This window comes from Xyrauchen texanus, chromosome 35 (genome assembly GCF_025860055.1).
Source record: "Xyrauchen texanus isolate HMW12.3.18 chromosome 35, RBS_HiC_50CHRs, whole genome shotgun sequence".
Classification (NCBI taxonomy): Eukaryota; Metazoa; Chordata; class Actinopteri; order Cypriniformes; family Catostomidae; genus Xyrauchen; species Xyrauchen texanus.
This window is the reverse complement of record NC_068310.1, coordinates 4,430,549-4,565,032: the sequence shown is the minus strand read 5'-3', so window position 1 is coordinate 4,565,032 and position 134,484 is coordinate 4,430,549. Positions and strand designations below refer to the sequence as shown.

Genomic DNA, 134,484 nt, shown 5'->3' with positions numbered 1-134,484 from the left:
CTTCGGGCTGCGGCACCCACATTCTCAATAAAGAGCGATTTCCTCACTCCCTGGGTCATCCAGGCGGTGTGCGCCGACTGGTGATCTAACGACACCCCAGCCCCAAAACTCTACGGTCCTGGCTCCCCGGACGCAGTTCCCTTGCCTCCGGCCCCAAGACTGCTCAGCCCCGGCAGGCCAGCGCTGACGAATTCTGAAGTCGCCTCCTTAGGACCTCTTCCTCAGTCTCTAACTCGCCCCCTGCTGGGTGCGCGGAGCAAGGTAAGTGCTTTGAGTCTTTTCTCAGCACCCAAGCCTCGGAACGCCCTTCTGCCTCCCGAGGCATTATTACCTGCTCCCCCCACCACGAAGCCCTGCCCGGTATGTCAAAAGCAATCGTCCCATTAGTGCCCCTTGCGCGGACTTTAGATGCGTGGCTTTCACTTCCCAATCCGTCACGCTGGCGGGCCAGAACCATCCGTCTCGGCTACGCGATTCAGTTCGCCCGGCTCCTGCCTCGTTTCAGTGGTGTTCGCTCCACTTCTGTGCGTGGCGAGAAAGCCAGCGCCTTACGAGCAGAGATCATTTCCCTGCTCCTCAAGGATGCGATAGAGCCCGTCCCTCCAGCCGAGATGGAGAAGGGTTTCTACAGCCCTTACTTCATCGTACCCCCAAAAAAACGGCAGGTTGCGACCAATCTTGGACCGGACCTCAACCGGACTCCCATTCAAAATGCTCACACAGAAACAGATTCTTACGACAGATTGGTTTGCGATTGTAGACCTGTAGGTCGCATACTTCCATGTCTCCATTCTGCCTCGACACCGATCCTTCTTACGGTTCACGTTCGATGGCCAGGCGTATCAGTACAAGGTTCTCCCCTTTGGCCTGTCCCTGTCCCCTCGCGTCTTTACGAAGATCGCAGAGGCAGATCTTGGCCCGCTAAGGGAAGTGTGCATTCGCATACTCAACTACCTCGACGATTGGCTCATCCTGGCTCACTCACGAGAGTTACTGTGCACTCCCAGGGACCAGGTGCGCACCTCAGCCGTCTAGGGCTTCAGATCAACTGGGAAAAGAGCAAGCTCGTTCCCGATTCAGAGCATCTCTTTTCTCGGCATGGAGTTAGACTCAGTCTCAATGACAGCACGTCTCACCAACGATCGCGCTCAGTCAGTGCTCAGGTGCCTCGCTCTCTTCGAGCCCAGCACAGTGGTTCCTCTAAAACAATTCCAGAGGCTCCTGGGGCATATGGCATTCTCAGCCGCGGCCGTGCCACTCGGGTTGATGCATATGAGGCACATACCGTGTGACAATCACCCCTTCTTGCCATCAGACTTTCAACCCTTGGACAGACCTCTGCTTTCTGTGAACCGGAAACCCCTTGCAGCAGGTTCCCAGACGTGTTGTGTTGACCACAGGCACCCCTTGACAGGGTTGAGGCACCTCTGGACAGGACCCCGGCAGCGTTGGCACATCACCTGCCTAGAGTGGTTGACTGTATCTCTTGCCCTATAGAGGTTTCTCCCACTAATCAGGAGCAAACACGTCTTGATCTGTTCAGACAGCACCGCGATGGTAGCGTACATAAATCACCAAGGCGGCGTGCGCTCTTGTCATATGTCACAACTCACCCGCCATCTCCTCCTTTGGAGTCAGCCGCGACTCAGGTCGCTACGTGCCACTCACATCCCTGGCAACCGCAACACGACGGCGGACGCGCTGTCGCGGCAGGTTTCGCCCAGCGGAAAGTGGAGGCTCCACCCCCAGAAGGTCCAGCTGATATGGGACCAATTCGGCAAGGCACAGATAGATTTCTTTGCCTCCCAAGACAACTCCCACTGCCCCCTCTGGTACTCCCTGACAGGAGCTCCTCTCGGGACAGACGCGCTGGCACACAGCTGGCCCCGGGGGCTGCGCAAGTACGCATTTCCCCCAGTGAGCCTTCTTGCACCGGTGCTGTGCAAGATCAGGGAGGACGAGGAACAGGTCATCTCAGATCTTACAATCCTCACGACAGCACCTCCCTGGAAAAGGAAGGACCTTCTTTCTCAGGGACGGGGTACCAGAGCTCCCTCCACCAGGCAAATTTACTCCTTAAAGTGGCGCTTGTTCACAAATTGGAGTTCTTCTCAAGCCGAAGACCTGCAAAGGTGAGCAGTTCGGTCAGTGCGTTCATTTCCTGCAGGAGAGGAATGAAAGCACCAGGTCGTGAGCCTGCAAGCAAGCTGTCCCAGGAGGAGGCAGACCCAGCTGTCCCCCTCCACCTTGAAGGTGTATGTAGCTGCTATCGCAGCCCACCACAACGCAGTAGATGGCAAGTCCCTTGGTAAGCACGACTTGATTATCAGGTTCCTGAAAGGTGCTCGGAGACTGAACCCTCCCCATCCTAGCCTGTTCCCCTCCTGGGATCTCTCTGTGGTCTTCTCGGGCCTTCAGAGACACCCCTTAGAGCCGCTTGATTCAATTGAGCTCAAGGCCCTCTCCCTGAAGACGGCCCGCCTAATCGCGTTAGCCTCCATCAAGATGGTTGGGGACCTGCATGCCTTCTCTGTCAGTGACACCTGCCTGGAGTTCGGTCCGGCACATACTCACGTTATCCTGAGGCCTCAACCGGGCTACGTGCCCAAGGTTCCTACGACCCCCTTCAGGGACCAGGTCGTGAGCCTGCAAGCAAGCTGCCCCAGGAGGAGGCAGACCCAGCCTTCTCATTGCTGTGTCCGGTACCTGCTTTGCGTATCTATTTGGACCGTATGCAGAGCTCTAGATGTTCTGAGCAGCTCTTTGTCTGCTTCAGCGGACGGCGGAAAGGGAACGCCGTCTCCAAACAGAGGTTAGCTCACTGGGTCATTGATGCTATTTCCTTTGCTTATCACACCCAGGCCGTGCCCGCCTCCTTGCAGGTTCGAGCACACTCTACGAGAAGTGTGGCATCCTCTTGGGCACTGGCCCATGGCACCTCCTTAGCAGACATCTGCAGAGCAGCGGGCTGGGCAACACCCAATACCTTTGCCAGATTTGACAATCTCGGGGTTGAGTCGGTCTCGTCCCGTGTTTTGTCAGGTCCGAGCCGGTAGAACTCGGTAACACGGCACAACCGACTGGGTGTTCCGCTTGCACACAGCGCCCTTCACCAAGTTGATCCAGTAAGCCTTCTATCCCAGGTTAGCCACAAAGCGTTGCTCCCTAGATGTTCTCCTCCCTAACCTTCTGGCCGGCGAATTCAGTGGAGCAATTCGCGGCCAGACCCACTAGCTCCCTCGCATAGTTCCCTTTTCAGACAAACTCCCCGTGATGTATTTCCCACGGTACGGCCCCCCTATCGGCGGGCCCGCATTTCCCTTGGGCAGCCCTGCTGCCCCGGTCGCCATGCTTGTAGTATCCCCCCTCATTAGGCTGGACATACCACTGCGCCATTTCCCATGTACGGCTTCACAACCCTCGTGGTGTATTTGCCACATGTTACCTCCCCCTAGAAAGATGCGGCTGTCAGGCTTGCTCCCATGCTAATCATGTAGCGCCTGTTCCCCCCTTAAGGGGTGCAGGGAACCTAAGGTCTGTATGTGACACCTGTTTGGGGGCGTTGGGGAGGGCTACGTGCAGCCAACACAGTTGCCTCTAGCACGCAGTAGCCTGCTTGCACCTGTCTCAGCAGTTCACGTAACACGGTCATTGCGTGGCGTTTTTATATGGGACCCCTTGTGTCACTTCATTCGACACAACGTCGAGTGAGTGACAGAAGGGGAACGTCATGGTTATTGGTGTAACCTCCGTTCCCCGAGGGAAGGAACAAGATGTTGTCTCCCTCCTGCCACTGCACTAGATCTACCACTGTAAATGGCTGTACCTTATTTTCAGCTCCTCAGTGCAAAATCCTGACTGGCACTCACTGCCCCTCTTCCCTTTATACCTGAATGTTTGGGGCAGGGCATGCAGATTCTGTCTGCCAACTTGACATTGGCCATTTCTCAGGTTCAGAGGTACGGTACCCCTTGTGTCACTTCATTCGACACAACGTCTCGTTCCTTCCCTCGGGGAACGGAGGTTACAACATTAACCATGACGTTTCTCGTACATTGGTCCTGAATAGGGAAAAAATTATTTCTTGAACATTCAGCAGTAACCTTTTCAAAAGAATGATTAAAGATACAAATATCTTCCTGTAATTTAATTAATTAATGATCAATTGCACCATTTCCTGAGAATGACCCTTGAACACCACCCTTATGTTTTGATGTTTCCAATGCCAAATCCAATATATAAGTCTACACAGTGAAATTCTCAGTATGAAATGCAGACTTCTCCATGAACATATTGTCCCCAACTACAGGAGCATAAAATTAACACTGAAGTAGTGTTGTAAATACTCTGTAGTGTTTAATGTTGAGTTGCCCATGCAGTCAATTAAATTAAGTAGGAACACACTCTATGTGATGATTGGCTACTAGTGATGATGATACCTGCATGGCAGATCTAGAAAAGTATTAATAGGGTGGCATGAGGACTATGAAGGGTGGCAATACCAAAGCAAGCACACATGCTGTCACACCCTCTTAAGTCTCCTCCAATCCCATCCTTCCTCGATCTAATTCCCCCGAACTTCTGATTAGTATTCTCACCTGTTCATCGTTTCCCTATCAGCTATTCATCTGTGTATATCTCACCTGTTCATCAAGTTTCTTCCTAGTTCAGTCATTCTTTGTCTAGTCTCCCATTATATTCACTGTGTTTGTATATATATATATATATATATATATATATATATATATATATATATATATTCTTCCTTCCTTCCTTCCTTCTTTGTGGTGTCTAGATACCCTCATTGTGGATTACTTGGTTTGTTTTCCTATCTTTATTTTCCTGTTATCGTTTGTTCTGTTATTGCTTCTCCAGTTGAGTCAATAAAGTCCCACGATTGGATGCTACCTTCGCTTGGTTCAGTTCCTCTGTGACACATGCATAGTTCTTCTGGATTAAGATACCAAGTGTCATTGCATCAAGTACAACTGTAGTTCTTTAATTGAAGTCACTGTCAAATATGCCCTTGAATTTGCAATACAGTTGCATTTCCACAGAGAGATCACATAGTAATAATGAATTTTATTTTTTACATAACAATATTATTATTGTAGCAGGTGGGTTGAAAATAATCACCACAGGATACAAAATTATCTTTTGGGGGAACAAATAAATAAAAAATAAATAATAAAACAGTGGTTGATAAGGGCCGCATTGTATAAAAAGACCCCAACAAATTTTTTTTATATGGAAATTAAATAAGGTACAAGGAAATATTGTAGAGGCCAGTCCTCACGCGTGTAAAATGTGGTCGAACTTCACACATGCAATCCATATCAATTTCAAACAATTATCAACCGATGAACAAAACCAGGAGCTCTATTGCACAATGTATGTTCTCACATTTCTAAAACGAGAGAGTCCTGGAAAACAGGTGTCACAAAACTGTGTTGTCGCAAAACTCCGGTTTTTAAAGGGGCCACGTCCAATTTATGATTAGCGTTAACTTACATAAAATTTCTACACTTGGCTACATTATTATTATTATTATTATTATTACTAATAATATATCTCTCAGAGGGCCACTGAGAGATCCCAGGAGGGGAACAGGTTTGCCTCTAAGGAACCTGATAATCAAGTCGTGCTTACCCAAAGACTTGCCTTCTACTGCGTCGTGGTGGGCTGCAATAGCGGCAACATACACTTTCAAGGTGGAGGGGGACAGCCTCCCCTCCAACCTCTCCTGCAGAAATGATAGCACTGACCCGACTATGCACCTCTGTGGGTCTTCAGACCGGGAAGACCACCAATTCACGAACAGGCGTAAAGTTGCCTGGTAGAGGGAGCTCTGGCCTGGTTGATCATGCCTACGACTTGTTGTTTGTACAAATGTATATACAAACGTTCTTATTCAAATAAACATATACAATAATACACACATACATGTAATAGTGCAGACATGCACACAAACATAAAAAGTTGTCTTGAACTGACGAGACAGGTGCAAGCAGGCTGCTGCGTGCTAGAGGCAACTGTGTCGGCTGCACGTAGCCCTCCCCAATGCCCCCAAAAGAGATGTCATATTCAGACCTTAGGTTCCCAGCACCCCTGAGGGGGGAACAGGTGCTGCTACATGGCTAGCATGGGATGAAGCCCGGCAGCCGCAGCCTTTTCTCTCTATGTCTCTCGCATAGGATGTGAAGCGGCTGGAGCTATCTTAGCGCTATGTATGCGCCGGGGAAGGTGGTTTTTCCCGGTCCTATTCTTTCAGGGGGAAAAGACCCTGTGAAGGCCACATCCTAGAGGAGGTAACTTGTGGCAAATACGCCATGAGGGTTGTGAAGCCGGACATTCGATACATCACAGGGAGTTGCCTGAAGAGGGAACTAAGCCTGTGGAGCCCTACCCCAGTACAGAGCACCTGTGGCTCGTAGTGGATCTGGACGCAAATTGCTACACTGAATTTGTAGGCCAGAAGGCTAGAGAGGAGAACATCCAGGAAGTGACGCTTAGTGGCTAACCTGGGAGAGAAGGCGCACTGGATCAACTTTTCCAGCTGTTCCGTATTACCGAGTTCTACCGGCTCGGACCTGACAAAACACGAAAAACGAGACCGACTCAACCCTGGGATTGTAAAATCTCGTAAATGTATTGGGTGTTGCCCAGCCCGCTGCTCTGCCAATGTCTGCTAGGAGGTGCCATTGGCCAGTGCCCATGAGGATGCCACACTTCTTGTTGAGTGTTGATCGAACCCGCAAGGGGGCTGAGTCTGGAAGGCCAAGGAAATGCCGTCGACGACCCAGCGGGCACCTCAGTTTGGAGACGGCATTCCCTTTCCGCCATCCACCGAGCAGACAAAGAGATGCTCAGAACATCTAGAGCTCTGCATGCGGTCCAAATAGATACATAAAGCATGTACCGGACACAGCAAAAAGAAGGCTGGGTCTGCCTCCTCCCGGGGCAGCTTGCTTGCAGGTTCATGACCTGATGCCTGAAGGGGGTAGTAGAAAACTTGGACACGTAGCCTGGTCGCTGCCTCAGGATAACGTATGTGCATACCATACTCCAGGCAGGTGTCACTGACAGAGAACGCTTGCAGGTCCCCAACCCTCTTGATGACTAACGCGATCAGACTAACGCGATCAGGAGGGCCATCTTCAGGGAGCTCAACTGAATCAAGCATCTCGAAGGGGGTTCTCTGAAGGCCCATGAGGACCACTGAGAGATCCCAAGAGGGGAACAGGCTTTGCCGGGGAGGGTTCAGTCTCCGGGCGTCTAGGGAACCTGATAATCAAGTCATGCTTACCCAAGGAATTGCCATCTACTGTGTCATGGTGGGCTGCGATAGCGGCAACATACACCTTCAAGGTGGAGGGGGACAGCCTCCCCCCCAGCTTCTCCTGCAGGAATGAATGCATTGACAGAACTGCGCATCTCTGCGGGTCTTCGGCAGCGTCCCCGTTGCAAACGGCACCCCAACCCTGTTTAGAGGCATCTGTGATAACCACGACCCATCTGGACACCTGCTGCAAGAGGACTCTGGTCCGCAGGAAGCAGAGGTCTGTCCAAGTGTTGAAAGACTGATGGCAGGAGGTGGTGATTGTCACACGGTATGTGCCGTGGCACCATGCCCATCTCGGGACTCGAGTCTGTAGCCAGTGCTGAAGCGGTCTCATATGCATCAACCCGAGCGGCTGTGGATGCCATATGTCCCAGGAGCCTCTGGAATTGTTTTAGCGGTACCATCGTGCCGGGCTCGAAGGGAGTGAGGCATCTGAGCACTCACTGGGTGCGCTGGTTGGTGAGGCACGCCATCATTGAGACTGAGTCTAACTCCTTGCTGAGAAAAAGATGCTTTGGGGTGAGCTTACTCTTTTCCCAGTTGACCTGAAGCCCTTGACGGCTGAGGTGCCTGAGCACCTGATACCTGTGAGCGCATAGTAATTCTCGAGAGTGAGCCAGGATAAGCCAGTCGCCGAGGTAGTTGAGTATGCGGATGCCCACTTCCCTTAGCGCGTCAAGAGCTGCCAATGTGACCTTCGTGAAGATGCGAGGTGTAGGGTAATTACATATAGAATTTAAAATGTGTATTTTGCACGCATTTTACCATCATAATATGTAGGGTAATTTGCACGCATGATAAATTTAGGAGGGGATTTAGGGTCTCGAAATATGTGAGCTATGAGCTAAATTAAACTGCCCTTATTAGGTAAGGAAATGTATAACAGAATTAGTTGCGTTCGACAACCTTTATAAATTAGAGAAATGACAAATAACTCAGAAGATTATCACCTGCTCCTGGAGAGCTACCTTCCTGCAGAGTTTAGATTCAACCCTAATCAAACACACCTGAACCAGCTTATCAAGGTTTTAGGATTACTTGAAAATGACAGGCAGGTGTGTTGGAGCTAAACTCTGCAGGAAGGTTGCTCTCCAGGAGCAGGGTTGGTCACCCCTGATCTAGATCAATCAACCAGTGGTGCTTTTGCTGTCGCCATTACTGCATACTCCTGTTCTAGATCATAGGCTAAATATAGAAAACTTCTGAAAAGTTTGATCGAGGACATCTCTCTTTTTTCTGATAAACATCTAGATAATTTTATTGCCCAGCCCTATTGATAACATTGCATTAATCACTCACAGCAGCCCAATAATCTCAGTGATAGATAGTTAAATTACAGGCTATGTTATAGACACACAGAATCAAGTAAGCAGGAATATGAAATTTAATTTGCTATGTTTCTTCAAATTAGAGGCTGTATTAATGCTGACTTGTATTAATTTATCTGGCTTGAGCAAGATAAACTCACTTAACACAATCAAGTTGTTGGCCTTTTTCACTGTGGAAATCCCTTTCCTAAACTGTGTTTTAGGAATACTCCACAAAGTTGGTGCTGATATACAGCTGCCATTCAAGTTTTTTTACGTGTGATTTGATTTGAAGGGAGTCACTCTCCCTAGACAATCATGTTGATAGATAAAAATAAAATCAGGACAGGGAAGTAGCAAACACATACGGTGAGAAAATAGCACAGTAAAAGTACAGTTACAGCACTTAAAATGAACTCAAGTAAAAGTATACCATTTTTAAATGTTATACTTAAAAAAAGTAAAATTCTGGGGGAAAAGTAGTTAATTACAGTAACATGTGTATTTGTAATTCATTACTTTACACCCCTGGTGCAGAACCACAGAGCATGGGCCATGTCTCCATCCTACAACTGACATCACCAGCAGGTAGGTGTGTCTTTTAAACCAAGCATAAACAATCTAGAGGTAGTCTACTAGAAACTATGCAAAATCTTAAACTGAATAAGGCATACCCTTGCATCCCTAGACATTTTTTTCTATTCTTTCCCACTCCCCATCCTCCAATACCAAGTTTATCAATTTCCCATAACCTCTGGAAACCCTAAAGAGCTGTTAAGGCCCCATCACCAAGACTCTGAATCAATAAGCAATATATTGATGCTTTATGCCCCTTTCCAAAGGCTGTGAGCACCATACAGAGGGTGTTTGTAAGGTGGGCTTTAAGGTCAAATAAGCTTTATTGTACTGCCACCAAAAATAGTAAAATTAAATGGCACAACTGTAAATACCTGAAAAATTTCGACCTAGAAATCCCAAATTGCTGTGTTATATTTTCAAATGATCTCAAAGCTCAATTTTCATAAAGATCTCCAAGTATAACAACACCCTTCTCCAACCATTCTTTCCATCAAAAGGGTGACTTGTTAATACACAATTTGAGGTTCAGCCATATGCTTGAGGAAACATTTAGGTAAATATCAAAATTTAATTTATGGGAAATCTTTGTCCGTACTGAATGTAAATGTGTAATAATGAGATGCATTTTTTACTTCTCCAGGCAGTTTTATGGAAAGACATTGTAATGGTGAGATTGGGGCAAGGACCGCTTGTTCAATGTAGTACCAGGGAAGGGCTCTCTCAGGTGGAAGAGACCAATTGGCCAAGTGTCTAAGATTAAAAGCATAGTACTAAAGCAAAATATGGGGCAGCCTAAACCTTGTTTGTCAATTGGTCAATGTGATTTACTGAAATGCAACCAAGGTCATTTACCATTCCAAATAAAGGACTTAGATCTTCTTTCGATTTGTTTAAAATAAGAAATAGGAAATTCTAAGTGGAGTCATTAAACTGACTCTGAGACTGAATCTAAATTACACGCTTTAGAAATTTGGTCAAGATGAAGGCGACCCTCAAGGCTGCTTTTGACAAAATTGATGAATTGGAAAATAGAAGTAGGAGGTGCAACATCAGAATAATCGGCCTGTCCTAGGGCGAGGAAGGTAATTACCCTGTTCTGTTTTTCAAATCCTGGCTGCCTGGCCTGCTGAATATTGACTTTAAGCATATAGAATCTGCTCAATCCATCTTAAAGCACCAACCTGCCCCAGGTGAGAGAGCCCGCGCTGTGATCCTGAAACTTAATAACTTTCAGGATAAAGTCCACATCTTACAAGATGCTTGAGCTGCCGGAGAGCTACTCAACTAGCAACATACCATCTCCATCTACAAGGACTTCTCGGCTGTGATCAGATCATTAGGAAAAGGCAGGCATTCGGGGCAGTTAAAAAAATGCCTCCGCGAGAAGGGAGTGGGCCTTGCCATGATCTATCTTCCGGTCCTCAAAGTGCAGTATGAAGGTGCCAAGTTCTTCAAACAGCCGAGCGATGTGGAAAATGTTCTGTCTAACCTGCCTGTCTCAACTCCCATTCACCAGACTGATACATCCCATCTCGAAGTGGCTGAATGACACTTAAAACAAACTCTGCTAATATTTTTCTAAGGGACCCGAATGATATGCATGTAAGGAAGTTTGATTATTCAGAGGAAGTAAGGTATGAACATTTCCCGATTTCACGTTAATGATGGCCACTTCTGTGATAAATAATGAGACAGGACTGGCTAATATACAGGTGAAACTCGAAAAATTAGAATATCGTGCAAAAGTTCATTAATTTCAGTAATTCAACTTAAAAGGTGAAACTAATATATTATATAGACTCATTACAAGCAAAGTAAGATATTTCAAGCCTTTATTTGATATAATTTTGATGATTATGGCTTACAGCTTATGAAAACCCCAAATTCAGAATCTCAGAAAATTTGAATATTGTGAAAAGGTTCAGTATTGTAGGCTCAAAGTGTCACACTCTAATCAGCTAAACACCTGCAAAGGGTTCCTGAGCCTTTAAATGGTCTCTCAGTCTGGTTCAGTTGAATTCACAATCATGGGGAAGACTGCTGACCTGACAGTTGTGCAGAAAACCATCATTGACACCCTCCACAAGGAGGGAAAGCCTCAAAAGGTAATTGCAAAAGAAGTTGGATGTTCTCAAAGTGCTGTATCAAAGCACATTAATAGAAAGTTAAGTGGAAGGGAAAAGTGTGGAAGAAAAAGGTGCACAAGCAGCAGGGATGACCGTAGCTTGGAGAAGATTGTCAGGAAAAGGCCATTCAAATGTGTGGGGGAGCTTCACAAGGAGTGGACTGAGGCTGGAGTTACTGCATCAAGAGCCACCACACACAGACGGGTCCTGGACATGGGCTTCAAATGTCAAACGTCTTACCTGGGCTAAAGAAAAAAGAACTGGTCTGTTGCTCAGTGGTCCAAAGTCCTCTTTTCTGATGAGAGCAAATTTTGCATCTCATTTGGAAACCAAGGTCCCAGAGTCTGGAGGAAGAATGGAGAGGCACACAATCCAAGATGCTTGAAGTCCAGTGTGAAGTTTCCACAGTCTGTGTTGGTTTGGGGAGCCATGTCATCGGCTGGTGTTGGTCCACTGTGCTTTATTAAGTCCAGAGTCAACGCAGCCGTCTACCGGGACATTTTAGAGCACTTCATGCTTCCTTCAGCAGACAAGCTTTATGGAGATGCTGACTTCATTTTCCAGCAGGACTTGGCACCTGCCCACACTGCCAAAAGTACCAAAACCTGGTTCAATGACCATGGTATTACTGTGCTTGATTGGCCAGCAAACTCGCCTGACCTGAACCCCATAGAGAATCTATGGGGCATTGCCAAGAGAAAGATGAGAGACATGAGACCAAACAATGCAGAAGAGCTGAAGGCCGCTATTGAAGCATCTTGGTCTTCCATAACACCTCAGCAGTGCCACAGGCTGATAGCATCCATGCCACGCCGCATTGAGGCAGTAATTAATGCAAAAGGGGCCCAAACCAAGTACTGAGTACATATGCATGATTATACTTTTCAGAGGGCCGACATTTCTGTATTTAAAATCCTTTTTTTTATTGATTTCATGTAATATTCTAATTTTCTGAGATTCTGAATTTGGGGTTTTCATAAGCTGTAAGCCATAATCATCAAAATTATATCAAATAAAGGCTTGAAATATCTTACTTTGCTTGTAATGAGTCTATATAATATATTAGTTTCACCTTTTAAGTTGAATTACTGAAATTAATGAACTTTTGCACGATATTCTAATTTTTCGAGTTTCACCTGTATATTACCTGTGCAAACAGCCAGGAACAGTATTATCTTTTGTATTTTCTGTTCTGTATGAGTTACATACTGGCAACAGGGGGCATTAAGAGATGATAGGAAGAAGGCAGACTATCTTGAGTATTTTACCTTAAGTCTGATTAAGTATTATTTGAAACTGTTATGGCGGGGCCTACTGCTGTTTCCGGCATTTTTAACATCCATGACTGCATGACTTGTATTTGTGTTACTTGTATGTCTTCTAATTTTTGATTTCACCTTTCTAATGAAATATAGTTGCAATTAAATAAGACTTGTATGTAGAATAAGGTGAAGGGGCTCCTCTTTCTTTTCCTCTTCTGACATACAGATTGGTACATCAGATGTCCTCTTCATGATTCCTGCATCCCGCTCTTACTTGAATAAGTAACTAAAGGGATGAGGGCCCCTCTAGGGGGGTATCACAGACTTTTGAATATTAGAAATTTGCATGATCTCATAAAAATGTTGTGACTGTCACTTAGTAGCTGTGGATGGAGGCCCCTCTAGGGGGTTTTCAAAAATGTAATTTTAGTCTGCTAAGCATTGCCAATCATTGGTTTCATATGTCGTTGCAGTGAACAACTATTATTGCGGCCCATGCGGGCCCCAGGCAATTGCCTGACTTGCCTGTCCCTTATGTCCGCCTTTGACTGTCACTTCTGGGGCTTAATCATGCCTCCTCTGAGCTTATTCAGGGCCAATGACGATTACACTAGGGCCAAAAAAGGCCAAATGGGAATTAAGGCATGGTCAAGTCAAAGACAAAGTTTAGCAAGACACTCTGGCATCATTTTATTATTCAAGACAGATGTGGGGTATTCCTACTTGAATTCCCCTCACTCAGACTATTGTAACTTCTATTGCCAGATGCTTGGAAAATGACATTTAAACAACCAAAACTACAACACTCCCGTTAGCATAACAGTGGTTTGACTGTTTCCTAGCAACTCAACTGATAAACATAAAATAAACAAAGCGGTGCCCAAAGGATAAACTTTCCATGGTTCGAGATCATGAACAGTGTGCTGGGACATCATCCTGCTGTTAGTGGAGAGACCACTCAGGACACCATGGCAGCTCAAATCTGTGAGTTTTCAATGTTAGATTATCTTGCTAGCTAACTAATATTTCCATCCAACACAAGCTTGATACATTAACATTGTTGTTTGTTTTGGTTAGTGAATTCGCACCAGGGTGACATATTAAAGGTTTTAGGACAACACTGTGGGGGTTTTGGCCCGATGGTGGGAATGCAGAGTGATTTTGATCTCACGGCTAGTGGTCCAAGGCTATTGACCCCAGCTGACCAGTTTATGGCCCTGGCTCTCACTTGTCTGATACTGTAAAAGCGGCAACTGTATATGATGCAGACATAGTATTTCACAGCTATACGTCAGTAGTGTTTATAGTTACTTGCATTATCATTCATGATTTGCAATCCACGCTTTTGAATTTGTGCAAAAATCACCAATCAAACAATCAGAACATGCCTTTGGTCTGATCGTTTGAGTGGTGATTTTTGCCCAAATTCAAAAGCGTAGATTACAAATGTATTTTACATGGTGTCAAAAGAATAATTTTATACCATGATACTGATAGGGTTGGACACTACGTTGGTTAGATATTCAATGTTAAGTTCAGAAAACATGCAAGCACCTGTCATGTTCACTGTTGTCTTTTGTTTTTGTGCTTTTATGTTGAAGTTTAGTTCCTGTTCCTGTTTGGTTTTTGTAGTCCTTTTGTAGTTTCATTTTATGAATGGTTTTCCCCTGATTAGTTCTCATTCCCTGATTGTTTCCCCAGGTGTTCCTCATTCCCTTGTTTGTTCCTTTATGTATTTAAGTCCTTGGTTTCCCTGTTTCCAATGTTAGTTCTTGCATGTGTTATGCTCTGTGCTAGGTTTCCTTTGTTTTTCTTTGTCCTGAGTTTTCCTGGTTTTATTAATAAAAGCTGCACTTAGATCCGCATTCTCTGCCTGCCTTTGTCACAGAAGAACTAACAGATGGCTCTAGCAGCAATCTTCCTCCAGTTGAGCCGAGCGAACCTCCCTTTAATTGAATACTCATGAATGTTTTGCACCATTTCCAGATGCACTGGATATGTGGACCGACACCTAAAGTTCATCTACCAGATTGACCCCCTTGCCCATGGATGGGAGGAGTTCCCGGAGACTGGTGAATACACTTGGATGGAGTACGTGGCTATGATTCCTGAGGGTACTCTCAACGGCCAACGCCCACGCCTGCCACGGCCAACGAGCTGGAAGTCTCGTCTGTCCCAGAGCCAGCGTTGCCAGCTTCGTCCGCCCGGAGGAGGAGGAGGAGGAGGAGGAGGAGGAGGAGGAGGAGGAGGAGGAGGAGGAAGAGGAAGAAGAAGAAAGGTTTCTGCTCCCCAGTCTCCGCCTGCCACGGTCAGCGAGCCAGCGCCTGTAGCCTCGACAGTCCCAGAGCCAGCGCCTGTAGCCCCGACCCCGCCTCCCAGGGCTCCGCCTTCCATGGCTCCACCCCCTGAGCCTTCCACAGCTCCGCCTTCCATGGCTCCGTCTCCAGGGCCTTCCACCTGTCCTGTGGCCGCCCCCCAGGCCCCCTGACCCAGTCCCCATCCGTTGGACTGCGTGTCTGCCCCTTGTGCCCCCCCTTGGACTGCCTGTCTGCCCCTTGTGCCCCCCCTTGGACTGCCTGTCTGCCCCTTGTGCCCCCCCTTGGACTGCCTGTCTGCCCCTTGTGCCCCCCCTTGGACTGCCTTTTTGCCCCTTGTGCCCCCTTGGATAATTAGATTTTTAATTATAATTATCCATATTTAAGTCCTTGGTTTTCCTGTTTCCAATGTTAGTTATTGCATGTGTTATGCTCTGTGCTAGGTTTCCTTTATTTTTCTTTGTCCTGAGTTTTATTAATAAAAGCTGCACTTAGATCTGCATTCTCTGCCTGCCTTCGTCACACCTCCAAATGCTAATTTTAGATTTGATGTTGGATTGTTTGATGTGGACAGAATATAATGTTATGGAAGGGTGAGTTAACATAGAACACTAATGTTTTGCCTAGTGTGTCCTTAAAAAGTGAAATTATTTTTTTGAAAATATAGCAGTCAAATGCTGAGTGAGATCTCTTCATGTTTAATTATAAGCCAGTGGCTAGTATTGTAACGAAGGACTCAATATACGACAAGACAATAAACTAGTGATGTGACTTTTAACACGGAAGCTACGATGCTTGTGTCGAAAAAACTGCACATTTCATATTGAAGCACTGTAGCAGAGCTTTGTTAGTTTTGGGAAAACCCACATGATCTGTGATGTCCGAAGCTTCCACATGACTGCTTTGGGATCTGGTTTAAAAAAAGAGCAAATCCCTGTACAAGTTTGAATCCAATACAGTCACGTAAGCCGATTTCACTCCCCTGTGAATAAAATATTACTGCCCAGCCCACATTAATATTTTTTTTCTAGTCTACACATTAATAATCAGTTTACAACTTACTCTCATACATTGTTATTATTTTTAACATAACTTATTAGTAATTTCTTATCTCTTATATGAAGCCTTGGAGGGAGATGGTGAAATCCAACCAAAAGACTTTTAATTCAACAAAACACAACATAAAAGTGCTTTTTAGCATAACCAAAACATAAACGTAAACGCACAAACACTGCTGCATGCCTCTCTCTCTCTTCACTTGGTTATTACTGATTTATTTAATTATAAACACTTTTGTGAACAAAACACAAAAACAACATAATAGCATTGATTATGAATTTTATTGCTTCAAAACTTGTGCTTCTCAATCGTAAGGCTGTATCCTATTTAGGCTGGATATATGGGCTGTAACGTCTTCAAGCACCGTTGAAGACCACCTCAATTGTGAGGAACCTTGGAAGGCAGCCTCGTTTTAGTTCGGCATATTTTGGAGGATGCATCAAGTACATCATCTATGGCAATCAATCACCCACAATAATCCCTTGCACACGTACACATTTTTTTTTTTTAAATTGCAGAAAACGAGCTGTACTGCTTTCTTCCACCATTTCTACAAAAACTTGTAGAGGATCAGCATAATTTCCACATCTGTCATCTTCGATGTCACTTATTTTCTCTTCAAAGCTTTTACGCCATGACCGCGGAGTTGGAAATCTTTATGACGTATGTGCACTTGCTAGATCGTCTCATAGCCCTGAATGTTGAGGAGGAGCCTGGTCTACAGCCTCAGAAGGACTAGTCTAGGAAGGACACAGCCTAATCAGGCTGCAAAGTTCCAACTGAGAAGCACCCTTTGACAGCCATGGTGGCTTACTAAGTGTGCTTCATTTTTTTGACCACCAGATGGCAGTAATTTGAACCACATACAGAAGCTTTGAGGAATGAACCAGCTGAACAATCAACATTAAACTTTAATAACAAACTGAACTCAAACATAACATAAAATGCAAATCAAACAAAGATGTGCACACACACACAACATTTGTAGGCCTGATGTACTTAGTGTGGAGGGACCACAATTTTCAGCCAATGTCTGCAAAGTGGCACAAGTAGGCAATGAGTAAGAGCACATTACACTGCTGTTGTCATGGCTCTGGTGAGTTTGTCGGTTTATTCTGTGTGTTTTGTTATTTTCTCTCATTGATTGTTCCCATTGATTGTTCCCAGGGGAACGCTGATCATGCCACTAATTAGAGTGCTTTTAACACCTGGTTCTCCTCTAATTCTCTTCCACTTAAACCCTTCGCGTTCTCAGTATCCTTGCTAGATTGTTGTTTGATACCTCACTCTCGCTGTCTAGTTGATCCTGTCTTGTGGATCTGTTTGGTTGCCCATCTCTGCCCACGTGTCGGGAGGGTGGTTACCTTCCAGCTTGTTGTATGCTTGTTCTCTGTGCTCCTGAATCTTCAACAAAGGACTCCTTGTCTCTGCCCAAGTGTCTGGAAAGTGATTGCCTTCCAATCTGCTGGCCGTTTTTCTCTGCTCCTCGCTAAGCTTCTCTGGAGGATTCCTTCGAATCTGCTCCTGACTTCCACAATGCACACACTCGTCTACGAACACATTCTTCACGGCTCTGCCCATTGTGTGGTTACGGCACGAACTCATTCCCAAAACTCCTTCCCTCGAATTACAGCCGGTGCTGGGATCTCATCTTCACTAGCACAGTTGAAGTTATAATTTATTGTTAATAAATCCTATGAACCGTTCCTCTGGGGTCTCTTTGTCTCGCTCTCTGATGGCTGTGTTTCAGTTATTGCTTGAATCAGAGATTGCAAGTCAAGGGAGACAGGAAGAATTGCTTTCTGAGATGAGAGCAACTATACTCTCATAATGTGAGAATATGAGGAAAAACTTAAATAAGATGAATTGAGATTATATGACTTGTGGGGTCAGTCCATTTGTAAATCTTTAATTTGATGATGCTATGTCTCTCAGCCTTTTGTTTATGGCATTTAATTAAGTCATCCAATCAGGACAGTTAGTACTTTCACACAAGCTTTGAGAATAAAAGTGCCCTTTTGGTTAAGTACATTTCATGAGTTCACTGGTTCAGATAGACCTGGAGATCTGAGGGATAGACATGCAGTATATTCAATTGGCTCTACTGTGATTTAAAGTGTTTTTGGATTGTTCAGCGGGCAAAACATTGAAAAAACATAATTCCAAGAACATTTAGTAGACAAAAAAACTCCAGACAACATGGGTTGTGGAAAATCAGATGTGATCTAGGAGCTTTAAACAGCTTTAATCCGTTCATGCCATTGAAGAGACTTTATGTCTATCCCTCACAGCCTCATTTTCAAAGATGCCATTAGCGTGAATAAGGTCTATATGTTCACGTTCTTCTTTAGTCCACTAGATGTCGCTCAGTCTTAACAAGCGCTTCGGGAAAAAAAACATCGAATAAATGACCGGATACAAACTGGGAATTGTAGTTTTTCTAGTTTAATTCGTATCTACGCATCTCTTTAAGAGATTTTTATAGGTCTCTTTAAAGAGTTGTTGAAATGTTTTATGCCACATACCGTGTGTGAAGTGAAGCATTATCAGGATCCATCTGGAACTTTCTACCCGCGGCCCCGCCCACTCCCATAACCCACCGCGTGCTAGCTCATTCTTCAGTCCTGTTCAACATGTCTATGACAGAGGGTCCGTTAACCGTGTTCGGCCAGAGATCGACCGGCGAGTCCGTCCGGGCTCAAAATGGTGAGTCCGAATAAGTCTGTATTTAAAGAGAATGCCAGTGGAGCCAGAAACGGCATTAGATCATGCGTCTGGCGACTCGCGCAGCTAAACGCAATCAGATAAATAGTGTGACGCACATAATGTTTTCTAAATCCCCAATTAAGTTATGCTCCGTTGCTTTCAAGCTGTTGGGACAGGTTCGGTTTAAAGCAAAATTGAGCCGGTTGGCTATCCATCAATGATTGCGTATATTGCAGATGAGTATGTTGTAATGTATGTAGTTCTGCTTGTTGTCCAATCTTGGGACACAATGCAGTGATGTTGTTCAAAAATTGCACAAGTTCAATTAAGAATTCAGAAAGTACATTTTTAACAGTGTCCGAATACATTTAATAGTGAACCATAGGCACGATGTACAATAATGTTTACTCATGCAATCAATCATATGTGGGGTTGAAACTTACAGCTACTCAGAACTACTTTTTTAGTTCGATTATAAAAATAAAAAAACGCCTCATTTCCTGTATTTTATTGAAGGCACGTGTTATTCCCCTTCAAACAATGTGTAAAATTAAGTGCTTGCTTTTTACATTTTAATTGCAGATAGCTTTTCACATCAATCAAAACTGTTTGCCAACGTTTTAAAAAAGAAATAAATCTTCAAACCGCACATATGACTCCTTGACCATCATTTGTAGTTGCGTCCCTATTCATACGCTGATATGGTTAATCTGTTCATACGCAGTCATGGCCGCTGCATCCATTGCTAACATCGTGAAGAGCTCTCTCGGGCCGGTCGGACTCGACAAGATGTTGGTGGATGACATCGGAGTAAGTGCAGACCTTTTATTCCTGTCAAAGTAACCCTTGATATTCGCCTTGCATACATTTGATCTGTCTGATAGGAGCAATTTATAACGTTTCTGTGTTTTATATATGACTAGGTTGTCTATTCTGTTGCTGTATTCTAATGCTTAAATGGCTTTCAGGACGTGACCATCACCAATGATGGTGCCACCATACTGAAGTTGCTGGAGGTGGAGCATCCGGCTGCTAAAGTCCTCTGTGAACTGGCAGAGCTGCAGGACAAGGAGGTTGGAGATGGCACAACATCAGTGGTGAGACATTTACTTTGTTGCGGCATCATTTGATGTTCTTCACACATTTGATGTTCTTCACACATTTGATGTTCTTCACATCAAATGTCATGGTTTTATGCTTTAAATTTATTTATTTTATTTTTTTTTACCTGCTAAAGTAGTGCATAAGTAATCTTTAAGTTCCTTGGAGTACCATAAAAATCTTAATTTGTCTCATTACACCCTGGAAATTTAAATGCATTCAGTCTGAACTTTTTCCAGCTGTTTTTACATATTTACCTTCAACATTAAAGTGAAAAAAAATTGAATTCTTAACCATTTTTAGAAATTAATTAGTAAAATACCTGGTTTAGATAAGTGATCATACCCCTAAGAGAAAGCATTGCAAACTTGCTCGGGAGCAACCAATCACCTTTCGGATCACATACCTGGCTAATTGGACCCCACTTGAATTGTTGTGGTTTCGATTACTTCAGAATAAAACCAGCTGTTCTAAGAGGATTGCATTAGTAGTTGTGGATGATAATGAATTCAAGAATTCACCATGGTTTGAAAGGCGCTTTCAAAAGGGCTCTGGGAAATAATTGTGGATGGGCACAGGTTAGGAGAAGGGTACAAAAAGGCTTTAACTATCCCTCTGAGCACAGTTAGGAGCATTATTAAGGGTGCATGGCACCACCAAAACCTTGCCTAGATCTGGCTGTCCCTCAACTAGACGACCGTGCCAGGAGGATATTGATCAGGGAAGCTAAAGGCAACTTTTAAGGATTTACAAGCCCTTATGGTTGAGATTGGTTGGTCCATACATGCAACTACAATCTCCCAAGCTTTATATAAAGCTGGCCTGTATGGCAGGATGGCAAGAAAGAAGCCAAATTCAAAAAGAATTGCTCAGAATTGAAGGGAAAATGGATACTGCCATGTAAACCCAAATTCTTGAGTACAATCTGTGACCCTCTGCTTGACAACTGAAGATGGACAGGTGGTTCACCTTTCATCATGACAATGACCCTAAACGCACTGCCAAAAAACAATGAAGCGTCTTAATTCTTGTGTGTCAATAAAGTTATTCAGAGGTCCTTAAAGTACAAAAATGTCCATTTCAATAAACTAATTTCTCAATACACTCATAAAAACACACTTTAACATCCATAGCAACACTCCCACACAGTTTTAGCTGCATCATTTATTCATTTGGCCTGCAGGACTCTATAACACAGCAAACATGGATTTGCTCCATAGGCTAAACATGTGAAAAATCGTGTCATCTGGTGGGAGAAAAAATAAATACAATTTTGAAGCCAGGGCTATTGAAAGTATAATATAATAGAATTTGTGATTTTATGCTTTAATGGCACTGGGATAAAATTTTGCAGTTTTAAAGGTCCTGCGTGGAACTATTTTGTGTACATGGTGCATTATAGGAACTGAGGTTGAAATAATCAAAATTCCCCCAGAAATACACTCCTTTGACTATTTATGCCGTTGGCATTAACATAGCACCTTTAACCTTCGGGACATTGTTGTCTATGTAAGATTGACAACAATTGTTTGAAATTGGCACTGCCCCACCCCAGACTATTTGTCCTTGTTTTACTACGCCTCTTGTCATGGTGGATTTTAGACGTATGGTGAGGCTTTATAGGTCAGGTGGAATCTGTTATCTCTGATCCAGTTGGTTTGCTGGCTTCCATGGCTGCAGCATGCATGTGGCGTTTGCCAGCAAACTTGGCATGTTTCTTCATTCTCTAATGACAGTTTATGGTCATTTTATGATTTAATACAGTGCAAATATTACATGTAGCACCTTTTAAGGATATGAAGATTAAAGTCACTGAGTGGCAAAGTCAGAGCGCTGATCTAAATCCAATAGAAAACCTGTGGATGGACTTGAAGAGAGCAGTCCATCGCCACTCACCTCGCAATTTGACTGAAGTCGAACAATTCTGAAAAAAATCAGGTATGATGATTTTTCTCTAGGCGCTGTAAATCACATGATTATGTTGCAGCCTTTTGCTAAAATGATTTAAATTATGTATTTTTTTTTTCACATCAATCTTTCTCCATAACCCATTATGACAGCAAAAACTAGATTTTTGATAACTTTGCAAATTAAAAACAAACACAACTGATATCACATTGACATAAGTATTCAGACCCTTTACTATGACACTTAAAATTTAGCTCCGTTGCATCCCATAGTAGTGCTGCATGATTAATCGTATCGCAATCGCGATGTCAGCCTGTGCGATTATATGACGACAAATGCTGCGATTTTTATTAAATAAGTGCATGTGTGGACGTTACAGCCCATTCTCTCTGAGAGCTGTTTGCCCTTTTTTTTTTTTTTTTACACCGCTAATAAAAAGATAACCAGTCAGTCTCAGTTTAGGGAGTGGCACGTGTGGTCATGTCATGCGAGTTTCCGGTGTTCAGCGGGGAAATCAGGTGAAGATGGATGCCGAGCAGACTGACACTGAACTGGTGGCCAGGAAAAATAACACGGAAACACAGATCACCGCTTGGCGATGTATCTTTATTTCATCAATAATTAAAGTTAATATAATACGGGAGCATGACATGTAAATAAGCACAACTCCAAAACTGTCATTCTCTGTGCGGTCAGAGCTGCTTCAACCAGTCGCGGAAGAGACACAATCTGAGCGGGAGTCGAGACCTGGAGAGATTTAAAGTTCCGCCGGCTGATTCGCACTCTAACACGGAGACGCTCGTCTCTCACCCCCGCTGTCTGCAGCTTGCAACGTGTTGCATCATTGATGAGATCATCATAAGATCAATCTTAAGTGAAAAATAACATTTATAGTGTGTGTGTGTGTGTGTAGACACAACAACAAAAGTTTGAGTGAACCACACTTTTATATCCAGTTTCCTTTTCAAAAGAGTTTATAGAAAGTACATGTTACATCCTGCTTAAATGTCTTTTTTTATGTTTTTATTTTATTTAGGTGTAATATTGAGAAAAACACAAGTTTGCAGTAATGCAAAGATATTTAGTTTTGTAAAAATATTTTAATTTGAAAACTGCATTTGTAGTTGTTGTTGTTGCTGTTTGTATGTTTTAGTTGAAAAATACACATTTCCGCATTCAGTAATCCATTTGTGCATTTTCCTTGATAACCAAGCAAGATGATGACTCCTACCATTTGTTTATTATATCGCAATATTTTTCCCAAATCGTGCAACCCTTCTGGAAAGGTAATTGAAGGTAATAGTCATGGACATTTTTATAGTGAATCTACTATAGATTCTCACAAAAAATTTTTTTTTTTTTTTTTTTTTTTTTTTTTTTTTCATCAGCAAAGTGTTTTAAGAGATGGGTTACCCAAAAATGAAAATTTGATAATTTAATCCCAGATGTGTATGACTTCTGCAGAACAGAAATTATGATTTTTAGAAGAAAATCTCAGCCCTGTAGGTCCTCACAATGCAAGTGAATGGGTGCCAGAATTGTAAAGCTCAAAAAAAGCACACAAAGTGAGCATAAAATAAATCCATATGTCTCCAGTGGTTAAATTTAATGTGTTCAGACACAATAAGGTGGGTGTGAAACAAATGAATATTTTAAGTCATTATTTTTTTTTATTATCACATCAGTAGGAGCAAAATGCATGAAGAAGGTGAATTACCAAAAACAAGAAGGATGTGAAAGTGGAGATTAACTGAGCAGGAAAATTTAAGAGTAAAAAAAATAAAATAAAAGACTTTAATATTGATCTGTTTCTCACCCATGCCTATAATGCTTCGAAATATTATGGACTTAACCACCCGAGTCATCTGAAGTACTATTATTTTGCCCTTATGTGGATTTTGGAGCTTAAAAATGTTGGCACCCATTGACTTGCATTGTATGGACCTACTGAGTTGAAATATTTTTCTAAAAATCTTCATTTGTGGTCTGCAGAAGAAAGTCAAACACATCTGGCATGGTATGATGGTGAGTAAATGATGAGAACTGAAAACGTGTGGCCTGTTTATAACAAAAAAAAATTTTTTTTATTTGCACTAATTAGTGTCCACAAGGTGGTGACACTCTCTATTGAACCATTGCTTTCACGAAGAAGTGGTAGATGTAATTGCTGCTAAAGTTCAAAATGTGGTGTAAACCAGTGGTTCTTAACCTGTTTGATATCAAGACAATATTTGAAGGCCCCCTTGCCCGAGAACTAGACGTATCTGATTTTAAATAATTAAGTGTGGATAATTTGGTTCTAGAAGTTTCAGAAAGAGTCTGTTTATAATTTGTGGGCATCCATCATTATTTTAATATCATAAATTAATGAAGTCATCTTGAGACCCCCTTGGAAATGTGCTGAGGCCCGTAGTGGGTCCCAGCCCCCTAGTTGAGAACCACTGCTGTAAACAACAACAGTATATGTGCATGTCAAGCGCACGTGTGTGTGTGTGTGTGTGTGTGTGTGTGTGTGTGTGTGTGTGTGTGTGTGTGTGTGTGTGTGTGTGTGTGTGTGTGTGTGTGTGTGTGTGTGTGTGTGTGTGTGTGTGTGTGTGTGAGTGAGTGAGGAGGTCAGGAGATACATTTTAATTTGTTTAACTTGAGTCTGAAGGAATGTAAAGACATCTTTATGGGTCTAAACTCCTGAAGAGAAACAGTCCAGTATCTCATAGCAGTAGTGGTGTGCATTAAAAGTAAACATGCTTGGTACAATGCAGATTGGTTTGCTCTAGCACAGTAGATTCAGTGGCAACAGTGCAAGAAACACTGCAATGTATTGGAAGTTGCTTTGGATAAAACTATCTGCCAAATGATTCCATTTAAATCACCTTAATGTCCTGTTTTTGTGCCCTTCATCTGTCCTCTATCAGTATGTGTGGCTATGCTAACAGGATAGAGAAAATGGCTGTCATAAATTACGGGAATTGCAGGTCTTCCCCTGCAGCCTCCACATGTCTGACAGTACACTAGAAAATGCATATAAATAACTTTTAAAAAAATAATATTGTGTTGTAAACCGTGTGTGTAGGTAATCATTGCGGCTGAACTTTTGAAGAGCGCCGATGAGCTGGTCCATCAGAAGATCCACCCCACCTGCATCATCAGCGGATACAGATTGGCCTGCAAGTAAGAGACACTTTCTGTGGACAACAAAAATCCCTTGGATTCATCTAGACATAAAAAAAAAATAAAAATAAACTAACTGACTGTTTCACAGGGAGGCTGTGAGGTACATCAATGAGAATCTGACCATTGCCACAGATGACCTGGGGAGAGAGTGTCTCATCAATGCAGCCAAGACCTCCATGTCCTCAAAGATCATTGGATGGTATCCTCTGTTATTGGCTGTTTATCACAGTTGTGTGTTCATGGAATCAAACTCGCTGGATGGGTGTCTTAAGGCTGGGATCATTTTAAGACATTTTTATTAGGGAATAAAAGTTTTTTTTTTTTTTTTTTTTCTTCTCTGTGTTATAGTTTTTCTTTTGACTGGAAATTACTTTGAACTATCATTTAAATATCAGTATACAGACACTCAAAAATGAAAATACTGCATTTAATCACCTTCTCTGTTCCAAACCCAGATCACTTTCTTTCTTCGGTGAAACACAATGATGTTTCAGTCCACATTTACTTCATTGGGTGCATTGTCATTTACAATTGTATTTACTGGGTACTCCACTGTGCTTCAGCAAATACCATGATACTAGCTCAGTGCTAGTGTTTAAAAACCACAATATTACCATAACTACGTTTCCATCCAAGGATTTTTTGAAATGTCGCCATAATATTTTTCTGTTTAACTCCAGGATATGTCGCGAAAAATTGGCATTTTTGTGTAGAGTCATGTGACCCTACAAAAATGTAGGGTCACATGACAGTTTGCCCCAATCGTTAGCCTGTGTTAATCATAACCGTATTGAAAGCCAATTTATTGTACATGATTATGGATTGATCTTTACAGCATATAGAGCCAATCTGCAAACTGGACACTTCCAGGACGCCAATTTCTTGTGCACGTTGAACAAATGAATGGCCACTGTTTGCGACTGTTCGCAGTATCAATAAAAAAAAAAAGTTTTTGTAACACTTGCAACCCAATTCTATTACATTTAGTTTTACTTTTGAAAAAATGCTGGCAAAATCCCCTGTATTAAATAAATGTACCAAAAAAAAAAAAAAGCATTAAATGAAAAAAAAATTATTGCCAAACAAAAAGCATTAATAAAATTAATTGCCAAATGAGAAATATTTTTAGACACATATATGTATATGTGTGCCTTTTTCTTTTCTCAAACTTAAATTAGCTTTACCCTGCTCTGTAGAGCAAAACAGTCGGCTGAATCACGTTCTCAGAATGTTCTGCACTTTTTCAAGACTAAACTGGACAAATTGTTCTGATTTAGTTCTGAACAGAGTTCACTTTCGGAAAGCGTTTTAAACTTTAAAATGTTTAAATACTTTAACCTCCTTTTACCTCTGATCGCATTTACTGCTGCTTGAGCTTCATAATGCAAATGTATATATTCTAAAATAAATGTTAAAGTTCATGTGGTCGTTAAAAGTATAGCCTGCACAATTATTTCAGTGTTTGAAATTGCATAAGTTTAATCATTTTGAAAAAAGGATGTTGGTCCTTGACCTTTTTTTGTCAGTGATGCAGACTTCTTTGCTAACATTGTGGTGGATGCTGCCCTGGCTGTGAAGTTTGTTGATGGGAAAGGTGTGGCTCGCTATCCTATCAACTCTGTGAATGTACTGAAGGCTCATGGACGCAGCCAAAAAGAGAGTTTCCTCGTCAATGGATATGCACTCAACTGCACTGTCGGATCGCAAGGTTTGTCCATTTGGGAAGTATATTTGAGGGCTGGCCAATATAGCAATTTTAGTGTGAGCATTTTGGCAATATTGAAACCTCAGCATTTATAATTTGTTCTTTAAGAAATGTTCAGGGTCAAAACGGGTTGGGCTCCATTGACCGCATTTGTAGCATAATGTTGTTTACCACAGAAAATATTTTTGACTCTAAATTTGGGTTACAGTGAAGCACTTACAACGGAACTGAATGGGGCCAATACATAAACGTTAAAGTTCAATGGCAAAAAAAAAGTATGTGAACCCTTTGGAATTACCTGCATTTATGGATAAGTTTGTCTTCATCAAAGTTACTATAATGAACAAACACAGTCTGTTTTGATTAATAACGTGCAAATTATTTTATTGCACATATGAATGTTTGAATAATGTATTCAATAGTGTAGGTTTGAAAAAATGTGAACCCCTCGGCTAATGATGTCAATAAAAGCCAATTAGAGTCCAGAGTTTGCAAACCTGGTATCCAATTAAAGGATAGTTCACCAAAAATGAAAGTTTTCTGATTTACTCACCCTCTTGATATCCCAGGTGTGTATGACTGACTTTCTTGACTAGAACACATTTGAAGGAAAATGGAAAATATATATTGACTGAGTTGATCCCTTAAATGCAAGTGTGATTTTTTTTTTTTTTTTTTGGAGCTACAAAAAGTGAAATCAATTCAGAGTTAGAATAAATGTAATTGATACAACTCCAGCCGTTAAATAATGTCTTCAAAAGTGTCACAATGGCTTTTGGTGCGAAAAGATAAATATTTATTTACTTAACTGTAATCACCGCTTCACAGGAGGTTGGACACAAAGCTGTCTCCCGTGTGATGAATTCGCATTGCCATGATACAGATGTTATCGCACTCTCTCCCCTCGGTTGACCCATCCAGGATGAGCACACAAATGCATCATTGTGAGGTAAAGAAGCAAATCAATACATATCTAAAGCTACTGTACAGCATTCCTCACTTGTAAACAGTGCTGCTCTTCCAGCTGTGACACATGTGCATCAGTTCTCGTGTGTTTCTAATGCTGATGTGACTACATCACATGCATACCGCTGCTCACTGGAAGCATGGTTTATAGTTTTTAAAAAAAGTACTTTAAAATCTTCATTCACTTGCATTTTAAGAACCTACTGAGCAAAGATATTTTTCTTCAAATGTGTTCTGTGGAAGAAAGTAATGAGCGAATAATTCTTGGGTGAATTATCCCTTTAATGAAACCAGATTGGAGGTGTGTGTTAGAGCTACTTTAAATTCTAAAAAGCACTCAAACATTAAGTTTGCTATTCGCAAGAAGCATCTGCTTACATGGACGATGCCTCGAAAAAAGAGATCTCAGAAAACCTACGATCAAGAATTGTTGCTTTGCGTAAAGCCGGAAGGGATTACAAAGTTACTTAAGAGCTTCGATATTAATCAGTCCACAGAAAAAAAATTGTCTATAAATGGAGACTATTTAGTACTCTGGCTACTTTCCCTAGAAGTGGACATCCAGCCAAGTTGACTCAAAGGCACACCGCAGAATGCTCATTGAGGTAAAAAAAAAGTACCCTAGAGTGACCGCTAAATACTTGAAGGAATCATTGGATCTCTTCATGAGTCTACTTGATACGGAAAACATTAAAGTTATGGTGTCCATGGCAGGACACAACGAAGGAAGCCACTGCCTCTAACCGAAATCGTTTCTGTGTGCCTGAAGTTTGCTAAAGACCATCTTGACGCTGCTCTACGGTTGATTGGGAAAAACACAGCACTATGTACAGGTGCATCTGAAAAAATTTAATATCGTGGATACATTTTTATTTTCTGTAATTAATTACATTCATATATTCTATATTCATTACACAAAGTGAAATATTTCAAGCCTTTTTTTTTCTTTTTTCTTTTTTTTTTGTGTGTACTCTTGATGATTATGGCTTACAGCTCATGGAAATCAAAAAATCCACTCAAAATATTAGAATAAAGAATTTTATAATACAGAAATGTTGGGGCTCTTTTACTGCATCAATGTGGCGTGGCACGGAAGCAATCAGCCTGTGGCAATGTTGAGGTGGTATGGAAGCCCAGGTTGCTTTGATATTGATCTTGTCTCACTTTCCTCTTGACAATACCCCATAGATTCTATATGGGGGTCAGGTGAGTTGGCTGGCCAATCATTCACAGTAATACCATGTTCCGCAAACCAGTTACTAGAAGTTTTGGCACTGTGGGCAGGTGCCAAGTCCTGCTGGAAATGTAAATTATATCCATAAAGCTTGTCAGCAAATGGAAGCATGAAGTGCTCTAAAATCTCCTTTTAGTTGGCTGCATTTGACTCTCGACTTGAGAAAACAGTGAACCAACACCAGCAGATAACATGGCACCCCAAATCATCACTGACTGTGGATACTTCACACTGGACTTCAAGGAACTTGGATTCTGTGCCTCTCCTGTTCCTCCAGACTCTGGGACCTTGATTTCCAAATAAAATGCTAAATTTACAATAATAATAAAAAATGCAATTTGCAATAATTTCATTAATTTGTGCAAAAGAAGCCCTGACCAAGTATTGAGTGCATAAATTAACATACTTTTCAGAAGATCAACATTTCGGTTTTAATGCTAATATTTTGAGATACTGGATTTGATTTCCATGATATGAAAGTAGGGCTGCATATCAAGTTCGATACATTTTAGGCACCGACCGAATTGCCTCTAAACAATGGAGTATCAAAAAACGTCTTGTCGTTCGGTACCAAATTTCGATACCTAAGGGGTTCATCTCGTCAATGTCAGTAAGCGTGTAGCATGCTAGATGTGCCCAAATCTAAAAGTGCTGGTGATTGGCTGTGTTTAGGCATCAAGGAAAAACACTAGTTTATGGCGTTACGCCCAGAGACAGAGACCACACGCGAGGCTGTAGTGTGTATGCGACCCAACACCCATAGATGTTAAAGATGCGGAAAAGATCAAAAGTGTGGCTACATTTCACTAGGCTCAATGCCAACAGCGCGCAATGCAATATTTGCCACGGGATAATTGCTGCCGACAACGGAAACACAACTAATCTGATGAAGCACATTACATGGAATAAGCATTTTAGAATAAAGTTTTTTTTTTTTTTTTTTTTTTTCTTTCTGCTCTTAAGTTTAAGGTTGACCGTAACTGATCAAGTTTAACATTAAACTAGTTATCTTGTTAAACCGTACTTATGATTAATCATGCATGCAGCACTACTAAGGATATCGCAATCGCGATGTCAGCCTGTGCGATTTATATGATGGCAAAATGCTTTTATTAAATAATGTGTGGACGTGACAGCCCGTTCTCTCTGAGCTGTTTGCTCATTTTCTACACCCTAAACTGAGACTGACTGGTCTCTCTTTATTAGAGGAGTGGCACGTGTGGTCATGTGAGTTTCCGGTGTTCAGTGTGGAAATCAGGTGAAGATGGAGGCTGAGCAGACTGACACTGAACTGGTGGCCAGGAAAAAAAATAACACTGATCACAGCTTAGCGATGTATCTTTATTTCATCCTTAATCTTCATATAATATGGGAGCGTGACATGTAAATAAACACAAACTCCCAAACTGTCATTTTCTGTGCGGTCGGAGCCGCTTCAACCAGTCGCGGAAGAGACACAATCTGAGCGGGAGTCGAGACCGGGAGAGAGATAAAGTTCTGCCGGGTGATGCGCACTCTTAACATGGAGACGCTCGTCTCTCAACCCCGCTGTCTGCAGCTTGCAACATGTAGCATCATTGATGAGACCATCAGTATTACAATAGTGTGTGTTGGATAGACAAGATTGACAAATCTAAAGTGTTTACAGTGTTCAGTGGCTAAAATATCAATATGACAATGTAACTTAAATATGACTAATGTCAACAGTTTTCATTGACTAAAACTACATTAAAAAGCCCAGTAAGCCAAACAAAGCACAATTACAGATGTGTTTGCGAGTGTCACGCCATATGACAAGTCTTCACAGAGATATAAAGAGACATGATGCACCGTTAGCAAAGTGGGACTTCAGAAATCCACACTGGACGAGAGGTACCAGCGATAAGTAGAACTTTTTAGAAAGAGGATTTGGAAATAGCAGTTGGTCATTTAAAAAAATTAAAAAAAACACATCCAGTTTCCTTTTCAAAAGAGTTTATAGAAAGCACATGTTACCTGATTTTAGTGTGGTAACCCTTACAGGGTTTATACAGCGTTACCCCCTCGTGCCAACAAAACGGCACCAACCCGCATCTCAGAAAAGCATTCTGAGCTATTATCTGAATTACCGTAGACGTTGTCAGTTCGAACCGGTCTGGCCATTCTTTGACACCTCTGCATTTCCATCCACAGAACTGCTGCTTGCTGGATGTTTTGTTTTTTTTTGTTTTTTTGGTTTGTTTGTTTTTGGCACCAAGAGGAGTAAATTCTAGAGACTGTTGCTTGTGAAAATCCCAGTAGATCAGCAGTTACAGAAATGCTCAAACCAGCCTATCTGGCACAAAAAAATCATGCCACGGAATTTTTTTTTCCCCCATTCTGATGGTTGATGGTGAATATTAATGAAAGCTCCTGACCCATATCTGCATGCTCCTATGCACTGCACTGCTGCCACACGATTGGCTGATTAGATAACCGTTTGGATGATTGTTGGTGCCAGATGGGCTGGTTTGAGTATTTCTGTAACTGCTGTGTGTGAAAATCCCAGAAGATCAGCAGTCTTTAGAATTTACTCCATTTTGACCAAACAGCTGTTATAAACGAAAGTGGACTTCAATGTGCGTACATGTGTATGAAATGTACAAAAATATTCATGTTTTTACAGTTTGTAAAACAGACTCTTGACTCATGGAAATGAATACAATTTGTCAGCGGTGACACCGTTTGTGTCTGCTCTCATTCTCGCTAAACATGGATCGTAACTTTGCCATTAAAAATCATGGCAGTGTTGTTTTATTGCCAGCTAAAGGTGTGTGTGTGTTTGTGTGTGGTATATCTTGTTATATTTGATATGTTGCCAGTATTTGCCTTTGTGTTAAAGTGTGGTAAGATGTTTTCTTGTATGTTCAGGAATGGTGAAGCGCGTGTCCAATGCCAAGATTGCATGTCTGGACTTCAGTCTGCAGAAAACCAAGATGAAGCTGGGCGTCCAGGTTGTCATCAGTGATCCAGAGAAACTTGACCAGATCAGACAGAGGTGAGCTCTCATTCGTACACCCAAAAGACATTCAGATGAAGTAAACATTCCCATTTAAATTGCTGCCACACTATCAGTGGTGTGTGCAGTTATACGCGTGGGATAAAGAACTCCTCTGCCCATAGCAACGTATACCCACACTCTTACTCATGTGTCTGTTTTAACTTTGGGCTGTACATCTGTCTGGATTAACAGTCAAGATTATGATCATTCAGCTTGGTGTGAGTTTATCACCGCAGTGCCCAAAATTTTAAAAGCGGCTCTTTCCTTTGATTCCTCAGAGAATCAGACATCACTAAGGAGCGCATTCAGAAAATTCTGGCATCTGGGGCAAATGTGATCCTAACCACAGGAGGCATTGATGACATGTGTCTGAAGTACTTTGTAGATGTAGGAGCCATGGCTGTGAGGAGAGTGCTGAAGAGGGACCTCAAACGGATTGCCAAAACAACTGGAGGTCAGTTTTGTTCAAAGGGTTAGCCTTTTATACCTGAAAGTGCAGTGCATTTTCTGATTTGTCGCCTTGTGCTAAAGATGTCCTAGTCAAATTGGGGCTTGTGAAATTTTAATATAGTTTTGGTGTGTTGATTTTGAAATATGATGTTCCATTTGTCCCCCTACAGCCACGGTTTGCTCATCTCTGTCTAATCTGGAGGGAGAGGAGACATTTGAGGCAGCTATGCTGGGACAGGCAGAGGAGGTGGTGCAGGAGAGAGTGTGTGATGATGAGCTCATCCTCATCAAGAAGTAAGATCATGACTCACAAATGTTAATAAAAATCGTTTTAAGATGGTCAGTCAAATGCATTTGTCCCCTTTACACTGGGGATTTACATATGTCTTGAGTCATCAGATTTCAAGTGATCGGCACTAAATGCAGGTGTAAAAAGGGTCCAAAAATGTGGTTGGTCATCGGATCACTCGAACTAGATTTGGAGATGGTCGAAAAGCAATTAACCACATTGCATCTGTAAACGCTTATGCATCCCAGACCAAAACAAAGGACCATCTGTCTATTTCTCAGGTTAACCAGACATCAACAATGTGGGGACACCGATCATGTAAAGCATGCACATCCGAAACGCAGTAAATATATGGTGTAAAATATCATGAGTTTCCATTTAAAATGTCATCTCGACAGTGAAATTTAAAATTGTAGAAGTACACTTCATTAGGAACACCTGTACACCTAATTCATGTAATTATTTAATCAGCCAATCATGTGGCAACAGTGCAATGCATAAAATCATGCAGATACAGGTCAGGATCTTCAGTTAGGAATCAACCATCAGGAAATATTTTATTTCAACCATTTGGTGCCAGAAGGGCTGGTTTGAGTATTTCTGTAACTGTTGATCTCCTGGGATTTTCACACACAACAGTCTCTAGAATTTACATCCAGTGAGCTGCAGTTGTGACATAAGTGTGTGTGCGCGAGTAAAGGTACAGACAGCAGTCTGGCACCTACAGTACATGTTAATTGTTAATCATAGGACTATTTTATTTGATCTCCATTTATGTTCCCTTTAAGGGTCATTGTAAATTTAAAATACTAATTATGTAATACATATAATGTGATACAATATTTTCTGAGATGGTTATCGTACCGTGAATCTCATCATTGCAACCCTTGTCGTAAGCTTGAGGTGGCACTTTTTAATTTTTTTATTTATCTGAAATCAATGCGGGATGACAGCGGTTACAGGCACTATGGCTGATGAAGACTGAGATCGTTGAATAAAAAGCTTGAATTTGGGTCTACTCAAAGTGCTACCTGAAGATTATAACGTGCAACTAAAATGGATTACTTTTAGTGGTGCTTTTGTGATTTATTTATTGTATATTCTGAAAACCAAATTAAATGCTTGAATTAGATATTTTAACAAGTTTATTGTTGGTTGAAGTGATATAATCCTTTAAAAGTGTCAGTCCTTGAGTAAATGTTTGACTTTAGAACTGGAAGCCACATTGTTTTCATTTTAATAAGTTTTTGCAATTCATCATAACGGTGTAAAATACAGTGCATTCGGAAAGTATTCACAGCGCTTCATTTATTTCCACATCTTATGTTACAGCCTTATTCCAAAATTGATTAAATTCCTTATTTTCCTCAATTCGACAAACAATACCCCATAATGACAATGTGAAAAGTTTGTTTGAAATCTTTGCCAATGTATTAAAAATAAATGAAAACAAATCACATGTACATAAGTATTCACAGCCTTTTCTCAATACTTTGTTGAAGCACCTTTGGCACCAATTACAGCCTCAAGTCTTTTTGTGTATGATGCTACAAACTTGGCACATCTATTTTTGGGCAGCCTCTACCATTCTTTGAAGGACCTCTCAAGCTCCATCAGGTTGGATGGGGATCAATCGGTTCAAGTCTGGGCTCTGGCTGGGCCACTCAAGGACATTCACAGAGTTGTCCCGTAGCCACTCCTTTGTTATCTTGGCTGTGTGCTTGGGGTCGTTGTCCTGTTGGAAGATGAACCTTCACCCCAGTCTGAGGTCCTGAGTGCTTTGGAGCAGGTTTTTATCAAGGATGTCTCTGTACATTACTGCACTCATCTTTCCCTCGATCCTGACTAGTCTCCCAGTTCCTGCCGCTGAGAAACATCCCCACAGCATGATGCTGCTACCACCATGCTTCACTGTAGGGATGGTATTTGCCAGGTGATGAGCAGTGCCTGGTTTCCTTCAGACATAACGCTTGCCATTCAGGCCAAAGAGCTCAATCTTTGTTTCATCAGACCAGAGAATTTTTTTTTTCTCATGGTCTGAGAATCCTTTAGGTGCCTTTTGGCAAACTCTAGGCAGGCTGTCATGTGCCTTTTACTGAGTGGCTTCCGTCTGGCCATTCTACCATACAGGCCTGATTGGTGGAGTGCTGCAGAGATGGTTGTTCTTCTGGAAGGTTCTCCTCTCTCCACAGAGAAACGCTGGAGCTCTGTTAGTGACCATTGGGTTCTTGGTCACCTCCCTGACTAAGGCCCTTCTCCCCCAATCACTCAGTTTGGCCGGGCGGCCAGCTCTAGGAAAAGTCCTGGTGGTTCCAAACTTCCATTTACAGATGATGGGGGCCACTGTGCTCATTGGGACCTTAAATGCTTCAGAAATTTCTGTACCCTTCCCCAGATCTGTGCCTTGATACAATCCTGTCTCAGAGGTCTACAGATAATTCCTTGGACTTCATGGCTTGGTTTGTGCTCTGACATGCACTGTTAGCTGTGGGACCTTATATAGACAGGTGTGTGTCTTTCCAAATCATGTCCAATCAACTGAATTTACCACAGGTGGACTCCAATCAAGTTGTAGAAACATCTCTGATTTCTGTAGGCAGTGGTGGCTCAGTGGTTGAGGCTGAGGGTTACTGACCAGAAGGTTGGGGGTTCAAGCCCCAGCACCACCAAGACGCCACTGTTGGGCCCATGAGCAAGGCCCTTAACTCCAGGTTGCTCCGGGGGGATTGTCCCTGTAATAAGTTTATTCCAATTTAACGAAATGTAATATATTATTGATTGAATAAAATAAAAAAAAAAGTCAATGTGACTGATAAATTAATGCAATATAATTATTAAAATGAATATCTTCCTAATGTACATTATAACTGAAATATACCCATAAGAATCTATTGAATCGACTCAATCCAAAACGATCTTGTGAAACGGAATCTAATTGAATTGGGAAATCTGTATCCATAACCAGCCCTAATTTATATGGATCTCCTTGCATCCAATGAAACCCTGCCTGTCTGGGTTATTTTTGTGTCATGCATAGAGTATGTTTATATGCACAGCAATGCGCTGATAACAACCAAAAATCAGCAAGAAACGTCTGACGACACAAACCATGTTTACATTTTGAAATAATCAGATTATTCTCTGCTTTTCACTTTAAACCATGAAGTAAGTGTGTGTGTGTGTGTGTGTGTGTGTGTGTTTAAGCCAGTATAAATACTGGTTTAGGGGTTTTAACGCACCGCAAATTTTGGGTAATGGGCAAAAACCTACCTGTGTAGGTCGAACCATTTGTAAACTTACGATGATAAAAATAAATCAAGTTTAAGGTGTGTACATCGCTTACCCCAATTATGCTCCATTATCAGAAAACGTGTAAAATCGGACGTGTAAACATGCTTATTCACTGAGGCGAGTACAAGCATTTTGGGAAATTCCTGCATTTATTTTACCCTTTAATTTTGAGATTCACTTCTGTTGAAGCATACTAATTAACAAACATGGACCCCTGTTTTAAACGTCTTGTCCGTGTGCATTTATACTACATTGGATGTTTTTGATTTTTCTAAATGTATGGAAAAAAAATTTCAAATCTCTTTGTCTTTTAGCACAAAAGTGCGTACATCTGCCTCTATCATCTTGCGTGGTGCGAATGATTTCATGTGCGACGAGATGGAGCGCTCTCTGCATGATGCTCTGTGTGTGGTGAAGAGGGTGCTGGAGTCCAAATCAGTTGTACCAGGAGGTGGAGCTGTAGAGGCCGCACTGTCCATTTATCTGGAGAACTATGCAACCAGCATGGTGAGGACTTTTGGGGATTTTGATCGTTATTGGTTTCTAAGATTTGTTTGTTTAAAAAATTTTTACTTTCATAGTTTGCATGTGTCTGATTTTATCTAGACTTTGCAATGTGATCTGAAAACACTCCCATTTTGTGTGTGTGGGTGGTTATACGCGTGGGAGATGGTGAGCGTTCGGAGAGGTGTAATGGGGCTGATAAATGGCTCTGCTGACAGCTGCATCCATACTGCTCAGAACATACATTCCTGATTTATCTTTAAGATTCAAGTAGGTCTCTTGTTAACTCTCACTAGACTTTCAGTGTGATCTTTTATAGACCATCCAGAATGGGCTGCAACAATTTGTTTCAGAACTAAAAATCCCATTGATTTTCTCCATAGAGGAATTTTTTTTTAACAATAGCATAAAAGCCTTTCAAGACAGACCTACCATGAACTTCAAGCATTGGTATATGCTTCTGTACAAGCCATTAGTCAGTGATTTCAACCAAAAGAGAAAAAAAAAAAATCATATTCCCCTGAAGAGACAACCAATCAGAGAAGTTACCATGAATGGGGAAATTGTGCCAAAAAAGCAACGTGTGTGTGTGTGTGTGTGTTATTTTCAGCCAAATTACAAATTTAATGTATTCTCAAATCTGAATGTTGCAAATATGCAGTATTTTCCTGTGAGAACAAAATTGTCACTTCTTGGGAAAATGGCACAAATTGTAAATGAAAGTTGAAGCCACTGTAGCTCTTTTGTGAAGTGTATGTAGCTTAAGTTTCAGAGCGCACGGTCAAAACACTCTGACGAACCTCATGTTTGCTTATGTCTGCCACTGACAGGTGCCTTATTTCTGGGAGTGAAAGCATGTTACACATTTCAGATTCAGAATTACCACAGCAACATTTCAAATGCTATATTCTCTGAGTGACTGTTCACATGGCTTGTTGAGGCAGTCACATGACTTTGATGCTCTTCTATATACCTTTTTATAAATTCGATACAACAATATTTGGTAAATTAAGTTCTCTTACGAGAGGTTCTCTCGTATTGCGTAAGCTAGCTTACGCTACGGGAAAGATTCATCTTTTCTGAGATATTGAAGCCAAAAAATTATCCATAATTTTTGTATCCATTGTCAACGCAGTGCGGCAGCTGCAGACCTTGAGCGGGCTAGCTAGCGAGCTCATAGGTTGCTCTGTGGCAACTGCTGCAGCCTATAGACGAGCTTGGGCGAACTCTCATCCAATGAGAGGCGTCCGCGCGCTCACTGCATCAAAGCCCGCCAAAATGGGCGTGACTAGAGTGCATATAAGCGTAGTTCGTAGGCTGGAACCCTGATTTTCATCTCTTCAGCGAAGCGCTCCGCATCGCTGACCTGGAAGCCGCGTCGCCGTTCGAGGGGCATCTAGCAAGCGTGGACAGCGCTAGAAGAAGCCGGCCGTCTCAGCCACCTTCAGCCATCCTGCGAGCTACGCCATCCGACGACGTATCCTTTTATTCAGCAAGCTAGTTCTCACGAACTATTCACAAGAGTACGAGCATCTTTTTCAAGATGCCTCGCTCCACTTGCGCCTCATGTCGCGCCCTTCTCAGCACAGGAGACCGCCACATCATCTGCGCTCTCTGCCTGGGACTGGGGCACGCAGAGCTCGCCCTCACTGAGGGCGGATGCGATTTCTGCGAGGAGCTACGGATGTCGACCCTGCGGGCTCGACTCGAAGCGGTCAAAGCAGAAACCGCCGCGCCGCCTACCCTCAGCCGCGCAGGAAGAAGCGCCGCTCACAAAGGCTGCCGGAAACTGTGGTTGAAGCGACTGCCTCGCCGAGCCTCTCCCTCGAGCATCGCTTTCACCCTCCCCGCCCCGGGACGCGCAGTTGCCGCCGGCGGCCGCACTGCTGCCATCTCGGATGACGGCGGAGGATAAGGGCCGCTGTTCCATCATGGCTTCGGACAGCGAGGAGTGGACAGGCTCCCAAGCCGCCTCCTCGGCCCAGGAATCCAGCAGGACCGCGCCGGAGTTGAAGGGGAGTTAACACGCCTCCTCACACAGGCCGTCGACCGCCTCGGGCTCAGTGGTCACCGCCCCTGAGCAGGCACCCAACAGACTCGACGGCTGCTTTCTTCAAAGCCATCGGCGCTCTACACCCGCGGCCCGGGCCGCTCCCTTCCTGCCGGAATTACATACGGAGCTTGCAAAGACGTGGAACGATCCTTTTTCAGCCAGGACCCGTTCACACGTCTCCACCTCTCTCGCGTAGGTGGACGGTGCCACTGAGAGAGGCTACTCCTCCATCCCCCTGGTCGAGGACTCGGTAGCAGCACACCTTTGTCCGCCCTCCGCGAGATGGCGTTCCAAGCCTGTGCTCCCGTCTAAGGCCTGCAGAGCGACTTCTGCCTATATTGGCCGCGCCTATTCCGCCGCCGGCCAAGCCGCATCTGCTCTGCACTCAATGGCCGCTTTACAGATCCTACAAGCAGACCTTCTTCGGAGTGGGATGAGAAAGGCAGGCACCCAGAGGCTGTTACTGATCTACGGCGCGACAGACCTCGCCCTTCAGCTACCAAAGCTGCAGGCCAAGCTCTAGGGAAGTGCATGGCCTCGCTGACTGTGACCGAGAGACACTTATGGCTAACACTAGCCGACATGGGAGAAGCAGAGCGCTCCACGTTCCTCAACGCACCGCTCTCTCCGACTGGTCTCTTCGGCTCCGCGGTGAGTGGCATTGTTGACCACTTCTCAGAAGTCCAGAAAGCCACCCAAGCCATTAACCTCTTCCTGCCGCGTCGCGCTAGCTCCTCTGCAGGCCGCTCACGTGATCAGCCTCCTGCACGAGCCTCTTCACAGCGCCCAGTTCAACAATCTCAGACTTCTCAGCGTCGACAGGGCGGCCGCCCTCGATCGCGCTCAGACAGCCGCCGCAGACCGCCGCCCCCCCGCGGGCCTCGATCTAAGGTAACGCTGAAACCCGAGCAGCCGAAGTCTTCCTAACTGTTTTGAACAAACGACTGCTCAGTCCCGCCGCGGCCGGACCACCGTCAAAGCTTTGCCCCCTGTCAGTCCCCTTCTCTCAGGCTACTACAGTGGTGAATTTAGCAGCCAACAAGCCGGTGACACTGCCCGCTTGCCTGCACTCAAACGCCGTTTTCACGGCGACCCAAATAAATCTTGTAAAGAGCAAACATGTCTTATGTGTAGAAAAAGTGCCCACAACCCAGTGTTCGCCCTACACACAAGCATAACACATCCCGTGCCCCTATCAGAGCACGCTCTCATAAAGCGGTTACTGAACCGCTCGAAGCGTCAGAGTCAATGAAGGCGCCCACAAATGCATGCGCGCGCCCATTCTCTGCCCGCTCTGTCACACGACCAGCCCTATGTGTAGAAAATGTGCCCACAATCCAGTGTTCACTTCTGCACACAAGCACTGCATGTCTCGTGTCCCCACCAGAGCACACTCACATAAAGCGGTTACGAACCGCTCGAGCGTCAGAGTCAATAAATGCACCCACAAATGCGTGTGCGCGCCCATTCTCTGCCCGCTCTGTTACACGGCCAGAAACCATTCCTCTGTGTGTAAGTCCCGTGCTTGCGCATCACGTAACAGATGTGACTCTTTCCCCATTCATTCCAATCGGGAAGTCACTCACAAAACAGCCTGTTCATGCTGTCTGCGAGCAATCATGCATGAACACACTAAACGCGCTCACACATTTTGTTCAGCGCTCTGTGTGCGGCAATCAGAGCGAATTGGCCATTCACCCTCTAGCGTTACGCTTCAAAGCGTGGGAAGCTATTCCAGGGATATCCAAGTGGGTGTTAAGCACAATACAACAGGGCTATTTGCTACAGTTCGATCGCCGCCCTCGCTTCAGAGCGCGGCTCGAAACCACTGTGAACACGGAAGCAGCGTGCATGCTTCGTTCAGAAATATCAAGCCTTCTGTGCAAAAGGGCCATAGAAAAAGTGCCACCCTCTCTGAGCGAAGTCGGGCTTTACAGCCGTTATTTTCTTGTTCCCAAGAAAGACGGCGGCCTCAGACCCATATTAGATCTCAGGGTTTTGAACAAGGTGCTTGCAAAAGACCGTTCAAAATGCTTACAATCAGGAAACTCCTCGCGCATGTGCGCCAGGGGACTGGTTTATTTCTCTCGATCTGAAAGATGCATACTTTCAGATTCAGATAAATCCCGTCACAGGCCATTCTTGAGATTCGCCTCGACGGCCAGGTTTATCAATACACCGTCCTTCCGTTCGGCCTGTCCTTAGCACCCCGTACTTTCACGAAGTGCATGGATGCGGCGCCGCACCCCTGCGGAGTCAGGGTTTGCGAATTCTGAACTATTTGGACGACTGGCTGATTATGGCTCAGTCACATATGGAGCTTCTGTCTCACAGAGCAGTTCTCCTCAGCCATCTGAACAGTTTGGGTCTTGCAGTCAATTGGACCAAGAGCTCACTACAGCCCAGGCAGACCATTTCCTTCCTGGGAATAGAACTAGACTCCGTGGCAATGACGGCTCGCTTATCTACACAGCCGCGACGCCGTGTTCAGCGACTAGCCGCATCTTTTCAGATGAACAGCCTCACGCCTCTGAAGAAATTCCAGAGAGTGCTAGGTTACATGGCCTCAGCCGCAGCAGTACTTCAGCTGGGTTTACTGCACATGCGCCCGCTTCAGCATTGGCTAAACACCCGCGTCTCGCCGGGCTTGGGCCACAGGCCGCCAGCCCATCAAGTTGACTCAGACCTGCATATCAGCTCTGCAGCCCTGGACAGTGGCCGAATGGTATCAGCGGGAGTGACAATGGGAGCTGTATCTCGCCGAAAAGTCATCTCGACAGACGCGTCCAACACGGGTTGGGGCGCGGTCTGCGAGGGCTCTCCGGTTTTCGGCCTATGGTCAGTTCAGGAAAAGCTCCTTCACATAAATTGTCTGGAAATGATAGCGGTCGAGTACGCGCTCGTGCGCTTTCTCCCGGTCATTCAGGGTCACCACGTCCTGGTCCGTTCGGACAACAGATCTGTGGTATCCTACCTAAACCGTCAGGGCGGTGTCAGATCCAGGAACCTCTTCCATCTGACCGAAACGCATACTGAGTTGGTCCCAGTGCCACCTGCGCTCGCTGAGGGCGACGCGCGTGCCAGGCCACCTGAACGACGGCCCGGACAGACTGTCCAGAGACAATATTCCCCAGGGGAATGGTCCCTGCACGCTCAAACAGTCCAGACGTTATGGCACCTATTCGGCAGAGCAGAGATAGACCTCTTTAGCGTCCAAAGAGAACTCTCACTGCCCAATATTTTTCTCAAAGCGAGGACGCGCTGGCCCAGGACTGGCCCAGATGCCTGCTTTACGCCTTCCCTCCCGTCTCGCTATTGCCACAGGTAATGCAGAGGATCAGGAAACGCGTCACTCGGTGCTCCTCATAGCCCCGCGTTGGGAGAATCAGATATGGTTCCCGGAGCTTACGCAGCTGTCACTGACAGCGCCGTGGCCCATCCCAGTGAGAGCAGATCTCCTCTCTCAAGCTCGCGGCACAATCTGGCATCCCCACCCAGAGCTGGGCGCTGCATGCGTGGGTGATCAACGACTACCCGTCGCTCTGCCAGAAGGAGTAATAAACACCATCATACACGCTAGAGCCCTTTCCACGAGAAGACTCTATGCGTCAAAATGGTCTGTGTTCTCAAAATGGTGCACCGACAGAGACCTGGACCCGCGGACATGTGGGGTGTCGTCGCTGCTCGTATTTTTACAAGAGCTGCTGGATAAGGGCAGATCCCCATCCACGCTCAAAGTGTATGTGGCGGCCGTTGCGGCGTTCGCTGAACCCCTGCACGGCCAGTCATGGGGTAAAAACGAGCTGGTCATCCGCTTCCTCAGGGGAGCTAGAAGGATGAACCCCCGCGCCCCCATCGGTTCCTATCTGGGATCTTTCTATAGTTCTCGAAACTATGAAAGCCCCCCCTTTCGAACCACTTCAATCGGTGGATTTGAAATACCTTTCACTCAAAACCGTTTTTCTGACTGCCCTGTCATCAGTCAAACGGGTGGGAGACCTTCACGCGCTGTCTGTTAGCGCTGCGTGTCTTGAGTTTGGACCAAGTGACTCCAAGGTCATTTTAAAGCCTAGACACGGCTATGTTCCCAAGGTGATCGGTACTCCTTTCAGAGCACAGGTCATTTCCCTATCGGCGCTGCCAGCACCGGATAGCGAACGCGACGCCAATCTCCTTTGCCCGGTCAGAGCACTGAGATTGTATACTGCGCGCTCCGCTGCTTTCAGACGCTCGAGCAGCTTTTCGTTTCGTTCGAGGGCGCACCAAAGGTCTCGCCGCCTCGAAACAGACACTATCTAGATGGATAGTGGACGCTATTGCTGCTGCATACGCGTCAAAAGACCTGCCATGCCCGTTGGGCATTAGGGCTCACTCCACTAGAGGCATGACATCCTCGTGGACATGGTCCAGCGGAATTTCCATTCACGACATATGTGTGGCAGCGGGATGGACTTCCCCCTCCACCTTTGTCAGATTTTACAATATGGAAGTGCCCGCTCTGCAGGCAAAACTACTAGCGGTTTAATACGCTACAGCTCCCCTGGTGAGCTGCACTGATGGGACACATTCCACACAGACCGGCACCGCCGCTCTGTCGTTCCCGTCCTACTATGTGCTTATGTATTACACAATCAATGACCCGCATTCTTGCCGGCCAAATATTATTTCCCCACTCATAAGGGCTCCCCGGGTCCCCCTTAATTCCCTGGGGCTCATACAGTGGATGCTTGGCGCGCACGGCGTTGACAATGGGTTCCCGTAGCGTAAGCTAGCTTACGCAATACGAGAGAACCTCTCGTAAGAGAACGTATCGGTTACCTAACGTAACCTCGGTTCTCTCTAGATGAGGGAACGAGTATTGCGTAGCCGGCCGTGCTCGCGCCACGGCGACTTTTCGCTTCAGTCAATGAAAACCAGGGTTCCAGCCTACGAACTACGCTTATATGCACTCTAGTCACGCCCATTTTGGCGGCCTTTGATGCAGTGAGCGCGGGCGCCTCTCATTGGATGCGAGTTCGCCCAAGCTCGTCTATAGGCTGCAGCAGTTGCCGCAGAGCAACCTATGAGCTCGCTAGCTAGCCCGCTCAAGGTCTGCAGCTGCCGCACTGCGTTGACAATGGATACAAAAATTAAGGATAATTTTTTGGCTTCAATATCTCAAAAGATGAATCTTTCCCGTAGCGTAAGCTAGCTTACGCAATACTCGTTCCCTCATCTAGAGAGAACCGAGGTTACGTTAGGTAACCGATACGTTTCCATTTGTAGTTTATGCACATGTTGAATATAAAATGTGGATGAAAAACCAGCTAATGTGTAATGAATTGCTTCATTTAACACCTTTATAATGTTCAAATCTTTCTGCAGAATACCAAATTTCCCTGCAAGAACTTTGCAGGTTCAATCTGGGCTTGCTTATGTGACTGATAGTCGATACTTTTTATATTGTACTATTTTCTGATTCGATTACACCATGCACAATGCTTCATGGTAGAGCTGGGTGATATGGATCAAAAATCATATCTCTGTATCTTTAGGCTGAATGGCGATACACAACTGTCTTAAATATTTTAAGTTGTTAAAAGGGTTAAAATGCTCTCCTTTATACACCTGTTATAACATATCTTTTTCACAGACTGTTTTTTTGCCTTTAGTTATCAGAATAAATCTTGCAATTTAGTTTTATAATTTATTTTTAAATATTGCGTGTAAATTTATATTACACTGGAATTAGTTTTAAACCAAAGCATAAATGTTAGAAGTTACCACGGCTGCAAGGAGGTTTCTATTACAGCTGCTGATAGTGACAGTAAATTTGTCATCTCCCATCTGACTCTTAATCCACCACGCGCTTTTTTTTTTTTTTTTTTTTTCCTCTTCTGGAGAGTCATTTAAATGTAATAGTGAATTTCTTTCTTTTGGCCTTTTGAGCAAATGGGAAATGAGAATATATTTCCTGTTATCTCCCAATTAGTCCCATTCACAGCTGTCAAAGTTTATATAATAAATTACATATGTGTGATTTTTTTTTTTTTTTTTTTTTTTGCTTTTAATCAAATGGTTTTTATTTGTTGTTTTTAACTCGCCATGTAAATTAAATTTTTTTTTTAAATTAATGGAAAAATGATTCTGAACCAAGATTGCTGGAGAAGTGGGCAGTCATTGTTGCTCTGTGTTAAGACAAATTGAATTTGTAATTTCCATCAATTACTAGTCTTTGAAGTACAGCTAGAGGTTCTTATGAAATATAATTGACATTGGTTTGTTTGTGAACTTGTGCACACATAAATAAATATTGCTTGTGTATATGTTGAAGGGCTCTCGTGAGCAGCTGGCTATTGCTGAATTCGCTCGCTCTCTGCTCATCATTCCTAAAACTCTGGCAGTCAACGCTGCACAAGACTCGACTGACCTGGTGGCAAAACTCAGAGCCTTTCACAATGAGGCTCAAGTCAACCCCGAACGCAAGAACCTCAAATGGTGAGTCTCATCATACAGGGACACCTTGTAACTCAAGTCTTAGATATAGGAATGTAGACTGTCTGACTAGTGTACAATCAAATATAGATTGTGGTGTTTAAATGCAAAATAAATGTTGTTGGTTCACTTGAATTTCCTAAAAGTGTACTTTGAACAACACTCATTCTACTATAAAACTGTTTCAGACAATGATCTGGAACCAATGTGGCCCATTGTGGATTAGGTTGAAAACCATTGCAAAATCAGACCGACAGCTCAATTTAAAAAAAATATATATATTTTTTTTTTTTGTGTCTGTTCTAAGGATCGGGTTGGACCTGGTAAATGGAAAGCCAAGAGACAACAAGCAAGCGGGTGTGTATGAGCCCACAATGGTTAAAACAAAGAGTCTGAAGTTTGCCACAGAGGCAGCCATCACCATCCTTCGTATTGATGACCTTATCAAGCTCTTCCCTGACCAGAAAGAGGGCGGACCGTCCTATCAGGATGCTGTCCAATCAGGCTCTCTGGAGGACTAAAGTCCAACTGCATAGAGTCTTTAATTGGCTGGTTCTGCTGTCACTCTGCTTTTGTATTTATTTCAATCCAATAGATGAGCTGTTAGTGTAGACCATGCACTTTGTTGATGTTACTTATTTTTTGCTAATATGGTGACATGGTTTTTGTCATGTGTAATGAAACAAATGTTCCTTTTTCCTCCATTTAAAAAAATAAAAAAATCTGAATGGTGTGTAACCATTGATTTGTGTACTTTATTTCTTCTTAAAATACTATATTCTAAGATAGAAATATTCTTTTCCACCTAATATTAGGCTGCGTTTTAGGCAATCTGATAAAAAGTGGACAAGCAAGACACATCATATACACCTGGTCCTAATGAGTCTTGACCAATTGTGTTTGGATTTTGAGGCGAGGCTCTCTGATTTCATGACATGCATCAATCACCACGTCAGAGCAGAGAAGGGCCACTTCTATTAAAATGAATGTGAAAATGTGGAACTCCCAACCAAAAAGCTCTAGCGCCTAATGGTCAAAGGTTGTCCCTTACAGGTAAAGGAGCCAATCACCTTTTAGAAAGACATCACCTGTCAATCAACTTGCTACAAAATGGGAAAATTGCATGTTTTAGCATATGTTGATAATACATCTCATAAATTGTGATTCTTTACAATCAAAGAACATATTTCAAATCAGCAATAAAACTTGTAATCTTGACCAACCGGACTTGCTAGAAATACTTTGATATCACTGCATGAAAGTGCAAAAAGTAGATTAGGGTGCTAAAAACTGGTGCATTTGATGTTTGGAGCAGAATTTGTTTTTTACTGAAGTACTTTTATTAACTGAGATTCAGGTGTGTGTGTGTGTGTGTGTGTGCTTGCGTTTTGCTGCATGTTGATATCAGGCATACTGAAAAGTGTTGCGCCTGAACATTTATTCATTTTCCAATTGGATGGTTATTTCCTTTTAAAGTCACACATAACCGGCAACATTTTAAACCCTTTGTTCATCTGTTGAATGACTGGAGTAGGTGGCACTTCATGGCTATTTGAACGCATTAATTAATGATCGTTTTCACTACGAGGCTAATGTGGTTTTCAACCACTTTCTATAACCTGCATATATGGTGGAATTGGACATCTAAAAACATTTTGGATCTCATTTACACCTGTCTTGAACGATGTCCCATTTCAAACATCGTCCAACAAGCATGTTAAAACCAGGTGTAAATGGGGCATAAGTGTGTTTTGTAGCAGTTTTGCATAAAAAAAAAAAATGCTAAATGTAACTTATACATTTACAATTATTTTGGTATCTGCTGGAGAACCCATTGAAGACCTAAATTTACTGAATAGAAATGTACAATGTAAACCCCCTTAACATCTGTACAGTAAATTAAGAACTTTGCACAAGTCATGCAGAATATGTCAAGCTGTTTTGCTTCATTTCAGTATTTAACTGAATTACTTTGGCCTCCGCTGGTGATTTGCTTTGGAACATAAACATGGCCTGAACATGACATTTACAAAGCCAACAACCTCAGCCTCAAGAAATGAATATTACAGCATCCAACATCACACACAACTGAATGTCATTTTTTGGAAAGACGGAGTGTCAAAACCAGTGGCATGCATGAACTTTTGTCGTCAAACATGCCTAGTGTTCACTCGTGCTTCTATCCAAAGACCATACCAGCAGTCTTAAGGACCAGATAACATCAAGTTAGGCATGATATATGTGGTTGCGTTCACCAGAGAATGTGTCTTAAGTGACTTCTTAGGCCAGTATACACTGGCTGGCATTAACATGGATCCAGAGGCATATCTGGGCATACTTTGCTGGTGTTATTCTGACTGCCACATTATAGTCTTCCTGTTTTCCTTCAACATCCACCCACTGGTGTCCAGAGAACACACCGATTCTCTTCCTTTTCCACTTCCCTTTCACTGCCATATTCCTGTCCGGCTCTCTTAGCCTTACATACACACCAGCTCCACTGGACCCCTTTTGCGCATCACAGTACTGGTACATTAGGTCATTAGATTCTTCTAAAAGTGGATTCTCCCTGCAGGGATGTCCTTGACTACAGGAACCACTCCTAATTCCATGTACTTCATCTTATAGGGCCGTTTGAGCTCTAGTAGGGTGTAATCAAAGCCAACCGAGACCTCCTTGCCAACTCTCCTTATCCAGCCATTCGGCACATGTATTAGTTTGACACGTGCCCTCCGGAACGTTTGCTGTCTGGACTGTACCTGTTAATCTGGACTGATAGGAATCGGAACCACACCTGAAACGTTTCTTCCTTTTCCTCGTGTTCCCTTTCTCTTTGAACTAGTTCTTCTTCATTGGCTGTATCTTCATTTCCCACTTCACTTTCTTTTCTCTTTCCTCCTGCCTCCTCGTTGGCGCCCTACCCTATGCCTGGTGCGGAGTTTCAGGATACCCACTCTGAGCTTCCTGGTTCCTTTCAGGTAGCTTCGCCCATTATGGTCTGTGTGCAGCAGTCAGTACGTGTCTTGGAGAAAGCAGGATCCCTGAGCATCCGGTGGAGAGCTTCACTGAGGCCGAAAACGGGTAATTGGTAGTGAAGTGTTTATCTGTGATCACAAAGTGCCCGTCCATGCCATAGACCTGACGTTTTCTGTGTCTGAGGTGGCCTAGATTGGAGAAAACAGAAGATATGTTCCTCAATTCAGTAACCCCTTCCAGTTTGATTTAGGTGAAGGTATGGGTTCCGTTCTCGTAGGTTGTTTCATAAGACCGTAGTTGATCCAGCTCAGCAGGCCTCAGTTCTGGCAGGGTTTTTTTTGGCACTCGATCCCACACATTACTCTTGGCTCATCAACATCAGCAATTAATTCTGGACTTTGAAGCCTCACAGTGCTTTGGTCCAGACTCATTGGGAACACCATCTGCGACAAGTAGCAGTCTTCATTCTTTGTGCTAGAAGCACTACTGTAGACCAGCGATGAAAGCACAGCCAATGTCAGACCAAACAGGAGAGACCAAGGACTTGTCAATTTGCTTCTCGTCCTGGGGTGAAAGAAAAAGTTTAGGAGTTAAGAGGCTTATATCAAAGACCCTGGAATATATTTTAGCCAGGGTGTGCCATAATTTGTTGTGAATGAAAACAAGGCTGTAAGGGATAGATGTGTACAGTCCATTACATTTATTGTATAATGTCTTATGTCTGAGGTCATGAGGTTTGTTGACCCCAGGACATTTTTTTGGGAAGACTAATTTTCATTGTGTTTACATGCACAATCTGTTTAAGCAGAGCAGATCATACACATCAAGCTCATTTACATGGGAACCAGAAAGCAGTTTATTGCATGAAAGCTGCTTAAAGTTTAAAAGCATTGTTTCTGTTTACATGCACTGTGTTTGCAGATTTCTCTTTACTCCCGTATAGGAGCGGATTGGTCAGGAAGCAACTTAAAGCTGTTTGATATGAGCTCTGGGTACATGATGAAATTACACTAGTGCAATAAATGTAAATAATTTAAAATGTGACACTTTACATTACACATTACTGTCAATCTAGTCTTTTTTTTTTGTTAACAAGCCTAGTCAAATTGTATTGGAGACTGAAGTCCAAAAACTATAAAGTCTGAAAATTGGCCTGAATGTTGAAAATAATGTTAAAAAAAGAGAACGGCTTGTGTTATTGCCATTAAGAAGTGACTGATAAATACACTGAAAAGGCGAGACAACCATGCCGTGAGTAAATAATACTGTGACAGATTTAGTCGTTAATGCATATAGGAATAGTGAGTGAATAGGGCTACCGTAAAAAAAAGACTTGTGTTATTGCTATATTTAATATACTGCAGTGAGTAGCCTAACAATGTGAAGAGTTAAGAAACGATGTGTGAGTGTGAATATATGTGTGTGTGAATACACATACAGATGTATGTATATTAGTAATTTAGTCAGTAAATAATACGCTTAATTTAAGAGGTTAGAATGAGAATTTCTCCTCTACCTATAGAATATATAATTAATGCAGTGTGTAAATACTGTACAAAACTCCTCCGCTCACAGTCCAGCTTCTTTAGTGAACAGTCTAGTTCTAGACTCCTTTTGTAAAGGGCCATGATGGAGTCGGTTTCCACCTGAAACAATTCCACCACAAACAATCATTACAAGTTTTCTGGAGGTTAATCAAATCACAAAACGTGGCATGACTTTTTGCAAACATATGACTGACTGTATTTTATGTCAAGGGTTTAAAGTTTTACCTTGTTCACATTCCTTCTGTAGCCCATTGAGGTAGAGGCTTCAGTTTCTGGGTCAGGTTGTGAAAAACCCTACAATAAAAGAGATGTGTAAGGGCCAGTCACTTATGACAATCAAATGTGTGCCATAATAAAAAGCCCAATGAAACACAGGAAAAATGTGGGTTCTGGTCCCATGGAAACCAAAAGGTAATCATGATCACATAACCAATTTGCACACAAAATTGATAAACACTTTCTTAATTTAATAACCACTAATCTGATTAACTGGTATGATGGAACTATCCCCTAAATAGCACATAATAACAAAACCGAATGTGATTGATCACATTACATGTCAGTCAAATGGCTCTTCCTGTCTAAGTGTGCAGTTCTTGGCCATTTGAATCTGAAATGCGAACCAGACCTTTAAAGTCCAGGTCTGGCAACATGAGATTACTCCCATATTTATATTATCACTCCCATAAACTTTATAATGTGTACGTGGCCTTAGAATCCAATCCAAGAACAGACAGATTAACACAGACTCAGCCAGATGTGCAATTTGTATCTCTCTCATGCTTTAGTTCTCTCTTTATTTATGACAGCATTATCAACACAAAAGAGCAGACATGTGCACTTAATCACAACTTTTATTACTGTCAATGATTAAGAGAGGAAGATGAATTTAAAGGATGCCGTTCTTTGTGATTCACACTAATGGCTGACCTCAAGTGCCGCATCATTACACACAAAAAAAAAATTGCACATGATCACATTCTCAAGTGTGAATAAGGTTTATCTGCTTTATTTTACTGTGACTCATATTAAGTGGCCTCGATAGAAATGAAACTTTAGCAACCATATAGCAGTCCTGTAGCGGACATCCACTACTTCCGGACATAATGGCGGTGAGTTAAGCAAAGGTATATCACTCTCATTTTTCACAGAAAATGTACAATGTTTATTTTTGATTATATTGCCTATATAATTTCAACTTGAAAACTACGAGTGCACTTTTCACATTACCACACACACACGCGCATGCACACAAACATACACATGCGCGCGTGCGCGCACACACACACACACACACACACACACACACACCAAAATGAGAGCTTATTTTAGCCACACTATCATTTTACATAATCACAGTTTCTTAATTTATCTCTCACCTCAAATGAGGATTTATGGGCATCTTTGCAAACACTCACAACACTGCTGTGAAATAAGTAGGCCAGAAATAAGTAGTTTTCAACTGGCTTTACTTCAGGTGAACAAAAAGTAAACAAAAGCTAAATGAATGTATTACCATGAACTGCATTGACCCAACAACATTAATCATAAAATGAATATTACGTTGTTTGAATAGAAAAATGTAAAAATTTGTACATTTTGTAGAAAACAACAGCAGAAGCTAACACCACAGCCTGTGGAAATCCATGGGACATTTGTGAATGGGGCTTCATTTTGGGTCTTATTGTTGTACTTTTTATTTTCCATTTGATTTGTATTTAGTTATAGCACTATTGATTTAACATGTTCATTTAATGTGATCAAAATACTGTGTTTTCTTATAAATTAACGCAAGTAATCATGGCACCTAGCCGTCCATAAATTCCATAATAAATAATGTATTTTCCTAACTTTCTTTACTCTTGTGCCAAAATTATGCAATATATCTTTCAAATATATATGAATTATATTTATTATATATATATATATATATATATATATATATATATATATATATATATATGATAATAATCTTAATTATTAAGTAGGTCTTAAATGTATTTAATTTTCTTAATTACTTTTTTAGTATATATTGATATATAAGATTAATTTGATTAATTATCATGTAATTAATAAAAATAAATTGTAATCAATTGAAAGTAGAACACAAATGAAGATTTTTAGAAGAATATTTCAGCTCTGTAGGTCCTCACAATACACGTGAATTGTAACCAGAAGTTTGATTCTCCAAAATTCACATAAAGGCAGCATAAAAGTAATCTGTATAACTCCAGTGGTTAAATCAATCTTCTGAACCAATATGAAAGGTGTGGGTGTGAAACAGTATATATATATATATATAAATCTCCACCTTTGACCAGCCCCAACCAGTAGGTGGCGATATGCACAAAGAATGCAATCACCAAAAAACAAAAGAAGAATGTGTAAGGGAAAGTGAAAGACAAGATTTATAGTAAAAAGGGACTTAAATATTGATCTGTTTCTCACCCACACCTATCATTTCTCTTCAGGAGATATGGATTTAACCACTGGAGTAATCTGGATTACTTTTATACTGCCTTCATGTGCTTTTTGGAGCTTCAAAGTTCTGGCCTCCATTTACTTGCATTGTGAGGACCTACAGAGCTGAAATATTTCTGTTACTTGAATAACTTGAGTGGTCCAGTGCACTTGATCAAACCTACAGGGTCTGACTGATGTTTGTATTTGAGTTTTTTAAGTGTTTACATGTGTATCTCTTTATGTGAATGAATTAATTTTGATGTGTCTGACTTTTTATACAGTATGCCCTTTCTAATTGTTTATCATGAGTGTGGGAAAGTGCAACCCAGAAATTCAAGACCAATTAACTGCATTCTCAGTAAAAAAATCCTATAATTTAAATGTACAGAATATGTCATGTTGTTCCAAATGCTTATGATTTACATAGTCATCTAATATGTCATCAAATTTAGTACTCTGAAATCAGAATTATATATATTTTTTTTCCCTTAACTTTCTTTGTACAATCATTCCAGACCACCCTGTTTGGACACATTCCTCTTTAATCAAACATCAAGTTGGTAAAGTATTTCCTGTTTGTTTAAAGGATAAGTTCACCCCAAAATGAAAATTCTGTCATTTACTCACCCTCATGTTGTTCCTAATCCACATGATGTTCTTTCTACCATCAAACACAAAAGAAGACATTTTAAAGAAACTTCATGCAGCTCTTTTCCATTCAATGACAGTTCATAGTGACCACCAATGTCAAGCTCCAAAATGGCACAGTTAGAGCCTCATAATGACAGTCCATATGACTTGTGTGCCATATTCTGAGTGTCCTGAAGCCATAGAATAGCTTTGTTTGAGAAATAAACTGACATTTAAATTGTTATTCACTCAAAATTTTCCCCTCTACTGCAGTTCACAAATGCACCACTTTTGAATCTGAATGTGAAAGCATTTCAGAGAAGATTCTCATTGAAAAACAAAATGGTACCTTTGTGTGTGTTATTTGACGTACGATTAGTTTTTCTTTACAGCTATTGTATAGAGGACACGCCATATCCTCTGATACCTTTTTTGATCTAAAAAGGTCACTATGAACTGCCACTATATGGCAAAGAGCTGTGTGAAAACTCCTCAAAACTTCTAATTTTTGTGTTTTACAGAAGAAAGAAACTCATAAGGGTTCGAACAACATGAGGTTGAGTTAATGATGACAGAATTTTATTTTTTTGGTTGACGAATTTCTTTAAACAAACATGAAATAATTTATTAGCCTGATGTTCATCGCAGATGAACATGTCCGAATATTTAGAAGCAAAACATAAATAATAATAATCTGAAATAATTGCTCAATGATGTACTGAGTTAGAAAAAATAATACACATTTGGATTTCAAGTTTATACAGTATTTAGATCATTGGCTGAAATGGTGTTTTGAAAACATGCCATTAGTACACTGAAGTGTTTGTTTCCTCAAAAGTACTGCATATTATTCTCAAATATTTCATCCAGATATCAGGGGTGTCGCTAGACTTCAGTGACATCTGGGGCTTAGCCCACAGGCTATATTATAATATAAAATAAGAAGAATCCTTGCATCCATGACTTCAAAAATGACCACTACCTGTCAAATAATAATTATATTAAGCGCAACACTGAATTTCAGTTCAGAATTTTATATGAGCAAATGTCAGATGCACAATAATCAAATGAAACACATTTTAATTGACATTGCGGAGAGTTACAACTTGTTGGGTCATTGCTCATAGTGCAGAAACTAAGACTAACAATAAAATCAAAGTCATTTAACAACTTAAATTTGCAATTGTCATTTATCATAATATCTTGAGAATAATTAAAAATTACAAGAAGTTGAAGCATTATGAGATTAAAGTTGTAATATTTCGCGCATAAGGATTTCTTTATTGCTAAATCCTATCATGTATAGTATGATTTAACTACATGCTCCACAGCCATTCTCTTGCATTAATGAAGCTGCTGGTTCTGCATATGTTCTATCGTTGTGATGATGCTGTTTAGCCTAAAATTTAGATTTTTTTTCTTCAAAATATGTCTACTTCATTCTCAAAGTGCTACGACTTTATTCTAATAATTTTTACTTTATTTACAAAATATTATGAGTTTATTCTCAAAATAAACTGGTAACCACACCACCACGAGGACCTACTAAGTAGTGGAAATTGGGCATTCCATATTGGGAGAAAAGGGGTATAAAATTAAATAAAAAAATAAAAAAGTCCATCTGAGTGGAACTTTAAAAATCTGTAAAAAATGTATTAGAGAAGATTAGAAATGAGGCTTGTGAATTATATATTTAGAAATAAGGCTTGCATTATAAAACCTCTGTGCCTCTGATGCAGAACAGCTGCACCCCTGTGAGAGAAAATAGAAAGTGTTCGTAACGTGTCTGATGAACTTGAGCACGAACAGCAGGTAAAAGTCAAAGTGATAACTGTCAATTAATTTACAGTTGAAGCCAGAATTGCAGTCTGCCTTTTTGCTTTTGTACCCTGATGTAATTAACATTAAGCCTTACTACTTTTTTTATCATCACAAAAAAACCTTCGGGCTATTAACAAAAGATCCGGGGCTTCAGTCCTATCTGCCAGGGTCTAACTACGCCGCAAATTTCTACCACCAACATGTGTCGGAAATGTAACACCCCTTTCTATAACTGAGTTTCAGCTCAGGCGGACGTTATGCAAATGTGTTACATATTGACATAGCTAAGTCACAGAAGTAAAGGCTGGACTGCAAACCAGGCGTTTCAGGAGCAGTGTTTTCTGTGGGAGCGAGTAACTCCCTTTGGCATGGACTTTGTGCTTTGTGACTTTGTAGACCTTTTGCATGCACAAACAGCTATATTACACACTAAAGGAAAGGTAAAATCCCCAAAAAACATAATAGGGCCTCTTTAAATATGATTGTAAATTGTGTATAAAAATAAATACTTAAATAATAATTGTATTTAGAACATCTGTGTGCAAGCTGAAAGTGACTGTGACAAGGAACACAAAACTCCATAAGATGTTGGTTAATGGGAGAAAAATAACCTTGGGAGAAACCAGACTCACTGTGGGGGCTGTTCACCTCTGGCTAAAAAGCATGAATATAATGCCAATATTAGTTATTTATGTGCCGTGCAAGTCATTGTTTAAAATGAGTAAACTAAGTAAGTGTTTACGGTCAGTGTTTAAACAAAGATTTTGTATGAACTGTAAAATGAATGACTAATGTGTATGAAGTTCAACATCAATATACAACAATAGAGAAGTCAACTTAAGCAGCGTTGCTAGTTTATATATATATATATATATATATATATATATATATATATATATATATATATATATATAAAGGAAATGAGTTTTCTAATATTAAGGATGATGTTGATGACACACGTTGCATGTTGGTAATTTGCTAGAGTTTCCCAGTCATGGTCGGAATGTTGCTCCAACCGAGATTCACATTTGAAATTGATGAAGCATTGATAAATACATGCAACACCAACCAACAAGCAAGTAACAAAACACACACACACACACCTTGTTTTTATATAATTTTGGGGACTCTCCATAGACTTCCATGCATTTATGGATTTTATACAGATCTAACCATAATTGCTATCCCCTAACCATACCCCAACCCCTAAACCTCACAGAAACCTTTTCGCATTTTTACATAAACATATTGTTTAGTATGTTTAATAACCATTTCCCATGTGGGGACCGCTGGCTTGTAGGTTTTCTCGGGTTTTACTATCCTTGAGGGGACATTTGGTCTCCACAATGTAGAATAAACATGTACACACACACACACACACACACACACAGGACTAGGCACATGTCAGCATCCATTGATGCATGCATGTCTAGGTAGACACGCTTTTAAGCATAAATAAATGTTAACACACATGTATTAGTAGTGTGTCTGAGGACCACATGGGCAGTAAATAATTGCTCAGACGATGGCTTTGCTGGTGATCTGTCACCTCCTGAAACTAGTTTTCCCTTCTGTCTGCACTCCACAGTTGAGTGTAGTGTGTGTGTGTGTGTGACCGTTTCTTATCAGGTTTGGTCTGACGATGTCTTTAATAATTTGAAAGAGGTTTGGTAAAGAAATAATGCATGGGTAAAACATTAAAGGCACTGTTTTAACATTGTACTTTATGCCAAGCAAATGAGTTCCACACTAGGGTGGGCAACACCGTGGCTACTTCAGACAGCAGTGGCCAATCACACTCCAGGATCAGAAAGGCGCCAGGTTTCACTCTCCTCATCAGAAAGTGATAAATATGTCCTCGGGTAGACACACCATTGTCCTGCATTTCCAACTCGATGGGGAAGGAGACATTAGCAGACACACCACATCCTGAGTTTCTGACCTGATGAGGAAAGAGGCTACAAGATAACGGAGATTCGGCTTTTGCGAGCAAAACCTTTTATATTGCTTTATTGCTGCACTTCAGCTGAAAAATGGCCCCAGCATTGAGAGACCTTATCTGACCATTATGGGCACTCCAGCAGCGCAGCCCAGTCCACAAAGGACCTCTGCATCAGCAGACATTGCCTGTCCCACGCTGCTCCTCAGTGACGCAGCCAGCAAAGGACCCTGTGAAGATTCAACTGACCCAGCTGATCAGTCCACTCTTTATGGACCCTCTTGGCACAACCGAAGTTCAGCATTCTCCAGCCCAGTGTGAAAACGACTACTGGATCGAAACTCTGCGGCCTGCCCACTGCACACTACCTGCATCGCCAGTGGAACACGTCTCTTCTGCCGAACTGATCACCCCGACTGTGTGGAATGTAAATATAAACTTACCAAACCTCTTGCTAGAGACCATGGCATTAGTTTTTACCAGCAGCATATTCTTTTAAAATTTTGCCAGAGCCATTAGGTGGTTTCCCATAAGCAGCAGTCTCATACAACTCTCTCCCATTGCTACATTCAGTTCAACAGCATTGCATTTATCTATTCAGTGTTCAAATAATTTGTTTTATGGTTTCATTCAGTACATCCTTTTGTGGTTATTAGTTTATTATTATTATTTAGCAGTGCATATTCAATATTAGCATTATTATTTGTTGTGTTATTTACTCAAATACCTTTATTGTGTTGATGATCAAAGACTTTACTAGTTGTCCTTCAGATAAATCAGCTGACCAACTTCCTCTAGTTTACATTAATTCTAAATTATTGAACCGCCCTTTTGGGAGTGTTCTTAAATTAAGAGCTTTTCTTAACTAGTGCCTCGTATTGCAAAGGGAGAGGTCATCTGATACACTCCACACCTGAAGTGACATTTGATCAAAGTCACTACGTCATCAGTGAACGGAGTAGAAATCACTACAGTTTTTATTTATTTTGGATTTTGTTTAGTCACAACATAATCCCCATAGTTCAATTTATGTTATTCCATAGTTTTGATGACATTACTATTATTCTAAAATGTGAAGAAACAAATAATAAAGAATAAGTGTTTCAAAACTTTTGACCAGTAGTGTATGTTGTGGGTGGTTTGAGAGATGAAAAGACAGTTCTATCGCTCCTAATAAAACAGCACATACTGCATGAAGAACTTACATATGCCCACCTGATTGATGCTAGTAAATGTCAGAATATATATATATATATATATAAAAAACAGAGTCAAGGCCTTTCATATCATTAAATGTTAGGTTATATAATTATAATTATTTTTAAATCGCTATTTGAAAGCTTTTTCATGACTGAAATGTTGTCAGAAATAACCTATTTTATGAGACACAAAGCTGTCTTTACACAAGGGGGCGCTACACGGCTCACAAAACTGAATCCTCCATTGATCTGCACTCAAATCTCAGAACGTTTAACATCTCATTTTTTCCTCGTCTTGTTTTTCTGAAATTAAATTCATTTCATTTAGTGACTTGAATCTTTGAGTCTCGTTCAGAAAAATTAACGAATCTTTATTCAAGTAACTTAGTTCAATTAAGCAGAATTAAATTAAAATTTTACATTTTCAAAAGCCAATTCCCCAACATACTTATGCAAACTTTGATTATAGTCCCAATAAGGAAAAATTGATGCAGCCAAGGACAAATTATGAAAAACAGAAATTATTAGTTTACCTATGGAATCTTCTTGTCCGAGTCATTCATTCGTTTGTCACGCGACAGAAGTACATAATCCCGGTCACATGACAAAAGAACGAATTTCTCGGACCAGAAGTCTTTTGTTCTTAATTTGTTTATTATCTTAGGGAAATATCACATTCATAAATGTCGTTGGTCAAAATTACACCAAGTTTTGAACAATTTAAGTTTGAGCTTTGTCAGTCTCTTAAAGCATTGGAGGGTGTAAGGAACACTAAAGCAAAAAAAGACTATAGATTGTTGTAAAGCCTTGAAATATTATCCTTTAAGGATTTTTGTATTTATTTTGTAATTAGATATATGTTTTTGATTTTAATACCCCTATGTATATAGTTCTTAATTCTGTTATTTTGTTGTTAATTTATTTTATTTACTTGTAATATTTTGTATTAATATTTTTTTTGTACTGTTTTTGTTGCAATTATTGTTAATAATAAATACAGTTATTGTCATTCTGTATTTGATTATTGTGTAATTTTGATACCAAAAAAATAAAATAAAAATAAGACTGGAGAGGTGAACTAATCATTTCAGTTTCCTGTACAGCACCTATGCGGTTTTCACGTAACAAACGAACTGAGGTTGCGCAATGCACATGCGCGGACAACACAAATAGATCCAATCACTCACTGAGACTACTCTCTTCTGAGTCACATAAAAGATTAGTTTAAAATGAATAAAGTTTAAAATAAAATCGCTCATGAACAACATCACTAATTTCATTTATTAAACGATTTAAGAAACGTACTTTATGACTACAATTCAACTCTTGGTAAAAAGAGCCATTTTCAAGGCTTTTTCAGGACTTAAATTTGAAAAAGCCAAATTCAAATACTTTTAAATTTAAAGTGCAATTTGCAGTGTATACTACAGCCTGCACAATGTTCTCTATATATTCTACATAGTCAAGTTCAGGGTCAATATCAGATGCAGACACTAAAACACAGGACAGCATAATGACTTATTAGCCTTAAGAATATTTAATGAAAAGCTTAATTTAAAATACTTCAACCTACAGACAGAACGTTTACTATACAAACAAAATATTAAGCTACATATTATTTTAAAAGCATGCATTAAAAGAAGACTTTGGACTGTCTTCAGTTACTCAAAATAAGTCCTGGTCTTGAGTGAAAGTGCTTTGCGGGTGTTCAGAATGTAAAAAAGAAATATACATGTACTTGCATGTATATGTATTTGATGCAATGCCTCATTTTAAAATGCTCTTCTCACAGATCCATTTGTAAACATCAAAACATGGATAATCATGCCACCTTGATGATTCAGTTAGAGCACAGTTCTCTTGTCTTTGGCCATCGGGCTGTCCAGACTTCCAGAACCTGAAACAGCAGATCAGCATTGGATTTTCAGTGCTGCTTTCTGTGTGATAATGGCTGTGAGAAAATTGTATTCGATTCTGTAACGTCTCACCCAGAGGTCAGTGCACTTCCATTGACCCATTTCCATGTGACCTCTTTCTCTGTGTCAGTTAAACCGATCCAGAATTTGTCCTCACCAGAAAATTTCTTTAAAAAGTCCTGAGAAGATGAAACACATTTTCATCATAAACCGATAACAAATTCCAACTGACCTCCTCTCACATTGCATCAAAACAAGACAGGAGTTGTCATGCCCAATACAGGGGCACATGCCTGCTGATAAACCTGAATGGATTATTTATACTTCCAAAAAGGTATTTGCATTATGATCAGTTTTGGGTGAGAAGTACACCAAAATTTAACTTTCTCAAACGTCAAGTGCAAGGATGGGGAAGAAGCTTCAAACAATGATCACATCAAAGAGGCTGCAGATGTTAAGATTTACAGTGAAAACAAATGACATTTTGGCCAATTTCTCACCCAAAACCCAAACATATCACATAACACATGGATTAAACCTCTCAAATCGTATGTTGATTGCCTACATACCGCTTTAATGTCCTTTTTGAAATAAATAAAAGGATGTGGTAAACATGAAAGGATGTGGTAAAGCGAAGGTCCCCTATAAATGTTCAGTGGGAGGTGGCAGAAATTGGAATCTCACACTCACTTGTTCATTTTTGTGGTTTATGATCAGCAGATCTGCTCCTTTCTGTATACAGTATCTTCTGCTTTCACTCCAGCTCTTCTTCTCAGAAGATATGTAGTAAAAATTGGACTGATACCAAATCCAACCATCTGTTAACGCGACCAGTTCTGATATTAGCTCCCATTCACACTGAATATTACAACTTATTCATTACCGGTTTTATTCGCAAAGATTACATTGCTACTCTGTTATAATTTTCTAACTTTGTGTAGTTTTAGTGTTTTTAATGATTACCCAGATTACCCATTTCATGAAGACTCTTCAGCAGTTCATTTTTCTCCCGATTCAGCTTCCTTATTGCATCTCCTGATTCACCTCGTTGTATTTGGTGGGGATTCTCTTTTGTTATTCCATCCCTCTCTTTCATCAAGTTTATGTTCTTGTTCAGTAAATGCTGTCTCTCTTCAGTGAGTTTGATATTCGTTTTTTGTAACCGGTCTCTCTCTTCGGTCAAGATGTTGCTCTTGATGTGAAACTGTTTCTTGTTTGTAATGAGTTGGACACACAGCACTATGACTGCAGCCAGCAGAAGAACACACAGCAGCCCCAAACACACTGAAGCTGCTCTGTTGCTTGTCTTCCTCTCAGACCTCTTTCCTGAAGACAACAGATATATCATTAAATTGTCCTTAACTTCTACTCACACCAATGAAAGTGAGTAGGTATACATGTTATTATACTCAAATGAGTCTCTTTACCTGTGTATTGAGGTGTTTGTTGGTCTTCTATCTCCATCCTGACATCATGACTGTCAGCATCAATGCTCATATTGCCATTCTGAGACATCTCTTTTGTATGTAACTTGAGCAGTTTGTTTTGTGAGATTTCAAGTAGTTGGTATATGTTGTGGCAGGTTTGATGGTTGTCTGCCACTCAGTGTCATTTCCAGAGACGTTTTTATTTCGCCATATAAAACAGTATATACATATATGAAACTTTTCTGTAAAGAAATGGATGTTGTCTAACAATGGACCCAAGGAAATGGAGGGCTATTTATACTAACAATACCAAGACACATGATAAACAATTAAGACAGGAAACAAGAAACCAAATCAAGAGACTAGACATTTCATAATAAGAGTCTCCTATGTGGGTTTAACCAGAGACGCTTTGAGGTTATTTAGCCCTGCTTTCATCTTCTAACATGCAACACTGAATGGAAATCAATGACTTTCAAGTATTTTTTCCAGCACCAATTTTTAATTTTCAATGATTTCACAGAAGTGAGAGAACTAGGAGCTTTCATAAAATTCCCAATTTGTATTACGAGAGTTGTGAACAATAGTTACAAGTCAGAAAGTTGTCAATGTCAAACTTGTAATTACAGCAGTTCCGACATGGTATGAATGGACCATTAACAAATGTATAAGAGGTAACAGACCAAGAATAAGTAACTATATTCATGGGTTGTTGACATGACATGGCATTTTCGCTGTCACAAAAGATACAAATGTATAAATAGTATCGTCATCATTTAAAAATGCATTAAATGATTAAACATGTATTTGCTTTAAATCAACCTGTTATTATACAAACTGCATTGTCATTAGATTTTTTTATATTTTGAGCCAAATTTCAAAATTGTCCTATGGTGTGACTGTCTCAAGCAAGGCTCTATAAATTCTAACTTTAATAAATTAAAAAGAAAAGCATACACGTTTTGATAAATACCACTGGCTTAAAGTGTCTATTTTAGTAAATGGAAATTAGTTTTTTTTATCCATATATTTCTAAAAGCGTAGGAAGTTGATACATTTTGTCAATGAACATCACGTCCTCTGGTGTGACACCATATCCTCATTTTAAATCGGGCAATTCCACGGACGACTTTATTTCGTTTCTATAACCCCATTCAAGGTCATGTGTCTGAAGACCCCTGTGATGGCCAGGACATGTGCACATGGTACGTTTGTGTCTCTAAATTGTTCAAATATTTAATTTGTTTCAAAGCTCTAAAAGTGTTTACGTTTTATTGTCCTTTGAATGTGACACTGCTGCATTTTATTTTATTTACTAAAAACTATTTTAAATGGCATAATAATGGAAAATTATGAAATGTCCTCTGATGTGACCGCTGTACTATCACACCAGAGGACAAACCTGTCACACCAGAGCACAAGGTCTATTAAAGAAGCATTTTAAATAATTGCAATAATTAAACTACTTTCTGCTGTTTTCGCAGAACATTTGTACTGTTATAGTGATGTTATGATGTATGATGTATGATGATACTGCTATTCAGTGTCATGAAATACATTTCTATAAAAGTTAATTATTAGAGGTTTGGGAGGAGCATGCCAATTTTAATCTGACAAATCACAGTCTGCGAGCAGAAGTATATAAGCTGCTGCATCTGCTTCCAGGGACAGATTTTCTTGGCATTCTGCCTCCTCCCCATCTCCACCTATTTTCAGATATTCACTATTCATCTAAGTATGTAAAGTCGGGGGGGATTGGTGTAATTAGGACTCAAGTCGAGTCTCGAGCTCTGAGCCCCTCAATATCGGACAGCAGGCAATGATTTACTCTATTGAAGATTACATTTACATGCAAACTACTGAAGTATAAAATGCGGCCTTTCATTCTTTGGATTCTTTCATTTTGAGAGAGAGAGAGAGAGAGAGAGAGAGAGAGAGAGAGAGTGAGAGTTAACAGGGATCCACACAGAAGGGAGGAGATCCTAAGAGAACGACAAAAAAGTAAATAGTTTGAATAGAAACAATTCTTGGAATTGTGTTATTAAATTAAATACATACATGAATTAAACGAAGACATTTTGGTGTATACGTCTTAAAAATATTTTTGCTGTAATGGTGTCAAATTCATTTTATTAATTAAAAAATATTGTTTTGTTATTAAAAACATGGTTCATATTGTTTATACCAAATACTATATCTTCTTTCAAGCAGATATATTTGCTCCGTCAAGGAGTAATAGTTCATTTTGTTGACGAAAATTATTGTAAAACAACTGTTTGATATTGTTTGTATGAAATTAAACTTTCTTCTTTGACATAAATTCAGTTAAATAAAAATGCTTGAATGTAATACCTCTTTCTCTTTAATCCAACATATACCATTTCTGTCCTTAGTGTGACACACATAAAAGAACCAAAAATGTATTTGTAATCTCAAAATATGTTTAAAAAAACTTTTGAATATTGCATTAGGGTAGATATAATCATCACTCATCTTAAACGGTGTAATTTTCAAAATTTTTGAAAGGTTGACAGCAAAGTTTGACTTGTATTTAATGAAAAAGTCCAAGAAGTGGTGGTGGTGTAGCGGTCTAAACCACATAACTGGTAAACTGATAATCAGAAGGTCGCTGGTTCGATCCCCACAGCCACCACCATTGTGTCCTTGAGCAAGGCACTTAACTCCAGGTTGCTCCGGGGGGATTGTCTCTGTAAGTCGCTTTGGATAAAAGCGTCTGCCAAATGCATAAATGTAAATGTAAAATTAGTTTCTAACAATGTAAATAAATCTATCTCATGCTCTTTGTATATTACTTAACTTTTTTTTTTCTTCATTTTTGTTATGTCACACCATAGGACACATTTACAGTGCAGTTCAGTGAAAATGTTCAAAAAACAAAGTTAGTGACCCCTTATATATTCTTAAATATCAGACTTTACACTACATAAATAGATGTATTTTATTTTTAAAAAATTGTATGAAAAACGTGTGTGTGTGTGTGTGTGTTTAGTTCTAGAATTGGGGGTATATTTGCATTTCCCAGATAAACCTTTTGTGTTATTTAAAAAAAATGTTTTATCGAATCAGTTTTGAATAATAACACTAATTATATTAAACGTTCACTAATAATAATGCTTGATGTATATTTTAGGGTAAATTTATACAGAAAATATAAACTTAATGACTCCCACACACTATTGACTGTCTTCGGCTCCTGGTTCATACATTCAACTTCAATTAGCATGAAATAATTAAGTCTAAAGTTTATTTTTTTTGTGCTTGCTCAATTAAAAGTTGTAAAATCAATTAACATAAAATATCTATTTTCTGTATTATATATAATTTCAGTAATAAAAAAAAAAAAAATTTTTATCTGTCCCTATGTTCTGGTTACCTCCGTTATAAAACACATACAATTCTCCAAAGCGTTCATATAAAAATCATGTGACCTGCACCCAGTGATGTCACAACCTGTTGGCGGGAAACTCTGGAAGGCAGTGAGGTATGTCATGCTTCTTCTCATTAATTTGTACAAAATGTTGAGGATACACCAACAGTTGATTAATTATGTTTCAAATCTGTTAGTGTGATATTGCAGTGAATCTCTCATTCAATTTAATAAAAATGATACTATGATGAAAACTAAAAAAATTAGGTTTTTAGACATGCCATGTGGTATCTGGTTTGAGGTTAGCACATAGAGTTAAGGCACAAAATGGTGGACAATGTCAACTTTGTTTATGGCTTAAACAGTTTATCGATAGCAGAGTTGATGATGAGTAACAGATTCATTTAGCATTATTTTACATTTATTATGGAATCTGGGTCATTTTACTGTAAATGGTAAATTTGTTTTATACCATTCCAGGTTAAAAATTGAAAAAAGACAAATAGATGGCACAAAAGGAGAAATGCAGGGCAGACAAGCAGACTGCAGCGGAGTGCAGAGCAAGAAGGCAGAGACCGGTAGAGATGACAACACCACAAAGTCCTGAACCAGACCAGAAATATATATATATATATATATATATACAGGTGAAACTCGAAAAATTAGAATATCGTGCAAAAGTTCATTAATTTCAGTAATTCAACTTAAAAGGTGAAACTAATATATTACATAGACTCATTACAAGCAAAGTAAGATATTTCAAGCCTTTATTTGATATAATTTTGATGATTATGGCTTACAGCTTATGAAAACCCCAAATTCAGAATCTCAGAAAATTAGAATATTGTGAAAAGGTTCAGTATTGTAGGCTCAAAGTGTCACACTCTAATCAGCTAAACACCTGCAAAGGGTTCCTGAGCCTTTAAATGGTCTCTCAGTCTGGTTCAGTTGAATTCACAATCATGGGGAAGACTGCTGACCTGAAAGTTGTGCAGAAAACCATCATTGACACCCTCCACAAGGAGGGACAGCCTCAAAAGGTAATTGCAAAAGAAGTTGGATGTTCTCAAAGTGCTGTATCAAAGCACATTAATAGAAAGTTAAGTGGAAGGGAAAAGTGTGGAAGAAAAAGGTGCACAAGCAGCAGGGATGACCGTAGCCTGGAGAGGATTGTCAGGAAAAGGCCATTCAAATGTGTGGGGAGCTTCACAAGGAGTGGACTGAGGCTGGAGTTACTGCATCAAGAGCCACCACACACAGACGGGTCCTGGACATGGGCTTCAAATGTCAAACGCCTTACCTGGGCTAAAGAAAAAAGAACTGGTCTGTTGCTCAGTGGTCCAAAGTCCTCTATTCTGATGAGAGCAAATTTTGCATCTCATTTGGAAACCAAGGTCCCAGAGTCTGGAGGAAGAATGGAGAGGCAACACAATCCAAGATGCTTGAAGTCCAGTGTGAAGTTTCCACAGTCTGTGTTGGTTTGGGGAGCCATGTCATCGGCTGGTGTTGGTCCACTGTGCTTTATTAAGTCCAGAGTCAACGCAGCCATCTACCGGGACATTTTAGAGCACTTCATGCTTCCTTCAGCAGACAAGCTTTATGGAGATGCTGACTTCATTTTCCAGCAGGACTTGGCACCTGCCCACACTGCCAAAAGTACCAAAACCTGGTTCAATGACCATGGTATTACTGTGCTTGATTGGCCAGCAAACTCGCCTGACCTGAACCCCATAGAGAATCTATGGGGCATTGCTAAGAGAAAGATGAGAGACATGAGACCAAACAATGCAGAAGAGCTGAAGGCCGCTATTGAAGCATCTTGGTCTTCCATAACACCTCAGCAGTGCCACAGGCTGATAGCATCCATGCCACGCCGCATTGAGGCAGTAATTAATGCAAAAGGGGCCCAAACCAAGTACTGAGTACATATGCATGATTATACTTTTCAGAGGGCCGACATTTCTGTATTTAAAATCCTTTTTTTTATTGATTTCATGTAATATTCTAATTTTCTGAGATTCTGAATTTGGGGTTTTCATAAGCTGTAAGCCATAATCATCAAAATTATATCAAATAAAGTCTTGAAATATCTTACTTTGCTTGTAATGAGTCTATATAATATATTAGTTTCACCTTTTAAGTTGAATTACTGAAATTAATGAACTTTTGCACGATATTCTAATTTTTCGAGTTTCACCTGTATTTACACTGCTGTAACCACCTTTCCATTTACTGTCAGGCAAGTGTTCGTCTAAATGTGCAGGCGGAAAATGTCTTACGCGTATGAAGACATAAAAAAAACTGAAATATAAATCATGGTTCGAGGTGAACGTGTTTTTGTATTATTTTATACATTTTGTATTATTTTATATAGTTTGTATTATTTTACAGGCTGCAGAGTTGTGTTCACAGTAAACTGCTCTGTGGAAATAAAGTGAACTGAACTTAAAGCACCTCCTGAACTGAGATGTCTGACGTCATTTGCAGCACTCATAAAAAATAATCGGAAGGCAGAAACAAAGCATGAGATCCTTACATGCGTGTGTTCCAAGAGACTGCATGCAGTCATATATTCCCATATACGGCTTTTCTGTCATCTGTACTTGATAATATAATAAAGTGTGTTTCTTCAAACGCGTATCTTTGTGTCTACGGGCAAACTATTTGTAATATTAATTTGATAATAATAGTCTAATAATAATAATTTAATTGATTATTAGGAAAACGAGCCAAATATCATCACAACATGGTCAAAGGCAACAGCTATTTGTGATCACTCTGACCATCATTGATCCCGAGATCATCATCTGTCTGCACAACCCTAATGTACATCTCTCTCTATAAATTAACAAAATGTTCAGACAGTCTCTTGCTGATTTTTCCAACACATTCAGGATCATTATCGCTTTTCCCAGTGTCGCTGCAGCTCGCTTCATGAAATCTTAAAATGTATTATTTTAAAGGATCGTTTTTATGGTTTAGTATTTCTCTGTAATGTAGAACAGTGTTAGCAATGTTACTTATAACATTCTTTCTCAGCCCTGGAACTCAAAACCATTTTCTGATACTAGTGTTTTTCGTTGATGCCTAAACAGCCAATCACCAGCACTTTTAGATTTGGGCACATCGAGCATGCTAAACACTTATCACTGACGTTGACAAGATTAACACCTTAGGTATCGAAATTTAGTACTGAACAACAAGACGTTTTTCGATACTCGATTGGCAATTTGGTCGGTGCCTAAAATGGGTCTAACTCGATACCCAGCCCTAAACTGAACTGTTTCTTCTAAGGTGTTGTGTCTTAAAGGTACATAATTTATGCATGGTTTGTTTACAAATTTTAATTAAAGGTGCACCTTTATGTACCTTTTTTTTAGTTTCTTTAGAACTGCAGGACTTCTAGATGGGCATTGTGCTCTTTTTGTTCGCACCCCACCATAGCTCAAAATACAAGCCGGTTTTACTCGGTTTACAAATAATATTTTAAACATGGCTTTAAAATACATATAAAATTAATGTTAGCTCTTGCAAACTGCTATTCCTTGTAACAAGAGCTCTGTTTTTGTATTGGCCCATAAAAAAGTTGCAACGTGCACCTTTAAATAATAAATGCCCATTTGTTTTTTAAATACAGTCAGGACCATAAATATTGGGACATCGACACAATTCTAATCTTTTTGGCTCTATACACCACCACAATGGATTTGAAATGAAACGAACAAGATGTGCTTTAACTGCAGACTATCAGCTTTAATTTGAGGGTATTTACATCCAAATCAGGTGAACAATGGAGGAATTACAACAGTTTGTATATGTGCCTCCCACTTTTTAAGGGACCAAAAGTAATTGGACAGATTAACAATCATAAATCAAACTTTCACTTTTTAATACTTGGTTGCAAATCCTTTGCAGTCAATCACAGCCTGAAGTCTGGAACACACAGACATCACCAGACGCTGGGTTTCATCCCTGGTGATGCTCTGCCAGGCATCTACTGCAACTGTCTTCAATTCCTGCTTGTTCTTGGGGCATTTTCCCTTCAGTTTTGTCTTCAGCAAGTGAAATGCATGCTCAATCGGATTCAGGTCATTCCACTTCTTTCCCTTAAAAAACTCTTTGGTTGCTTTCACAGTATGCTTCGGGTCATTGTCCATCTGTACTGTGAAGCGCCGTCCAATGAGTTCTGAAGCATTTGGCTGAATATGAGCAGATAATATTGCCCGAAACACTTCAGAATTCATCCTGCTGCTTTTGTCAGCAGTCACATCATCAATAAATACAGGAGAACCAGTTCCATTGGCAGCCATACATGCCCACGCCATGACACTACCACCACCATGCATGATGAGGTGGTATGCTTTGGATCATGAGCAGTTCCTTTCCTTCTCCTTACTCTTCTCTTCAAATCACTCTGGTACAAGTTGATCTTTGTCTCATCTGTCCATAGGATGTTCCAGAACTGTGAAGGCTTTTTAGATGTTGTTTGTCAAACTCTAATCTGGCCTTCCTGTTTTTGAGGCTCACCAATGGTTTACATCTTGTGGTGAACCCTCTGTATTCACTCTGGTGAAGTCTTCTCTTGATTGTTGACTTTGACACACATACACCTACCTCCTGGAGAGTGTTCTTGATCTGGCCAACTGTTGTGAAGGGTGATTTCTTCACCAGGGAAAGAATTCTTCAGTCATTCACCACAGTTGTTTTCCGTGGTCTTCCGGGTCTTTTGGTGTTGCTGAGCTCACCGGTGCGTTCTTTCTTTTTAAGAATGTTCCCAAACAGTTGATTTGGCCACACCTAATGTTTTTGCTATCTCTCTGATGGGTTTGTTTTGATTTTTCAGCCTAATGATGGCTTGCTTCACTGATAGTGACAGCTCTTTGGATCTCATTTTGAGAGTTGACAGCAACAGATTCCTAATGCAAATAGCACACTTGAAATGAACTCTGGACCTTTTATCTGCTCCTTGTAAATGGGATAATGAGGGAATAACACACACCTGGCCATGGAACAGCTGAGCAGCCAATTGTCCCATTACTTTTGGTCCCTTAAAAAGTGGGAGGCACATATACAAACTGTTGTAATTCCTACACCGTTCACCTGATTTGGATGTAAATGGATTTCCACAATGGATTTAATTTCAAATCCATTGTGGTGGTGTATAGAGCCAAAAAGATTAGAATTGTGTCAATGTCCCAATATTTATGGCCCTGACTGTATAACTTATTGTTAAGGTGTAAGGAGTGTGCCCTTAAGTTAGCTGCCCAAATTCAACTTGAATTTAAATGTGTTTTTATCAGGATGAAGAATAATAAAATGGGAGAACTCCAAATTATACAAATGAAGATTTTGCTGAAAAAGAAAATTACCGCTGTCCGAAAATACCAGAAACTCCTCGAATAAAAATGTGGAAACAGATAGGAAGACATAAAGTCCCTGCAGAGGTTCCAATAACTATCTGTTTTCATAATGTGCTGCTAAATAATATCAGACAAAAGTACCAAGACACTAAAAAAGAGAGAGTGCATCAGATGATATCACAAATTGTGATACAGAAAACAAAAACAGACATCACATGGTTTTTCAAGAAAGCAGTTTGGCAAGAGGAACTAAAGTGAACTGTCTTCTCAGAGAAGAAAATATCAATCAAAACAAAGCAAGGTCCAAAAAAAGGTACAGTAATTATTTTTGAGAGATGATGTCAGCCGCTTGACTGCAGGAAAAAGAAAAAAAAAAACATAAGGGGAATGAAAAATGCAGAAAAAGTTTCTAAATGATACTGTAAAAAAATCATCATCGCAAATTCCATCTTGAGAATCCATCAAGTCAACTGTCATATGCACTTTTCTGTTGCAGGTGTTCTTTATGGGTTGTCCACCCATCCATATCTGACAGAGAAACCTGTCTCTGTAAAGTTCATTAAAACGTATCCTTCCCTGTGCAGAAGCTTCATACACTATCCCAAACGGACTTGGATATCATTGCAAACTCAATATGATGTGACCCTGCAAGCATAGAATGCATGTATGGAGAATGTGCCAAATGCAGAAGCAATATCTATCAGCTAAAACATGACTATGGTGCTGAGGCTCCAGTGAGATTTTTTCCAGTGGATAACTGAACTGGGAGAAAGGAGGAAGATAAACAAAGAAAGTGAGAGAATCTCAACCAGTCCATTTGACTGTGGAAAAAGAGATGGTGTGTTCTCTAGGAGATATGACTGATATGTTCCAGAACCAGCTGAGAGTTTTCACAAGTCATCAATTCAACATTAAAATGCATCACATCCACTACCGTGAGCTCAGTAAAAGCATTAAATCTCATGAGTGTTTGATTCATATTGATTTTTCAGAAAATTATAAGTGAAATTTGTGAGCAGAGATTCAGGCCATTCACTTCACATCATCTCATCAGCAGGTATAAGGGAATCCTTCATGTGGGTGGAGTAGACAAACATTTGTGTTTCACAGCCATCTTAGCATCAAAAGAAAAATGTCCACCTGCTATATGGCACACCTGTCCTATGTGCTAGATCATGTGAAAACCCACCATCCATCAGAAACTTTGGTAAAAACAAATTGTGATGGACCATGCACCCAATACCATCTATACTTATAAACTTCTATATGTTTAGCACAGAGTTGTTCAGGAAGGACTTCAAGAAAGGTGGAGATTCATGGAGATTCTTTGAATCAAGCCATGGAAAAGGTGCTCCAGGTGGAGTGGGAGGGGATTTAAAAAGAACAGCAGACAGATAGGTCAGTGAAGGAAAAGAAATTCCAAATGCCAACAATTGTATGACTGTCTACTGAATGCCCAGGCCTCTATATAGCTGTTCTACATTGATGAGGAAGCTGTGGACAAAGCTGTACAGAAGATGCCAAAACAACTCCCAGTGGTTCCTTTGACAATATGCCTCCATCAGATGATCACTCTCACACCAGGAAAGGTCATCTACAGAGATGTCAGCTGTCTCTGCTCAACTAAGGAGATTCTTGAGTGTACATGTCACAACACAAAAGTTTTAATTTCATGTTCAGCCCATCCTTTCTGACACCACCTGCAGACCTGTTGTCTGCAACAAGTGCAGAAAACAGATGAAATCAACTGTGAAAGCTAAGATCTCATTGGATAATGGTGTCATCAAATATGATGATGAAATGAGACACATGCAAAACTCACATGCATGCACAAAGTGGGGAGAAATCGCTTCTGGCCAAACCGTGAGGAAAATATATGTCATCTCTTTGATGTCCTTAGAATTATCCCACAACCAATCCCAGTGATGGGACGTCATGTAGAAATAAACAGAAATACTGGCAGGAATTGACAATGACTGATTTGCATGCCCAGGGTGTGAGGAAGCTGGTATGGTGTAGCATTGTGGCCACGCTTCCTGAAGGGGCAGCATAATGACCTTGGATGTGCAGGCTCACTAGCCCTTGACTAATAGGTTGGACCCTCTAGCTGACTGATTAGTGTGCTTGCCTATGGTCTGGGACCATCAGAATTTTTTTTTTTTTTTTGGACATTTTTACTGTACTTTGACTGAGCACTCTCTCCCCATACGTTTCCACTGCTGAGGTTTGAGCGAAGGTGAGTAAGTGTTTTCAATTCATTCCTGTGGTAGTCGAGCACCACACTCACGAGGTGAATTATGGGATTGAGAGTGGGGCAGAGAAACCACTGAGGGTGGTCGAGAGCATCAAGAAGTCAAGAATTCTCTGCATTATACAAATGAGGAACAAAAAAACGGCCCCTTCTTGGACCCTCCTCCCCGTTGCCAGACTTTGCTTTATTCATGGACACTCCTTCCCGGTTGCCGGACCCCGCTCCTTTCCTGGAGCCACCTCCTGGCAGCCAGACCGTACTGTAACCCCCCTTTAGACTTGTGTCTGTTTAATTTTGTTGGACTACCCACTTCTCTTCTATTTTAGTTTATTTATTTATTAGTTTGTTCAGGTTAGGATGCCTGGAATTTGTCCCATGGAGAAGGGTAGTGTCAGGTTTCCGACACTCTTGTCAAGTTTTTATTCTGTGTCAGGACCCTGTGAACTGTATTTATGCTTTTGTGTTTTGGTTTTCCTGTCTAGCTCATGGCTTTTGTTTAACATATGCTCTGTCTTGTTTCTGGACACCGCTCCCTCGTTTGTCTCATTATTGATATAATCTGGATATTTAAATATTTTAAATATTTCTCTGTGGATCTAGAGATACAGGGGGAGTGACTTTATTGCATCAGAGATGGCACTTTATTGGCAGCAGATTGGTTCAGAATCTGTTGCATTTTCTTACCCAGAATAAAGGCTAGCCCTTTAGTGCAAGTTACAATGAACACTGGTAAAAAAAAATCGACCCACCTTCTTGAGACAGAAAACCGCATACTACAATTTTTGTTTATTTCCACTCCATAGTATAATTTTTTTTCCCCATTCAATCAGTTTAAACTGGTGGCCAAAAGTTTGGAATAATGTACAGATTTATCTGCTCGGAAGAGATGTGGGAGGCCCAGATACAACCCAACAAGAGGATAAGTACATCAGAGTCTCTAGTTTGAGAAATAAATGCCTCACATGTCCTCAGCTGACAGCTTCATTGAATTCTACCCACTCAACACCAGTTTCACATATAACAGTAAAGAGAAGACTCAGGGGTGCAGGTATATGGGAAGAATTGCAAAGAAAAAGCCACTTTTGAAACAGAAAAACATAAATAAAAGGTTAGAGTGGGCAAAGAAACACAGACATTGAACAACAGATAATTGGAAAAGAGTGTTACGGATCTTAAACCCATTGAGCTTTTGTGGGATCAGCTAGACTGTAAGGTGCGTGAGAAGAGCCTGACAAGACAGCCACATCTATGTGGCTTTCATGTCACCTGAGTTTCTGGACAAACTGACCGCTAAAATGCTAGGGATCTGCAATGCACTGCTGCACGTGGAGGATTTCGAGATGAGAACTCTTCAAAGTAGTTTAAGTTTTGATTTTTTTTTAAAATGTGGGGCAGAAAATGCTCCTGCAATGAATTCTTCTGTTTTCTTTTGTAACATCTGTTATAGTTCTTTATATTCTGGTATAGTTATATGTACGGTACAGCATGATCACACAAATTATGAGTTGATGTTTATTTTAATGGTAGCGGTAATATATTTTCAATCTTGATTATATATATATATAATACCACTGGAAATAAAATCCAGGGTGCAAATATCGCCCCTTAATGTAAGTTAATTTCTGACACTGGTCCAAACTCTATTTAATTGATCTAACCATGAAAACTTTTTTTCAGTTCATACGTGCCCAGTAAAAGGCCCAAAAATATTCTCTAAATTTGAATGCAGCCAATTGCAGTATTACTTGATTCAATGTAATCTATCAAGTACAAATATGAAAATTAAAACTTCCATAACACAAATCCCAGCTCAACTGATAGTAAGTATTAAAAATATCAACAACTCCTTTATGCTCATTCTTGTGCATCTCATTCACAATACATATGTTGTTGGGTCAGTGGCCAAGTACTGTATATGCAGAAGACCTGGATTCAATTCCCATTTTGGAAAGGATGACTATTTTTTCTTGTTTTGATACATTAAGAACAATTTGACCTATGCAAGTGGATGTCAACACATGTGGGAACCAATTTGATTCCATTTCAGTTAGTGATATATGACTTAATTAACTTGACTTCAAAGCAGTGATGGCCTCTGCTATTTTCGTGGCAGCCTCACTTAAACCAGGACACAGTGGCTTAGTTTCTTTTTCTGGGGCATTGCACCTCTTAACTGTTCTTTAAACATTAAATATAATTTGACATGTTTTTATTGAAAGAGTTCAAATTTAACAGACACTTCAGCTGAACGCTCATCATGAGCTACAGTAAAGCAAACACAACACTCAAACACCAAGGCAGTGTTTTTTTGTAGGATTTTATTCTTGAAATTATTTTATAAAATCATCGCTTTTTATTCATTTATATAATTATAGGATTATACTTTCACTGACAAACATTTTGGCCAACCCCGCCCCGCCCAAAGTCCCACGATGCCTCCAATGAAAGTAAAACTTGTTTGCTGGAGAGTTGTTGCCTTTTCAGCTATGTGAATAATGGTTAATGGACATGGAGAATGTGAGACCTGTGTCTATGGGGGACACGCCAGGGTCAATTCACTCATCACCAGCAGTTCATCTCCAGTGAAATCACCACACACACACACACACACAGAGAGAGAGAGATTAAGATTAGTTAACCCCCACATATTCTTGTATTTACTCACCTTCGAGCGGTCCCAAATCCATTTGACTTTCTTTATAAATGCGGAACACAAAAGGGGGGATTTTGAAGAACCATCCCAGTCCCTCTGTTCAATGCAAAAATCAGTGGATATTAGATGCATTTCGTTTCCACTCACTTTAAAATGGCAAATAAAGTTTTCCAAATGTGCATAATAAACTTATAGGCTTTAAAGTGGATTTTTTTTTTTAATCGGTCGAGACATGCAAACTATGATGGAAACACATTTGCCAAATATAAACCTATTGAATTTATGTAGCGATGTGCATCAAAATGTCATGTGAAGTCTCGTGATTTTCATTGCTATTTTCTAAGTGACTACTCCGTTCTCTAAACACATGGGATGGAAACATAGCTACTGACTACGCTTTCAAGCTTTAAAAGGATGCAAAAGTATCAAAGTATTTCAGTTATTGGTCTAAACACAAAGTGAGAGGATTAAGTGAACAAGCTTCTCATGCACTCAACGGAAGTCAAGATTTTCACTGAATAATTATAAAAATGTTTGGTTGCTTTTCAAAAGATTCTATGGAATGCCTTTAGAATACTTGAAATATGGAGTACAATTCACATGGACTACTTTTAAACTCGAAAGCAAAGTCACATTAATTAAGCCTGTCAAATAAAAATGTTATATTCTTTAAATTAATAATACATTTTTAAACCTGCTTTGTTGAAATGTGATGACTTGGTGGAGGTCTTTGGTCATTGCGTCTTGAAGCACAAGGGGTTGTATCCACAGAACTGCTTTTGTATTCATCTGTTCCTTTCCAATTGTTTTCATATGCAAACATGTTTATGCTGTTTATTCAGCGTCTCGTGCAGGACCGCCATGTTTTCAGATGCTGCGAAAGGTAAAAAGAACGTCATGCCATTAATAAAACGAATTATTTAAAAACTGTGGGACCGATGCTATTTTGAAGCGTGAGTAGTTTCAAAGACTGTCTTTTGAAGCATTTCTTTTCAGGTTTTACCTTTGTTTCCTTAAGATTAAGATTATGAACGGTCTAAAAATCCTTTGACTTTTGTCATTTTATGCAATATAGTTTAGAATAGAATACATTTTTGTTACACATGTTCTTTGCAAATAAAACAACATAACATGGTGCTGTTTGGTTTATGTATCCATCCTCTTGAGGACTAAAAATCTGGTGATCACTGATGTGCTGTAGCTTTTCCCCTAACTGACATTACTGACATATAAAAATAATCAGAATTTTGTTAATATTTAGGACAAAAATTAGAATTTAGTTTTTCAGTCTTTTTGCCAGCTCTAATATCCACTGCCACTGTATTGAAAAGAGGGACAACAGTTCTTTAAAAGTTCCTTTTTTGTGTTCGGTAGAAGAAAGTCATTAAAAAGGATGAAAGTTAACACAAGGGTGAGTAAATGATAACAACATTTTAATTTTTGGAGTGAACGATCCCTTTAAAAACAATAATGATATGGGAGTGGGGGGTGTTTTGGAAAGAGGCTTAGTCAAACATCGGTTAACTATCACCCGTCAGTGTGAAATCACTTTCAAATGGCTCAGTTACAGCTATCTTCACAGCCTGTGGGAGTTTGGCACATAGAAGTTTTGATTTGTTAATCATGCTGTTGCTTGAGCGTGAAGACCAATCCCGATATGTTTGGCTGCTGTCATGTAATGGAAGCAAATGCACAATTAAACAGCAGAGTCTCATTCATGGAGAGATAAAGGTAATGATGGAAGGCTGACCGCATCCACCACCACTCGTTTCATGAACTCAAAAACACATACTGACGTTACTTCTTCACAGCACACTATCTTCATGTCTTGTGCTAGTTTCTATTTCCCTGACAGATTTTTTGGCCCCCGCTTGATGCCGCATACAGATTATGCATTGAGTCCTTCCAAGACACCAGTGCGCCTTCAGGCAGCAGGGGAAGCAGGTTAAAAAGTCTCTGAAATTAAAGATATGCAACACAGGGGATTGCACATGAAACGATGGCTTTGTTCTGTTGGTACAGGCACAGAAAACTAAACAAAAAACAACAACAGTGGTTAACTGCACAGAGCAAAAGGTAAACCCTTGCTACAATTAGTACAGCATTAAGGGAAGAAAATAAAAAGTTTTGAAATTATACTAGTGTGATGACTAGCAGTCACTTGGTATGGCGAATCCAAGTGACTGCTATCTCATAGACTTTTTGAGATTCTCATAGAATCTCAAAAAGTCATTTCCACGGAGGGAATTTATTTTCTGAAATAGATTTGTGTTCCCTCATAATTATTTTTAACTAGTAACTGTAGCTGAAATATGGTATTGGTTGTAAATCCACAAAATGTACCAAGGTTTTACTACAGTAACTGTATTTTACCCATGACTGTTGTGTGGTAAATCATAATACATGAAAACCAAAACTATGTGAATAAAATTCAAAATCTCTGCCAAAAAACAAGAGAGTTAATACAAAATCCATGCTTCTAACTACAAAAAATGGTTACACGGTAACTGCAGGTTTACTCTAATGAAACCATTAATACTTTGTGGAAATGCATTTTTTTGTTTGCTTTTGGTGGAACCCATGGTTTTAAAAGTTATAGCCTACTTGTGCTACAAATAAATGCTTAAAAATCTGTTGTTTACTACAAATACCATAGTTCAACTATGTTTACTGTAGTAAAACTATGGTTACGTTTTCATAAGTGATGGAAAAAGTAATTGCGAGGAAACCCAAAACTATTTCAGAAAATAAGTTCCCCCTTTTCCCTGTAAGGTGCTCTGTATATTTTACCCCTGAAATAAAAAAATTATATGTTGAGTAAAGAAAATGATGCTTAAGCTGAAAAAAAAAAAAAGAATTCATTACTAATCATTACTGTAATGTGTAAAGTATTAAATTGTAAATTATATTTGTAAAACCCAGTTAAAAGTAGACTTTGAAAAGATTGTAGAGTTTGTTGTACTGAATTAAATATGCTGATTTCATTTCAAACAAACAAAACAGAATTATTGGTCCTGAAAATAGGTTTCATTTTCTTCACACAAAACATAATTTCAGACTCTTATTTTGGGGTGAAACATAACCCGAACATTTCTCTGTATGATTAGCCTAGTAGTAATACTTTAATTCCTCATTGTTCTGTGTACAAACAATCATAAATTTACTGTATAATTAATTACAAAATTAACTCATGAATCTTAACACATTAATTCTGAAAGTGTTTCTAATGATAGCAGTGTAGTAGCATATTAAATTATTCTAAATGCAATTAATTACACCCTTAACTAGACAGATTATCAGACTGACAACGAAAAACTTCCAATTTGATATACTCATACATGCATAAACTTTGCAAATATGAGCATAGGCAGAGTTTCATGGCGCTTGCAAAATATGTTTGTCCAGGAGCGCCCCCTCCTGGTTTTACTTTCAACAGCAGCATTTTGAACAGTGTAGGCTGACTTCATAGGGGTAAACCCACAAGGCATTTCCTGTCAAAAGACTCAACAGAAAGTACAGATTCACAACTGAAACCCCATTTACCTAGGAAAACCACCCACCATTAAACCAATAGTCCAATAGATATATATAGTCACAATTCAAAATATGTACCATTTACTTCCAGTGTAATGTTATTTTTTTTTTTTCTGTTGTTCAAGTTTGAAAGGTTCTTCGATTTAATTCCAGGGAGAAAAATGCTAAATATTCAGAGTTCTTATGCATTGCGTGTTTTTAAGCTAACAAACATTGATACTGGAAGGATTTCTCTGGTCAAAGAGCTTTTTTTTTTTTTCTTTGTTCTGCTTTCTTCTTGATAAAGTAGAGCTAATGAGGGACAGGAAATGCACTGCAAGATCACATGACCAAGACCAAACAATTGCCAACTGAGAAAAGGTAAATAAATAAAAATAAAAAAGAAACAGGGTGGAAAAGAAGAGATAGAAGGTGTAGTGCACAACTGTAGCTTTGTTCCTGGTCTATCGATATACGAGGTGAGATATGGAGCTGGATTTGAAATTTAGTTGGTGATTGGGCACAAAGTTATGGTGAGGGGTTTTGCGAGTGCACCCATCACTGGCATAAAGGCTCATGCATGTGTCGCATGACACCTTGGAGCAGTTCACGCAAGTGTGAGAGGCTCCCGGCTTGTTGCAAAAGCCGCAGCGGGAGCCTCCCACACCCAGCCGCTCACCTACGATGCTGCTGCCAGAGCTGACCACCGGGCTGGCACTGGGACCCACAGATTTACTGGGAAACAGCTTGGTGCTCATTACAGCTTTGTCCAGCAACAGTGAATGGGAATGTGCATGGGGAAGTGGGTGGGGATGAGGGTGAGTGTGGGCGTTGGAGTAGACCGACAGCTTCTCCTTCATGGGCATGTAGCCATCCAGAGGGCGGGCAGTTTTCGAGTAATCCTGGAAGCCACAACAGGGCGCCGGTTCCAGCACGTGGCAGGACGGACACAGGATCATGTCGCACCTCTGGCAAGACAACAGTGAAGGGCAGCCCATGCCACAGCCTTGGCACTTCATCACATGCCCCTTCAGAACCCAACTGTCCCGGGCTTCTCGCAGCTCCCGGCTAGGAGGCCTAGAGGGCGTCTGATGCCCACACAAGCCACGCTCAGTGTACAAATCCACCTCATCCAGGGAGGACAATTGGTAGGAGTATGGTTCGGACGGGGGCGACTGAATGGGGAAGAAGTCGGGGCTGTAAGAGGGTGGGGCCGCTATGGGGTAAAGCGAAAGGTTAGGTCGGATGATTTCATCCTTCATTTCCTCTTCTGTGTCGACAAACAATGGCTCCTTGCGCAGGCTGAGCGAGGCCTTCAGCACTGGCTTGCTGGCTTGGTGCCAATGTCCAGCACTGTCGGTTACATCCACCGACTTGGACGGCCGACCGCTTTGCCTGAGGTGGGCACGTTCAATATCTACCAGCCGCACAGACAGTTGGGACAAATCTCCTGTAAGGCTGTCCTGTCGGCGGAGGGTGTCCGCACACCCGGCAGCATCTTCCCTAGTGCTCCTCCTCACTTCCACAGCCTCCAATTCTGAGGCTGAACCCCGAGACATTGATACCACCTCAGCAAGTAAACGGCATTCGGCCTGGGCTAGGAGCAATTCAAAGGCCAGCTGATGAAGGTTGGTAAATCCCCCTGAATGGTCCCTAACGTGGTACCGCAGTTCCTGGTCTCTTGAATAGCCCATGGAACGCAGCAGTGAACGTAGCTCTGCGTCACATATCACCGACTGCAACTGGTACACATACGGCCCTGTGAAGGTCTGTAAAAGCCAAAGAAAAGTTGTTACACTCTCAAAGCAAAATAATTATGACACATTTTCATTCACACTGTCCCATTTCATAGCACAGAAGAAACCAAGAAAATGAATGATAGAAGATATATTAGCAAGCCCCAGAATTAAATATATATGATGTCAGACTTATCATTCATGGTTATTTACTAAACAAATTTCTTTCATTAATTTTAAATAAAAAGAATTATATTATGATTACCAAGTCGGTAATAAAATAAAAAAAGATATCACGTTACCAGTTTTTCTGCAGTACCCATAGTTCCGAGCACAGACTCAAGTCAATACCCGTGCGCTGGCACACAACTGCTTTCAAATGCTCACACACAAATTTGACATATTTTGTGGGAAATTAAATCATGACATGACCTAGTGTGTTTATTAAACCACGAAAGACAGTAATCTTAGTCTGCATGAGCTGTGTGCTTTAAAATTAATGTGTGAAGCAGATTGCTCATAACTATAAACTCCACAGAATCACAAGCACTGTGCATTATCTGAGATGACAGAGCAGAGCACTCATGCACTGAAGTACAGAGCAGAGCACTCATGCACTGAAGTAGTGTTGTCACAGTACCAAAATTTCAGTAGTCGGTACCAATACCAGTGAAATTTCACAGTACTCGATACCACTTTCGGTACCAAAGTAAAACACAAAAACATTATTAACAAAGTTAACAAAACATTAGTAGCAGAACTAAGAACAAAAATATGCCATTGAGCAACACTTTAATTTAAATATATTATTTTATGTATGCTTAAAGTATTTTTGAACACTTATATAAGATTTGCTTCAACTTTTTGCAACTTTTAATTTAAATGTTTACCAAGTACTAAAAAACTAAACCTAAATAAACAAGCATACAATAGAATGAATAAAAAACTATTTCCAAACTAATGTGCAAAGTGCTCTCTTATTAATAAAGCTGCATTTTGCCATTTTTCTTCATGATAAGAAATGCATATGGACATATATATAGATATTATGATTAAATAAGTTCTAATCTACCAGCAAGAAGCGTCCGCGCTTGAGGGATGAGTGTCCCCGAGGCAGAGTCTCTCTCAGCCGGGTGCAGTTTCAATCTCTCCCCCTTAGATCGGGACATTCGCGCAACTCATTGAAGAGGCACCGACCACACAGAGAAATGTCAGTTTCTGAGTTTATAGTTATTAACATGAGCTGCATCTGTATTATTTGAACTTTGATAAAGCTATAACGCATTAAATTTGACTGCATTTAAGATGTAACGCCGGGATGGCTCTGCCTCTGCTTATTCCACAACGGTACATGCTCCTGAATGTGCTTTTATAATTCCCTAATACTTGGAGATCTACATAAAATAAACTGTGAAAGTTTAGAGTGCACCTGGACTTTGATCTGTGTAATTCTTCCTCCATCAGGCGTGAACTGCTGCTCTCACACGTCATCGTTACAGTTTATTGTGAGTTCATGTTACGTTAAATGAGATCAAACGACTATTCAACAACGAACATTTTTCTCGTCAATTTTGTATTTTCGACGATGTCGACTAAACGTTTCAGCCCTAATGCAAATGAAAATATGCTTTTAAACTCACCTGCTTTAGTTGCTTGAATAAATCCGGGTGTCTTGTCTTTCATGTGCTTTATTAAGTTTGATGTGTTTCCTCCTTTCGTCAGAAAATTGTGAAAGCAGCGTTTACAAATAGGTTTTTGCTGATCTATGATGTTTCCCTAACCTATGAATTTCCAAACCTGGCTTTTTTCACTTTTCTTTTCGACAAGATTCAGTTGAGACTCCGCAGCAGCAGCTACTTTGCTTGTTGTCATCTTTTTTCTTGTTGTGAGCGTTCGAAAGTTCCCGAATCTGCATGGGTACCGGGTAGACCCGGTACTCAGTACCTCCAGAAATTCTGGTATCGTAAATATGTTTTTGTTTGAGTACCGACTTGGTACCGGAGTACTGGTATTTTTGACAACACTACTGTGAAGCACACAGCACCTCCTTAACGCCCACACTGGTACATGTATCCTGCGCCCCAATCTGGACCCTATTGGTGTCCTAAATCATAATATATCGAAGTGAGTGTCCCAAAGTTGCCCGGATGGTCACTGTTCCAGTAAAATTTCGAAGTGTGGATCCATGAACACTTTTTCTGCTAATACTGCCCACCATCCCTTGCTTGACAGAAGAGGAGATTAATCCCACGCTTAAGAACTGCATTTGTCATACTACAAATACGGTGGTGAGTCCAACAGCACATCTTCACATCATCATGTTTTTTTATAATATAAAACAACATTAAATGTTACATAAGTTTGGTTAAATGCTGTGAAGGCAATGTTTCATGTCCATTTATAGTATTTATTTGGCAAGAAGTTGTGTAATACTCTGAATTATGAGGAGTCAGATTGTCATTTGCACAGAGTAAACACCAACAGAACCAACAATTTCAGCTGTTCAGCGATTTCTTCTCAAATTACATAATTTCAATGCAAATCAATATTGTATGTCCATGTATTTATTTAATTGGTTAGTAGCCGTGTAATAAGTGATATAAATGTACAGTCAGCCGGTTATTGCGAAATAGCACTGTGCGATAATAACCAGCTGACTATACATTATCCTTTACATCTAATAAGCAATAATTGACTTTTTGTCACATCGACCATTTTAATTGCAATCTGGAGCCCTGTTTACGGATTATTCAGATGTTCACTCACCTTTATGCAACGGAACTCTTTCTTCCATGGAAAGAGCAGCAAGTTTGTACAGATGGTTTCCAGTGTTGCAAAGGCCGTCTCCAAAGTCTGCAGGTTTGCAGCCCTTTGAGTCCGCAGTGAGCTCTCCGCAATGTCGTAGAAACGAACCATGTGAAAGCGTTGCCCTGGGTCTGGCTGGTATGAGCCAAGCAGTGCAGTTGCTGTAGAAATCAGTGCCTCCTCAGTCCTAGCTCCTTGCTTGTCTCCTCCTCCTTCACCAGCTCCCTCCTCAAGCCGATTCTCCAGAGATGTCACATACCTGCGAAACAGGTCTTCTCGCAGCTTGGCATCCATTGGTGGCAATGGGCCGCGTAGCTTGCAACCTCTTATCTCATCCCACAATACAGGAGCTTCTTTAGATGGCAGCCCTTGCCATATCAAGAGCTTTCTCCCACTGGACACTAGGGACAAGGGTGGAGCCTTGTGAGGGAAAATCAGGATGTGATCATCCTCCAAAGGAGTGTGGCAGAACAGGGAGAGAATAATGCAAGTGAAGGTGTGCTTGGGTTAATTTGAGTGGATGCCTTGCCAAGGGCTCTTTTTTGCAGTAGTAGGCATCTCTGGGTGCCTCATTTGCCAAAATACCTCAAGAGGAGCAACATGAGATGAGAGGTGGGCTGGATGGAGGAAGTGCCCTCACTGCCAGGATTTCCCACCTTGTCGTGGGATTAAGGTTACGGTTTGTGCGATAAGAACTTCATGTTCACTGCTGCCAGCTGCTGCAACAACAAAAGAACAATATATCTTTGAATAACAACAGACTGCAATGAGAGTGGCCTTGTCTCAGTCTCTGCATCTGTGCCAAGAAATACCAACAATGATATACCACATATCACACAAAACAAATGTGTGTGATATGGGATGTTTGAGTTTGGAAGTCCCCCATGTCAGTGGTTCTGTATTTCAACTTTTAAAAGTGAGGAGAAAATGCATCACATGTCTTTTGTTGTTGATGTTAAAAGCTGTGGTCTATTCCAACTCAATAGTATATTGGTACAAATTCCTTCAAAAGTCACTTGGTAGAATCTATTGGGTTAGGCTATTCCTAGGGATGTACACATGTAATCAATTAATTGTTCTGCACCAGCTAGTCAACTATTAAAAGCACTACTCGAATATCACTAATGGATTTTCCTTGCATTTTCCTTCCTTGAAAAACGTAGAATTACACAGTAATTTCCCACTGGATCACAATTAAATCTGCTGGAGGGCACCATGTGTGTCATCGAGGTGTTGGATGAGAGAAGAAATTATGACAATGTCTTTGGCAAAACGTGAAGTTGAGTGTGGCAATACTTGTCATGTTTTAATTCTTTTTTAATTATACTGCATTGGTATCCGGTTCTTGGTGGAGACAAGCCTACCCAATGGACAAAGTTCTGCTTTTATGGTGCAAAGAAAATGCAAAGTGGTACGAAAAACTCAGAAGCTTATAAGACCGGAATGTGTATGTGCGCGAAACCTCTGAACACGGGAAGTGCGCATTTTATAAAAAAACAACTTTCACCACTTAGTTTCAGTAATAACATGTGAAATTAAAAATATATTTTTTTTTGTACCGATCCGATACTTGGATCGGTATCGGCTCTGATACTGAAGCTTTTAGAGGGATCGGGTATCGGCCCGACTAGCCCGAACCAAATCCGATACAATGTATTAGTCATGTTCGTTACTGTCAGGCAAAAAAAAAAAATGACATAAAAGAACCATTAAAACACAATTAATATAGTTCATATGACTTGTGTGTTTTCTTCAAAGCCACTTGAAGACGTGTGATAGCTCAGTGAATATTATAAGTATATAAAATACGCAGCTCCAGTGCATTATTGAATGGCGCTGCTCCGTTTACACACACGCACCTATTTTTAGCCTTCACAGCGGTGCATGAACATCTCAGATGTAGACGCTCAACAATTTGGTTCACTTATACGCATTTAGAAGTTAGAACGGCACAGGAGGTGCATTTTTCCCAGAATTTGAATAAGAAGCAAATTAAACTACTGTGAACTTTCCTACAAATAGACACATACAAGACTTCCTGAAGAGTTCAGAATGTCAAAATAAAATCATGAGGGTTTAAAAGTTAAAGGTGTCACGAAGGCAGAGATATGAACTCAGTAGCAGGGATTACTGAACAGATGATTGAAATGAAGTGTAAATCCAGTTGAGCAGAGAGGCAATCAGTAGGTGAGTAATATCCAGACAGGGTATAGACACGATGAACAGATAACTCACAGCGGTCTTATGATACTTGCATGCAATAATGAAGACACATGTATGTTTGACATAGTAGAAAGTTCTGGAGTCTCAGAGATACTATTGATTAGAACAGTGTGTGTGTGTGTGTGTGTGTGTGTGTGTGTGTGTGTGTGTGTGTGTGTGTGCGTTTTTGTGATATACCAGGACAATTTTGTAAGTTATAAACTGGTAATCACAAGGTTATTATGCTATAAATGTGCTTTATGAGGACATAGACTAGTGTCCCCATATTTCAAATCGCTTAAAAATCATACTAAACAATGTTTTATTGAAAATGTAAAAATGCAGAAAGTTTCCTGTGATGATTAGGTTTAGGGGTTATGTTAGGTTTAGGGGATAGAATCTATAGTTTGCACGGTATAAAAATCATTATGTCTATGGAAAGTCCTCATAAGGATAGGAAAACAAGCGTGTGTGTGTGTGTGTGTGTGTGTGTGTGTGTAAGCTGGGTATACAGTCCTTGATTAGCCACTAATGATGTGCAGGTGTGTGTAATCAGACCTCAGGGGAGAGTGAGTACTGTGACAGCAGTGAGGAAGAAAAAGCGAGAGAGACCGGTGGATCAATGACAAAAGGTGCATGATTGAGATATTTACTATATATTACCATTATAATATATTATTGTTAAATATTATTACAAATGATAATAAGTTGAATGGGTTCCAAAAAATACCTATGTGAATTAAAAAGGGAATATTTTAATTATCGTGTCGGATGATAATGTTTACTGTTCATCCGATTTGTTTTTTTAAGACCTCGAGTGTGCCGAGAATCAACTGCTTGCTCGTGAAGGAACTTCTATTATATACTGTCTGCAAATACGCGCATATCTTGTTTAAACAAATGTAATTCACGAATTTCACAATTTTGCATTTCCTTTCTGTTGAGTGCTCGTATAATATTTTCCTTTGAAGCATCTGTCAGCTCGGATCAAAAATCAGTTCCTCTGATTTAAAAATGTTGCATGACGATTAGACCATGACGATTAGACCATGACAATCCAAGCAGTGTAAACTGTTAGCTGCTCGATGGATCCACATGAGCGCATGAAAGCAACTTAAGAGTAAAAGCACCTCACATGTACTTTAAGTAAATGTGATATTTACTGTGCACTATATGTACAATCGGTTTGATTCTGTCTTTTGTGAGAAAATGCGATTGCTAACGTGGATATGCCATCCATGGTTGCTGGACTACTGTATAAGTGCAAATAAATTACTAGGATTGGATGACTAAACAGAAATCAGAAGAAACTGCTATCTACCATTAAATACACTATATTATAATTGACAAATTTAAAGTTTTTTGTGAAATTTTGAGTAAATATAGTGCTAATACCTGGATCGGTATCAGCTCCAATGCTGAAGCTTTTAGACGGATCGGGTATCGGTCCGATGAGCCGATCCAAATCCGATACTGTGAGTTAGTCATATTCGTTACTGTCAAGCTCCAAAAATGACATAAAAGAACCATAAAAACACCATTAAAGCAGTTCATATGACTCGTGCATTTTATTCAAAGCCACTTGAAGACGTGCGATAGCTCTGTGAATCACAAAAGTCTGTATTTAAGAAGTAAATATATAGTATGCGCAGTGCCAGCGTGTTAGTGAATGGTGCTGCTCTGTTGACACAAACTCATGCACAGGCTGGTGATGCACTTACGGCTAGTTTTAGCCTTCACAGCGGTGCAAAATATTTGAGCGCTACTAAAGAACAGCATCTCAGGTGTAGATGCTCAATAGTACGGTTCACTTATAATAATCATTTAGAACAGTACCGGAGGTGCATTTTACCAGAGTTTGAATAAGAAGCTAATTAAACTACTGTGAACTTGCCTACAAACAGACACATACAGGACTTCCTGGAGAGTTCAGAATGTCAAAATAAAAGCATGAGGGTTTAAAAAGTACACAATTTAAATATATTACTGTTGTATTTCAAATTAAAAGTTTTTTGCTGCTACATTATCCAGTATACTAGTGTTTCTTAATAAGCTATACATTTATATTGAAATAATGTGTAGTTAGAGGTTTGTGTTTCTTAAAGAGTACACCCAATGATTTCCACACAATAATGTAAAGATATTCTAAACTGATTATGCAATAAACAACAGTGGTATATTGGCTTGGGATCGTTTCGGCCGATACTGAGATTTGTGATATCGGTGCTTCCCTAATTTTATGTAAATGTTTTTTAAAAAACAGCCAGTTCAGTTTTTCAGATGTTTTTCATGTCATTATTAATAAATATGATGCTAAAATCCAAACAAATATAAAATAGACACGGGTCTATACACGAGTATGCACAGTTTGATGACTACAGGAATACTGAACAGTAAAGAGGCAATAATTTAGACTGCCCATTGATTTCCCTCATATTTACATTGTTTTGATAGAAGGATAGAAGTAACATTACATTCAACAATCTGAAAATGTAGTCATTTGAACATCCACACTTCACAAAGCATCAACAAAAATGACAACACATGCTGTCACCTCAAGCTGCTGCAAGAATAATCACACAAGACAAGCTTTACATCTACATATTAAGAGACATCATCAAATGCGAGCTTGACTGACATCACCGCCATCATGAAATCAAAACATCCCAAACACAACGCCTCACTGAAGAGCGAAACCATAACAAACGACAGCTACACCCATCATGGTTAATAGAGAAGATAGCGAGGTGTTAATAACTTGCCTGTTATGTATCTGCACCTCACTGCTACAGTGACATAAACAGTGACGTGTGTTAGCCACTGTGCTAATCGGAGTCTGCCCGTCAATATATCGGCCAAAACACCCGTCAGTCCGATAGGATCTCTTAAATAGGGTTTATTAATTGGACAGACATTAAGTCGATACCTTTCTCTAAATCTTTAAATATAATGTATGACAGTCATCAGCTACTGCCAGCAAACCACTGCTAAAATTAGCGCAGCTGTAGGGCCATTTAAACACACGCCACACACACACACACACACACACACGAGAGAGAGAGAGAGAGAGAGACAGAGATATTAACCATACACCCATTACTGCTCTACCTGTGTCAAACATTTTTAAACTTTCATCGAAACACGTCAGCTCAGTGTCATGTAGTGCTGGGTAGCATCATTAACGTGCCGTCCTCTTCACCAGCAGCATCCAGCACTTCTTACCATCATGTTCCGCTGGAAAGCCCCACCGCCGCACTGCGCATGCGCTGCCCGACCTTCCTTCATGCGCGCTCCTGTTTGCCAGAATCGCCGTTGCGACGTCCGATTCATTACAGAGAGTCGGCTTGGTTAAATGATTCGATTCATTATGAGTCAACACTTAAATGTCTTCAGAATGGAACACTAGCTTGTTTGCAGTTCACAGCTGCATACTATTAAAATAGTAGATGAAACAGCATTACTTCATATACAGAGTAGGCCTATGGAATTTTTGGTGAAGAACTACACTACCCATGATCCTGAAGAGAAATGATCCACCAATCAGAAAAACATGGTGAACAAAGCACGGTAAAAGAGCTCTGCAGCAGTGTTAATCTCGTCAATGTAATCAGTGACGAAAACGCTCATTGATGAATGTTTTTTTTTAATTATTTTGTCAACAAAGACGAGATGAAAAAGGCACATCATGAGGATAATGAAACTATTAAAGAATACTGTTGACAAATAGGACAGGATAAAAATCATATTGCTAGATATTAACAGCACAATATATAAACAGAAGAAGAAACACCTTGAGAATCTGTATATACAGTAGAAGAAGATATTAACATGGAGTATGTTGGGGATTACTCCACTTAAGATGTATGTTGAACGTGCTAATACCGGCAAAATGAACCACTTCAAAACCGGGTAAATAAATACCTCATTCAAACGCATCTTATTTATTCATGAGATTCATCACTATACACAACATATTGTATATGTAATATAACAACTTACATCTGCACAGGGAACAGGGGAACTTGAACTAAATGATGTGCTAGTCAAACTACACTCAATGTAATATCCTTTCACAGAAAATGAATGTCTCTAAAGTATGAAGAATACAGAATTCAGGCTAACTTCTAATAAGAAGCTAATACTTCATTATACTAATACGTTATTATTTCAGGAGATCAGCGGGACATTATGAATGATTGATACATGTTCACATTATAATTTTTTATTTTTTTTCTAAATGTTGAATAGAAAGTTTGACACACTTTTTGGGTCCTGGTCATTGTAAACCGGACTAAAATCAATGAATATGACATGACGAAATACTGACTAATTTTAAAGGACATTCACGTCAAAAGACTAAAACTAAAATCTGTGGAAAAAAAATAACAGCCGCCCACTCCCATGACGCTATCGAGTCAATCGCTCTACACTCTCAAATGTTAGCATTGCATATATCGTTTCGAATCGGTTCGTTCAAAACATTCGAAAGAACCGGTTCAACAAAGCAATTAATTCGCGATTCGGATATCACCAGTCTGAACGCGACCAAAACACTACTTTAAAAGACAACACTGATGTAAGGTGGAGATATGTCTGCCCTCATTCGTTTGTTTTGAATGCCTTCTTGTCGTAATGTCCTCCATGGTTCAGTCAGGTAAGGCTGCAATAATACTGTAATCGCTCGTGCGTGTGATTTGTGTGACTGTTGTGAGATCAGCTGAGTTATCGCTCCTCCCATCCGCTTCAGTGTTGCAGTGTCACTGGAGTTCAAGAACACGGAACACGAACAGCAGACATGGCAATGCTCAAAGAAAGCCATCAAACAGATTCAAGCGAGGCTGGAGAGGGGCAGTTTGTGTGTCCCGTGTGTCTGGAGATATTTAACCGTCCGATGACCACACAGTGCGGACATACGTGAGTATCTTTCTGATCTGGTGACTTCTAGCAGTAACTCCTCCATTGACATGCTGATTAGTGTAACAGATATCACGCTTGCATGTCATGTCATTAAATCTTACTATGTTTGTGTCGAATAATGTTTCAGAATTATTGAAATAAATATGTTGCTCTCAGATGTTATTATCGTGTAGAAAACTTTGCAGTGTGGACTCTTGGGAAATGTAGTGCACAGTTAGTATGCTGTGCTCAAACAATCTTACATCCACTATTCTTTATAGCTTGTGATATAAGGATAGTTGATGCATAATGTGTCAGTGTACTTTTTAAATCAACAGTGTACCAGATTTGAGGTTTAAATTGATATGGATGTGTAACTGAAAGCGTCAATCTCAGGTCCTAAACTGGTCACCAGTTCTTTTCATTTCAAGTTGTTTACTATTTTAATAACCTTTCCCATCTCTACTTCACTTTAAATTATCCTGCTGTGTGACAAAATACATTTTGAAGTACAAATAGTCCATGTTGCATCTAAATTAATTATGATAATAATAATAATAATAATAATAATAACAATAACAATAAAATAATTAATTAAATGCTTTTAAAAAAAAATAGTTTTGAGATTTGCAGGAGCAGCAGGACATATCACATTTCCAAAAGTTTCTACAAGGCTACCCATACACACACACACACACATTGATAAGGTTATAGCCACATAGGAAGCAGAACGATCATTTTGACAAACAGCGATATGATTTAATTTTGCTGCTCTCTAAGCGTGTACCGCTAGAGGGTGCCACATGCTCACAACACTGTGACATCATTATTTCAAACTGAGCATTTTGCTTGTGTTTTCAACTACACTGAAATGTTTCTGATATCTGGACACTGTCTGCAGATGTTTATGGTTATACATACAAATTGATTGATATACTAAAAATGCTTTCTAGATTATTCTAGACCATTGTAGATATTGATTTCTCGACAACTTTCTTGATGGACTTGATTTAGATAGAAATAATACCTAAATTGGCTTTGAGGTATTTTGTAGTTTTCTTATTTTATACTATTATTTCTGAAGATCAGTGTTATTTTAACTGAATTGGATTTGAATTCATTTTACGCTGTTGACAACATTCTGTTACACACCTTTGTTTTCTATAATAAAAAAACCTAGATTTTTCTAACCAGGTTGCATTCTAATAAGGAACATGTTATTTGAATCGTGTTGAATAACTTTTTTGAAAAATACCTTAAATGTAGGAAAATCTAATTGAGAACCATAAATTGTCCTTAAGTTTGGAAAAAAAAAAACAAATAGAGATTTTTTTTTTTTGCCATATTTCCCAGCCCTACTTTTACTAGAAGTGTGTTGTTCTTGTTTCCTGCGAATGTTTCCGGGGAGGAGACTGTTTCGTAGCTCTCAATATTACGCTGTTTGATTTGAATTACATTATAATGTGTTTATGTATCTTACAATATGGTATTGTGTATTGAGCATTGTATTGTACAATAGGATACTTTATAGGGCTGGGATAAACGATTATTTTTTAAACGATTAATCTAGCGATTAATTTTCCGTTGCATCGATTAATCTAACGATTAATTTTTTCAGTCCGATTCGATTTCGATTATCTCCCCATTAATTGACTAATAGCAATTTATACATGTTGATTTACATATCTGCATGAAAACATGAATTCTTTAACATTGCAATATATGTTTATTGCTCTTAAAATTCCAAATTAAAAGATTATACAAGTGTGAATTTAATGCATTCTTAGTCAGAGGTAACATTCAATAAAACCTTGAAGCCTTGAAAACACATAGGCCTAGCTTACTGAAAAAAGTGCATCTTTTAATTCTTCATTCACATAAAAATAACGACAACATAGTAATACACTCTGCCACTCACCTTTTTCATAAACTCAAAATTCAAAAATAAAATTCAAGTAAAAGTGTACAAGAGCAAAATAATGCATTCTGATGTCTAGCATTAAATAAAAAAATAAAAAGGTCACCCAGCCACCCTTTCTTAGAGCTATTGAAAGAATACAGTAACTATTGTAAACTTGGGGATTTAATCTAATACAGAAAGTGCTTTTCCAACAAAAAATAAATAATAAAAATAGCTTACTGAAAAAAAGCATCTTCACTCACATGCAAATAACAACTTACACTCTGACACTTTCCTTTCACCTTAAGAATACTGTGTGTGTGCGCGTGTGTGCCGGGTGGCGCCTCTTAAGGTGCTGGTGCATTGCCGTGGTGCTAGAATGGAAGGCCATCTCCATTTTGCGACATATCACGGAATTGTTTCCTTTTAAATTAAAGAATTCCCATACTTTAGAGGAACGAGTGCGTGCCGCCTTGCACTTCTGATAGTCTGAGGAGCCACTCATGTTGCTACTACTCTCCGGCGCCGCCATCTTTGTTTTGGGTCTGATGAATCGACGCGCATATTTTGCGTCAACGTATTTTTTGCGTCGACGTCATTGACACGTTGTCCCAGCCCTAATACGATATGATATTTGTTTACACCCCTAGTTGGGATATAATTATGCCTTTAGAAAGGTAACCGTGTTGACCATTTTCAGTTTAATTTGACATTATGAGCCATGTCCTCAAGTAGGGATGGTCTGAACCGTTACCTGCATCAGGATCGCTCCGATACTGACGTTTTTAAACGTGGCTCAGTTGGTAGAGCGGGTCGGCTACTAATCGCAGGGTTGGTGGTTCGAATCCAGCCCCACATGCCGAAGTGTCCTTGGGCAAGACACTGAACCCCAAGTTGCTCCCAATGGCAGGCTAGCGCCTTGCATGTAGGTTTATGAATGTGTGTGTGAATGGGTGAATAAGTCACAGTGTAACGCGCTTTGAATACCGTAAAGGTTAAAAAGGTGCTATATAATTGCAGACCATTTACCATTTCATGCATTTTATTCAAAACCACTTGAAGACGTGCAATAGCTCTGTGAATCACAAAAGGCTGTGTTTTATAAGTAAATATATATAATGCACGTGCAGCTAAACACACACTCGCAATGTTTAGCCTTCACGTGGTGTACAATGTTTGAGCGCTACTCACGAATAACATCTCAGATGTAGATGCTCAATAGTACGGTTCACTTATAATATGCATTTAGAACAGCACCGGAGCTGCATTTTTACCAGAATTTGAATAAGAAGCTAACTGTGACCTTGCCTACAAACAGACACATACAAGACTTCCTGGAGAGTTCAGAATGTCAAAATAAAAGCATCAGGGTTTAAAAGTTAAAGGTGCACGATTGAGATTTTTCATTATTATTATTATGGGCTCCAAAAAATAGCTGTGTGAATGAAAAGCGGACTGATATCTTCCAACTAAATTGAACAAAAAAGAGATCTGATTCCTTTGAGTCAGGAGACAGCGAAGGTTCATGGTCAGTCATTTAATTTTGAGCTTCACACACACACACACAATCAACGGTAACTGTCGGAACAAAATGAGCAATAAACAAAGGAAAGCACTCGTGGCTGTTTGTGCTTGTAGGTCACTCTCTCGTCTCTCTGACAGATGAATCAGTTTGCAAAATTAAGGGGAGAGAGAAATCAGGTGCATGCAAAAGCAGCCCACGACACAGTGCAGTCTTTACCTTAAGGAAGACCTGTTGGCATGACTCTGTCCACTGGACAAGATCAGTAGCCCCCTATTTAGTAAGGTCAGTCAGCAGGCTGGTGACATCAGAGTAGCTAGGCACCTCCTTTTTGGTCTTGGGCACCGGGCAGGCTGCTATCGCTGTGGTTTTGTTAACCTGTGGAGGCACCTGGCTGTGACCCAAGTGGAACCCCAGATACCTAACTTCCACCCGCCCAATTGCACATTTCTTTGGGAGCCATACCATCCGTTGACAGAGTGAGGAAACGGCCTCCCATCATCACCACCCGCTCCTCGAGGAACCGAGTTGGAGTTAAAGGACGGATGAGGACACATTCTACCTGCATCCTCACGCGATCCAAGTAAGAAGTTAACGTCTGGGCAGAGGTAGAATTGGGGCTTGGCGATATGGCCAAAATTGTTATCACGATAATCTTTTTCATATTGTTCGATATCGATATTTATCACGATATAAATTTACACATTGCACTTTTTTTATTTCAAAGTTGACGGAAGAAAAGAAGAAAAAATTAATTTTAAACAGTCAAAATAGTCTCTACTGCACAGGGGGTCCAGAGACGGCCAGAGCAGTGGGGTGTGCGGGATATTTTACCAGTTTGACCATCTTTTACCGTTTATCAATTGAAAATGAATGCTAAAAGATCATCTGTTTGTTCTGAAGCATAGTGACAGCAGTCCAGTATTTATTGGAATATTTTTACATTAAAATGAAATATTTTTTATATATCTTTTGATTGAGATACCCAAGTATGGGGCATAGAAGCCCTTGTGACTGTGCAATGATGCTAAATGTGGGTTCAGGTGTGTCCCAAGAGAAAATTTAAAGAAATAAAAAAACATTTAATGTGAAAGACTAGTCTACCAACTAGTAATTTTAGTCTTTTCTTACCCATTCCAGACATCTAATTAATTTTCACAAAATTAGAACAGAAATCAATTTGTTTATTATTAATGGTTAACTCATGCATCGCTTCATGTCTACACACATGCAGGGAAAAGAGACAATGCGTGTGGAGCTGGACAGGGCATAAACAATGCATGTTTGGTGCTAGAGAACAATATTCAAGATTACTACACCGAAAGATCAGAGCTGTTGTCCACATCACTGTTGTTCTGTCGCGCTCTTCACTAGAGACGTTGAGAGAGTTGTCATTAAGTCTTGCGGTGTGGATGGAATCAATCCGGTGTACGACGTAACCTAATTGTTAGCAAGAGAGCTAGCATTAGCAAGTTCATCCAGTCTGACCCGACGTTACCACTGGCGCGTTGTGAGTGAAGCTGAGAGCGTTTTCAATTCATTTCTATGAAAGCCGAGCGTCATGCTCGCAAGGTGGATCGTAGGATTGGCAGCGGTGCGAAGCAAGCTCTCTCCTAGCGCTGTGAGCGCCTTTGAGCAGATTTCATCCGCCCCAGTGGAAACGCAGCCTGAGAAAGCCGAACTGCTTGTGTTTTAGCGACACACATTTAATATAGAAAATTCCTCAAAAGCTTATTGTGGATTTTCTTTATAGTGATGTATATCGATATCGTTTTATCGCCCAGCCCTAGATAGAATGATATAGTGTGTTATTTGTGTTTATCAATGTTATTTCTTGTACAGTTTACGAAATGCAGAGTCCGCTCGTTGTTGCTAATAATACTCAAGGTATTAATGTAACATACTGCTAATACAAATTAGATTTGCTGTTTTGTAATCCAACCAAATTGGAATTGTGTATTTACGCCTTTTGCGGCTGAGACCGGAACACAGATTTTATCCATTAAAGGATCAAAGGCGATTACGAGCCGTTCACCGCATCTCTGAGTGATAAACTAACAGCTACCTTCTATCCCACGATCGCGAAACCGGCTTTGATGTCGCCACTTTATAATACTAATTGCACATACACGAGCGACCCCTCACAAACATTTGGCTAGTAGATAACTTGGTGATAAAGCTCAGCTTTGTCCCCAAGTTATCGTAGAAGCGGAGACACGCGGTAAACGGGCAGACGTCATTAACCGGCTTCTTCCGCCCACATTCGTGGCCATATTCTCTGGCAGGAAACTTGACATACTCTCCATGATGTCATGTCAACCATTTTGTGCATATCACTCCTTTCTCACACACACACACACACACACACACACACACACCTTCCTCATGTGTTATAGGCTTATTTTGGTTACCATATCTAATCATGTCACTGTTTAGTTTGTAGTTGTAAGTCAGAAGTGTATTGACAGCATTGTATTATTATTAATTTATATTACTGCATCAATAAACTTTGTTATATTTCAAAGAGAAGTGTTTTGGTTTGTTTTGCATACACCTGTGTCAAAGGCTGGCAGGGGATGCCAGTGCTCTGATTCGTTTTCATTTTGAATGTTCATGTTCTATGGACATCGATTTTCCTAAGGGAACTATCTAAAATTTAGACTGTTATACTGTCTGGTTATTAGTCCCTGATTCCAGGGTGTTGCCCTGGTGATATTAATCCTTATTAATGTTCTATTGATTTTGATAATTGGCAATTATCTTTGATGATTGGTGAATTTGAAGGATCAATAAGCTATTGTTAATTCTAATCAATGTTCCATTAATTTTAATGATTATCTTTGATAATCATTAATATTCTAATAAATTTTATAATTGATGTTTGTCTTTGATGATTGTTGATTTAAAGGATTAAAAAGCTAACATTGGTTCTAATTGGTGTTCTATTGATTTTAATAATTTATAATTATCTATGATAATTGTTAATTATTGCTAATAACCAAACTCACTCCTAAATGTAGAGCCCTACAATCCAGTTCGAAGTCTTTTCGTGACCTAAGTGGCCTGCCATTGGGATATAGTGAGCCACCTGGAAGAGTGTTTCCCGACGGCGGTTTGGTACTAAAGCTGAGTTGTATTCTCTTTGGTTTGAGTGTCCTGAGTCACTCGATACAACTGCTCCTTGATAATAGATAAGTATGGGTATGTGAGCACAACATTAGGCTGGAGCTGTTGACCATCAATTACTTTCGTTTGGTCAAAGGCGTGCTTGAGGGATTCGTCACGCGACTGCTCCATAGGGATATCCCCCTCAGGGAAGCCCCCGAAAACAGGAATTTCCTCATCTGATGTGGAGCCAACGTTGATGGTCCTGGCACCGCCTCTCCAGCCATCGTCACCAGTCACACACCGTGACACTACTATGCAGGACCAATCCACACACATTACCCCCAATAGATTTTTAAAGCCTGGCCAATTGGTTCCCAAAATTTGTGGATTGGTGAGGCAGGAATTAACCGCAGCCTCGACTCTTATGAATCGTATATCAGTGGTAACCACTGGATACTTGTGAATGTCACCATGCACACACCTCACCTTCACCTGTTTATTCTTATCCAATGCCCCACCTTGCACCAAACGTTGGTGGATCGAGGTTTGAGAACAACCTGTATCCACCAAAGCTTGATGTGTATCCCCCTTTTATTCTTACCATTATCCAATATGCCCCTGCCCGATCGGGGGCAGCCTGTGGAGTGTCTGGGATCCGGACCAGTGTCCCCACCTCCATCACTGGACACTGCTCCTGACTATGTCCGGTTTCCCCGCAGCTTCAACAGACTGGCCCCGGTCTTCCTTCCGCATTCATGGGGCGGTCTCGCCAACCTTGGGGGGGTATAGCGGATGGAGGCGGGGGGAGTAGGAGGGAAAGATGAAAGGAAGGATGTTGGGGTTTAGGCGGGTCTCCTCCTCACCTCAGAGGAGCCGGGACTGGGCAGGGCTGAGGGGGACATGAGACACGGGGTGGAGAGAGAAAAGAGGGAGAATACACTGCTTCGCTGCCTCCTGGAAATGCCACCATGTAGTCCTCTGCCAACTGAACAACCTCCTCCAACGATGCTGGGTGGTGGCACTGGAAGTTGGGAGACGAACTGTTCCAGCACCACCAGATCAACGACTTCCACGACGCCTTGTGTTCCCCCCACCAGCAACCATTTCCATCAGGCATCACGGAGCTGCTGCGCAAAAGCAAACGGGTAGCTCAGAGACCAGAAATGCTGCCGAGTCTGCTCCGGGGTCCGACCGACCCGTTGCTGGATGGCCTTCAGGTGGCTGTAATCAAGGAGGCTGGTGGCAGGAAGTTGCTGCATCGCTAGCTGCGCCTCCCCAGAGAGTAGGGGCAACAGGTGGGCCACCCACTGAGCGGGAGACCACCTCCAAACCTCTGCGGTTTTCTTGAACAGGTCGAGGAATGCTTCCGGATCATCGTTTGAACCTATCTTCATTAGAGCCTCCGGTGGGGTAGGCTCCAGGGAGGTCGCAGCACCAGCCCCCTCCCTGACGATCAGGCTCTGGAGCACCTGCCGGTCCTCCGCTTGTGCCTGGAGCAAGAGTTGGAAGCTGCTCCAAATGTACCTCCATGAGGGCCTGGTGCTGGTTTTACTGGATGCTAGTGAGGGTCTTGAGGACTTCACCCAGCAGTGAGGACTCCATAAAGGTGTTCTCCTATAAAGCCGGGTTCTCTGCACGCAAAAACAGTTCGACCACTGTAGTCCAGTTCATGAGAAAATTAATTGTTTGTTCTGACTGTACTGTTGGTGTATCCTTGCTTTCTTTGTGTTGCTTGGTTCTTGGCTCTTGGTTGAAAGTTCGCTACGTCTATGTTTTGGACCTCTGTAAGATTGTCTGTATGAATGATAAGGTTGGCTTTGAAGCGAGGCATTCTCATGGACCATAAAGAGTGAGAGGCTTCCTCGGGACTTTGAGTCCAGAGCTTCCTTGGACCTCACATGGCATGGATCTGGTTCCGATGAGATCCAGAGAAGACCACGAGGGACGAGTCAGAGCGAAGTCTGTGCAGTCAGTGGAGCAGGAGAGACAAGTAGAGAGGGAAGATGAAAAGAGAAGAGACTGGCAGCATTCCCAAAGATGTCCTGCGCCATCAGACGTGACTTTTCAGAGTCACATGGTCTTTTCTGACAGTTGATTTATGGTCCTTTGTTTCATATTCTTTTACAAAATTCCTGCTCAAAATAGTGCATATTTAATCATTAACTTTTATATCTTGAGAATAGTACAAGAGACATGATATTCGTTGTCATCAGCTTCCTACATGTAACCAAGTGAGCATTTGCATACTAAACATGACATTCTTTCATTTAATATTGTTCGTGTAGGTAACAAAACATGAAAATTCCTTGATTATACAACATGGATAAAACATTGTACACATTTTAAAGAGGTACATCAGGCAATAATCATTAATTTGTTATACAAGTTACCCCAGTTCAAACAATTGTCAGAATTACCTAGCAAGCCTAGGTATTGTATAAATCGTGGATTTAAATGCATTCTGTACATTTTACAAGGTTAAATCGGTAAAGTACTGTGACTTTGTGTAGAATGTTCCTGGATTAAGATGAAATGTGTTCGTATACGAGTCTTGCAAATCTGATGGTCTTTTGGAAAACTTTCAAAGAGAAGTCCGCTTTAACTCTGTGTGGAAGTTTAGAAGGTCGTAATGAGGGGCCTTTCTGAGCAATGTTGATGCCTGGGCCATTTAATTTATGATGGTGAAGAATTCCAGGATTGCAAAGGTTGGGTTTGTCCTAGATTCAAATCATGTAGTTTCAATTCTTCTACATGTATAATACTACACAATGTCATAATATCTTTTTATTTTTTTATTATTTTTTTTATTTTGCAAGTACAAAGAAAAACAGAGACAAACAACCTGGACCCTGGTTTTCCATCCAAGTCCATCCAAGTATTAACCAATACTAAACAATATCCTCTATGAAATAGGGGAGAGAAAAAAAAAAAAGAAAAAGAAAAAAATGTCATAATATCAACAAAATGTCAAACAGAGTAAATTTGTAAAAATTGCTTGTATCTGTTGAGGCTGCAGCCATATTAGTTTTTTTTTACTTCTATGAAGACACAAATGCTATTTACTTGTTGGAATTACAGTAATTCTGACATAATGTGAACACACTATAAGTATCATAACTGTCAATTTGTTCAAATAACAATGTGTATTTTAAAAGATATTTTCAACTGTTGTACTGCATTCATTTTTATTAAATATATATGGCTCAACAGGGCTGTGAAAACAGAAATATTGTGGGAACACTGGGGTAAGGTCAAAAAAATAAATAAATAGTGGATTTTATTTGTTTTTTAAAGTCTATAAATATAAATGTCTATAATAATACCTACTAACAGTTGGCTTAAACTATTCATTGTAAAAGTAATTTTTACACATTGTGTGTCAAGCAGAATCAACCATACAACATTAAGACCCGGTGCTCTTGATCTCGGAAAACCTTTTATGCTGACAAAATTAAAATGCCTCCCTCTCTTCTGGTCAGATTCTGCCATAGTTGCCTTCAGGAATGCTTGCGACCTCAGAAACCAGTGTGTGCAGTCTGCAGGTCTGATGTGCTTGAGTGGACTAAAGCAGATCATTTGGAGAACTTGATTGACAAATCCACTGGAAAATGCAGAGGCTGTGGAAATAATGTGAGTGGCATGATATGTAACTAATGTTTTATACTGTTGATAGCCCTCCTAACTGAAAAAAACATATTCATCCACTACCCTTTGGCAGTTTGCTTTGTCCCAGATGAGGCATCACACAGGGACCTGCTCCAAGTATCAAGACTATTTCAAGGAGGGTATGAAGTCCATTTCCCAGAAGCAACCTTCTATTATCAGGTGATGTAACTGTACACATCCAGTTCAGCTGCCCTAGAAAGCATCACTCTTTAAAATATCTAAATGTCTTTGTACACTGTAAACCCTAATGTTGTCATTACTGGAAACATCATGTTGTCTTAATTAAGTATAGCTTGAAATGTCAAGTTTTGGGCTCATTTTTTTTTAAATCCATAGACTTCAAACTAATTGAGTACAAAATTTAGGCTGTGGGGAATACCCATAATGCCTTGCACTTGAATTATTTAACTATGTTTCCTTGGTCAAAGGGAACATAGTGTGGGATTTAAATAGTTGTTATTAAGAATTCATAGAGGTTCAGCTGTGTCCACTTTGATCAAGTTTGACCCTGTTCACTATCTCATTTCTGCTTGTGCATGTGTAACTGAAGTGCAGGTTTATTCTGTGGACAATGAAGTGTGTTTAATAATTGACCTAGAATCGGTTATAATCTTCATTATTAAGCTGTTTTATTAATTAAAATTAATTAATTAAATGTATTAAGTAAAAACAACAACATTTAAATTGCAATTCTGAGTTAATTCTACTTGCCTCTAGTTACTTTAACTTAAATAGTCAAGTTCTTTCTAAATGAACACTAAGTTAACTTAATTTGACAGATTTGGAGACACCATTACTCAATTCAGTTGAGGGTATGAGTTGAATCAATTGAGTAGTGTCAACTTAATAAGGTTTTCAGTGCATTGGACAACACGATATCTAAGCAAATGCATCTGCAAACAAATGATGCTAGATGTTTCTTAGTTATTTTGTAATTACTTCTAACTGACTATTCCAAAGGTGATTTTAAGTAAATGTATGATGGCAGTTCAGGTATTGTTCATTACATTAACAAAGGGCATGTTCCAACATTTGAAAAACACAAAGAGTCCTAAGACTTGTTGTCATAATTGTCAAGAGTATTTTGATTGTTTTATCATTTAAACCAACCAAAGGTCTTTTTGTGAAATGTTTTGCTTTTAAACTGCGTTTGTGCTATCTTTCTTTTAAATGAAATGTCACTATGTTTGTGTCTTCAGTGTTCAAATACTTTTTCGGGCACTGTATAACCATTGCCTCTAACCACATTAAACCTAAAATAGCAGGGATTAGATCATAGATTTTCAATTGTTTCTTGTTGCTTCTGTTCTTTTAGTTCAGTGCCGAACCGCTACACATTCACCTGTCCCTTCTGTAACCAGAAGAACTTCGACCAGGACGGTCTAGTGGAACACTGTACCTCCAAACATGCACACGACCCCTGTTTAGTGGTGAGGACTTCCTTACGTTCAGCAATAAACTGGACTGAACAATGACTGTAAAGCACTGCAAGTCTTTGTGTATATTGAAGGGATAGTTCACCCAAAATGATCTGATTTTGGTTGTACATTTAAAAAATGTTCCAGGTTAAGCTCAGCCAACAGCATTTGTGGCATAATTGATTTTCACCAGAAATCATTTCAACTTGTCTCTCGAGGTTTACTTGTCAAGTCTGTTTGAAGTCTCACTTTTGCTTTCCCAGTTACAGTTTTACCACATTAAATGCATGCAATCATCATTTGAAGTCTATTTGTGATTAGGGCTGGGATAAACGATTATTTTTTAAACGATTAATCTAGCGATTTATTTTTTCGATGCATCGATTAATCTAACGATTCATTTTTTCAGTTCGATTCGATTAATCGACTTGTGACAACACCGGTAATACCGGTTTCATCGGGGGTGGGGGTGTATAAAATGTAAAAAAAAAAACATTTGCCGGGAGTTTGATTGACTGGCGATCTGATCAATCAATCATAATACGCCATTTCTGTCCGACAAAGTAGTCAGGAGAGAGAAGATTAACGTCGGTGGATTTGAATTTGAATAATGGATTGTAGGCTACTGTACTGACATCTTTCCGCGGTTAAAACAACAGTCCTTCTGATGTAGGCTACATTCATGTTTAGCCGATTTGATGCTATAAATTAACCAAGGAAAAGATGATCGGTTCACGAGCAGCTTTAACTGAGGCAATCTGTCACGACACATTAAAGAGCCACAAAATAGTAGGCCTATTTATGGTTTAATTTTCTTTGAATGACCAAATTTGAAACTTGAGACTTTATTAAATGTTACCTGCTTGGTCCTGTCAGTCAGCGCGTTGTCAGTGTCCTCTATGTATTTTTCACGACATTCATAGCTATAAGCGCATTATTAATAGCTATAAGCGAAAACTTTAGGTGTCGACAACGTATTATAGCCTACTCCAACATCGAGTGCAAAGTGGGGAGTTGAAAAAAAACTTACGGTGCTCTGTCATCTGCAGCTGCTCCCGGGTGCTGGTGCATTGCCGTGGTGCTAGAATGGAAGGCCATCTCCATTTTGCAAAGACGACATATCACGGAATTGTTTCCTTTTAAATTAAAGAATTCCCATACTTTAGAGGAACGAGTGCGCCTTGCACTTCTGATAGTCTGATGAGCCACTCATGTTGCTAGTACTCGCCGGCGCCGCCATCTTTTTTTTTGGGTCCGACGAATCGACGCGCATATTTTGCGTCGACGTATTTTTTGCATCGACGTTGTCCCAGCCCTATTTGTGATTAAAGCACTGAATCCAGCAGAAACTTCAGCATTATCTCCAGATGTTGAAGCACTTATGACAGACATCACTGCTTCAGGTTTTGGATCCTCATTTGAACAAAGTTGAGCATTTCTCAACTTCATTTGGATGCTCTCAAGGAGTGGCACTAAATTCCCATTGTAATGGATTGAAAACCCTCGCCCAGCTTTGCTCACCATGCACCAATGGACACGTTGCTTAAGAGACTATCACACAAAAATCGAATAGTACAGAAGTTTTACCACATTAAAATAATTTTAACATGTATAATGTTTATGTCTTGTGGCTATACCTTTGAAATGGTGTGTATTTTAGCGTTTATGGTCTGGCCCCATTCACTTTCATTGTAAGTGCCTCACTGTAACCCAGATTATAAAAAAAATATTTTCTACGGTAATCAACATTAAGCCACAAATGCTGTTGATTGAGATTAACTTGCATTGAAGCCGGAATATTCAATTAACTCAGTGCAGTTGTGGTTTTATATTAACATCAGCACTTATTGATTAGGGAAGTAAAGGATGTATTCATTTTAAACCGTAATTGTTATTAGATTAATGTCATCATTTTTCAACAACGACAAGATGTCTGTACAATAGCCACATATTACATGACTACTTACAAAGTTAATAAATAAACATTGGTCAATTGGTTAATAGACAATGGTCAATTATACAGTTGCAGAATGCCACAACTGACCAATCAGAGTCTAGAGAGAGTTCTAGAGAGTCGCATAATAAGTGTGTTTTAAGACAGTGTATAAAGCCTTTCAGGCTGGATTGTATTGCATGTTTCTCTGAATGACTTGATTGTGGGGACCATTTCACCTCACAATATGTTCCAAGTTATAAGTTAGGTTTTAAATCATATTATATTGCAATCTCAGCGTAACGGCACCTCTCCACTCCCGCAGGTGTGTCCAATCTGTGCCTCCATGCCCTGGGGTGACCCGAATTACATGAGCGCCGACTTCTTTCAGCACCTCAAAATAAGACATGCTTTTTCTTACGATACTTTTGTTGTAAGTAGGTTGAAACATTTCCAGTTTTAAAAGAAGTTTTCCAGTGTTGAAAGAAAATGCCCACACATGAAACCTGCTAAATTGCAGTAAAATTGCTGGATTGCCTTTTTTTTGGTAAATATAACATATCTGCTATCTTGCGTAAATTTTCCAGATGTACAAAAGCGACAAGTGTTGCCATATTCCAAGAACATATTTCTTCTTGTAGACATAAAGACTGTTGTTCCAAATCAAGTCTTTTGTGACTCAAGTCCGAGTCTAATACTCATATTTCCACCTCTGCTCAGTGCAGTACCAATATTCAATGTCAAACCATCATTACTTCTAAAGGTTATTAAAATAGGTTAATTTTTGTGTGAGACAAGTACAGTTGAATTATTTATCGATGCATTAAGCCCAAAGTATACTTCTTATTTGACGCCAACGCTCAAAAGAGCGTCAAAGTATTTTTCATGCACATGCCACTGCCACTGTTCTAAAATACTGGACTAAATCTCTTCTGGAGTTTACACCCATTAAGATGTCTTTATAGTTCTTCTGACTCGAGTTATACTCTTGCAGGTATCTCCTGACCTCCTCACGCACACGTTAGCTGTGTCTTGTTTCGGGTTGCGTGCTAGGTAGGATAAATCCTTTTGAAAGGCTGCAGTATACCAAGTGTCCTCCTTTAACCAAGACGGCCTACAAAGGACAAACAGAAACGGAATGTAACATGGTTGCTATGACAGCATGCCACTCTTTAACAAGCGTGATCGCTTTGAGTGAGAAGGGGACAAAGTCCCTCTGGAAGGGAATGTATGAGGTCAATTTTAGGTGAGTTATGATAGAAAATAGATTTTACAGGTGTACTTTTAGAATAATACTTTATTTTAATTATACACTCACCTAAAGGATTATTAGGAACACCATACTAATACTGTGTTTGACCCCCTTTCGCCTTCAGAACTGCCTTAATTCTATGTGGCATTGATTCAACAAGGTGCTGAAAGCATTCTTTAGAAGTGTTGGCCCATATTGATAGGATAGCATCTTGCAGTTGATGGAGATTTGTGGGATGCACATCCAGGGCACAAAGCTCCCATTCCACCACATCCCAAAGATGCTCTATTGGGTTGAGATCTGGTGACTGTGGGGGCCATTTTAGTACAGTGAACTCATTGTCATGTTCAAGAAACCAATTTGAAATGATTCAAGCTTTGTGACACGGTGCATTATCCTGCTGGAAGTAGCCATCAGAGGATGGGTACATGGTGGCCATAAAGGGATGGACATGGTCCGAAACAATCCTCAGGTAGGCCGTGGCATTTAAACGATGCCCAATTGGCACTAAGGGGCCTAAAGTGTGCCAAGAAAACATCCCCCACACCATTACATCACCACCACCAGCCTGCACAGTGGTAACAAGGCATGATGGATCCATGTTCTCATTCTGTTTACACCAAATTCTGACTCTACCATCTGAATGTCTCAACAGAAATCGAGACTCATCAGACCAGGCAACAATATTCCAGTCTTCAACTGTCCAATTTTGGTGAGCTCTTGCAAATTGTAGCCTCTTTTTCCTATTTGTAGTGGAGATGAGTGGTACCGGTGGGGTCTTCTGCTGTTGTAGCCCATCCGCCTCAAGGTTGTGCGTGTTGTGGCTTCACAAATGCTTTGCTGCATACCTCGGTTGTAGCGAGTGGTTATTTCAGGCAAAGTTGCTCTTCTATCAGCTTGAATCAGTCGGCCCATTCTCCTCTGACCTCTAGCATCAACAAGGCATTTTCAGCCCACAGGACTGCCGCATACTGGATGTTTTTCCTTTTCACACCATTCTTTGTAAACCCTAGAAATGGTTGTGCGTGAAAATCATAGTAACTGAGCAGATTGTGAAATACTCAGACCGGCCCGTCTGGCACCAACAACCATGCCATGCTCAAAATTGCTTAAATCACCTTTCTTTCCCATTCTGACATTCAGTTTGGAGTTCAGGAGATTGTCTTGACCAGGACCACACCCCTAAATGCATTGAAGCAACTGCCATGTGATTGGTTGATTAGATAATTGCATTAATGAGAAATTGAACAGGTGTTCCTAATAATCCTTTAGGTGAGTGTATATGAGTTTGTTAGTGCCCACGACGGATACACCTCATTCATCCTCCAAATTCCTGTGAAAGAAGGTCACATTCGAAGGCTGCGTTCGAAATGTCCTACTTGCTTTTCTGAAACGAGACAGCCTTGATGACGTATGCGGCCGACAAATGCGTCCTCCACACGAGACACAGACATTGTTTCCACTTTTGTCACCTGTTATTTAGCTCTGATTACATCTTCTAGTGCTTCTCCATGACAGCAATGGCTCAACGTTGAGTGTTGACCCACTAAGTATTGCAAATAATTCCAGGTGCATTCATAGTATGCCTGGTTACAAAAATCAGGCCACGTATGTTCAGTGCTTGGGCACTCTGCTAATGGCAAAAGCTGTGTTATGTGTCCTGACCGAAGTATACTTTGGGCTTATCATTTCACATATACCCCTGTTCATCAGGTGTTAAGCTACTCCTTGCATTTCTTATTACCAAACCTTATGCATGTCTATCAGGGGTCCTTTCTGCTTTTTGAAATCCCGTTTTTATTTTCCCAGGATTACGCCACCGATGAGCAAGCCATGATCCAGGAAGCTCTGCAGCGCTCTCTCATGGATAACTGATGTGAGGGACACATGAACCTCCTGCTAAAATTAAAGGAATAGTTCACCATAAAATGAAACCCAGTAAAGAGAACCATGGAAATTCTGTTATTATTTGATCAACCTCATGTCGTTCTGAACCCATATGTTGTTGTTGTTTTTGTAGAGCAAGAAAGTAGAAACTTTCAAGAATCTTTATTGTTAAATGGCACGGCTTGCATAAATATTGTTCAGAGATTTCTCCTTTGTGCTCTCAAAAAGCAGCGTACTGGTTCGGAACAACATGAGGGTCCGAATTTTCATTTTTGGGTGAAACATTTAGCAAACACAACCAAAAATCAATGTTTATGATTAAACAAATTCAGGGCTTTTTATGCTACATTATTAAAATCAATTTATTCATATTTCATATATCATGTAGTGGACACGATGAACATTCGTTGGTTACTCTAAAACCTCTTGGCTGAATATTGCTGATTATGAATCTGCCAAACTCTGTGAAGTGTCAGTTTAATTATAACACTCTCAGCCATATATCTCATACATTCATGTATCACATATTTCCATACACATTCTGAGCAGAAAGGTGTCTGCCATTCTAATATACACTACCAAAAGTTTTGAAACACCTTTTGCCTAGAATTTGCAGACGTATGTCAAGATGTACTCTTGACATTTTCTCAACCAACTTCTTGATCTATGATCTTTTTAAACAGAACATAGAGTTCCCATCTATATTGGACACTTGTTGCCTGCTTTTCTTTATTACTTGGTCCAAGTTATCCATTTCAAAAACTGTTTAATTACATTTTAGTTTAATTTAGTTTATGAAATAAATTAATATGGTGGCACAATTATATTTTTGTCTACAAAATTAATTTCAAACATTTAAACATATGCCTTCAGATCAAAAGATTTTTAAGATCATGAGATACATGTCAGTCAAGTGTTTCAAAACTTTTGACCGGTAGTGTAGATTTATAAAGATTTATGGACCATGTTATATTTAATAATAATCAACTATATTAAACACTTATAAAGTGAGTTTATTCTGAAATTTTCATCATTTCGATTGGTCAGTTTGATCCTGAGCTAGTAAGAATACACTTTTTTTTCTTTTCTTTCTATAGGCTTGTTTAGTCTTATTTTGTGAGCAACCAATGAGCAACATACTGGAATGAGTTTGTGTTCATAACAGCAGGGGGCACAATTGTATCATTAGTCCACCTTACTGTCTGTTATCTTTCTCTTCTCAGTGCACTTATCAGTTTAGATGTAGATGCTGGCAAGTTCATACGTACTTTGCTAGGCCAAAACGTAACCAGAAAAACAGATCCTGATAGAATACTTTATTTATTAATCACCCCCAGAAATGTTCTGAAATTTCCCTTTAATGCAGCATAATTTAGCTAATAATAGGCATTTGCACTCTAATGCTCTATTTTATTTTCGTGGTGGTTTAATGTGTAAGTAGAAGGCATACTAACAGTATCATAATACTTTTGTCATAAACAATGCCTGTAGTTGGCAGACGTTTAATAAGCTGCTCTGTGTTGAACAAAGTTATTTTGGGGTTTAGAATGCCCAAAGTTTGAGGATAAACTGAGGTACGTATGTTATGAATACCATATCCGGAGCCTGTTTAATTAATGTGTTTTTGTGCTTAATGACACTGATTTATTGGCCTATATAGGTTGCTGGTGAAAATTGCTTGTGGATGCTAAATAACCCCCTTCTTAAAAAAAAAAAAAAAAAGTACTGTATTGTGTGACTGCTTTTAAGGTTAATAAGGTTGTATGCTGTATGTGAAAGGCATTTTCCCCCACCAAATCTAAGCCATTTTTAATGCATGGGCATTCAATTCAATTAGGTTACAGTGTGAATCTCTGCCTCGCCTCCGCTCTAACTCCATTACTGTTGTTCGTTTCCTCTCCCCCAGAGACTGTCAGCTCTCATGTCTGAAGGTGCTAAATCCTGATAAATTAAAGCTCTTTAATTATTTAAACACTGGACCCTGAAATCACTGTGAGTGATTTATACCGGTGTGTTCGATATGTTGGGCCAGAAACAACACCTACCTCTCAGATGGATGACTAAATGGAGAGGAGGACAAACTGCACACTACAGCGGTTACAGTATTAGAGACGGCTCTGATCGCTTGCCCAGAAACCTTATTCACCTTTTAATTAAGATGCCCGGTTCATCACTTTTAAAAAATAAAGATTTAAAAAATAGTTTTACAGCCTTATAATTCCTAAGGAGAAGGAATTTAAAAGGAATTTTCCCAGTTAGATACAAGTTAGCCTCAAGTTAGCTCAACAGCATTTGTGGCATAATTCAAGTCAATAGGATCCACAATTTTCAAACTCCAAAAAGGACATAAAGACAGGCCATATTTCTCATCCAAAGTGATCGTATTCAGAAAACTTTGATTAAACAACTGAAGTCATATTGATTACTTTTATGCTGCCTCTATTCCCCTTTTGGAGCTCGAAAGTTTTGGACCCCATTGACTTGCATTGTATGGACAAAAACACGTCATAAATGCACCCAAATATCTTTGTATCAAACAAGTTTGAGACAGCATGAGCATGTGGAAAAGGTGAGTATTATTTTTGGGTTAACTATCCCTTTAAGTTAAAAGTATTATGCAATAGGAGAACCCTTCATTCTCATGTCAAAAGAGAACCTTTATAAGGTCTGTATGATTTCATAGGGGAACTTTGCATTCACGTATTCATAGTTAATCTTTTGTAAGTTCCATATGATGCTATTCAAGTTATTGGAATATTGGAGAGTTGTCTGCCCCACCCCAGACTCTAAGCTCATGCGGGTTGCCAGAATTAGCCAATTTGGCAACCGTTTTAAAGGATTTCTGGGCTTTACACTGTTACACTGTTAATATGTATCCTCGTTTTACTACACCTCTGGTCATGGTGGTTTTTAGACGTATGGTGAGGCTTTTTAGGTCAGGTGGAATCTGTTATCTCTGATCTAGTTGGTTTGCTGGCTTCCATGGCTGCTGCACGCTGTGTTGTTTCCCAGCAAACTTGTTCAAATCTGGCAACCTGTTAGTGTCGAAATACTATTGGTGAGTGGGCAGTGTGCGGGATCACACAGGCCAAAACATAAACAGAAATTCCGGCCCAGAATGGAAATTTCAAAGTAGAATATACTTACTATAAGCATTGATATCAGAAAAGCCAGCATTTCTTTGCTATTCCTCTAGTGACATATTTATATATATATTTTCATATATATATTATACATTCACCTAAAGGATTATTAGGAACACCTGTTCAATTTCTCATTAATGCAATTATCTAATCAACCAATCACATGGCAGTTGCTTCAATGCATTTAGGGGTGTGGTCCTGGTCAAGACAATCTCCTGAACTCCAAACTGAATGTCAGAATGGGAAAGAAAGGTGATTTAAGCAATTTTGTGCATGGCATGGTTGTTGGTGCCAGACGGGCTGGTCTGAGTATTTCACAATCTGCTCAGTTACTGGGATTTTCACGCTACAACCATTTCTAGGGTTTACAAAGAATGGTGTGAAAAGGGAAAAACATCCAGTATCGCGGCAGTCCTGTGGGCGAAAATGCCTTGTTGATGCTAGAGGTCAGAGGAGAATGGGCCGACTGATTCAAGCTGATAGAAGAGCAACTTTGCCTGAAATAACCACTCGTTACAACCGAGGTATGCAGCAAAGCATTTGTGAAGCCACAACACGCACAACCTTGAGGTGGATGGGCTACAACAGCAGAAGACCCCACCGGGTACCACTCATCTCCACTACAAATAGGAAAAAGAGGCTACAATTTGCAAGAGCTCACCAAAATTGGACAGTTGAAGACTGGAAAAATGTTGCCTGGTCTGATGAGTCTCGATTTCTGTTGAGACATTCAGATGGTAGAGTCAGAATTTGGCGTAAACAGAATGAGAACATGGATCCATCATGCCTTGTTACCACTGTGCAGGCTGGTGGTGGTGGTGTAATGGTGTGGGGGATGTTTTCTTGGCACACTTTAGGCCCCTTAGTGCCAATTGGGCATCGTTTAAATGCCACGGCCTACCTGAGCATTGTTTCTGACCATGTCCATCCCTTTATGGCCACCATGTACCCATCCTCTGATGGCTACTTCCAGCAGGATAATGCACCATGTCACAAAGCTCGAATCATTTCAAATTGGTTTCTTGAACATGACAATGAGTCCACTGTACTAAAATGGCCCCCACAGTCACCACTCAACCCAATAGAGCATCTTTGGGATGTGGTGGAACGGGAGCTTCGTGCCCTGGATGTGCATCCCACAAATCTCCATTAACTGCAAGATGCTATCCTATCAATATGGGCCAGCATTTCTAAAGAATGCTTTCAGCACCTTGTTGAATCAATGCCACATAGAATTAAGGCAGTTCTGAAGGGGAAAGGGGGTCAAACACAGTATTAGTATGGTGTTCCTAATAATCCTTTAGGTGAGTGTATCTTGCCCCATTGAGAGCGAGAACCACTAATCGACCATGAGGAGGTTACTCCATGTGGCTCTACCCTCCTACATTCCATGTCAATTTGGTTGCTTAAGAGACCTGCCTGTAGTCAGTCAGCTCACCCTGAACTTTTCTTATACTTTTAAGAGCCATACATACAACTTAAGAATTCTATACAGCAAAATGGTTCTATATATTAAAAGGTTTCTTTGTTGAGTCTAAGATGTTGCAAATAATTATTTGAGTCGAGACGCTCTCAATAAGATCCAATATTGCGTTTGTGTTGTCCATTTGATTGGTATTTGTATAGGTAATGAGTTGACTGCACTTTTTATGTGAGTGATAAGGGACTTTATGATGAAACTGTGCCCGGCAAACAGCGGCGCGCAGCAAGTTTATTTACACAGTCCACAGGGACAGAAGATGGCTCGACTTAAGATCTGTTGTCTTTCCTTCCCACACACTGTTTCAGTAATTAGTTTCCAGATCTCCATCAGGCCTCCTGCGTCGCTACACAGTAAATTATCTAACCTGCTTGATGTCGTTCTTTTTTTGTTTCTTTTTTTTTTTTAAGATTTCTACTTTCTTCTTTTCCAGTGTTTATTATTATTTTACATTTTTTATTTTGCTTCTGGCAGCTGTAGAAGTTGTCTGAGTTTGATATAATGAGTTACTGTAGAGCTTCCAGGCAGGAAGGAAGTTGTCCTGCAAAACACAGTTTCTCTCTCTCATTCTCTCCCTGATTTCCTCCTTTTTTTTGGTGGCTGTTGTTTTAAAGGAGAAGTGAACCCACTGAATGAAAATTTCATAAATTTCAGCATGTGGTTTCTTTGATGAGAGAATGTGAAATGATGTTCAGTCTCAGGGCCATGTAGAGGCGGCAATTAGCATTACATTTCCCCTGGAGGCTTGTGCCGTGGGAGAGAATGAGGACTTTGTTTTGTGCAGATGCATTCTCATTACTCATTTACAGCGTTCCCCTCTTCAGTTGCCTACATAATGTCAGAAAATCATCAAATCGTTGTTTCAGAAATTTACATTTTTAATAAACTGCAGTATTTGCAATTAATAGGCTTTTTTTTCTCCCACATATGTTGTCCATTTGTGTCAAAAACTTAAATTGAACCAAGTAAACTCTCAATCTGAACAAATATGGCTGTTACTACAGAATAAAATCAAATCAACATTAAAGACAACAGTAGCTGTAAATGACACACAAGATATAATAGCACAATTAACACTCTGCTAGAATGCATTTTAAAGGTGCACTCAGTAATTTTTAAATGTGTATAAAATCATGAGCACTCACATGAGATGAATAACATCAGTCATATCAGTAACCTTATAAAAGCTGTTTTATTCTACATGGAGAGGGTCCCCTCATGGGGGCTGCCATTTTAGAATCACATGACCCATGGAATTCTACTCATTTAATCTGAATAACTTGTCTTGTTATTGGACACTTTCTTGTATTAAATTAATCATGGCAGGCTGTGAAAAGGGAATTTCTTAAAACGATTGCATTTGAATGACACTGCATCAACACCACTAGGTGTCAGTGTCTAAGATGACATAAACACAAAAAAGACAGTACACCTTTAAATGACTACACAGTCCTTATGTTACATCATGCAGCTCTCTAATGTCTACCATCACAGTAGATTTGGATGTTATTGCGCTTTCAAGTTTTGGAGTTGTTGGTAGTGTTTTCCTAATGCCAGAGATTATTTAGCCGTGATGGGCCACTTCTATTACAATGAATGGGAGAAATTAGAATGCTCAACCAAGGAGCAACTGAGTGCCCAACAATGGATGTAGAAAGAAAGGTCCGTCTTACAGTTAAAAGAGCCAATCACCTTTTAGATGCAGACATCACCTATCAATCAACTTAAGAATGTGCATGCACATTAGCTATCCCGTGAAAATTGTAGATTTATCGTAAAATGAGGTAAAACATCAACATTTTATGATACCATTATTGTCAGATTTCACTGCTGATTTGAAATATGTTCTTTGATCGTAATCTTGACCAACTGTTTTTGAAATTTTGGTTTTTCCAAGTAGATAGGAGCTGCACTGGCATAACTGGAAATAGCCTCCCAAGAACGATCGAAAGATGGCCGATAGTGGACTGACTTGCTAGAGAGACTTTGCTCATGCTTAAGTGTTTTTAGAGCTCATACATTTAGTCATCTAAAACTGCTTCATATTACACATTCAACAAAACTCACCTCTGTGAATATAGGTATCTGACAGCTACAGCTCACTATAGACCAAATTCAGAGTTGCATTTTTGAAGAGAATGAAAACAATGCTGTGAGGAATAGACTTATGGTCTCTTTAAGGGTTTGCACAGTTGTTTTAAACATTTTTGATCATTCTGTTGACAAAATATTTACATATTTTGGCAAAAAATTCAGAAAACACAAATTGTTCAAATTCAGAGTGGTCTAATATAGCTTTATACAGTGCATGCCTTTTAAGAATAAAACATCCTTTATGTTAGTACACATAAGCAGATGTGAGCTCTTGGAACCAGACCTTATTACCAACACACATTCCAGTATTGCCAGCCTACCTCCCTTCCTTAAACCTAAATCTAACCGATAGTGTCAGAGAAAGCACATGTGAGATGAAAAATGCAACTACGTCATTTTGTGGTGCTTCTATGACACTTTCAGCTCACGTGTCATTCAGGAGTCATACCACATTCCTTTGCATCTCAAGTGCAACCTGCAATTTGATCATGCTTGAACAAGGTTGTAGTTGCTTATGTAATGCAAACATTAAAATGTATCGCCTTACAAGTCATCCACTTTTAGTAAAAGTGTTTAGATGTCATAATATAGCATTGTGTGAAGAATAGGGCAAAAAGTATTATCTGCCGTTTACTCCTGTTTTGTGTGAAAAAGTGAATAAAAGCCGTTGTTGTTCTGTCTCTTGTTCATTTCACCAGGAAGCTGCAGCAACATGTACATTGAGCCATATAAAAATAATTTCACATAAATGTGGGTACAGTAGTGTGATTCTTTGAAATTAGGGTGCTTAAGATCCACTTGTCTCAGATTTGTTCTGCTTCTCTAAAAGGGCCCATGTGAATCTCAAACATTTTGGCTCATTGATTCCAGTCCCCATTTGAACTTTATTTCACATCAATATGCTGATGGGTTACCTCTTAATATGTGTTTAGATTAACATGATATTCACTCGTGGCTGAGCTGTGTTTATCATCATATATTTGTGCCTGGAAAGTGTGATGTCTCTGCTTCATGTTTTGCTGATCCAGGTATATATGTGCGTTTTGATCGTAGCATGGGGAGATCGCTCACTGCCCAAATTCCTTAACGTCAGGAGAAACAGGAAGCCCCAAACAGGAATGCTGCCACATGCCCTGGTGCTGCGTACGTGGTGCGGCAGGTTAATTCTTTCAAATGTTTGAACAGAAATGGCCATTGGGCATCCCTAAAGTTCCAAGACTCGAACCGCACCGACTCTTCTGCTGCTAAAATCCTGCAGTCCGACCTGCAGTTCTTCCTGTGAGTGGGAAACGGTCTTGACTTTGATTTTAGAATGCCTAAAACCAACCTGGCACTGAATCAGCTCCTACAACACACCAGGTTTCAGGATTACACTCATTAACATCCTCTACTCCATGCTAGCCTTAAAATGTGTGAGATTCTGTATCTTGGTACCATTCCAAAACCATGACACCTTTCTTTACCTCAGTTTTTATGTAATAACTATGGCAATGACATGCAGGAACTATGTGCCCAAAAAAATAAACACAAATGAGATATAAGGGCTGCCAATCGATTTAATTACAGGACATTCATTAATCGAAATAATCGCATGCCATTACAAATGAGATATAAGGGCTGTTCACTGAGAATGCCCCCAAATAAAGATAATTCATTATAAAAAATAAATAAATGCACAATTCAAATATTTATAAAAATAACATGTATGGCCTATAATAAATATATAATACAGATTCAGTTTGAAATAAATTGCGTTATTGTGGCAGATTAAGCATTGATTAGACAATATGAAAAGTGGCTTAAGAATAGGGTTGCCACTTTTGGGGCTGTAGAATAAAGAACACTCAGCTAATATCAAGGTTAAATTAACGATCTTGAACAATTTTGCTGTGACACCGTCTGACCAGCTTAAAAAACGGGACAAATCAGGTCCCGTATCGAATCAATATGGAACACGATTTGACTTCATCTTTAAAAAATGGATGATCCCAAAATTACAGGATGGGTGGCAACCCTACTTAAGTTTTATTCTCATATCATTGAACAAGCCTACAGTTGACCACAATCTGTTTTGCATTGAGTTAGTCATCAGGTCGAATGGTTCGGAGCATGGTACTGAATGGTTACAGTAGCATTTCCACTTAGCACGGTTCGGCATGCTGTGATTATCAACTGTTCTCGGCCCAGAACTCTCGGCAGGGTTAGCTAACCGTACTCAACCATTCTCAACCGTGCTGGTGAAATGGCTTTAGTACATGGCAACTCGTTTAGTGTATCTTCGTGAGTTTATTAGCACAGTTTAATTAGTATTGCAGCCTACATTTATTTTTCTACATGACATTTAGTCAGGGAAGTAGAGTACTAGCTCATTTAAACTCAAAATGAATCAATATGTTCTCATCAACTATTTTAATATAATACTTATATTCTATTTTGTCAAGAAATATCCTTATTAGTTAATCTGGGAACTTTTAACTTTTTGACCTTTCTGCATGTTTGTGTTCTGTGGTAAACACAAGCCTTCAGCAAATTATGGTAAACCACTCAACTTTTTCTCTTTAATTTCCTTTTTGTGACATGGTTCATGACTTTGCTGTTTGTTAGCAAATTAAATGATTAAAAAAAGGAAAAACAGAAGTCCTAAAAACTGGAATATACGATAATCCTCCATAACGCACCGCCAACAGACGGATCTGTTACAGATATTCAGCTGATTTCACCACACCACAGTGGAAAAACAAATTGTAACTCTGCCAGCTGGCCCAGATCAGAAGGTTAAGGTTTTGCTATGAGAACTGTTCGGCCTGATGGTGGAAAAGCAGCTAATATGTCCAGTTCTCACAGTACGCATTCCGTCTGCGCAATTTAATTCTCACTCTACAGTATGTACGTGTGTGTTTTATATGCGTTCCTGTATTCTGTTGCACTTCCTAAGTAAGCGTTTCTCATTTTGTAGCTGTGCTGCTTACAAGTTTTTTTTAGGTCGTGCTGCCACCTATTGACGCGGTGCATAAATATATATGTACTTCAAGCTTGAATTGCATGGATGGTAGGAAAATCCATACTTTTATAACAGAATTTACATGTGTGTCAGGGGCATGCTTAATTGCATTATTTTATCTAACATGTTATTTTTTATTTAATTGACCACACTAAATGAACAGGATAAATCGAAAGCCCTAGTTAATATTTCAACTGTTTCTACAGTGCAGCAGTGACATTACAGTACACATTAGGAGAACAAATGCACTTTTGCTAAAGCCTCCTGCTTCTCAGATGTTTTTCCTATGAAAAATAAATCAAATTTTGACAAGAATACTAACCCTGCAATCAAAAGCTAATTTCAACATGAATTCAAACAGTACTCTTTAAATTATCCAAAGACCAAAAAAGTTTTACTATACACTCTAATTGTATAGCTCTTTTTTTCTTTGTTAACATTTGTTTCATTTGTGCCTTTTGTATTCCTCCTATAACAATCTGTGGAGAAACCTCTGAGACAAAGTTGAACCTTAAATAAAACAGAACTGAGAACTCCATTAAGCCTCTTGAGGCTGTGTAAGAGCAAATTCCACTATTTTACATCATCTCTCTACTTTTGCTTTGAAAAAAAAAGGAAAAAGTAAGAAGAAAAATAAACTTTATAAGGGTTTCTTCATTTTCAGGCACTTTCATGTCTCAGGGGTTGATTTTATTAAATCAGATTCTTTTTGTAATATAAAGGGTTTACTAAAACTGCATTGGAAACTTTTCACAAGGCCTTCATCATTTATTTTTAGTACTTTTTCAAACGTTTTTGTATATACTTTACAGTTTTCACCTTGTCTCAGGCACAGACTTTCAATATTAAACTATGAAAATCCATTATAAAACACATTATTACATGCTTAAAACTATGATCATCTAAACAAAGAGTGAAATAAACTTTCAATACACCATTTCAATATTTATTGTTTGAAAAAGATTTCTATCAGTCTTCCAAAAATGTGCCACAATTGTAGCTCATTTCCACCACAGCAAACAATTTTGCCCCTAATATATAATATAATTTTTTCAGAAGTTACTGAACTTGTTTATAGTGTCAGTGAAGAGCATGCTAAAGATTTACATTTATTCATTTAGCAGATGCTTTTATCCAAAGTGACATACAAATGAGGAACATAGCAAGCAATTTGTTATAAAAAGTTTAACAACATCTACAGTGTTGTACTGCCAGGCTCTCAAGGTGGCTGTGTAATTAGTGTGGGTTGGTTAAGTGCTTGCACTTAATTCATTCCACCACAGTGGAACAGAGAAAGTGAAACATTGTGAAATTGACTTCAAGCCCCTTTGTGATGGGACCACCAGGTGTCTCTCATTCATAGACTGCAGAGAGTGAGTTGGAGCATAGACATTAAGAATTTAATTGAAGTAAGAGGGTGCAGTTGGCTCTCCTGAAAGCCAGAGACAAAGCTTTGAATTTGATGCAGGCAACTACAGGTAGCTAGTGGAATGAAATCAAGAGGTTGGTTACATGAGCCGTTTTTGGCTAATTGAAGACCAGACATGCTGGGAGGCCAGCCAACAGAGCATTGCAGTTGTCCAGTCTTGAAATTACCAGTGCTTGGACCAGGAGCTGTGCAGCATATTCAGACAGAACAGGTCTGATTTTCCTGATGTTGTGGAGTACGAATCTGCAAGACCAGTTGGTTCATGAGATGTGGGCGGTAAAATTAAGCTGGTCATCTACGACCACTCCCAGGTTCTGGGCTGTTCCAGTTGGTGTTTGTGTATTTGAACCAAGATGGATAGTGAGGTTGTGGTCAACAGACAGGTTGGCTGGGATCACGAGGATTTATGTCTTGCAAAGTTTATGTCTGTTGAGTAATAAGATGAAATATAAGATAAGTGATATTTGAAGAAAAAAAAGAGGAAATCAAGGTAAACATATGGAAACTTTTTGTTTATTTTTCCAGATTCTACAAAAAAAAGTGAAGAAAAGAAATTGCTTTTGCTGTTTCGGAAGGTAATTGGTACTTGAATTCACCAAAGTGCCATTCAATTGATAACATATTATAGTCAGGACATTACTTGTGTAAAAAAACAGCACCATCACTATTTGGAAAAAAATCATTTTTGTTCAAATCGAGAAAGGCCCCATTTCCAGCAGCCATCACTCCAACACCTTATCCTTCAGTATTGCTAATTTGGTAGTAGAAAATCACTTGGCATTATATCAAACACAGCTGAAAATAATTTGGTTTGTTAAATGAAGCTTAACATTGTCTTTGTGTTTGTTTTTGAGATGCCACAGTATGGAATAGACTGGCATGTCTTAAGGTGAATAGTAGCTCGAAAAAGGCAAAAAAGAAACAGCTTTCTCTAGAAACTCATCAGTTAATCGTTGTTTTGAGGAATGAAGGTTATACGATGCTTAAAATTGCCAAAAAACTGAAGATTTCATACAAAGGTGTACACTACAGTCTTCAAAGACTAAGGACAACTGGCTCTAACAAGGACAGAAAGAGTCCTTGAGAAAGAGGACAAGGCCAGATGTACAACTAAACAAGAGGATAAGTACATCAGAGACTCTAGTTTGAGAAATAGAAAAATCACATGTCCTCAACTGACAGCTTCATTGAATTATACCCGCTCAACACCAGTTTCATGTACAACAGTAAAGAAAAGACTCAGGGGTGCAGGACTTATGGGAAGAATTACAAAGAAAAATCCACTTTTGAAACAGAAAAAAATAAATAAAATGTTAGAGTGGGCAAAGAAACACAGACATTGGACAACAGACAATTGATCTTAACCCCATTGAGCTTTTGTGGTAACTGCTAGAATGTGAGAAGTACCGGACAAGACAGGAAGTGTGGGGTGAAATGGCACAGGAGTATCTGGACAAACTGACAGCTAGAATGCCAAGGATCTGCAAATATGTCATTGCAGCACATGGAGGATTTTTGGATGAGAACTCTTTGAAGTAATTTCAAGTTTAAAAAGTTCTGAACATTTATTTTGTTTTTCAAATTATAATAGTAATTTTTCATGTTTTTAATGTCCTGACTATACATTGTGATACATTGAATGCCACTTTTGTGAATAAAAGTATATCAATTTCTTTCCAAAAGATCAAAATCTGTACATTATTCCAAACTTTTGGCTGTGTGTGTGTGTGTGTGTGTGTGTGTGTGTGTGTGTGTGTGTGTGTGTGTGTGTGTATAAATATATATATATATTAGGGCTGTCAATTTAACGCGTTAATAACGTGCGATTAATTTGACAAAAATGAACGCGTTAAAAAAATTAACGCACTTTAATCGCAATGCTTAACTGAGAAATTCAAGCTTGTAGTACCACCTGTTTACTCCAGAGGGCAGTAAGTGAAATTTCAGCTGTGTGAGCAACACACAGTTTATACAGTGAAGAAAACAATTTCTTGCCTTCAAAACACTTGAAGGAGCGCAAATGCAAACTAAGGGATCTCAAGATGTGTTTAAAGATTAAGTATTAAACTATATTTAACTTGACACAGTGACCTAAACATTTTATTTTTATGACGCAACACACCAGAGACGTGACACAAGCATGTCTGACCTCCCTGAAATAGATCCACTTTGCTCCTTCTGTAATGCTGTAGATGAAAAGTTTGTTTGTTTGTACGTACCTCTATTTTTGTAATCAGTCAGTATGTTGTGTCCCAAAACTGTGATGAGCCTTAATGCTGAAGCTGTTCGTTTAAAGCTGTTTAATGCTATTTTCTAGCTGTAGTCGTATAGTAGTAATATGAGCGATCAAGGAGCACTGTTTCATGTAAACAATGACTAACGGATTCACTTCACGTCACCAACTGGCTCCTATTACACACAAAAATTATCTTTTGCCACCACCTGCTGGCTAACATATGTAATGTAAAAATGTAAAAGAAACATGTAAAAAGAGACACATAGCCTACAGTAGCTCTTAACACATATGCACTGCTCTTTCACTTTAGTTTAGAATGACATGAACACAAGCAGAGTGATACACACACAGTGAAGTGCCTGAGTGCTGATGGAGTCAGACCATCAGTGCTCATGGAATGTCTCTCGTCCAATCAGATTCGAGGACCAGAACTAACTGTTGTGTGTGTGTGTATATATATATATATATATATATATATATATATATATATATATATAGCTATACTATAAAATTAGCCTAAGAAAGAGAAAGGAGGAATTACAAAACACAATACAAAATATATAGATGTGCTGGAAATTACACTATGGTGGAAATATGACAATAAAAAAATCACCTGTGATGCATGTACTTATTCTTTTGGACTTTATAGGTTAAGTAGAAAAATTTAAAAACATTTGTGAGTGTGAAAATTTTTTTTACAAGATTTTGCATAAATCCCATAACTGAAACACCCAGAAATGGTTTTTCAAAATCACATATGACCTGATGAGGTCATTAAGAAAATACTGAATGCACACAAGCATTTCTGTAACAGGCATTTATCAATCCTTGCTGCCTTTGTATCATCAGTTGGCTACCATGAGGGACACCAGTAGGAAATGTGATCTACTCTAAGCCAGAGGGCTGTGGAATTTGGCATACAAAAGATCTGCTTGATTGAGTATAATTGCAGCTTTTGCCTGCTTCACCATATTTAATGTATCTGCAAATGTCATGATGGTTTCTGTGGCAAAGCAGTCTGGGTATGGATGGGTATGAGGAGATTTCACTGCCAGGAAAGAAAAGAGAAGAGAGGGGATGATGGTCAAATGGACAGTAATCGTTCTCAGTAGAAGGTCATACAGATATTAGGTCACCTCACTGCGGCTGTGGAAAACATGCCATATGGACTGATGTTTACTGATGACACTCCATGTATCTTCCTTAACCTGTCTTTTCCAGTTTGTCTTTTACTGTGAGGTTGCAGTTATTCACCAATACTGCATTTTAGCCAGCAAATTTTTATGGTTGTTCTGTGATTGTTTGGTTCTGACATTACCAATAGCAAACTAACTGTTGCCATTTTCCATCAACTAGACTAAGGTCATGCAAACAAATACAAAAACATATTAAAACAAAACTACTTTTTTTTTTTTCAAAATGTCATCAATTTCCAAAGTATGCTCTACTAGAGAGCATTTTTGAAATTGTGGATAAGAAGTGTAAATGTAGCCATTCTAAATGCAGACTTTTGAAATGAGTAATATATTTAGTTTATTTTCACAAGTCAGTGGGATCAGAAGAGGATCATGCCAAAGAGAGCCATTTTGCCTTATATGTTATAAATTCTAAATTACATTTTATCAACAACATATAGAAATGTACCTTAATGTAAAGTAGACACTTGTGCACATTTATTAAGGAGTTGCCAACATTATTATTAACAAGGTTTGGAAAGATTTACAGATTTTGCTCTTATGGAAATAAATTGGTACTTAACTGTTCACAATGTATAGTCAGGACTTTAATAATGTGAAAAATTACTATTAAAATTTGAAAAATATTCAGAACTTCTTAAACTACTTCAAAGAGTTCTCATAAAAAAATCCTCCACATGCAGCAATGACAGCTTTGCAGATCCTTGTCATTCTAGCTGTCAGTTTGGCCAGATACTCAGGTGTCATTTCACCCCACACTTCCTGTCTTGTCAGGCTCTTCTCACACACCTCACAGTCCAGCTGTTCCCACAAAAGCTCAAAGGGGTTAAGATCCATAACACTCTTTTCCAATTGTCTGTTGTCCAATGTCTGTGTTTCTTTGCCCACTCTAACCTTTTATTTATTTTTTTCTGTTTCAAAAGTGGCATTTTCTTTTTTAATTCTTCCCATATGTCCTGCACCCCTGAGTCTTCTCTTTACTGTTGTACATGAAACTGGTGTTGAGCGGGTAGAATTCAATGAAGCTGTCAGCTTGAGAGCCAGTTGCCCTTTGTCTTTGGAGACTGTAGTGTACACCTTTGTATGAAATCTTTTGCTACATATCAAGCTGTTTCTTTTCTGAGATTTTTTATCTAATAATGACCTTAAAACATGCCAGTCTATTGCATTCTGTGGCAACGCAAAAACAAAGACAAAGACAATGTTAAGCTTCATTTAACGAACCAAATATCTTTCAACTGTGTTTGATATAATTGCAAGTGATTTTCTAGTACCAAATTAGCAATTTAGCATGATTACTCAAGGATAAGGTGTTGAAGTGATGACTGCTGGAAATGGGGCCTGTCTAGATTTGATCAAAACTTACTTTTTTCAAATAGTGATGGTGCTGTTTTTACATCAGCAATGACCTGACTATACTTCCTTCCACTTATACTACCAATTTCCTTCCAAAACAGCTAAATCTGTACATTATTCAAAACTTCTGGCCACCAGTGTAAACCTATGGACAATGTTCTGTATGGTTTAAAGTCATAAAGATTTATTATACGATATATGTAAATGAACATGAAGAGCTGAAATTTTTGTATTTATTTATTTATTTTTACTTGTTAAGTCGGGACAGCACTCGGAGTTGCACCATTGTTTTGACTTCGACGTGACAAGGAAAGTGACAACACAAAAGTGTGTCAAGACATTACAGTTGTGAATATAAACATATAAACATTTGTAAAATTAACCCCTTTATACACCCTTCTAGGAATAGTTCACCTAAAAATAAAAATTATCTAATCATTCACTCTCTCTCTCTCTCTCTCTCTCTCTCTCTCTCTCTCTCTCTCTCATGTCATCCCAGATGTGTATAACTTTCTTTCTTCTGCAGAACACAAATTAAGATTTTTGGAAGAATATTTCAGCTCTGTTGGTCGTCACAATGCACAATGCATTTTCACATTCAGCCACCTACTGGATGGGGCTGGTCAAAGGTGGAGATTTATTGTAAAAAAGGACTTAAATATTGATCTGTTTCTCACACACACCTATCATATCACTTCTGAAAATATAGATTAAATAACTGGAGTTTTGTGGATTACTTTTATGCTGCCTTTATGTCCTTTTAGGATCTTCTGCGTTCTGGTCACCATTCACTTGTATTGTGAGGACCAACAGATCTGAAATATACTTCTAAAAATATTCATTTGTGTTCTGCAGAAGAAAGAAAGTCCTACACATCTGGGATGGTATGAGAGAGAGAGTGTAAATTATGATATAATTTTCATTTTTGGGAGAACTGTTCCTTTAAATGGAATATTGATGTCAGGTGTTACCTTTAAATTGGGCCTTTTACATATTTATTCAGCTACTCACAGAACATCTTCGATATATATCAGGGGAAAAACTAATTAAATGAAATTTATTTTTGCCTATGTATCTATATTTTAATAAATTTTATTATATTCATTTTATATTTATATTCATGTTCATTTTCCTAGTTTAACAATTTTTTTTTGTTCCGAACCTGTTTGATTTCCCTACTTTTGGGGAACATAAAATATGTTTTGTAGAATGTTTGAGCTACTCTCCTCCATAATATGAAAATGGATGGCGATGCACTGTATATTGTCAAATTTGATTAAAGTAGACCATGTGACTTGTGCGCTACATTCCAAGTCTTCAAATCTATTTCACACTTGCTTATATGTAAACTTGGTGCTTCATGCAAGGTTTGACATTAATGATGTCTATTGACTTTGGTTAGTTTGTCTTTTAACTGATCACATGACATGCTATGTTTGAAAATGCTAAAGCGCAAATAAGATGAGAACAAACTGAGGGTGAATATATAAAGACTTTTATTTTTAGTCTTTCTGTAAGAAACTGTGAACATTTACCTGTGTTCCTTGCACTAGCATGTTACTTTAGGCAACAGTACTTAAAATATATAATGTTATGGAGCTGTTTGTAAATAGCAAACTGTATGTAAATTCTGGTACATTCAGATATGATGACTTTGGCATCTCGGGATCACAATATACTGTATGCTGTGTGCATGCTGCCATATTTGTGCGTTTGCACTTTCACTATGTAATACCAGGCGCAGGAGGGGGTTAAAACTGATTTTTGTTCACAACCCTTTTATAGAACAGTTAGAGAGAGTGTCTGAAAGCATCTTGGCAGGGCGAGGCCCAGGGCTATTATTCCCACATTAATTTTTCTATTTGAATTTAAGCCTCACTGGGAAAGACTCTGGGAGGGGCTGATGGGACGCAGGGCAAACTCTGTGAGAGTGCTGCAGAGGCTTCAACGCCCAACAGAGGAGGCAATTTCACTTCCAAAATCACCATCTAACTGTGTGTTTCACAGCTGTCTCTGACTAAAACCTGGTCTAGGGAGAAATTCTCTCCTCCTCTCTAATCCCGAGCCTGCCAGCTCCTCCAATCCTCCTCCCAGCCATATCCAACCTCCGCACTGCCTCTGGACATGTTCCTTTTAATTAGGACCCATATACATTTCAGAACTCTCCTTTATAAAAATATTTGTCCTTTTCTTTAATTCACAAGCACTGTTCAACTGTTCTGATTAGGAATAGGATTTGTAAGGAATCTGACTGGTTCTGATTCTGATGCCACTTAAAGGAATAGTTCACCCAAAAATGAAAATTCCCTTATCATTTACTCACCCTCATGCCATCCCAGATATGTCTGACTTTCTTTCTTTTGCGGAACACAAATTAAGATTTATAGAAGGATTGTTCAGCTCTGTAGGTTCATACAATGCAAGTGAATGGTGACCAGAAATTTGAAGCTCCAAAAAGCACATAAAGAATCCATATGACATCAGTGGTTAAATGAATGTTTTCAGAAGCTATATGATAGGTGCGGTTGAGAAACAGATCCATATTTAAATCCAAATGCAGAAATTTAGAAACTGTCAACAGAACCATATGCCATGAAAATCATTACATTTCAGATTTTTATTTTCTTTTCCAAAATGGAAACAGATCTGAAGAACAATCAGTTCTCCCAATAAAGTCTCAATGACAACTAAAAAAATTATTCATTCAAGATTGCAAAATTGTACGATATTTTACTACTTTGCTCGTACAAATAGGAAACACTTTTATACCAATCAATCAACAAACAGAATCAATTTCAAATCAATTTAATCAGGCATCAGATTTTAGCTAGTTTCCTGTCAAGCAATTTATTTAAGATAGGGGTTGGGTAAGGGGTTAAACACAGGGGCAATTTGTTGGTTAATTAATTTTTCTCAATGGGCGTAAAAGCTGTATGCTTATGTACAAGCCAACTCATACAATTTCTTTCACTTTTGCCATCTCTTATAAATTCTTACGACTTGTCATGAGACTGGGTTGGTTCTCCATACCCAACCGCAGTCCTGATAAATCTGCTTTGACATGGAGCTCTTGCACGTGTGACGTGTGAAAGGACAGTGTGGAAATGGAGAGGAAATCAATCACCAGCTCCATAAAATAGGTTTGTTTAGTGTAATGTAGTTCTGGCTGTCATAAACCAGGTTAGTGCAGACACATCGCAACCAATGATTGATGACAGCTGGCAACTGAAACTTATGCTCTCTTAGGCACATCTGATGCATGGGATAACTTTGTTTCCCTGCTTGAAAAAGAAGTTCATCACCAACAAGAGCCCCAAAAGGAAGACGCTTACAATGGCTTGAGAACACACTGCACACAATAAGTAACCCATCTAAACACTCACAAATGCTCTCTCATCATTGCTATTTAGACCTCCCATTTCCCTTTGATTCCAATTACCGGTGTGACTCCTGCCTCTGTTTTTATTCTTTAGGGAAAAAAAGTCACAGTTAGCTCATCTGTCAATCACAGCACATAAGTTGTCTGTTACGTGGCATACACCTCCACAAGCACACGGCTCAATTATTAACAGGCAGGTACTAAGGCAAACTGCTGATGGGATGCCCCATCTAGACAGCTCATTTGAAAGACAATGGGTCCCCCCCCTCGCCCCCTCCCACTTAACTCGTCAAAGCAGTGAAAGCACCTTGAATCTGCCTGCCATGACGTCAATTACCAAGCCATTAGAGAGAAGGATATCACCATTTAAGAGAGAGATTTATGAAATCACCAGCCCAAAGTTTACTTTGTTCACAACAACCTCTATAAACACGTACAGTCATGTCTGGGGTGTATGTTAAGGGTTAGAGGTGGGGTGTCACCCACAACTTTTAGAAAATTGTCAGTATCCTTATCAATATTGTAAGGAAAATTCCCTGTCCTCACCACATTAAAATGAGATCTACAACCCTGATTAAAAATGCCTTTCTTATAAATGGACAATCTAGTGATTCATTATTTAAAGATGGTATTTTAAGTTACAGTATTATATTAAATATAGTAACTATACTATATAAGATAAAAAAACCAACCACATTCTCAGATTCTCTGCATGACCCATCACATTTGATCGCATTTTAGTTACTGTAAATAGTTATGGTTCTTCATATTTTTGTTATTATTAATGTAGATATAGGTGTTTTATTTCACTGTTTGTCTCGTTTGATGTTTATTGCATTAATTTAATGTCATGTGTGTAACCCTGATTATGCTTTGCGTGTTGGTTGTGTGTGGCAGCGGGGGTGTGGTCAAGTGCCCGTCCGGAGAGAGGGAAGCTGTAAGGGCACTTACACCTGAGCTAAATTATGTCTAACACCTGTCTCTAATTCCAGTGAGCACGGAGAGAGCGGATAAAAGACCCACGCCACCAGCACCAGAGAGAGTCTGGGAGTGAACTGATTGCTATAAGTTAAAAGCTGTGTAAAATTGCAATAAAAGATTTACCTTGAGAGGAGCTACTCGCTTTCGTGTCCTCCTTAACTACAGAACCCGTTACATTGTGTAATTGACTTCAAGTGTATTTTAGGATCTGTATTGTGTCTCTGTCTCTGTATGTGGCCAGCTATATTAGGATGATTCTAAAGAAACCTGTCAAGAAAATATCCTGGCCCTATTTTATTTCAAAGTCAAAATAAATAAATAAGAAATTTTGTTTTGCATAAAGAAAATGAATCCAATTTTAGGTCCATTATGATTTTTGATCTGATTTTCATGAAATTTATACACATTTTACCCCCAAATTCTAATTTCTGCTACATGAAAAAATAACTATATTCTTATTAGGTTAAAGTGAACAAAAAAGATGTATTATTTAAATTGCTAAGTATTTATACTTCATAGTAGTACTGCCTTTCAATTTTGCTAATATACATTTTAAGAAATCATTGTAAAATAGCATCTTTATTTAATTTGAATACAGTGGTCACACACAGTGGTCCTAAATGTAGACTTTTTTTGTGCAAAATATATTTTCATATTTAAATTTATATTGATTATATAAACTGGACATTTTCTTGACCGGTTTCATGAGAATCACCCATCTTAAAGGGATAGTTCAACCAAAAATGAAATCTCTCTCATCATTTATTAACCCTCATGACATCCCAGATAACTTTCTTTCTTCTGCAGAACACAAATGAAGATTTTTTTGGAGAATTTTTCAGCTCTGTTTGTCCTCACAATGCAAGTGAATTGTGATCAGACCTTTGAAGGTCAAAAAAAGGACATAACGGCAGCATAAAAGTAATCCACAAAACTCCAGTGGTGTAATCTTCAGATATAATATGGTTGACAAACAGATCAATATTTAAGTCCTTTTTTACTACCAATCTCCAGCTTTGACAAGTGCTAACCAGTAGGTGGCTGAATGTGAAAGTCACTTCAAAACCAGAATGTGAAAGTGAAAGTGTAGATTTACAGTTAGAAATGACTTATATTCTTATATTTCTCACCCACATATTATATTGCTTCTGAAATCATGGATTTAACCACTGCAGTCTTATGGATTACTTTTATACTCCCTTTTGGACCTTCAAAGTTCTGGTCACCATTCACTTCCATCAGAGCTGAATTATTCTTCTAAAAATCTTTATTTATGAAAGAAAGTCATACACCTTTCGGATGTCATGAGGGTGAGAAAAAGATGAGATAATTTTCATTTTGGGTCGAACTATACCTTTTAAATAGTTTAGGTAGGTTGATATTTTAACATTATACAATTTAATCAGCATTGTCTGAAATAGTGTTTCTATAGATTTTTATGTTAAAGTACAGGGAACAAAAGCTATATAATATAATATATATAAATATAATAAAATCACATACATTTAGCAAAAAGATTTAAGGCCAATAAGACCTGAACTGGCAATTTTTTTTGTGCAAATCTTTCTTTCATTACATTTTGCAGTTTGTCATATAAGACTTTCGAGATCCTGAGTGACATCTGTGACATCCTGACTGAGAATCATGACAGCGACGACTGTATTGTGTGATCAAAAGTTGCTAACATACGACTGCGAGTGTCATTTAACTCCCGTGATATTGATCAAATCTGTCCTTCAAATGTATCATCTGTAGTGGAAGTAGAATCGAAGCAGAAATGCATTAGAAAGTTCTTGAATATCACAGTTATGCGTTAGTCGTAGAACAAAAAGAAAACAATATAATTCTACGACTGCAGCATGTTCAAAAGTGAAACTTCATGTGCAACACTTCCCTGCTAAAGAAGGAAAGGTAAGTTATGATTGAAGATACAAATAGTTGGTATGATCAATAGTGTCCCTCTAGGCCATAAATCGCAACCTGTCGCATCATAATAACAAATCAGCACAGACCTCTTCAACTGAACGTCTCCATTCTGCTCTCTCTGAGCTCGACTGTCGACGGTGGAGCTTCTTTCACTTCTTTTGAGAAGAGACGACGCATGCAGATCTGTCACTTCTCTTTTCTTAAGTCCTGCCACAGACCTTCCTCCTCTTGCCTCCTCCTCTAGGATCTGCTCAATAATTAACCAGGCAGGTAGTGAGTCGTTGACATGAAGCGAGGGTAGCCTACGGTAGACAGCTTTGAAGAGAGTGAGGCATGAGTGTTGGTTTTTGATTGAGGTAGCTTTGATGGTTTGACAGAGCCGTCATTGGTAAGATCAACATGGGTGTCATTATGCTTTATCGGTGGGTGCCACATTAGCAGATTAAGAGTATCTGATGGAGGTGGCGATGAACGGTTTTCGCAATGGCTCTGTGTGGTGTTCTTTGATTGCAGTTCTGTCATTCAATTGTACTTTCATAGTATGTACTAAATTTGCTGAAGAACTTACTTCTCGACTGGTAATTAATACAGACAAACTACATCCACCGTGTTCTCCTTTGACCCATGTATTCTTTGAACTGTGAGCCCGATCTCAGATAAGTGTAGCGACACTGGCCTCAAATTCAATGCATGATGGTTATAGATTATGTTGGCGTATTGAATAAGTTCATCAGCAGACTGCTAGCTAACTAAAAGGACTTTTATGTAGTGAATTCACAAAACAACATGATCACACTGGAGGTCGACATGTTGTTCTACACTATCACTAGGATTGGTGACATTATGCCGACTTATGGACTGCCGCCATCTCCTATCAGATGTTTGCATTGGCTCAAGCTCATTGCTTACCCCTGTTGTGCACCCGGAAGCACGTTCGCTTCCATAAGCACGTCGAGTCAACAGCAGGGGAGACAAGGGTTCAGATCCCACATTGAGACCAGCGAGTAAACAGAATCGCATAATCAATGATTCGGAAGTTGCATTTTTACCTCTAACATTACATTTCTACTCCATTAATGGTTAGGGTTAGGCATAGATTTGGGTTGGGTGGTAGACTTCATAAAACAAATTTGTATTAATGCCTGTACAGCTGAAAACAACTTGCTTCACGTCTTGCTTTTGGCACCTCTACGTGGACATTACACCTGGAAAATGGAACTCACATGTGCCTATACGCCCAACAACACTTTGGCCACAGGGTGAAATAAGTATAAGTGTAAGTGAGCATACTTTTCTGATCTTACTGTGAGATCAGTCTGCACAAAAACCAGTCTGTCCAGTCTCTAATTGTAGACAAATTACTACAATGTTCTTAAACATGTAAAGTTTAACCACTAGGAACAACTTTCATTGTACCTATAGCTCTTACACTTGAAAGAGCTGTCTGGTTCACAGTTCTCCATTTTTTCAAGCTTTTTAAATATGAAGGGTCCTCAGCTCTGGTGTTGGGGAGCTAAAAGTACCGATACTACTAACTTCAATACATTTTTAGTACCGTGACAGTAGTTCAGCTATTTTCAAAATACTGTAGCTTTTCCAGTAATGATACATAGTGTCACAATACACTTAATTTGTCACATTGTATAGTGAATGCAGCAGTGGAGTCGAGGAAATAATCAAACACACTCACTTTAACCATCCACTCTCATGTAATGCAGGGAAAACCACATCATTTATGTGAATCTGTTCTTTTGGAGAGTTAATGTACAAAATAAACGACCCCCTTATGTTTAGCATTGGGAACTCCGATTAATTTTAGTGAGTTAGTTGTTTTGGATGGTTTATGTAAATGAACTAGTTCACATAAATGATTCACTGATTCACTTCAACTTTTTGAAGCAAAATATTTAGTGTATTGTATGAAACCATTCAAAATGCATAAATTTTTAATTATTGTACAATGCCAAAGTATATAATTTTAGGGTAAAAAAAAAAATATATATATATATATATTTACTGAATGTTAATGTAGAAACATAATTTTTAAATAATAAAAAAGGTTTAAAAACATTGGCTAAGTATATCTCAATTTACATTTATTTCAATCACTTTTGGCATTTTAAAATGTCTTAACTATATTACAAAATGTTTGACTTATTCTTCTGTAGAAAATCAACAGTGTACATTTTAAAGTTACAATTTTAGTACATGCCGATTCACAAATTAATCTCCATTAACTTTTACAGCAGTCAAAATTGTCCCACTTTGCACATCCATTACAACAAATCTAATCTTCCCACTAGTGTCAAATGATTTGTTGCAGTATTACAGGGGTTTAAGAAGGTGCTGTAATAGTTCTGTTTGCCAGCTAATGTTTTAGGAGAAAATAACATCCAATAGTTCTCTTACTATTTGGGGGCCTTTATCCCAATTGTACCCCATGATAAAAAACCAAGTTAGTAAACTTATGTACTTGCATATTACCTGTTAAAAACTGAAATAAAATAAAAAACTCTCTGTGTGTGTGGTTCTCTGTGTAGACATTTGAGAGGAAAGTATGAATGTAAATGTAAATGTAAGTATGAAATGTGTGAGAAAGATACAGTACCCAGTGGAACAGATGGGGGCGCTAGAGAACAGTATGGGGCTACATTTTAGAACATGTGAAATATTTTTAGGTCAACTTTGATACATAGATTTACAAAAAACAATTTAAAGCTTTAAAATATCCAGAAAGTTTGAAGGTGAAAGTTCTGAACTGCTTCTTCTCATATGGGTCCAAATTGATCCGTTACGACAGTGGAAGGAACAGTTTGTTTAAAATTTGTATTTCTCAAAAACATTTAGATGTTTTTTGTGATCTTGACAAAGTCACATCATTTCATTCTAGTACCAAAAACTATGCAGAATTTATAATGTATTTAACTATCCCGGGTCAAAAATGACCCTAAGCCAATATGAGGGTTAAATAGTAGAGTAGTAGAGGTCTGCAACCCGACCCGGGCCCAAAGGGACCCGTGAAACCGTTGGGCTTTGGGCGGGTTTCTGGTCAGTTTTTCAAGTATGACTTTGGTTTGGGATTGTAATTAATGGAAAAATAAACGCCTACCTACACAACTTGTTTCACACATGCACTCTCTTTTACAGACACGCAGGAACAGATGAGTTCGGGCTGTTCACACAAACATGTTTTTGTGTGGTTCTGCTCTGTTTTACAATGTTTTCCTTTGACTGTTTCACCACGTCTCACTGTTTATACAGCATCTCATGCAGGACCACCACATTTGTTTAGTCACTGTGCCATGTTAACTTTACTTTTCAAAAATGTATCTCGTGATACCTGAGTTCTGTTTTATTTGTTGCGCTGCGTCTCTCATATTTTTTGCACAGTGGAACAAATATTAGATGTTCTGAAGGAGTTCTATCCACAAAGAGGACTTCAAGTGACTGTTATACTGTTACACATGATATTCGGCATGAAGCAAAGTTTTGGCGTTTGATAAACTAGAAGCCAATGTTTTTTCCCCTTCTGCTCTGGTGTGCTGATTGGCCGCAGTGCCTTGCTAAAAATGTGTATGTTTACTTTCACAATACTGCTAAAAATGTTGGCTACGGTGCTTACATAAAATACAGCCTATTGCAACAATACTTGCTTGGACAAGAAATTATAAAGAGAGTGAGTTATTTTGGGTTCGGGTTGGGTTCTGTCTTTAAATCTCAAGGTAATGTTTGGATTGGGTAGGGTCGGGTCACACAGTCTCGATTAGGGTTTCATTTTAAGGCCGGTGCGGACCTATAACCTGTACCAGCATATCTGGATGCAGGGAAGCTCTTTCAATTTAGCTGGCATACAAAGCTAAACATTAACACCAGCCCTGAACTTCCAGGGCAGAGGGCACCCTTAACCAGGTGGATGAACAATAATGGGGAGCACTCCTCTGTGCTTTACATTTACAGTATTTGTACCATCAGCAGATTCTTTCCTTTCTTTGACATCTTTATAGCCCTGTTTTTGAGCCCTCCCTTGTATGAGTCTTTCTCTTCTGCCATTTCTTAACAAACCGTGACTCACGTGTGCACATTTTTAGCATTCCCTGTCATGAGTTCCTCTGGGAAAGTTATAGAAAAAGGGAAAGTATGCACAGCTTTAAAGTTTTCCTGTAATGGCCGAACAGGCCGGGTGGGACACAAAGACAGGGAGCAGTTCCAGCAGAACACAAGTCTAGGTCAGAGGACAACAGGGAAAGAGTCAGGACATGAGAGGACAAACCATGCAACAGTCACAGGGACAGCGATTGTTATGCATGGCTTATTTATTAATTCATTAATGTGTACTGTAATGTATTAGTTTTATACTTTAAATGAGCTGTTGAATGAATTTGAGGTTAGTACAAAAACAGAAGATTGTCCTTTGGACTGTGATATGCCCCTTCAAAACATGGCAGTGCCCTAGTCAAATAATGGTATCAGATGGTAATACCATGGTCCTTTTGATATAAATGGTACTGAATGAGGATATTTACATGGAACTCTAAGGGTGCTTTCACACTAGCATTTTTGATACACACCTGGATTCGAATTACGTCAAAGTTCGGTTTGTTTGGATGATGTGAACGCTGTTTTTTAAAGTCAGGTGTGCACTCGTGGACTGCAGCCGAGTCTGCTTGAAAAGGTGGTCTGGGGTACAGTTCATGTGAACTCCAGTACGGTTTGCTGCTGATATGAACGCAACCGTACCAAATCGCAGGAGTGGACCGCTCGTGATGATATTATTCGCGTCTTTGCAGGCTCCCAATTGCAATTATTATGGTTTAATGCAGTTCTCATACCTGCTTGTGTCCATATAAATTACCTTCAGAGAGCAGCTCACATTCTTCACATCACTTGCAATGTGGGCTCACGACAGACAAACGCTAATATTCTTCACATCATTGCACATTCAATGCATCCGAACCAGACAAATGCAAGTATCGCTCTGTACATGTAACGTTTTGGTATTAAATCCAAAGAGATGAATACTTCAATATCACAACAAAGCTGATGTCTTCTCGAGTTGTTACCTAGTTACAGCTGTTAGTAAACAGCTGCCGCTTGTAATAAGGTTGATGATGCAATCGGACCGTGGTTCAGACACAAATTATGTGATGGGAACAGAGACCAGCCTGGCAGGGGAAACAAACTCGGGTTTGGTCCAAGCAATTGAAACAAGTCTTAGAATGAGACCTAGATGGTACCATGTAAATTTTGTATCTTTTTCGGGACTTTCTCCTCAACACTGTCACCTTTAGCTTGATTATTGGGGGTTGTAAAGCAATATTATCTGTAAAGCTGCTTTGGAAGAATAGTTATTTTGCGCTGTACAAATTAGTTTGAATTGAATTGAACATGTTTCTCTTCAGGTTTATATATTACTCCAATACTGTGTAGTAAAATGTATATTTAACACGGAGTAAATATTTCTTAATAATATTTTAAATGATTTATTTTGTCTTTAGTGTGAAAAGAATTTAAAAGTCAATTATTCAATTTTACAAACAAGATGTTGTCTTGTTGTTGGGACTTTGTAGGCCTACATTCAAATAAATGGCTGCCTTTATATTTTAGTAAGAGTGGTCCCTTTCAAGGGGATCATTATTAAACGTGATTTCTCCACATAAATAAACACTTTTTACAAATTTTAACAGGATGTTTTTTTCAACAATTCCTGTTTTTTGCGTCTTTCTTTGGAAATCGCTTCCTCCGCCCAGCTTTATGCTGTCACTCTCACACATACTCTCTTTCACTTCTCTGCTATTGAATTATTAACTCCAGCTCAGGGGACTGAATGCTTTATGCTGAGTGGACAGAGAGAAGATCCGGCTCCAAGCTGCCTCTGTTTTGGAAGTCCGGCCATTCTGAGAAGGATTATATGGACTGTCCCCATCAATGACCGCCCCGCCAGCTAATTACACCTTTCACTCTCTCTCTCTCTCTCTCTCTCTCTCTCTCTCTCTC

At 39.7% G+C, this 134,484-nt stretch overlaps 4 protein-coding genes and 1 pseudogene across 6 annotated transcripts; 2 read left to right on the top strand and 3 right to left on the bottom strand.

The window, feature by feature from the left end:
* The first annotated feature begins 18,561 nt into the window (after positions 1 to 18,561).
* Positions 18,562 to 45,592, top strand: LOC127628656 (T-complex protein 1 subunit alpha-like). Its single transcript, XM_052105432.1, has 12 exons — positions 18,562 to 18,696; positions 19,421 to 19,506; positions 19,665 to 19,793; positions 24,776 to 24,873; positions 24,965 to 25,075; positions 26,403 to 26,584; positions 31,671 to 31,797; positions 32,079 to 32,254; positions 32,421 to 32,544; positions 36,145 to 36,337; positions 44,701 to 44,864; positions 45,169 to 45,592. The coding sequence occupies exons 1-12, from the start codon at positions 18,624 to 18,626 to the stop codon at positions 45,380 to 45,382; spliced, it is 1,677 nt and encodes a 558-aa protein (XP_051961392.1). The 5' UTR covers positions 18,562 to 18,623; the 3' UTR covers positions 45,383 to 45,592.
* Positions 45,593 to 47,141: 1,549 nt separating this feature from the next.
* Positions 47,142 to 56,422, bottom strand: LOC127629310 (inactive serine protease 35-like; annotated as a pseudogene).
* A 2,781-nt stretch (positions 56,423 to 59,203) lies between these two features.
* LOC127629309 (CD209 antigen-like protein E) lies at positions 59,204 to 60,867 on the bottom strand. The gene is made up of 5 exons (XM_052106469.1): positions 60,780 to 60,867; positions 60,325 to 60,678; positions 60,043 to 60,170; positions 59,425 to 59,531; positions 59,204 to 59,333 (listed from the first exon to the last, which is right to left on the bottom strand). Exons 1-5 carry the CDS (start codon positions 60,865 to 60,867, stop codon positions 59,204 to 59,206), a joined length of 807 nt encoding a protein of 268 aa, XP_051962429.1.
* Positions 60,868 to 74,093: 13,226 nt separating this feature from the next.
* On the bottom strand, positions 74,094 to 87,933 carry spata2 (spermatogenesis associated 2). Of its 3 annotated transcripts, none has more exons than XM_052105439.1 (3): positions 87,796 to 87,933; positions 82,447 to 83,204; positions 74,094 to 79,713 (listed from the first exon to the last, which is right to left on the bottom strand). In XM_052105439.1, exons 2-3 carry the CDS (start codon positions 82,777 to 82,779, stop codon positions 78,409 to 78,411), a joined length of 1,638 nt encoding a protein of 545 aa, XP_051961399.1. In that variant the 5' UTR covers positions 82,780 to 83,204; positions 87,796 to 87,933; the 3' UTR covers positions 74,094 to 78,408. The 3 variants fall into 3 exon arrangements, with proteins under 3 accessions (XP_051961399.1, XP_051961401.1, XP_051961400.1); XM_052105441.1 differs by having other exon boundaries at positions 82,447 to 83,201; positions 87,796 to 87,919; XM_052105440.1 differs by having other exon boundaries at positions 86,083 to 87,916.
* A 1,501-nt stretch (positions 87,934 to 89,434) lies between these two features.
* Positions 89,435 to 108,295, top strand: LOC127628665 (E3 ubiquitin-protein ligase RNF114-like). Its single transcript, XM_052105449.1, has 6 exons — positions 89,435 to 89,601; positions 99,593 to 99,743; positions 99,832 to 99,938; positions 101,095 to 101,209; positions 103,456 to 103,563; positions 106,192 to 108,295. The coding sequence occupies exons 1-6, from the start codon at positions 89,483 to 89,485 to the stop codon at positions 106,255 to 106,257; spliced, it is 666 nt and encodes a 221-aa protein (XP_051961409.1). The 5' UTR covers positions 89,435 to 89,482; the 3' UTR covers positions 106,258 to 108,295.
* Positions 108,296 to 134,484: the final 26,189 nt, after the last annotated feature.

What these genes read in the sequence shown, in the direction of transcription:
- LOC127629309 (XM_052106469.1), bottom strand. Translation starts at nt 60,867, where the DNA reads ATGTCTCAGAATGGCAATATGAGCATTGATGCTGACAGTCATGATGTC. An exon ending in ACAAACACCTCAATACACAG is followed by an intron (nt 60,679 to 60,779) that starts GTAAAGAGACTC and finishes TGTTGTCTTCAG; the next exon opens with GAAAGAGGTCTGAGAGGAAG. An exon ending in TAAACCACAAAAATGAACAA is followed by an intron (nt 59,532 to 60,042) that starts GTGAGTGTGAGA and finishes TCATCTTCTCAG; the next exon opens with GACTTTTTAAAGAAATTTTC.
- spata2 (XM_052105439.1), bottom strand. Translation starts at nt 82,779, where the DNA reads ATGGATGCCAAGCTGCGAGAAGACCTGTTTCGCAGGTATGTGACATCT. An exon ending in AAGAGTTCCGTTGCATAAAG is followed by an intron (nt 79,714 to 82,446) that starts GTGAGTGAACAT and finishes TGGCTTTTACAG; the next exon opens with ACCTTCACAGGGCCGTATGT.
- LOC127628665 (XM_052105449.1), top strand. Translation starts at nt 89,483, where the DNA reads ATGGCAATGCTCAAAGAAAGCCATCAAACAGATTCAAGCGAGGCTGGA. An exon ending in GCAGAGGCTGTGGAAATAAT is followed by an intron (nt 99,744 to 99,831) that starts GTGAGTGGCATG and finishes ACCCTTTGGCAG; the next exon opens with TTTGCTTTGTCCCAGATGAG. An exon ending in AAGCAACCTTCTATTATCAG is followed by an intron (nt 99,939 to 101,094) that starts GTGATGTAACTG and finishes CTGTTCTTTTAG; the next exon opens with TTCAGTGCCGAACCGCTACA.
- LOC127628656 (XM_052105432.1), top strand. Translation starts at nt 18,624, where the DNA reads ATGTCTATGACAGAGGGTCCGTTAACCGTGTTCGGCCAGAGATCGACC. An exon ending in GAGATGGCACAACATCAGTG is followed by an intron (nt 19,794 to 24,775) that starts GTGAGACATTTA and finishes CCGTGTGTGTAG; the next exon opens with GTAATCATTGCGGCTGAACT. An exon ending in GGATACAGATTGGCCTGCAA is followed by an intron (nt 24,874 to 24,964) that starts GTAAGAGACACT and finishes ACTGTTTCACAG; the next exon opens with GGAGGCTGTGAGGTACATCA.